The sequence below is a fragment of the Pristis pectinata genome, chromosome 19 (assembly GCF_009764475.1).
Source record: "Pristis pectinata isolate sPriPec2 chromosome 19, sPriPec2.1.pri, whole genome shotgun sequence".
Lineage (NCBI taxonomy): Eukaryota > Metazoa > Chordata > Chondrichthyes > Rhinopristiformes > Pristidae > Pristis > Pristis pectinata.
In genome coordinates this window covers 37,535,774-37,664,350 of record NC_067423.1, presented here as the reverse complement: position 1 = coordinate 37,664,350, position 128,577 = coordinate 37,535,774, and the positions used below count along the sequence as shown (strand labels likewise).

General features: G+C 41.4%; 3 protein-coding genes across 6 annotated transcripts; 1 reads left to right on the top strand and 2 right to left on the bottom strand.

Annotated features, from left to right (window-relative positions):
* Positions 1–21,910: 21,910 nt before the first annotated feature.
* golt1bb (golgi transport 1Bb) lies at positions 21,911–41,454 on the bottom strand. 2 transcript variants are annotated; one of them, XM_052033763.1, is made up of 5 exons: positions 41,323–41,454; positions 39,450–39,541; positions 37,941–38,119; positions 37,203–37,284; positions 21,911–23,573 (listed from the first exon to the last, which is right to left on the bottom strand). In XM_052033763.1, the coding sequence occupies exons 1-5, from the start codon at positions 41,345–41,347 to the stop codon at positions 23,535–23,537; spliced, it is 417 nt and encodes a 138-aa protein (XP_051889723.1). In that variant the 5' UTR covers positions 41,348–41,454; the 3' UTR covers positions 21,911–23,534. The 2 variants fall into 2 exon arrangements, with proteins under 2 accessions (XP_051889723.1, XP_051889724.1); XM_052033764.1 differs by lacking the exon at positions 21,911–23,573 and adding an exon at positions 26,454–26,482.
* Positions 41,455–42,074: 620 nt separating this feature from the next.
* Positions 42,075–91,278, top strand: recql (RecQ helicase-like). 3 transcript variants are annotated; one of them, XM_052033655.1, is made up of 16 exons: positions 42,075–42,220; positions 46,625–46,692; positions 51,846–52,043; positions 53,197–53,376; positions 55,739–55,845; positions 63,466–63,664; positions 66,763–66,929; positions 68,857–68,938; positions 71,473–71,621; positions 73,036–73,153; positions 79,208–79,346; positions 80,016–80,107; positions 83,722–83,941; positions 84,906–85,026; positions 87,542–87,699; positions 88,921–91,278. In XM_052033655.1, the coding sequence occupies exons 2-15, from the start codon at positions 46,677–46,679 to the stop codon at positions 87,680–87,682; spliced, it is 1,929 nt and encodes a 642-aa protein (XP_051889615.1). In that variant the 5' UTR covers positions 42,075–42,220; positions 46,625–46,676; the 3' UTR covers positions 87,683–87,699; positions 88,921–91,278. The 3 variants fall into 3 exon arrangements, with proteins under 3 accessions (XP_051889615.1, XP_051889616.1, XP_051889617.1); XM_052033656.1 differs by having other exon boundaries at positions 42,134–42,282; positions 88,921–91,277; XM_052033657.1 differs by having other exon boundaries at positions 42,143–42,209; positions 88,921–91,277.
* Positions 91,279–96,029: 4,751 nt separating this feature from the next.
* Positions 96,030–117,247, bottom strand: pyroxd1 (pyridine nucleotide-disulphide oxidoreductase domain 1). Its single transcript, XM_052033885.1, has 12 exons — positions 117,113–117,247; positions 114,267–114,347; positions 113,206–113,325; positions 109,991–110,119; positions 105,254–105,327; positions 103,686–103,846; positions 103,072–103,172; positions 102,397–102,535; positions 101,247–101,359; positions 97,162–97,284; positions 96,923–97,060; positions 96,030–96,662 (listed from the first exon to the last, which is right to left on the bottom strand). Exons 1-12 carry the CDS (start codon positions 117,191–117,193, stop codon positions 96,414–96,416), a joined length of 1,509 nt encoding a protein of 502 aa, XP_051889845.1. The 5' UTR covers positions 117,194–117,247; the 3' UTR covers positions 96,030–96,413.
* Positions 117,248–128,577: the final 11,330 nt, after the last annotated feature.

The window sequence follows — 128,577 nt, the reverse complement described above, 5'->3', positions numbered from 1 at the left end:
TCTGTTCCACCACTCTCTCAGGCAGTGTATTCCAGGTACTCAGCACTTTCTGGGTAACAAAGGTTCCTCTCAGATCCTCCCTAAATCTATTACCTCTTACCCTAAATCTATGTCCTCTAGTTTTACCTACCTCTGATATGGGGAGAAGTTTCCTGCAGTCTACTCTATCTATACCTCTCATAAGTTTATACACCTCAATAATGAGCCCTCTTAACCTCCTCTGTTGCAGGGAAAACAGATTTCAGGGAAGTTCTTTAGTAAATTTCCAACTAAAAAAAAGTGGAAGCAAATTTCAAGCAAGTTAAACTGCAACTACTTGTATATAACTCACAAGACATTTAGTTCTCACCAAGACTTGTCTTTCGTGAGTCACACTTCAACTGACCATGTCAGGGAAAGATTGAAATGTAGTTCTACTGAGTACCGTTGAAGACTAGAGTTAGCACTGGTCAGGATACTTGCAGATAAATGTGATCAGTAATAAACTGAACAGACAGACTGAGGCAAGCAGAGATAATTAGTTAATCTGAGTCTGGTATTGATTTTGATTTTTGGGTCTTCTTGTCACCTCAGTGTAATGAGCTGTATGGATAATGCTTTGACATTTCTCAAAACATTTTCAAGTGTTGTTTTATATGAATTACTGGACACTCAAATCAATAGGGGTGTCAGGCAGCTGGGCTGAAATTCTCCCAACGGGAGGGCAGACAGCAGTCAGTGTTGGTACCTCTTGGGTAAAGTCACGTCATTTCAGATATTGATTAAGGGTGCAATGCAGGCTGAATGTGCTGCACTTGAAAGTTTTGGTTTACTTGTGTTTTCTATTAAAATATACAAAGTATATTCTGTTTCAGAGAATTCCTCAAGTTGGCCACCAGCTAGGAGAAGAATTTTTCCTCATCTTGAAGCAATGATCTCTGCACCCTACTCCTCTCACTAATCACTGACTGCCACCCCAAAGACACCAGTTTATTCCTCTTTCTACTTTCTGTCTGTCAACCAATCCTCAATCCATCCAAATGTATTATCCCGAATCCCATTTTGCACACTAACCTCTTATGTGGGACCTTATCAAAAACCTTCCAAATACATCACATTCACTGGTTCTCCCTTATCTATTCAACTTATTACATCCTCAAAAAACTCCAGTAAATTGGCTAAGTATTTTTTCCCTTTCAGAAACCCATACAAACTTTGTTCGATCCTGCTGATGCTTACCAAGTGTTCTGATATTACATATTTTATAATAGGTTCCAGCATTTATCCCACCACTGACATTAGGTTTACTGGTCTGTGATCTCATTTTTTTCTCTCCCTCCTATTTTAAATAGAGGGGTTACATTGGCCATCTGTTGGAACTTCTCCAGGGTCCAGAGAATTTTGGAAGGTGACCACTAATGTTTGGATTCGAGTTGGTGCAGTGAAGATTTAAGCTGCTTAAGAAGGCAGTTCACTGCCATCTTCTCAAGGGCAGATAGGGATGGGTGAAAAATCCTTGTCTTGTCATTCATTCTTATTAAAAACAAAGTTAATAAAACTATAAATGCCTGTAACCTGCTCAACCCAAATATATTTGCTCCAAGGCAAACAAGCATCTAATAAAAGTGGCAGCCAAGAATTTCTGACCAGAATGTTTGAGAACAGACAGGGGAATAAGTCAATTCATCTAATCTCTATTGTTCTGGCTAAGGATATGCATTGGATCACATTACAGCAAGAAATAATTCCAAGCTATGATGGGAAAAATCTGGTTGGCTCATAGAACGTAGAACATAGAAAATTACAGCACAATACAGGCCCTTCGGCCCATGATGTTGTGTTGACATTTTATCCTGCTCTAATATCTATCTAACCCTTCCCTCCCACATAGCCTTCCATTTTTGCAATGTGTGTGGGAGTTAGTGCAGCTCTCTTACAGCTCCAGTGATCCATGGTTCAATCCTGACTTCGGGTGCTGCCTGTGTGGAGTCTGCACTTTTTCCCTGCCACCACGTGGGTTTCCCTGGGTGCTCTGGTTCCCTCCCACATCCCAAAGACAAGCTGGTTGGAAGATTAATTCATTACTATAAATTACCACTGGTTTAAGTGGGTGGAAGGAAATCGGGGACAAGTTAATGGGCATGTATGAGAAAATTGTTGACAGGGAAGTAAGTGGGGGAATGGTATTGATGAGATTGTTCTAACAGCTGGCATAGAGTCAATGGGTCAAATGGCCTCCCTCTGTGTGGTTTGAAAATGTGAGAAATAAGTTCTCAATTCACTCAATAGAGACCTTCAGCACTTCTATGAGTTAATTACTTAATGTGACCTCTTGTCCTCAACCTCTTCACCAACAGGAACAGATTCCCACTAATGTTCTTGGAGAAAGGAACTCTGCCTTTCTTACCAATTCTGCAGTATATATGATTCCAGACCCCTAGTCTTGTTGATTCTTAACCGACCTTCTGAAATGGCCCAACAAGTAACTTGGCTCAAGGGCAATCAACAATAGACAATAAATGGTGGCACTCCCAGTGCTGCCTACACACCATGAATGAGTAATGCAAAACAAAAATGAGATTGTCCTATTAAGAATGCATAAAAGATTTCATGAGAAAAAAGATAAGGGAGTTGTCTCAGTTTACTGCTCAACAATTATACATCAACCAAATGAAACAAATTATTAGATCATAGAACATAGAACACAGAACAGAACAGCACAGGAACATGCCCTTTGACACATGATGCCTGTGCCAAACATGATGCTAAACTAAACTAATCCCTCCTGCCTGTACATGGTCTATATCCCACCATTCCCTACATATTCATTTATCTCATTGCAGATAACGGGATCTTACTGCACAACACAACTGCCCCTCTATAACAGTAATTTGCTCTCAGATTTCTCCAATGCCTTGCCCTTCCCATCTCCGTAACCACCCCCAGCCATGCAATGCTACAAGATCTCTGAACTCTTCAGATTTCAACATTCCACCAATGGTGGCTGGGCCTTCAATTGCCTCTGCACCAAGCTCAAGTTTAAATTCAAGTTCAAGTTTATTGTCATAGGCATACATACATAAGGTATAAATGCCATGAAAATTAGCTTTATGCAGCAGCAGCACAGTACATCATGAACATGACAAACACAAGTTAACATAAATTATACATAATTTACACAACAAAATAAACATAACAAGATTAGTGCAAGTTGAGAGAGAGTAAAAAGAGAGAGAGAGAATAGTCTGAGGCAGTGTTAGTCTGGAGTTTCTTGCCTAAACCTTCCTCTCCTCTATCCTTTAAGATGCTCTTTCAACCCTATTTCCCTAACCAAGGTTTTGGTCACATCCTAATTTCTCTTTATGTAGTCTGATGTTAATTTTATGGATTAGACTCTTGTTCAGGTTATTGTGACTAAACTTCAAAGTTATGACCTAGGCTTTGATATGTTTCGGAACATCTCATTCTCTTTCATTCTTGAATGGCAAGGAAGACATTGGGAAAATAAAAACCGAGAAAAAGTGTTAAGCCACCTTATTATGATTCAATACTCACTTCATTATTTCTGCCTCCATGAGGAAGAAATGTCATGGTAAAGTTGAATAAAATGCACATTTAATAATTTAACTTTTTAAAATCGGTGTTCTCTTGAAAAGAAATGATGCAAGTATTAGATATTGTTTAACCTTTTGATTCTACAAGTGAGGAAATATTTCTATTAGTTTGACATTTTGATCCCTGTAAATGAGCCTAAAGCTTTAATAAGCTCATACTGATGCCAGTATAACCTTACATCTCAGACGTAGAGCTACTCCCTACTTGCATAACTTGGCATGGCAGTCAGCAGTACTTTATGAAAACTGTAGTATCAACTCATGCTTTGACTGAAATGTACCTCTGTAAGGCTAATGCAATTAGGGCTGACCTTTAAGATCTCTAACAGATATTAGTAGTGACGCACCGAGCATCTGACAGTGTATGTTTGTGGCTTATTTTCACTGACAAGTATAATCAATCACATCTTTTGCACTTTCTGTCATCAAATAGTAACTCCTTGGATATAAGTGCACAGTATATAGAATGTTGGTAAATACAGTTTTCCAGTAGGAATACAAAAATTAATTTATAAATAACACTCATAATGAATGGAAAAGGAAAGGCATGAATTGACTCCTTGAAGATTAAAGAGAAGGTATGTGGCACAGGAAAATAAAGGTAAATGATAGTGTACCTTTCTTCCTTAAGTTCAAACCATCTTGTTTGTCATACAAAAAAAGCATTAAGTTAATATGTGCTTGTATGTTTTTTAACAATATAAGCCTTTCTTCTGTTAACACAAGTTATGGTTATGTGAATTGGTATTCACCTGTATATTTTTGTTAAAAATAGTGTACTTAATATATGAAAATCTCTTTTTTATCCATTTTATCTCTTCTATCCTTATTTTTAAGTGTTCTATCTAACTTTAATCCTTGAAGGTCCCTATGTACTTTTCATCAATCTCACACTGTTTCAAGCCTTTATTTATCTGTGGCATTCTGACTTAAAATAGGCCCCTTTCTTTAAAATAATATTCATGTACCTTGCAAGTTGATTTCTAAAAAATTCCATTGTTATACATATCCCAGTTGTGAACGTCACTTTCCACTTTACGTTGGCCAACTCCTTCATGTTTCTATATTCTACCCTACTGCAGTCTAATTCACTTGTTTTCGTATTTAACTGTTCCACTTTTTATTTGGATCTTAAATTGCATCGTGTTGTGGCCACCAAACCCCAAGATGCCAATCCAGATTTAATTCATTTACCTGATCTGTTTCATTGCTTGTAACCAGTTTGACGGATTCTCTGGCCTGCTAGGTGTATGAACAGTTTGAGGAAGGAATGTTTTAGGGAATGGGTTCTCTTCTTCATTCCTTCCCTCCCTGCCCCGATTCCTGAATTGGTGATTAAAATCTCTGCAAATGATAAACATTTTCAGAAATCAGTTTACTTTCCTTTTCTTTTAGCTGTCAGTGATAAGAGGTCTGTATTATTATCCTGATGCAGGGTCGAGACCTGACGTGTCGACTATCTCTGAGTCCACAGACGCTGCCTGACTTATTGAGTTCCCCCAGCAGTTTCTTCTTTGCTCCAGATTCCAACATCAGCAGCCTCTTGCATCTCTGTAATATTAATATAACAGTTAATGGAACCCCATTACTTTCTTGGCCATCAAAACATATAACTCTGTTTCCTTCCTCACAGAGACTGCTTGACCTGCTGAGTATTCCCAGCATTTTCAGTTTATATTCCAGTAACTCCACAGATTGTTTTATCTTCAGTCTGTGATCACGTTAACTTTACTTGCACCTATTTTGTGTTCTCCTTGCATCATGCACTCTCTCCTTCACCAAATTTGCCCCTTTCTTTCTTAACTGTCCCTGGGAGAAATAACAACATCAAAAGTCCAGGTTATCCACTTTTCAGTTAAGCTTCTGCTAATGTTACTTAATCTGTATTTTTGGTGGCAAATAACTTCTATTATGTGAGTTAATTTTCCAAAATCCAAAAAAGCACTTCTTCTTTAAGTTTATTGTCTATAAGGAGTTTGTACGTTCTCCCCGTGCCTGCGCGGGTTTCCTCCGGGTGCTCCGGTTTCCTCCCACATTCCAAAGACGTTTGGGTTAGGAAGTTGTGGGCGTGCTACGCCAGCACTGGAAGCTTGGCAACACTTGCGGGCTGCCCCCAGAACACTCTATGCAAAGATGCATTTCACTGTGTGTTTTGATGTACATGTGACTAATAAAGATATCTTATTTAAAGCTTCTTTTATTTTTTGATTTCCTTTTGACTGAGATGACATCTCATTTACTTATCTATTATTTTTCTCTCCGATGGTAACTGATCAATTTGATTTCACTCCTTAATTTCCTTTCTGTTGGCTTTGCATTTCTGCTAAATTTATTGTGATGTACTGACCTCATTTATTTGCACCTTCGCTCTAAGAAAAGCCTGGAGGGTAAAATGGAACTCTAGTAAAATATTGGTTCAGCCATAACGAGAGCATTGGATCCAGCTCTAATCAGCCTGTTATAGACAGGATGGGAAGGCATGCAGGGAAGATTTATTAGAATGATCCTGGGGATGAGGAGCTAGTTACAAGGATAGGCTAGAGAATCAGAGATTGTCCTTCTTAAAGCAGAGGAGGTTGGGAGACGAAACATGAACAGGAAACGCTGAAAACAATGAACAGGTTATGCGGCAACAACAGCGAGTGAAACAGAGTCAACATTTCAGGTCAAGAACTGGAAATGTGAAGAGCAAAGTGGTTACCTGAACTTGTTAAATCCTGAGGGCTTCAAAGTAGATAGACGGAAGATGAGATGCTGTTCCTTACACTTACACTGGGCATTGTTGGAGCAATGTAGGAGTCCAAAGACAGAGAGATCAGAGAGGGAATGGGATGGAGAATTAAGACAACAGGCAAATGGAAGCCTTGCAAACTGAATGGAGGTGTTCTGCAAAGTTGTCATGTTATCTGTCTTTGGTTCATAAGAGGTTGAGAGGTGTTTAAAATCGTGAAGGCTCTGGGCAGTGAAAAAAGAGAAACAGTTGTCATTGGTGGAAATGTTGTTAAGTAGAAGGTGGACACTATCAAAAGCACCGAGGGTGAAATGAGGAAGAAGTTTTCCACACAGTCTGGGATTCATTACCTGAAAAGGTGCAGGAAGCAAACTTAATCATTGCCCTCAAAAAGAAAAAGAAGGGGTGGCACGGTAGCGTAGCGGTTAGCGCAACGCTATTACAGTGCCAGCGATCGGGGTTCGATTCCCGTCGCTGTCTGTAAGGAGTTTGTACATTCTCCTGTGTCTGCGTGGGTTTCCTCCGGGTGCTCCGGTTTCCTCCCACATTCTAAAAGACGCACGGGTAGGTCAATTTGGGTTTAAAATGGGCAGCGCGGACTCGTTGGGCTGGAAGGGCCTGTTACCACGCTGTAAATAAAATTTAAAAAAAAAATTAGGTTGTTACTTGAAGCACATATATCATAGGGCTATGTGGTAAGAGTTGGAAAGTAGAACTATCTGGATTAGTCTTGTAGACAGACAACATGGGCTTGGTGAGTCGAATTGTCTCCTGCTGTAATGATTCTTAAAGCACCTGGGAGACGATCCAGCAGTTTTTGCGTCCTCATTAGTATGGTTAGTTGTTGTTATTTTTACAAATTTTAGATTATTAACTGAATTAAAGCCCCACAGCTGCCGTGGTGCGATTTGAACTTAAACTTTTGGGTGGTTAGTCCAGACCTCTGGATTCCTAGTCCAATAGTTTAACCACTGTAACACCAATGCACCATCTGTTGATAACATTGCAGCAAGGTATCTGGGACTAAAGTAAAAAGGAAAGCAATTACATACCTTGTTAACCAATCAGATTTAATGACAGAAATATTAACGGCCTGAGGACCAGGGAGGAAAAGTAGAGTGGGTAAGTTTACTGTCCATTTAGTAAGAGAAAAAGAGGGAGAGTGAAATATTAGATTAGGGGAGAGAACAATATGAGAAAAGGAAAACAAAATCATTATTTTTTACATTTAAAAAAATCTCCAAAACCTTAGGGAATACCACACCATCAATGAGAAAGGTTGTTTTGCAGTAATTAACACCTACAATGTTGTTAAAAGGGTATTTGAGGGAAATGGGTTAAATTTAACTATGTGCAGAAATTAGTCTGTCTGCAATGCAAATATAGCAACTACACTGCTCAATGTGTTTCAAAATGGTCAGGAGGCAGTGAAATTACTATTTTGCAAAGCTAACTGTGAGGAGAATCATCTCAGGCTGAAATTCATTATTTCTTCATTTAGTTTCTTAGGCACTCTTGCTTGAAGTTGCTGCAGCATTTGTAGATAACAGTGGCCAATGAGCATGTCAATATTACATCAGCAAATTATGTCTTAATGTGTGATTTCATAACTTGTATCCCATGACCGAATCATTCTAATACTCAAACTACGTTAAAAAAATGTCTTTACATATTCACTTATCAAGTAATTACATCAAAAGAAACTTTCTCTTATTAAATGCTGGAAACTTCTGGTCCACAAAGTCAACCAGTAAACAATAGATCATATACACATCAAGGATTACACTTCTGATGAGAACCCCCTTGTAATATGCATTTGGTATTGTAACTATAGTCTTGCATCCTGTGGGCGAAGAGATTAATGTAATGTACAAACATCAAAATGCCAACTTCCATAAAGGTAAACAATGATATCTCCCTGCAGCAGGGCATCATTTGACCTTTATTTATATATATGTATATATGTGTAGGGAAACTGTCAGTGGCAGTTACTCAATACACCAGAAGAACGCAAAAGGTTTTAAAGCAACCTAAACATAAGATTATGTTGCAAATGAATGAGTTTATTCATTGCTTTGTTGAATGTGGTAGCATTAATGCTTTATTCCCAGGGAAATTCTGCTTTCATGGGTTAAGTTTGCAGTGGCCACATTGTGATTGTTAGAACTATAAAATTAATAAAAGTGAAGTGAATGAAAATTACGACAATACTTATCTGTACTTTCTCCCTTGATTCATCACTTCTCCCACAGATTACTCGTTTATATTGATTCCGTTCTGTTCAGTCTGTAAGTCTCACCATCAAATATTTCTATGGATTGTCATGACTGCCATATGAAATATACAGATGTAGAAATATATAGTAAAACTCCAATAATCCGACATACTCAAGACTTTGGTGGTAGTAGACAAGCACGTTTTCTGGATTATTGGATTTTTTTTATTATTATATACACTAACACATTTTCAATTCACTTTTTTAGATGCTACATTGTATTATAATAAATTTCCCAATGAACCTGGCAAGATTAAAGCAAGCACGGGAAACAGGACCCTGGTCAATTTGAAGAGACCGTGGGAAACCAGGGCCCCCTGGCTTGAATGGTAGCGTGGGAAGAGGGGCCCCCGTGAGTGAAAGGGAGCGCAGGAACCAGAGCTGCTGCATGATGGAGGGAGACAGGACAAACATCACCTGGTGAGTCAGATGCCAAACCGTCGGGATTTCCAAACAGTTTTATCCCAAATTATCGGAGTTTGACTGTAATGAGTGCTGTTCTGTGTGCGGCGGACATACTAATCATAGAATCCAAGATTCATGGCTATTTCTCAACTTAATCCATAGCAACTTCAGTATGATTCACTGTTCATTTGTTGCTCATTTTTCCTCCCAATATTCCAAAATTATATTTAACTGCAATAAATTCCATTGTTTTGCCCAATTTGATACTTCTCCAGTGATTTCTATGCTGACTCCACTGTCACTTTCGGTTTAGTCTCTGCCTAAATTTGAACCATTGGCTTTGGACTTCTGAGTCCAAGTCACAACGTGAATTAGTAGCAGCAGCAGTAGTGCCAATACCAACCATGGGTGAACTTGACCTCTTGCTGACACAACTCTAATTAAATACATTTTTCCATTACCATTTTCCTATATTCTTATCCATATCCAAGAGTTATCTCAATTGCCCACAGATTTTGTGTTTTATGTGGAATTTTATCAAATATGTTTTGATACCCTAAGTAAAGCAGGTCTTAATGCATTTCACAATCCACTTGAAGTGTCAGTTCCTGCAATGACACAAGGAGTCTGGTTGACACAATTTTCCACCATCTATATGTCTCCACTATTATTTATGAAGCCGTTATCAGACAGAAAAGATTTACATCCGATACTTAATACAAAGACTTCACAGTGGATTGAAATAAGAAAATTAATATTCTATATCTTTAAAGTGAAATATGATTAAGCGCTATTCTCCATTATGCTATTATGGTAATTCTACTCCATACCATTGGAGGCTCATTCAACGACTGTAGTCAATGCATGCTTTTCATCATTGTCAAGCCCCTTCTGTGTTTTAGCAGGCATAACTAGTAGTTTAGAAGGAATATCTTTTTTTCATCTTTTTGAAGAATTATGGTCATACTTTAAAACAGCATTTTTGTCAGTATGGTCTCAAGGATCCCCAATAAAATTGAAGTCAATGGGAACAAGTGGCCCTGTAAAGGCCTATAAGAAACTTGTACATTTCAATTAGATCCCCTCTCATTCATCTAAATTCAAGATACAGGCACAACCTGCTTAATCTCTCCTCATAAAGCAAACACACCTTCCCAGGAATCAAACTTTACTCTTTTATCCTTCATTAATCGGGACACCAGACCCTTACAGAACATTATAAATGTAACCTCACCAGGGCTGTATGTAATTGCAGCAGGCCAACTCTATGCTTATTTTCAAACCCTTCAGTAAAGGCCAACATACCAATTACCTGTTCAACTCCCTGTCAATAACTCTCAATCCATACCCAGAATTTGCCCTCAATATTGTGCACTTTAATTTTATCTAATAATCTCTTGCCTGGCACCTTATTAAAGGCTTTCTCAGATATACCACTTCAACAGGTCTGCCCTTATCTCTTTTGCTGGATACACCCTTCAGTCCTATTCATTTCTCCAGTGCTAGATTTTCACTAATGTCTGAATACTTCCACTGTTTCTGAGAGGTTTTCTTTGTCCTCTTCCATGAAAACAGGCACAAAATATTCGCTCATTTTCCTTTATTACACAAAATAATTTCTTCTGTCCCAGTCTGTAAGGAAACCATTTTAAATTATGCTAATCTTTTCCCTTATCCACAGAAGTTCTCACAATCTACTCTCATTTTCTACCTTCCCTTTCCTTATCAAATGCCTTGCTCCTCTTTTGCTGAATTCTGAAATTTTTTTGCAGTTGTAAGCCTTTTCCTTTGATCTAATGTTATTTTTAACTTCTCTTGATAGCCGCAGTTGGACAACTTCTCCTGTGTTAATTTCTTTAAAGTTAGCTAGTATGATGTTTCATATCATACATCTTAATTTAGTGCCCTAATCCACACACCTCATACTTTTGTTAGTTTTCTATTCAGACATAAGACCCTGGTATCAAGTTGGACTGAATCTCTTTCAATCTTCCTATAAAACTCTATCATATTATGATCACTATTCTGTAAAAACACTTAGCCACCAGAACATCAATTAACTCTTTCTCAATACACAATACTACAGCAAAAATTCTTTACTCCAGTACACTTGGGACTTTGGTGGTGCTTTTCCAGCAGATTTTCCAAACTATTGGATATTATTCCATAGAAACCATATAGAAACCATAGAAAAATACAGCACAATACAGGGCCTTCAGCCCACCATGTTGTGCCGACCTTTAAACCATGCCTAAGTCTATCTAACACCTTCCTCCCACATATCCCCCTACTTTAAATTCCTCCATATGCTTATCTAACAACCTCTTGAACTTGACCAACGTATCTGCCTCCACCACCACCCCAGGAAGTGCATTCCATGCACCAACCACTCTCTGGGTGAAAAACCTTCCTCTAATATCTCCCTTGAACTTCCCACCCATTACTTTAAAGCCATGCCCTCTTGTATTGAGCATTGGTGCCCTGGGAAAGAGGTGCTGGCTGTCTACTCTATCTATTCCTCTTAATATTTTGTATACCTCTATCAAGTCTCCTCTCATCCTCCTTCTCTCCAAAGAGTAAAGCCCTAGCTCCCGTAGTCTCTCCTCATAATCCATACTCTTCAATCCAGGCAGCATCCTGGTAAATCTCCTCTGTACCCTTTCCAACGCTTCCACATCCTTCCTATAATGAGGCAACCAGAACTGGACACAGTACTCCAAGTGTGGTATAACCAGAATTTTGTAAAGCTGCATCATTACCTCACGGCTCTTAAACTCGATCCCATGACTTATGAAAGCTAACATCCCATAAGCTTTCTTAACTACCCCATCCACTTGTGAGGCAACTTTCAGTGATCTGTGGATATGAACCCCCAGATCCCTCTACTCCTCCACACTACCCAGTATGCTGCCATTAACCTTGTATTCCGCCTTGGAGTTTGTCCTTCCAAAGTGTACCACCTTGCACTTCTCCAGATTGAACTCCATCTGCCACTTCTCAGCCCAGCTCTGCATCCTATCAATATCCCTCTGCAAGCTCCGACAGCCCTCCACACTGTTCACAACACCACCGACCTTTGTGTCATCTGCAAACTTGCTAACCCACCCTTCCACCCCCTCATCCAAGTCATTAATAAATATCATGAAAAGTAGATGTCCCAGAACTTATTCTTGTGGGACACCACTAGTCACAGCCCTCCAATCTGAATGCACTCCCTCCACCACAACCCTCTGCTTTCTACAGGCAAGCCAATTCTGAATCCACACAGCTAAGCTCCCCTGGATCCCATGCCCTCTGACCTTCTGAAGAAGCCTACCATCAGGCTTGTGAGACATGATCTTCCCTTCATAAAGCCATGCTGGCTGTCCTTAATCAGTCCATGGTTCTCTAAATGCTCATAGATCCTATCTCTTAGAAACCTTTCCAACAGCTTGCCCACCACAGACGTAAGGCTCACTGGTCTGTAACACCCTGGACTATCCCTACTACCTTTTTTGAATAAGGGGACAACATTTGCCACCCTCCAGTCCTCTGGTACCATTCCTGTGGTCAACGAGGACTCAAAGATCCTAGCCAATGGCTCAGCAATCTCCTCCCTCACCTCGCGGAGCAGTCTGGGGAATATTCCGTCAGGCCCCGGGGACTTATTGGTCCTAATATTTTCTAACAGTTTCAACACATCCCCTCTCTTGATATCTACATGCTCCAGAACTTTAACCTTACCAACATTGTCCTCGGTGTCATCAAGGCCCCGCTCTTCGGTGAATACTGAAGAGAAATATTCAGTGAGAACCTCACCCACTTCCACAGCTTCCAGGCACATCCTCCCACCTTTGTCTCTAATCGGACCTACCTTTACTCTAGCCATCCTTCTGCTCTTCACGTACATGAAAAAAGCCTTGGGATTCTCCTTAACCCTACTCACCAAAGCCTTTTCGTGTCCCCTTCTTGCTCTCCTCAGCCCCTTCTTAAGTTCCCTCCTTGCTACCCTATGTTCCTCATGAGCCCTATCTGATCCTTGCTGCTTACACCTTATGTATGTTGCCTTCTTCGTCCTAACTAGTTGTTCCGCCTCTCTTGTCACCCATGGTTCCTTCAGCCTGCCATTCTTTCTCTGCCTCACCGGGACAAATTTATCCCTAACATCCTGCAAGAGATCCCTGAACAACGACAACATCTGCATAGTACATTTCCCTTCAAAAATGTCATCCCAATTTACACTCTCAAGTTCTAGCCTTACAGCCTCATAATTTGCCCTTCCCCAATTAAATATCTTCCCGTCCTCTCTGCTCCTATCCTTGTCCATGACAATGCTAAAGGTTAGGGAGCGGTGGTCACTGTCCCCCAAATGCTCACCCACTGAGAGATCTGTCACTTGACCTGGTTCATTACCTAATACTAGATCTAATATGGCATTCCCTCTAGTCAGCCTGTCAACATACTGTGACAGGAATCCGTCCTGGACACACTTAACAAATTCTGCCCCATCTAAACCTTTGGCACTAAGCAGGTGCCAATCAATATTTGGAAAGTTGAAGTCTCCCATGATAACCACCCTGTTATTCTTGCACCTTTCCAAAATCTGCCTCCCAATCTGCTCCTCAGTATCCTTGCTGCTACCGGGGGGCCTATAGAATACTCCCAGTAGAGTAACTGCTCCTTTCTTGTTCCTAACTTCCACCCATACTGACCCTGGAAAGGATCCTTCTACATTATCCACCCTTTCTACAGCTGTAATAGTATCCCTGACCAGTAACGCCACCCCTCCCCCTCTTCTCCCCTCCTCCCTATCCCTTTTAAAACACAAGACCAGGAATATTCAATACCCATTCCTGCCCTGGTGACATTTCTGCTCCAGCACACGTTTAATTCACTTTTTATTTTATATGTTACACTGTAGTCTAATAAATATTACAGTTAACACAGTCAATTGGAAATGGGGCCCTGATGAGTTTGAAGGAAGTATGCAAACCAGGGCCCTGGCATATTTAAAGTGAAGGAAGGAAATAGGACTCTACTAAACTGAAGTGGAGTGCAGGAAATGGGATAACAGTGAGTTCAAAGGCAGTGCGGGAAACAGCACCCCAGTGAGAGAAAGGGAATGCGAGAAACATCACCCAGTGAGCCATTTTAATGTCTCAATTATTTATCAGTGTTAATGTTTTCAATGTTGTGAAAAAAAATAATACTTTAAAAATTATCAGGGACATTTAAAAGTGTTACAATGCTTGAGAGATTTTGACTGAAGTTAGGTGCTCCCCCACAACATCCTCCCCAGGGCTTGCCTTCTGTCAAAGACTGTAAGGATGTTCAAGTTCAAGTTTACTGTCATGGGCATACAAATTAGCTTTTTGCAGCAACAACACAGTACGCTATGAACATGGGCTGGCATGGTAGTGTAGCGGTTAGCGTAACACTATTAATGCGCCAGCGACCCGGGTTCAATTCCCGCTGCTGTCTGTAAGGAGTTTGTACATTCTCCCCGTCTCTGCATGGGTTTCCTCTGGGTGATCCAGTTTCCTCCCACATCCCAAAGACGTACGGGTGAGGAAGTTGTGGCCATGCTATGTTGGCGCCGGAAGTGTGGCAACACTTGTGGGCTGCCCCCAGAACACTCCACGCAAAAGATGCACTTCACTGTGTGCTTCGATGTACATGTGACTAATAAAGATATCTGATCTAATCTAATGACAGACGTAAATTACATAAATGTAAATTAACATAAGTTATGCATAACTTACACAACACAATAAACAAAAACTGGCTTGGGGTGGGGCTTCAGCATTACACCAGCTGAGCCTAATCTCCCCGAGACCTCCCTGCGGTTTGCTACGGATTGGAGGCTCAGCATAAGCAGGTGATCCTGGGTGTGTGGAGAGCGAGGAGGGGTGGGTCTGGACAGTGGTTGGCCCAACACTATCCCTTCGGTGTGAACAGATCAAAATCATGGAATTCCCACCTAAAAAGATTCTGGGAGTCCAATCCCCACATGTCTCACCCTCACCTTCTCAAGGGCAATTATGGATGTATGTACAAACAAATGCTGGTCTTGCCAAGGATGCTGAACATACCCCGTGAATTAAAAAAAGTATTTGATTGGTTGGATGATGGACTGAAGGTTATCAGAAATAATTCAATCTTGTTTTATCAGCTAGTTTCACACATACTTGAACAGAAATGATTCCAAATCAAATGATTTTTTTTTGTGAAATGCAATTAACAAATTTATTTATCATTCTTCCTTTATATATAATAGAAAGAGAGAAAAGTTGAGAGGAATATTTTTATAGGCAGTTGCTGAAGCCTGCCCAAACAGTGTTTAATATGCCTACTTATTTACTTCCTGATACTTTATTGCCAATAAAAAGCCCTTCATGTTGTGAATTGACTAATCATTATAGTGGAAATGTTATAGCAGAAATAATGTAGGGAACCATATAACAGAGTCCAATTTTAAAAGACACTCATACTTATGATTTTTACCACGTTGTATTATGCTTGAGGTCGATGGTTGATATGCTTGTGAGAAACCTGTTGAGTTAAGTAACTTCCACAGTCGATGACAGTTTTATGGTCTCTTTGCTACAGCGAAGGCAGGAGACTACAATGTCTCTATTATAACAGTTAATGATTGTGAGGAAAGCAGAGCAGTGATATTTATTGTAAACATTTATTTACCGGCTTTGTGCTTATCCTTAGTTGCCTTGAGAATTTGGTACAAGAGTTATTTGCTTTTTCAATTCAGACAGCGGGGAAGAAACAACCATGTTGATTTGGGACAGGAGTCACATAGAGGTTACACATTTTTTTTACTGAAGCATATTAGTGAATGAGTTGAGTTTTTGATGACCACCCAACAGTTTCAACTTTTACTAAAAGAAGATAGATCTTATTTCCAGATGTTTTAACTGGTATTCTGTAAGTCATGCTCCCTTGATCACTTATATAACATTATTCATGTACCACAGTGCTAATAAGAGCAACATTTATTTGCTATATACAATCCATCCAAAAGCACAACATGCAGCCCCATACAATTTCTATTGGCAGTATAAGATGAGACTTTCACAGTCACAAAAGAAGAACAAAATTTACTAAAGTTTACTACATACCTGTGACTGCTATTTTTATGTAATTCTTCATCAATTTGTTTCCAATGTGTTAACCCCTCTGAAATAAAATGGTTAAACTATGGACCAGGGAATGTCAAAGGAGTGTTTTAAGTACTGCTCTGGTATTATCAGCAAAAATTATTCCTAGACTTGTGGGTGAAAATACATACCATTTGATTAGCATTTTAAAAGGCAGACTTGCCAATATCTGCATGGGAGCAGTCATGGGCCTTGTATTGATTTTGTTTCAATGACATTGACTTAATGTAAAAGTGTTTTTAAAAATCTGTATAACTTCAGGGCAGATCCACTCTAGGCAGCCACTGAGTCAAGACAGAAAATCCTGCAAAAGTGAGCTAGTTTTGTTTGGTGTACACATACATACCAACTGCAATTATTGAAGACTCTAAAGATTCTGAATCACAAATCAGTAATGTAGTTGAGCTCATTTTAACCAGAATTCAAATTTAAAATGCAATTGTTACTACCCAACCAACTTATAAATTCGTATGTACAGTATTAATAATTCTTACAAGAAAATTATTTTAGGCCTTATGCTATCAGCTTGCAGCAATCAGACTAACCAGTTTTTTTATGGACTGTCACAGATCCCATGAGAACATAAAACATAGAACAACACAGGACGGGAACAGGCCCTTTAGCTCACAATGTTGTGCCGAACTAAATAAACTAATGCTGCCTAATTAAACTAATCCTTTCTGCCTGCACGTGGTCCATATCCCTCCATTCCCTGCACATTCATGTGCCTATCTAAGAGCCTCTTAAACACCTCTATCGTAGCTGCCTCCACCACCACCACTGGCAATGCATTCCAGGCACCCGCCACTCTCTGTGTCAAAAATTTGCCCAACACATCTCCTTTTGAACCTTCCCCCTCTCATTTTAATGCATGGCCTCTAGAATTAGACTTAGCTACCCAGGGAAAAGTATTCTTTCCGTCTGTCCTATCTATGCCTCTCATAATTTTATAAACTTAATTTTATAAATAGGTCAGTGAAAATATTCCTTCCATTCCATCAGCATGTATATCCACCTTCACTTTATTCTGAATCCACTGCTGCTGTAAACTGTTCTAGATAATGTTCCCACTACTTCACCTTAAGGAATAGGATGTTGGAATGATTGAAAGGTAAATTATGACCAACCCATGAGCGTCCGTACTTTCAGTCCAACAGAACAAATTGGCAGGTAAGCCGTCACTTCCGGAAGTTTTATTTGTCTCAGTGGAATGGATGGAACTGGTCAACTTCTCCAGTGTCAGTGGCAGGTCTGGACTCTCCCGCTTGCTGTTGTCTAAAAACCTCTGAAATATAGGACATGAACTTCCGGCCAATTCAAGTTGAGGGAGTGAAAGGTCTGAAGTAGTGATGGGGACCAGTTTGATTGGTGAAGTTGATTATTTAACACTAATTGTTAGGATCTGAGCATTCCCGGCAAGGCCAGCATTTATTGCCCATCCTTACTTGTCCTTGAGAAGGTGGGGGTGGCTGAGCTGCCATGTGAACTGCTATAATCCTTTTGGTGGAGGTACCTCCAAAATGTAGGAAAGGGAACTCCAGTGATGAATGGCTGCTGATATACTTCCAAGTCGGCATGGTGTGCAGCTTGGAGAGGAACCTGCAAGTGATGGTGTCCCATACATCTGCTGCCCCTGTCTGTCTCAGTGGGAGAGGTAGAGTGGTTGGGGTGCTACAGGGATTAGTGCAATCTATTCCACTAATTTGGCTGAGGATACCAAGTGTAAAATATCCAAGTTTGCAAATGATACAAAACTGGATGGTAAACTGGATTGTGTGTGTGTGTGTGTGGAAGGGGGGGTACAGAGGGGCTTCAATGTAATCTCAATAGATTGGATGAATGGGCAAGGTTATGGCAGATGGAACACAATATGTGAAAAGTGTGATGTGAAAAATCCACATGGACAGAGAAAAATAGAAAAGAGGAATATTTTTTAAATGTTGAAAGAAATTGGATGGCTTTAGTGTTCAGAGGGAGGTGGGTGTCCTTGTACACGAATCACTGAAATTAAACACACAAGTAAAGCACTCAATTCAGAAGGCAAACAACACGTTGGCCTTTATTGCAAGAGGATTTGAGTACAAGAGTAAAGATGATTTACTGCACATGGAAATATTGTGCACATGTTTAGTCTCCTTACCCAAGGAAGGATATGCTTGTGTTAGAGGGAGTGTAATGTAAATGCATCAGACTGGCTCCTGGGATGTTGGATCATCCTATGAAGTGAGATTAAGCAGACTGGTTTTAGATTTTCTTGAGTTTATAACAATGAGAGGTGTCTCATTGAAACACATAAAATTCCTTACAAAGTGGATGCAAGGATGATTGGGAATGTCTGGAATCAGGAGTCACATTCTCAAATAGAGTCCATCATTCAGGACTGAGATGGGAACTTTCTACACCCAAACTGTAGAGTACAGGGGCTCCCCTGGTTACAGAAGATTTATGAAAATCCAACTTTATGCAAGTTCTCAGACTCTGCTCTCAGGTACAGGACCCGAATCTCTTCATCAGGAAATAATGCAGAGATCACCCACAGAAAAAGCCAATGCTTTCTCCAAACTCTCCTTCAGGTGAGACTAAACATTACGAACTCCGAGCCACCTCTCATTAGCGGACACTTTCTTTCATTGAACCGCCAACAGTTTACTCACTGATTAGCAGGTCAGCTCCCCGTCACTCCACTCGAGCTGCATTCAAACACTTATCACAGTTCACTTGCTGGGAAGAACTCCTAGTCTACTCTTTGCAAATGAGGGCTGTCGAAGCTAAAGATTTCACATTGCAATTTTGGGGGAAATTGTTTCTAACTTATGGAAACTTCAGTTTCTCAGGATGGAACCCTTAACATAACCCAGGGACCCTCTGTAATTGGAGCCACTGGTTTATTCAAGACAGAGATTGATGATGTTAGATATTAATGGAATTGAGGTTAGTGCAGGAATGTAGCACTGGGGCAAAAGATCAGTCACGATCTTATTGAATGGCAGAGCAGGCAAGAGGGGCCGAACGGCCTACTGCTGCTTCCACTTCTTATGTACCTCATCTTCTTTATTGACCTTCACCTTTATTGGCCCGTCAGTTTTTGCCCGTTTTTCTAAGTTGGTGGTGCGGTGGAATGCATGTTTGTGAGGAGAGATGGGGGTGGGGGATAAAGTGGTGACAGTGGTAAGTGAGGGGTGAAACCCCACCTTTAGGTTGTAATACGTCAAATGTGTTAGTGAAATTTTCCTTCATATTTCCATTAATCAACAGGTCACAGTTGAGTACTTTTTAAACTATGCTATTGCATTGCTCTTATTTTCCCCAACTTTGGTTTTTTGATTTGTATCCAATTTTTTGAAAGGCTGGAAGCAATCTTTGAAGTTTTAACTTGACTAGATGTGCATTACAAGTTTGTGAGAGAAGACATGCACGGAGTTTTGACAGGTTGTTGGTTTGCATAGTACTCTGTTGTTTCAGCTTCAGTGTGCAATTGGATAATTTCAGAAGTAATGCAGGAAACAACACATTATAAGGTGACCATCAGTAAGTTAATACGTAACCACTTTTTTTTCAGAAATTTGCATGTTTTTTATTATCCATTGACTTATTTTTCTCCTCTACACATGTAAGTTGCCATAAATATTTTTTTAAAAAATTGAACAAGTATATAGTATATACTTTTATGTTTCTTTTGTGGCTAACATAGTTTAAATGGGGCAAGGGGTAATGCTAAAATCATCAGTAAACATGTTTGGTCAAAAGATGCATACATTAATCTATCACCCTCCAATTTTCAATCTAACCTGCCTCAACACTCCCCACCCAGAAGTGGCTGACACTACCTCTTAAAGTAGATCCCAAGAAGTCAGGGATGGGTTTTGTATTAAATGTACTTAGGTTGTTCTTAAAAACCACATGACAAAAGGTTTCCACAGAATTTCATTACACTTCAAATGCAGAAATATACAGCTGACTTGTTGGTTAATTATGGGCAGTTTTCTATAAAGATCACAATAGTTACTCAGCTAATAGAATCTCAAACAGCAAGAGAAAGTTGGCAGAGGAGAGGCTAGGGAACAAACTGGACCTTGAAATAGAGTAATGTCTTGTATAAGTGTTTTGTTTTCTCCTGTTTCACTAGAGAAGTTGCAGCAGATGTGCAACATAACCTTTGGATACCAATCCCAAGCTAGCAGCACATCAAAATTTGAGCTGCTGTAACAGCTGAATGGGATAAAAACATTCTCAGAAAATTCCCCAATCAAGTACTTCAACCAAGCCCATCACTATTATCCAAAGACATTAGCAGATGCATGTTAGAATTCTTACTGGTCTATTTCATTACCAGCATTTCTGGAAATTAGGTACCCATCAAAATACCTCATGTAACATAGATTAAGTACAGGTTAATGGCAGAATTTACAGATGCACCTTCCTGCTTCGAGAAATGGTGAAGTCTACAATGATAGACGAGGAAATAAAATACTCTTAAGTCTGTCTTCTTGATAATATAATTTGGGAGGCAAACTGGACTTGAGAAGACATCAGCAAATTTAGGGACACTTGATCAATATATAAACTTACTGCAGTGCATAGGTTATATTTTCTGAAATGGTATTTCTTCAAATAATATTGATCTTAGAAAAATGGTTAACATAGCACAAAAATCCCACACATTGAGTAATTTTAAAAAATTGATGATAAATTACATAAAGGAAAATCAAAGAATGCCCTAAGAGGTAGGTGTCATCAAAGATCCCCTCTCACAGGTGCCATCTTCTCACAGCAACATCAGGCAGGAGGTACAGAAGCCTGAAGTCCCACACCGCCAGATTCAAGAACAGCTACTTTCCTTCAACCATTCGGCTCTTGAACCAACCTGCACAACTCTAATCACTACCTCAGTATAGCAACATTTGCACTACAATGGACTTTTTTTTTGTTCTAATTGTGTTCTTTCTTGTAAACATTGTGCATAATTTATGTTTTTCTTGCAAATATTGTGTATATGATGCTATGTGCCTGTGATGCTGCTGCATGTAAGCTTTTTATTGCACCTGTGCATTCATGCACAGGTGCAATGAAAAGCTTACTTGCAGCAGCATCACAGGCACATATACTTGTGCATATGACAATAAACTTGACTTTGACTTTAGGGAGTATCTTAAGACTGGTAGGGAGTATCTTAAGACTGGTAGGGAGATTGAGGGAGGGTTAAAACAAATGGGACAGATAGATCACTGTTATTGCATAGTATGTCATTCATAACTTTGATCAGTACAGCAGTAGGAATGGAGAACCAATTGGAGGGATTCAAAACAGTTGTGTAGGAAGGACAAATTTGTAAGGCTACCATCTGCTATAAACAGTTAATTTGTTAAATTGCTTTTCTTTAGTCAAGAAAAGCAGCAGTCCAGACTGCTTTAGAAAGCAACGTATTTAGCATTTTAAGCACGTCTACAGCTCGCTCAAGAACTTGACTGTAAAGATGGGTTGCAGAGGGGACAGTAATTTGTTGGGATGGCGAAATGAAGGCTCCCTCCCTCCCACCACAAGGGGTAAAGACAATAGTTTTGGAGGAAAGATGAAGCTACAAAAAGACGAGTGACCTCAGAGTAAAATTAGATCTTTCCATGCAGCAAAAATGATTTTCTTCCCACAATCCATGGAGAATCAAGATAAATGCACAAACTGTTCAAATGATTTGGTCAATCTGGAGATAATTACATGCAAGTTTTTCTGCTCATTAAAACAGAAAACCACTGTTGGCCATAATTAATATTTATTTCCTTTCTGCAACCTAGAAACTTGACAGAATCCCAAATTCTGGACATGTTCACAAAAGATACACAATGCGTTGACTTCTGCTCAAGGTCGGCAGCAGCATGAAAGGAATTGCAATTCTGACATGTTTAGTGGTTTCCATATACATTACAAAAAAAAATCTACCTACAATGTACTCAAACAAATACTAGAATTTTCAGTAATGTTTTGGTGTGATATACAGAATTATGCAATTATATTCCTATAGAATTAAAAACTTTTGTACCTTCACCCATGACTACATTCATGGTTGACTTGTCCCCAGTGGCTAATGCACCCAGCTGAGCCGTTACGATGAACAGTTGTTAATGAAAGATCCCAATATGGTACTTCATGTCATGGAAATTACACCAGCAGTGATGTTTTCACAGGTGGTTTCCAAAGTTACAAAGTCAACATGCGTCCTTTCTGACAATGAACCAATATAGTTTGCTCTCTTGTTGTACTTTTAAATTAAATATAATTTCTGATATATTAAGTCAGTTGCTACTTCTAATAGAGCAGTAATATTGGTTTCTGTCATAAATTCTCTTCTGGTCAACTACAGCACCAATGCCATTGGAAGTCGTAATATTTATTATTTTGCATTTAAAAAAAATCGAAACATTTTCTTGCATTGGCAGATAAACACAGGGCTTTCCAAACTTCACTCACAAGTGACACACTGGACCAGGAATCCACATATTAAGGGAACATATCATTAAAAATTCTGTGATAATTCGATTCAAAGATTTATTTACAACATTTTAACATCAAACAATGTATATTTGAAAAGTTAACTTTTATAAAACTTAAATACCTATAAGCACCGTCTGCTGTTACATAATAAGCCAGAGGTGTTCACTTGTATGAAAATCCTGCCAAATGAGATAGTCACAAAAGAGAAAAGCTCACCATTAACCTAGCTTTTTACATTGGGAATCGCAAGTGTAACACAAGACAATGATGTGAACAAAAATAACCGGAGGAGCAGCATGGATAAGAGGGGCAAGACGATCGTGGATGTATGCTAGTTATTTTTACGCAAAAGGAAAGGTCAGCCAATATAAATGTTCGTGTTTAATGGGTCAAGGCCTGTCCTTCAAGTATTTCATTACTTGATTTTCAAATCAAGAGTGTATCAGTCCTTCTAGCTTTTCAGATTTTCTTGTTGTCTTGGTTCAAATGGAACAGAGCAAGATGCTCCTTCTTGGTTGATCTTGCTTGGTTCAATTCTCCCAGTTTAAGATTTACTTCCTTCCTGCTGATCATTGAGCATTACTGATAGTAGTGGTGGTGCCCAAACCCATCCTGCCCTTCCTGCTGGAGGAAGTGTGGTGCTAAGCACCCTCCACAAAGAGACATATATAAAATTTTGGGTGGGGAGGGAAAGTCAAAATAAGTGGAATTAATTACAATGGCTCCCCTTTTCTGCTCTAAACAAAATATTTTAATACAAAGAATGTTATCAAGTTTTATTTATTCCTAGACAGATAACAATTAAAATAGAAATTTAGAAATGTTCGTCTTAGGTGAACCTTATAAATATATTATACAGTATACTTCTGCAGCAGTTGTTCATCCAGTTTCTGTTATACCATGCTGTTGCTTTCTCCAACTTTATCTACAAACTGCAAAAATAATGGAAATATTAATTAACCAAAACTGTCACTTTATTATTTTTCATGTTCAAAGAAATTGATAGTTTTTTATTTTATAATGGACAACAATTAAATACAAACCTAAGAATTACTAATACACCAATGATTAAAGTACCAATTCAATTAACTTGCTTGAGATCTCTGATCAGAGGCAATACCAAAACAATACTATAGCCTTATTGCCAAATTATAATTTGAGTGATTTTATTTTGATGTATTTAACATAATCTGCATTATACCAGAGCTGAAATTGCAAAACCTGTTCATGATAATCACTTTGCAGACATTCACAATTGTGATACGAGCCATTAACACAGGTACCTTTCTTCGTACAGTAAAAGTGATTTAAAAATCAGAAAGTTTCTGATAAGAGTTTTCTTTTTAAAATGTTTTCTTCTGCATCTCAGTTACAATTGTATGCACATCCCACACGACCTGCCCTCAGCTCCAATATGAGCTCCCAGTGTGGCTGAGAGGAAATTATGATGCTTCAAGAATATCTGCCCATCAGCTCAGCAGCAATGGAGCCAAATAAATTCCACAGTATTACTGGTTCTAATCCAGTTTAGCTCTTTCATCCACCTGTATCTGAAAACAGGATTGAAAAGGGCAGAGATGTATCAATTACATAGGGAGGGAAAGGGTGGGAAAAAATAGCACTAAGTTCTGAAATTGTTGAACTCAAATGCTGAAGCGAGAAGGTTGAAAAATGCTGCCTCTCCATTCCTTCCCAGTTCTGAAAGTTATTGACCTGAAATTTTAACCACTGAACTCTCCATGGATGCTGGCTCACACAAGTATTTCTGTATTCTGTTTGTACATTGATGTTACGTTATTCTGGTCACCTTCAGCATTCTTCTCAATTAACTCATACCTGATACAGGTATTCTTTTACTTCCTCAACATCTTTCACTTTTACTCAAATAATCTTCCAAAATATCTTCCAGAAAATAGTTCCATTCTTCCATTGTTGACTCTCAATTAATTTTGTGATTTCCAAGTAGTTGGTCCCCACATTTTAAACAAATATAAAAGCATAATGGGAATTCAGTACAGCACTGTGAAGACAAAGCATGCATGACTGTACAAAATGGAGATGTAATGAGTTACATTAGATTTTAAGATTGAGACCTAGATCTGCTCTGCACAATGTCTTCTAACCTAACCTGTTGTGGAGAAAAGGAGTACTTTGAATTTCCCAAGAGCTGTAATATAATAGCACTAATAGGGTTGTTAGGAGGCATATGGTGTGCTGGCCTTCATTAGCCGGGGTACTGAGTTCAAGAGCTGCCAGGTAATGTTGCAGCTCTATAAAACTCTGGTTAGATCTCACTTGGAGTATTGTGTTCAGTTCTGGTATTGTATTCATTATAGGAAGGAAGTGGAAGCTTTAGAGAGGGTACAGAGATTTACCAGGATGCTGCCTGGATTGGAGAGCATGTCTTATGAGGACAGGCTGAGCAGGCTAGGGCTTTTCTCTTTGGAACGAAGGAGGATGAGAGGGGACTTGACAGAGGTGTACAAGATGATGAGAGGCATAGATCGAGTGGACAGAGACTCTCCCAGGGCGAAAATGGCTCACACGAGGGGGCATAATTTTAAGGTGATTAGAGGAAGGTATGGTGGGTGTTGGGGGGGGGGGGGAAATGTCAGAGGCAAGTTGTTGTTTTTTTTAAAAACAGAGAGTGGTGGGTGCGTGGAACGCACTGCCGACAAAGGTGCTGGAGGCAGATACATTAGGGACATTTAAAAGACTCTTAAATAGCCACATGAATGATAGAAAAATGGAGGGCTATGTGGGAGGGAAGGATTAGATAGATCTCAGAGCAGGATACAATGTTGGCACAACATCATGGGCCGAAGGGCCTGTACTGTGCTGTAATGTTCCATGTTCTAAGCAAATTATAACACTACCTTCTTGATTAAGAAATGTTAATACCACTTCAACAAATGTGAATAGAGAGCAAAAAAGTTAAAACATTGTTGTAATACTCGCAATAAATATTCTTCAAATACAGAAGAGCTGCGCTAATTATGCCTGATTATCCATTGGCCAACTACTGTATGGCATTTAATGTTCAGTTGGCATCTCTTCTGTACTTTCAGCATAGAGATCTCAAAAGTAGCAAAGTCCCGTGCTGGAAATGTACCAGGGATGAGCTATATCAGTGTAGTGTACTGTTTGAGGAAAGCAAATTCACATCATGAGGAAAGTAAAAAAAAACAAGCTGCCAGAGGAACTCAGCGAGTGAGACAGCCTGTGGAGGCAAAGGGATAGTTGATGCTTTGAGTCGAGACCCTATGTCAGGACCAATGCAGGGTCTTGACCTGAAATGTCGACTATTCCTTTGCCTCCTCAGCTGCTGCCTGACCCACTGAGTTCTTCCAGCAGCTTATTTTGCTCCAGAGCCCAATATCTACAGTCTCTTGCATCTTGAGAAAGATTGCCTGGTTTACTTTTGTTACAATATTAAAAATTTTTAAAAAATTCCAAAATCTACAAGAAAAGTGAAAGGTCAATGAAGCGTGTAATCCTTACTGCATTGTTTAAGCGGTTAGTTAGAGAAACATGCACCACCAGTAACTTGTCACCTATTGATTAATGGCAGATTATGGTGAACACAACAATGATTTTCTGTGATAATCTCCTTCTTCAATGCAAGTTCCAATTTCTGACAAACTCAGGATCATTGCACCATGCATCTCTTATTTGCTTGGAATGAAGTTTTAAGTTAGGGTTGCAACATACTGTCATTAAAAAAAAAGTACCAAGCTAGACTGCTTTAAGCAGGTCTTCCCTCCAGATTAAGTAAAAAAAAGCCCATTATGAAAATGTAACAAGGTACGTACTTCATGCTCAGCCTCCTTTACATCGCCAGCTTTAAAGATATTTAACGGAATAATCATTAAAAAGCAGCATAATACCAGCAAATTCATTGTTCAAAGTGCTAGATGGCTTGATTATGTGATTTTTTTTTTGCAGGTTCATTCAAACAAATACACACCAACTGATGATCTAATTATACAGGAGATGCCACATGGGTGTTAAATGTGGAGTCCCAGAACCTTAGGAGGATTTCCTGCCACGAGGTATAGTTTGTAAGTTTACCGAGGGTTAATCCCAAATGATAGAATATAACAATTTTACATTGAGTTTAACTAGAGTCAGATATCTGACTGCATAGATACCAGAGAACAGATTCAACGTGTTGGAGATCAGCTCTCAGCCATATTTGAGATTATGTCAATTCAAAAGGCCAAGTTAAAAGGTGACTTTGAGGTACCATTTCCTGTACTTGTATCATCAACATTTCAAACCTACTTAATTACATGACCAACATAATACAGTGTTGTTTACTGAATTTCCACTTGGAGATTTGTAAAAACATTTTTGGCCCTTAATTTAGAAACATTTTGGTGTCATTCCTAAGGTTTGCTGAATCTTGATGGCCAGAATGGTGACCATCATAAAGGGAAATGAGAACATTACAGTACAAGAAAGTTATTACAACTATACACTGTATATGCATTTAGCACGTTATAAACTAATTTCCAACCAATGGATTATGTTTGAATTGCAGCTTTTTTGCAGAAACAAAATGTAGCAGTCAATTGCTCACACTGGATTACAGAAACAGCCAAGTAAACAAATCACCAATCTTTTTATGGCATTTGTTGATGCAGGATACTGGTCAAATAGCAGCAAAATTCAGCTTACTTTCAAACAGTGCCATGGACCCTTTATGTCTCACAACCAACAAATGTGACCTTGACTCAACTATCCTCTGATGGGCAGTAGTTCCAAATTTACTACTACACCGGACTGCCCTTGATGCTTTTTTAAACTGCTGATTTCATATTCAAAGGCAGATATGTTATCATCTGCAAAAACAAATTGCTGGAAGCACTCAGTGGGTGAAGCAGCATGGGGAGAGAGAGTCGATATTTTGGGTCTAGAACCCAACCTCAGAACTGCAAAAGTAGGAAAGCAAATGAATTTTAAGTTGCAGAGAAGGGGAGGTGGAGAAACAGTGGGACTGTCTGTGATAGGATGCAGACCAAAGCTGTCAAGATGACAATTTAAAATGAGCTGCTAGAAACAGAAGATAAATAGAGAGACAAATTAGAACAGAGATATAACCACATTTGTGGAGAGGGGTAGAATAGTTACCTTTAATAAATTCAATATTAAGTCCTGAGGGTTGCAATGTACCCAGGTAGAAGACAAAGTGCTGCTCCCCATGCTTACTTTGGGCATTGATGAAGCAAAGTAGGTCAAAAGAGAGACTTCAGAAAGGGAGTGGAATGGAGGTTTAATGCAACAGGCAACTGGAATCTCAGGGCTGGCCTTGCAGACGGAACAGAAGTGTTCCACAATCTAACCTAACTGCATGAGTGACCTCAAGCTTTCAATGGTCTGTCACTTTAAACCTCTGCCATATTCCCATCTGACTTTTCTGTCGCCTGCCTCCCATATGGCTCCAACAATGCCCAATGTATGCTCAAGGAACAGGATGTCTTCTCCAATGGGTACACTGCTGCCCGCAGGACCTCAATATTGAATTTAACCATTTCAAATTACCGCCATTTTTCTTTCCCTCTCTCCAGATGCGGCTTTTCCTGCTTCAATTTGTTTGTCTTTCTGTCTCTAAAGTGCTCATTCTTCAAGTATTATTTTCTTCACCATATTGTAGTCATGTCCTCTATTCTCACCATTCTACTCTCTTTGCAACTTAAAACATGCCTATTTTCTCACTTTTCTAGTTCTCTGAAGGTCCCTCAACCTGAAATCTTGCCTATTTGTCTTTACTGATGCTGCTTGATCTGATAGGTGCTTCTGGCATTTTACTTTTCCCCTAAGGATTTTCAGCATCCATTGGGTTATCAGCCAAACTCATGCAAGGAAAACTCCTATTGCATTCTAAAGTGGTCAATGTAAAAGCTTTCAACAGGTTTGCCTTTCAATGCCTGTTCTTCCGAAGCAAGTCCCCTATAGTCAGCAGAAACTTCAGAGAAAACCTCTAATGATAAAAAGACAAGTTTGAATAGTTTGGGCAGGCATTCTTCAGAAGTGATGAATAATGCACTCCAAACACTGACCTACACTTCCTTAGCATTGAAACTGATCTATATAGGCCATTTCTAGAATGCTGTTTCAGTTCCAAACTTCCAGATTCTGTAGTTCTTATCCCCAAAAACTATAACTGAATCTTAGATGACAACATCTAGAGTACCGTTTCAGTTACATGTCTGAAATTGAGATAGGAAATTGAAGGGAAAGTTCTACCTTTGGCAAGAATTGCAACAATTGTTTCACAAAGGACTACCTATGCTGGGTTAAGGATAAATGTGCTTGAAGAAGTTAACTCGTTGAATTGTATTTCTTCAATTAGGAAAGATTACCTTTCTAATGTTTTAACCATTGGCAACAAGATGACGCAGACCAGAACCAACCTCCTGATAAATATACATCATCAATCACATCAATGTTTTAGTTCCATTTTCTCCTCTATCTAGCCTTTTATATATTGAAACTTCTGATAAGCAATGGAAACTGGATTTGGGGTGGAGTGGTGGGGGTTGGGGCAGCCAATGAGACCAAGATATTATGCTAACCTGATCAGGTGTTGCACAGTAAAAATAGGTTTTGAAAGTGGTGCCTACAAGACCAGACTTCTGCTTGCTGATTAGATTGCGACTTTTACTGCTGTATATGATGTACAAAAGAAATAAATGAGAGTTAGGCATCTTTGGCAAGTCTTCCTCATTCTTTAACCAAAGTTCATCTGCAGTTCTCATTGAAACTCCTTCCCCTGCCCTATCCCTATTGGCGATTTGGAGCTTTTTATTTAAATTTGCTATTTTCAATTCCTCATTCTGCAGGCATTATCTAGATTGTGTCTATATTCTTTTAGTGAATCTGCCAACTTCTCTGCTTTTACATGTCAGATATGTTCAATAAAGTTGTAGAAGCAAACAAGACCTATGTTTGAAATAGGGTCTATGAATACTCCTCTTGGTCAGGGACACTATACTTTAAAAGAGAATAAAATGAAGCTGCATTTCAGTTAAAAGTGTATTATTAAACAAGCCTGAAAAGATGACCATTATCTGAGCCACAATTACTCACATCTGTGCACATGAGGACGAATGACTTAAATTTAATAATCAGAATGAATTAAAACCAAACACATAACTGGGCATTATTAATGCACTAGAAAAGTTCCAGACATTTTGGTAACTGTACACTTCATTCCTGATCCACTCAATTGTTCCCTTGATATTAACTATTCATCAGTCAAAAAGACAAGACGGACATTTTTGCTCCTAAATCTTTGCTGATACGATTCTAAAAGGCTAAAATGTAGAAAAGAAAGATTCTTTAAGATTCACCCATCTGATATCTCCCATTAAATACATGACGAATTCCTCATGTATTTGTGGCCATAAACCTTCTACCTGACTCCAAGATAATAAACTGGAACATCAGTATCCAGCATCTAGAGTATCAGTGCTTTAAATGCTACATTTCCTCATTTCCTTTATTGATCAATTGTAAATTAAAATAAAGCTGACCTGATGCATTACATGTAACTGATATCCAAGGTTATTCAAATACTTTGCAATTTTTCAAAACTACAGCATATGGCAGCAAAATACTTCGGTATTTAAACCAAAACTGCTCTAAGCTCCCACTGCAGAAATATCAAATCCACCTGTCACCAACAAAATACCAAAGATTCAAATGGCTTTGCCAACAACTCTAGTAACAGAGATGTTCTCCCTGATAAGTATGTGACAGCTGGGACATTTCCATTAGCAGCACAACTGTGGTTTTGTGCAAAGAACCAAGTATTTTTTAAACAATACATGAATTCAATGCCTTCAAAAGATTGTATAACCAATAAATCACATCAAATGTTTAGCTATTCCAGATTCAATTACGAATGAAATGGACAACTAATCAGATAAAGGCAGGAAAAAGGCTCTATGAATATCACTACCTTCAACAATGAGAGTTTCCCCACACCAAACTTCAAAAGAAAAAGAGTGTGGGAAAAATTCAGGTCAGGTGACATCTGTGCAGAGAGAAACAGAGTTAACAATTCAGGTCAATGACCTTTCATCATAACTTGAAAAATTTAGAAATCAAACAGATTCTAAATTGCAAGGGAAAAGGTTGAGAGAATGAGGGGGGCGTCTCCGATGAGATGGAGACCCAGACAGACTGAATGACACAAAGGGTGGTGGTGGTGCCAGTTGAGAGAGGCTGGTGAAGGTCTGTAAATGCAGCTTTATCAGTCTGGAGGAGCTGTATATAGGAGATGAATAAGAACAGAGAGAAGAGCAAACAAAAAGTGCTGGAGCAACGAGTACAAACACTATAAATGCTGGAAATATTCATCAGGTTCAGCAGCATCCGTGGAGAAAGAAAAATGGATGCAACGTGACAGGTTGATGACTTTCATCAGAACTGGCATTTCGGATACTAACTGGAGATGATGAATTCAATAACAAGTCCTCAGGACTATAACATCCCCAACTGGAGAATGAGATGCTGTGCCTGGAGCTTAATTTGGGCTTTGATATAACAGTTCAAGAGGCCAAAGACAGATGTCAGAATGGGAGTGGGACGGAGAATTAGAGTGACAGGCAACTGGAAAGCTCAGAATCACTTACGAGGACTGAACAGTCTTCTGCAAAGGAGTCACCTAATCTGGGTTTCATTTCTCCAACGTAGAGGAGACCATATTCCAGGCACCAAATGCAGTACTCTAACTTAGAAGTGCAAGTGAGCTGCAAGGAGTGTTTGGGTCACTGGATGATAAGGAATAGAAGAGGTAAAAGGGCAGTCTTGCTTCTGATTTGCATGGAAAAGTGGACATGACAGCAGCAGTGCGGCTGAGAAAAGTGAACCAGGGAACTGCGAAGAGACTGGCCAAAGGGGAGGGGGAAGATGTTTCTGCTGGTGGGTGGCTGAATATGGAGGAAGATTTATTGAAAGTGGAGCCAGGTGGATTGCCAGACGACGACAAGGGAAGCTAATCCTTGCTCTGGAACGGAGAAGAGTGGATGAAATCATTATACGGCAAATGGAACAAAAGTGGTTGAGAGCCCCATCAACTACGATGGACGGGTTGTCAAGAACACCACCTCGGAAGCACTGTTGTTATCAGAGCACGTGTTAGAATGGGAGAAAATGGAAGAATAGAATGAAGTCCTTATAGGAACAGGATGGAAGGAGATGTAGTCAAGGACACTGTAAGAGTCTGTGTATCATGGACGGTGAAGCATATTTCTTCCTAACTTGACTATATTCTTTCCCTCACTGTCTAGTCTCTTTCCACTTACATCCACGACACCTGATAGCCTTAACCATATCTATGCCATTTCCCTTATTTCTGCTCTTACCCCTTTCCGCCCTCCACTCACTTCCCACCCCAGTAGCCTCCACATTCAATGGAAGTATCTCCATAATTTCCACCACCTTCCAGGGGATTCCACCATTGGAAACACCTTCCCCTTTCAGCATTACAAAGGGACCATCCCTTCAGCACCTCCATGGTTCACCCATCCATTCGCACCAATGCCCACCCAATTCTCACAGCACTTTCTCATGCAACTACAGGAGATGTCATACCTGACCTTTTCTCTCTTTCCTGGCAACAATCCAGGGACCCAAAAATCCCTTCCAGGTGAGTAATCAAATGTACTTGTACTTCTTCCAATTTGATATACTACATCTGGTGCTCTCCGTTACATTGGAGAAAACAGACAGATTGAGTCACCGCTTTCCAGAAAAAAAAGCCATCTGGTCCACAAGGGTGACCGTGAGCTTCTAACTGCTTGTCACTTTGATACTCTATCCCATTCCCTTCTGATCTCTGTCACTGGCATCCTACACTTTTCAAACACAGGCCAAAGCAAGAAGGAACACCATCCTACTTTTTGACTAGGCACAATACAGCCTTCAAGACTCAATACGGAACTCAATAATTTCAGATACTCCACTTTTCTGGTTTGTATCAGGAATGGACAGTTCTTAAAGGTTATCAACCTTGTCACATTAACTTTTTTCTCCTCCAAAGATGCTGCCTAGCCTTTTGAACATTTCCAGTGATTTGTAATATATCACATTTCCAGCATGCTTTATTCACCCCCTCTCCATATCTTCCGTTCACATTCATCTTCTAGTTACATCTTCTCCAGACAGATCAGCTACATTAACATGCCTTCATCAACCTCTCTCAACCAGCACCACCACTGCTTTTGTCATTCAGATTCGCTTGGTCTTCATCCTATCACAGACATTCCCTTCGTTCTCTGCAGCTTGAAACATGTTTGGTTTCTAATCTTTCCTAGCTCTAATGAAACGTCATTAATTTGAAATTATAGCTTTGTTTCTTTGTCCACAAATGCTGCCTTGCTTGTTGAATATCCCTAGCATTCTGTTTTTACACAATTGTAATAATAGCACCTATGAGCAATTCTCCATGATAGCACAATTACATTGTGTCTCCAGGACTCAGCACAATCCAATCTGATTAATTACACCCCATTAGTATACTCTCAAATATCACCAAAAATGCTGGTTGGGGTCACTAATAGTACTAGCTGGTGGCATTTATCTACAATTTTTCTCTTTGATACTTAGTTTGGGTTCTGCTGGGGCCCTTCAGCTCCAGACTTCACTGCACTGGGTGGTGAAGGGAGAGAGGAAACAATGGAGGTCACAACTAATTAGAAACTTAACTGGACCAGCCACTTAAAAAGATTAAATCCAAATGCAGGCTCAAGCCTGGATATTTTGTGCTGGATGACTCACCTGACTTTCCAAAGCCTTTCCTTCATCTACAAGGAACAAATCTGAAGTGTGACGGATTATTATCTACTTATCTGGAGGAGTTTAGTCCCAACAATTCTTAGGAAATTGCCACCATGCAGCACCCTATCCACCACCCTGAACATTTACTCTTTCCAACACCAACAGATGTCAGCTGCAGTTTCTACCATCTTAAATTTACTGCAGCAACTTGACAAGGTTTCTTTGACTGCACCTCCCAAATCTACCAGCCCAGCCATGTGTGGAAGCAACAGGTGCATTGAAATGCCATGACCTACAATATATCTGCTATTTATACAACATCCTGATGTGGATATGTCATTATTCTTTCACTAGGCCAAATACTAATAAATTCATATATAATAGTACAAGTGTGTACCTTGAACATAGACCAGTCATTTAAGACTAGCACCATCTTCAAGGGCTATAAAGCCAGGAACACCTACATACCATGAATGAATTAAAATAACTCAACCTCTCAGAAGTTCAGATTATTACTACCTTTGGAAAAACATTGCTTCTATGGTTCTTCAATGACATACTTATCTCCTACCAACATAACTTGAGGGCCACATAAAACTGGAAATAATAGCCAAGTACCTGGTTAAGTTATCTTTCTAAAGAGCTCAAAAGATAGAATTCATTAAATAATTTACTGAATTCTTGTCAGCTGCCTTTTCACTTCCCAATAAGATATCAGGAACACATTCATCATTATATTATTCACCCACCAATTCTTTTACTTCAACCATCATGACCTAATTGTACTGCAAATCATCAATGCCTCCTGAAGCCACCTTTAAAATTAACAACGTTTTTGGAACTGATTTGACAAGATACTCACAGGGTTTTAAAAAGACACATCTCAGACATGATTACATATTTAATGCAGTTTTATGGGTGTGCCAGTTCCCAGTAATTGTGCTCTCTGTCTGATGTGGACAGCTCATTGCATGATCACAGGGAGCATGTCAGAGTCAATGCTCATCAGATACTTTAAATGTGCACTGTTCACTAGAGGACATTCTAAAGCAACATTCCCCTGGCACTGGCAGAGCCAACAAGTGCCCCTACACCTGTTTCAGCTAATTTGAACCTACAACCGCTTTTTTTGTCTGCCGCATAGTAGCAAGGATCCATTCACTCATAAACATCTTGGAGCCTAGACATTTTAAAAAAAATCAGATAAATCACAAATAAACCCAGAGCATTAAACAGGTTGTAAACAGTGGAAAGGTGAGTTATCAATATAATCAATTAATTTTGTCCTTATGGATTAAAACAGGAGTATTCCATTTGCCTTTTCACCCTATTTAAAATAAACTTTCACTGTTGGGGAAAGATCTTTCATTCATTGGATACTTAGATTCTGTGTTTTAGATCACAGGTACACACCTATTGCAACTAAATGTGCAGAAGAATAGTTGATGCATGCATAAAAATCTCCTACTAGTTTTTGAACTGGTCTAGCAGTGACCAGGTAGTGGGCTCATCATTGCCAAAGCCCATAAATGACACCCACTGACTAGTCCAATATTCCAGAAGTATAGCAACAGCATGCAGACATAGATTGCTCAACTGAGCATCACGTAAACTTATCATCCAATTCTATTTGTTTCTATTGCGCCACTTAGATAATATTTCTTACATTCTGCTGGTTTCTAAACTATCAGGTTCACACACAAACCAAGCCATGGGTGACTGATCTGTGCCTTGAACTGATCTGTGCCTTGAACATGATTTTCTTGTAAAGTTTACTGAAAATGTTCACATTGCATTTACAGGAAGGTGAAAAAACCTCTCTATTAATAGAGTCGTACAGCATGGAAACAGGCCTTTCAATCCACCACATCCACGCCGACCAACAGGCACTCATCAGTATTAATCTCATCTTCCAGCACTTGGTCCATTCCCTTTTACGTCTTGGCAATTTAAATGCTCATATAGACACTTACTAAATGTTGCCAGCGAGTCTACTTCCACCAGGCAGTGTATTCCAGGTACTCACCACTCTCTGGATGAGAAAGGTCCCCCTCAGATCCACTCTAAATCTCTTACCCTTTACTCTAAACCTATACCTTCGTATCTACCTCCGATGTGGGAAAAAGCTTCCTGCAGTCTTCTCTATCTATACCTTCCATAATTTTATTTTACTTCAATCATGTCCCCTCCTGACCTCCTCTGTTCCACGGAAAACAGACCCAGCCTCTCCTTATAACAGAAGCGCTCCATCCAGGCAACATCCTGGTGAACCTCCCTGCACCCTCTCCAGTGCTATCACATCCTTGCTATAGTGTGGTGACCAGAACTGCATGTAGTACTCCAGCTGAAGTCTGACCAATGTTTTATGAAGTTGGAGCATAACCTCCCTATTCTTGTGTTCAATGACCCAACTAACGAAGACCAGTATCCCACTGGCCTTATTAGCCACGTTATCCTACCTGCACTCCCACCTGCAAGAATCTGGATTTGTAAATGAAGGTCCCTCTATTCCTCAACACTCCCTAGGACTCTACTATTCATTGCGTACATCCTAGTCTCATAAGTGCTCCCAAAATGTATCACCTCATATTCATCTGGATTAAACTCCATCTGCCATTTCTCAGCCCATTTCACCAACACATCAATACCACCCTGTACCCTCTACACCATCAACAACGCCAATCTTTGTGTCATCTGTAAACCGTGTTTGATGGAGAAAATGATTCAGCATTTCACCACTGCATATTCCTCCATGATTGGAAACAAATGCAGGAGTTCTTAACCTTTTTATGGAATAAAGAGTAGGATTGAGGCAGTGCCATTCCACAAAACTAACAGCAAAGCTCTTACTAAGTCCTAGAAATAGTGCAAAATGTGTGACTTACTACACTTTTCCTTATAAATATTAGGTTCATGGGTCAAAAAAAAATACACAAAGATTTACCTGGCTAATTGGACTATGATCAACATATGGGAATAAACTGCAAGTACAAGATGCTTCCAAATGAACTAGTAACATTCTATGGGCTAACTGAGGCCTAGAATCTGACAAAGAATCTTGATCAGAAACATCCTAACATCCCCCCACTTCAAGCAAAGATAGTCTCAATTGATGAAAAAAATTGTTTCTTAAATAACCGCAAGAGTTCATGCATCAGCACTCTGTTTTGAGTATATTTCACACACTGATCACTTTGTGTTACAAATGACATAATTTTGTGCCAAAATGTACTAGTTTGAATGTTCTCTTGATCTTCACCCACAGTCCAACTTCAATAGCAGTTTGGGTTATTTTTTTTCTAAAATCCTTAATATTGAATATGTGCCTTGAATACAAATTCAGCTCACGCTGGCCTTTTTCTAAGCTTTTGGTAGGAGTCAGTGGTTAAGGATCATAATGCTCAATTCCACCACACACACATGGAATGAGCTCAAAAGACCAGCTGAAATTCTCCTGCCTGCCACTTTCATGTGAATGTGTGAAATTTGAAGTTCAAAAATCCTTTGTTAACTCCACCACATATAAATTATAATATGCAATGCATAGCTAAAAGCAAGTTTATTACTGCACTTCATTCAAACCTCTCGATGATGTGCATGAGTTCTTTGTTCTTCAGCCAGTTTCACCTAATTCATCGCCAGATACTAATTATAGTTTAAGGAACTACATCTATTAAAAGCACATAAATGATTCAGAGTTTATTCAACCTTCTTTGAATGGTAGAAAATGGCATGATGTTTATACTCTAACACGTAATAGATAATATACTTACTGAGCTTATTCCGGGTAAGTTCAGAATGGAGCCTAATATAGGCACTCGCCTAATAAAGCCGACCACCACCGGGAAGAACCCCCTAGCAAAAAAAAATTATGACGTGAGGAAAAAAAACCGAAACGGGCTTTTAAGAAATGAAACAGCGTAAAAACCTTACAAAATGAACTAGAACTGCAGCCAATCTTTCATGATCGTCTTTTCGTTCCATAGGGGAATGAACAATAGAAAACTATTCACTTGGCAGTCATTAGCATTTCCTGGACCATTTTTAAACTTTTCTGGCTTTGCATTAAAGCCTCTAGATGTTCTCTCATGAAGGCCACTTTAATTTTGAGTGTGGGATAAACAAGACCCAGGGATAAACAAAAGCAAGCCTCACTGTATGACATTAAGAGTTTAAACAAATGAGACCCAATAATAACTTTAGTTAAATAAACAAAAAGCAAAACAACATGATTCAGTTAAAATTGGCATCTTGGCTTATGAATTTAAAGATTTTTGGTTAAATTGTCACCAAGCCAAGATGCCAATTTAACCAAAAATCTTTAAATTCATAACCCTTTAAAATCATAATTGTTTCTTCTTAATTGTTTATCACCAGAATTAGTGGTACTATTGCTTTTTGCACCTCAGAAACTATAATGTTCAAAATATTAAGAAAAGTCAGTGATCCATAACATGAGAACATTTTGTTTTCTGGGGAGCCAGGTGAATAATGAGTTCTAATTAACTTACCTGAATAAAAGAAAAAATCCATAAATTTCAAGTACCATGCCTATTACAGGCCAGCCGAGGAGTACTACAAAAATTCCACCCAGAAAGAAGCCGGTGGCTTTCATTTTGTGTTTCTGGAAGAAGAACCTGAAAGTCCTTTCTAAACCGATTACAAAGGACAAACCTGCCACAAATAAAATCTGTAAAAGGGAGGAAAAAAAGCATATTAGAAGGACCAATCTAAGGAAGGTAAACAGGCCTAAGGTCTAGCACTCAGTTTAGAACCCAAGGGCAAAGCATTCCTCTAGTTCTTACAAACAGTAAGTCTTATCATTTCCAAGTACTTGCTTTTTCCCCTCAACAGCACCAGTCAAGCATTATAGAACATAAAACAGTACATCATAGGAACAGGCCCTTCGTCAAATAGCGACCATGATGCCAATTTAACTAATCCCATCTGTCTGCACATGATTGGTATCCCTCTATTCCCTGCCTGTTCATGTATAAATGCCTCTTAAATGTTGCTGTCATATCTGCTTCTACCACCTCCCTGCCAGCTCATTCCGGACTCCTGCCATTGTGTAAAAAAAACTTGCCTCACAAATCTCCTTTAAACTCCCCCCTCTCACCTGAAACTTATGCCTCCTAGTATTTGACAATTCCACCATGGGAAAAGACAGACTATCCACCCTATTTACAAGGTTCATAAGGATGTTGCCTGGATTGGAGTTTATTAGCCATAACGAAAGGTTGAACAAACTTGTATTGTTTTCTCTGGAACATCAGAGGCTGAGGGAAGGCCTGATAGAAATATATAAAATTATGAGAGCTTTTCTTATAGCTAATAAACTCCAATCCAGGCAACATCCTCATGAACCTCTTCTGCACCCTCTCCAAAGCCTCCACTTCCTTCCTAACGAAAGAAATTTAATAATGTGGGAAACCCATGGCATGTCAGATTATTTTGTGATTAAAGGCAAACAATTTGTAGGGATAATGTTTTTTGTTTTATGGATGTTACGTATCTAATGAATTCTGAGTTGGTAATACCAAGAGTAAAGTTTGCAAAACAGCCATAACAGTTTAGTGGTTACTTAAAATTTCAATTTCACAATCTGTGGAAAAATCTTCAAGCACATTTTTTCTTTCAAATTCAGTTGTGCTTGCAGAGATGATTTTTAAAAGAAATTATCCCAAAAGAACAAGAAACAGGAGTTGAAGTCTCTGAGTCACTGATGGTTACATGTTATTAGTGATGTTGGTGACAATGGGCAGAACTGGAGGTGACGTTTTAAGAGCTTTACATATGAACCACATCAAGTGTCTTGGCTTATTCTAAACAAGGAGAATAACAATGCTCAAGCGATGCAGAAAAGCTTTTCAATTGTATTTGTTTCCTCTGTCAGCTCTATAGATCCTCCCTGAAGTCTTAAAACTGGAAATGAAAACTTTTTTGAAAATGATAATTTTTTTTTGAAAAAAGGGACAAATTTAGCCTTTGTAGAAATACGTTTCATAAGCAAAACTTACATTTCCTATCGCAAGGAGTGCCTTATCAAAGAACAGAATCATGCCAAAGAACAGGAAAAACACACCAAAGCCTGTCAATCCCATTCCAATTTCTGCAAAGGAAGCACATGGCAATTAGACTCAATATTCTATCTCAATTCCAGATGTTCCTTGAACTATGGCAACTTTAAAAATGATGCATATTAGAATTTTAATAACTCACGTGTACTATCATCAAATTAGTCTGATTTAAGTTGTATTTGCAGCAGTGCAGTACCAACTTTTAAATGAACATAAAGAAACCAACATGAAGACACAACCTCATGATATCCTAAAGCACTTTATAACCAATGAGGTTTGAAGTGTCACTATTGCAATGCAGGAAACATAACTACCTATTTACACAGAGCAAGGTCCCACAAAAAACACTTGGATAGATTCCAAAGAATCTGCTTCAGTATTGTTGGCTGAGGGAAAAACAATTGTCAAAATACCAAGAAAAAACCCGCAATTTAAAACAATACTGTGGCATGTAAGAGAGCAGACAGTGCTTCAGTTTAAATTTCCATCTGAGAGATAGCACTTCCAATAATGAGTCATTCTGATACCTTGGATCTTGCACTCATGTCTCTAGTGGGATATTAATGCAGGACCTTCCACCTCAGAAATGAAAATGCATCACTTAAGTGTTTCATATGGCATGGTAAGCTGTTTTTTTTCAAGTCAGATACTGTCCATTTTAAGCAAAGTGCTTTCAGATTGTCTGAATCATTGAACACGTTTGGTCCACAGTTACAATAAACGTGCACACTGTAATTGATAAGCTGCAATCTCTCTTTTTGGCAACTCGACTTGGAGAATGACACAGAGCTGCCTAGGGATCAGAGCACAAAATCTATGGTTGGCACTACTGAGCAGTACTGAATGTGTGCTGTATTGTTGAGTACACCCACTTTTAGCTGTAGCTTATAAACTGAAATCTCAGCTAATGTCCCAGGGATAGGGCACTTCCATTTTTTTTTGCCTCTCCTCAGTGTCACGCTTGTGGTATTATTTCTGAACATCCGCAAATGAGACGTTTATCATCATATGGCTGTTTGCGGGAGCTTATTAATATTTTGGTGTCAGTCTCAGGATTGCTGTATCTTGGTAGCCAATGGTGATAGTCACTTCTTGTTTAATTGTTTACTGGCAGCCTTGGTGGCTTTGCCAGAAGGTTCTTTCTTAACAACTGACTTGATCACACCAACAGCCACCGTCTGTCTAAACTTCAGGAAGTGCCGCCAGTAGAAATCCTGAGATCAGCACAAAGAAAAAGCTTCAAGCTCATCCCCGCAGCCTAGAGTGGGAGCTACTTAAAGCGGGCGAGTGAAATCACTTCTCTTAACAAAGGAGGAGCCGCTGGAGGAACTCACCCAGCCCTGGTGCAGGGTCTCGACTGTCCCCCTACCCCCCCCACACCCAACATCTAATCCCACCCCACCCCCCCCACACCCCATCCCACCCCACCCCCCCCCACACCCCATCCCACCCCACCCCCCCCCACACCCCCCACACCCACACCCCATCCCACAGGAGGTGCCCGACCGGCTGAGCTCCCCAGACCGTCCGTTGCTCCGGATTCCAGCATCTGCAGCCCATCGTGTCGACAGACCACTTATTTCAGCTGCTTTAGGTTCCGCGGTGCTCGGTACAGCCGCAGCGCCGAGACGGGGTGGACGGCCCCCGGCCCCCACCCCCCGGGCCGACAGCGCCAGGCAAGGCCGGGGCTCCGGGGAGGCCTGCGCCCGGATCCGCCACCGGGCCCCCTCACACACGGCGGCAGCGCCGAGGACCCTCTCCCCTCTCTGTGTGTCTGTCTGTCCCGGCCCACCGAGGCCCCGGCCTCACTCACTCTGCGAGTCCGTCAGCGAGATCATGTTGGCGGCCGCTGATTCTCATCGGCTTCGGCAGATCCACATCAGCCGCCACGTCTTCCGGAAACACGCGGCTGCCCGCCACATCCGGCCGGGGGCGGGGCCCTGCGATGGACGCCCCGCCCACTCCGGGGGGGGAGGGAGGGGGGAAAAGAGGCTACCCACGTGATCGGCAGGGACGGCTTTTGGTTGGAGAGGCAGGCGGCGCTGTGATTGACGGGGGGAAGCTCCGCCCCGAGCTGCGAGGTCGGCGTGTGATTGACAGAGCAGAAGGCCCCGCCCCTCTCCGGTGATAGTTGCCTGACGCCGTGTGATTGACAGTGCAGAAGGCACCGCCCCTTTCCGGTGATAGTTGCCTGGTGCCGTGTGATTGACAGTGCAGCAGGCCCCGCCCCTCTCCGGTGATAGTTGCCTGGTGCCGTGTGATTGACAGCGCAGCAGGCCCCGCCCCTCTCCGGTGATTGTTGCCAGGCGCCGTGTGATTGACAGTGCAGCAGGCCCCGCCCCTCTCCGGTGATTGTTGCCAGGCGCCGAGTGATTGACAGTACATAAGGCCCCGCCCCTCCCCAGAGGGAGTCGCCTGGCGCCGTTTGATTGACGGCGGAAGGCCCCGCCCCTTCTCCCGAGAGAGTTGCCTGCCCGTCGTTTGACTGACAGTAGGAGGCCCCGCCCCACCGGTTGATTGACGCTCCGCCCCAAGTGGGTGTCGAGAGGGACGAGAGTTTGACTGACAGGAGGAAGCCCCGCCCCCGCCTGCCCGGGTCGGCGGGCCAATGACGAAGGAGGCCCCGCCCCCTCCGGACGCTGCCGCCTGCACGCCGGGCGTCTTCTCTTCTCGTCTCCGCGCCGCCGGCTCCAGCCTCGGGTCAGAACCAGGTATCCTACGCTTGCGATATCCCGGCCGGGGGCGGTGGACCTGCAGGGAAGGTCCCGCTTTGGTGGGTCATTTGTTTTCCCTGGTCCTTTGGGTTTCATAAACAAAGCGGGGAGCTTGCAACCGGACCTGTGACATCATGGAAAGGAAGACGAATGGGCCCCGGGATTGCTGTGATTGGTTCCCTCTTGACTAATGGGGCGAGGCCGCAATGCTGATTGGTCGTCCTCTTGGACCTGGGCAAAGCAAGCTCCCAAGCCCTTGCAGTAGCTAATGTTGAGGGGGTGCATGGGGATTTATGGAGTCTTACTGTGCACCTGCTTCCCCCCCTCCCCCCCTCCCCCCATTCTGGGAGGGTTGATAGGATGTTAACACATTAGCATTGCAGACTGGGTGGGCTGAAGAGCCTGTCCCTACCCTGCACTGTGTCTAAGATAAGGTCTTTATTAGTCATATGTACGTCGAAACACAGCGAAATACTGTAAATCTTTTGCATAGAGTGTTCTGGGGGCAGCCCACAAGTGTCGCCATTCTTCCGGTGCCAACATAGCACGCTCACAACTTGCTAACCCGTATGTCTTTGGAAGGTGGGAGGAAACCGGAGCACCCGGAGGAAACCCACACAGACACAGGGAGAAGGTACAAACTCCTTACAGACAGCGGCCGGAATCGAATCCGGGTCGCTGGCGCTGTAATAGTGTTATGCTAACTGGTACACTACACGACAGTCATCTCCTAGATGCATCCCCTTGCAGACGTCTCAGTGTTACCACACATGTCCCCTTGGTCTCCAACCCATCACAAACCTTACTTCCAACTTTCCCCAGTTCTGATGAAATGTTAACAGATGTTTTCTGTCCTGTGGAGTATTTCCAGTATTTTGCTCATTTATTTCAGATTTTCAACATCTGCTATATTTTGCTTTTGCACCAATCTAGAGAGGTGGCTGATTAGGGCAATGTCGAACCTACAGACACCAGTGAGCCAGGAGGTGCTTGTTGCAGTGAGCATGTGGTAATTTAGGAGGTATTTGTGTTGGGCTTTTGTGTGCTTCTGATAAATGGGTGAGGTTTTCAATACCATCCTGAATGCTCCTACATTTTGAAAAGTTTGTGGATCAGGGAGTCCTGCGTCAGTGGAGAGTTACACTTTTTCAAGGAGCAGGCGCGGTCGTGTAGTGGTTAGTGTAACGCTTTACAGTGCCAGCGACCCGGGTTCAATTCTGGCTACTCCCTGTGTCTGCGTGGGTTTCCACCAGGTGCTCCGGTTTCCTCCCACATTCCAAAGACGTACAGGTTAGGAAGTTGTGGGCATGCTATGTTGGTGCTGGAACCGTGGTGACACTAGCGGGCTGCCCCAGAACACTCTACACGAAAGGTGCATTTCACTGTGTGTTTGGATGTACATGTGACTAATAAAGATATCTTATCTTCTCCTCTGCCCACTATTGCCATGATGGAGCTTTTCTGGGACATGATGCCGAATATATGAACAGGATGGCCTGCCCTTTAGAGCTGTTTGAGTATAATTAGGGCCTTGATACTGGGGACATTTGACTGGGAGAGAATGCTGCAGTTAGTTTGCCAATACTTTGAAGGATATTTGCAGAGGTGGCAATGGTGGTATTTCTTCTGTGCGTTGAGATGTTTTACTCTGCACCTATCCCTGGTTCCTGTGAGTGTTTGATGGTATATATATATAAAGTGTACTTAATCCGATGCCTTTATCTCCTTCCTGGAGTGTTTGATGGGGCAGTGGAGAGGGAGCTTTACATTGCATCTGTACTCTTTCCTGGCAGTATTTTATGGGATGGTGTAAAAGGAACTTTATTCTGTATCTAGTCCCCAGTCCACAATGTATGTATCCTGGTTATAATATCTTTTTGGGGGCCTTATGAGAGCAGATTGGATGATAGTTTAAATCAGATCTGCAATATAGGCCCTCTGTTATGGTAACACTGAAGAGAACAGCTTTGTAGTAGATTGCATTGTCTTACACTTGATTGGGTGAAGATGATACACTGAAACCATGTGAAGGAGAAGGTGGAGAGTCCTTACATGGCCACGTCAACCCTGCTAGCAATGTGCATTGGGAATAGAATTGCAGGAGCTTGTTATAATTTGCTGCTGGTAATTTATTTTTTCTTGAATGTGCAAGGTTTTCTGATTATTTTGTTATATTCACTTTTATTTATTTCTAGCTGATTTTATCTACTTTTCAATTTACCTGAAATCAGAAATAAAATAACACCTCCATTTTGTTACCGCTCTGTCATCCAAAATATTACACTTCTGAATCTTAATGGAACTCTTCCTAATTGAGCTAAATCACAATGGAGGAAACAGATGGCTTTGAGTATCACATAGGGACTTACTTGACGTTATGACTGTGTCTGGTGTAGATAAAGTGATTTCTATTATTATTTCATCCAATGACTAGGATGTTGGAAATGGAAAAAAAAAACAGATCACAGTCTAGTTTCATTTTGACTAGCATTTTCTATGACTCATGTGGTAGCTTTCACTGTGAATGTAGGCCTGCCAAATTTGGCTTTAGAACTGGGATAGATGTAAACAATTCCAAACGGAAAAATCCGAAGTGTTTTCATTTTAGCTTTGTTCCTTTATTAACTCAGCTGCAGAACAGCTCTCGTATGTTATAAAACATAGGCCTTTGTGACCGAATATTAGTCTAAATTCGGATGTAGGCCACAATATTGAGACAGTAGCACGAAACAAGTCAACAACACTTGTAACTAGATGCATGCAGAATGTTATATGTTAAGTAGATGAATATTAAAGATTGCTACTATGCATTAATGTGACCAATTCCATGCCCCTACTTGGATGTACAGTGTTGGTTTGGAGACACAATAGACTGTGGATGCTGGAATCTGGTGCAAAAAGCAAACTGCTGGAGGAACTTGGCAGGTCTGCTCAACCTGCTGAGTTCCTCCAACAGTTTGTAGTATGTTGGCTCAGCTGTTCTATCTTTCAATTCCCTTCCCTGCTTTTGCCGTCTGCCTTCCCCATATTCCTACCCTTGCACCATCTATGTTATAAACCAGGACTATTCAAGAGTGTCATCATAGTGAGCAGGTTAATCGTGTTCCTCCGATTTTTACAAGTCATATATAAAATGTTGCTATTAATTTGTCCCAATCTCGGCCTGTATGAAAAGCCGTCCTGGAATTCATAGAAAATAAGATCAGGAGTCGTTTGGTCCTTCGGGCCTGCTCCGCCATTCAATGTAATTGCAGCTGATCATCCATTTCAGTACCTATTCCTGCCTTCTCTCCACACCCCTTGATCCTTCTGGCATTAAAAAATGTATCTTCGTCCTTGAGTATATTTAATGACTTGACCGCCACTTCATTCTGTAGTAGAGCATTCCATTCTTAAATTTTTCCTAATATCTGCTCTTTATGACATGCCCTTTATCCTAAGGCTGCAAATACAGGTTCTGGACTTCCCTGCCATACTTCCTGAATCTAGTCTGTCAAGTCCTATTAGAATTTTATGGGTTTCCAAAAGATACCCTCTCATTCTTCTCAACTCCAGTGAATTATAGGCACCACTGCCCCATTCTCTCATCATATGTCCATCCTGCCATCCCAGCCTGCAAATGTTTGTTGCACTCCTCTGTGACAAGAATATCTGTCTTCGGATAAAAGACAGTGTGCTCTTCGGATGGGCAGTGTGCTCCAGATGAGGACATCTTTGCTGCTCTCCTCAATCCTCTTGCAGTGAAGGCCAACATACCATTTGCCTTGCTGGCTTGCTGCACCTGACCACTTGCTTTCAGCAACTGGTGCACCAGAACACCCAGGTCTCATTGCACTGTCTCCCACTCTATCATCATTTGGATAGTCTGTCCTGTTTAAAACCAGAATGGATAACCTAACACTTATCCATGTTGTACTGAATCTGCCATTGAATTGCCCACTCACCCCTCTTATCTGCATCATATCGGAGCTGCTTTGCATCCTTGCAACTCTAATTCCCCCCACAAATCATTGATGAGTACCTTTAATGGGCAGGGCCCAATCACTGATCCCCATGGCACTCTTGTGGACCACTTGAAAAAATAATATTTATTCCGAGGGTAAGGTGGCAAGCATGGAATAGAAACACAAGTAGAATTGAGGTGCATGGTCTGAAGTGCCAGAGCCTGTCAGCTACGCCATCCATGGGCTTTAGTTTGGGCATCTATGATGCAATGTGTACAGCAACATTGTCATCTGCACCTAGTGGTTTGGAAACCATATTGCAGACATTGGCCTTGGTGAGGGCATTGTGGAGACTTTAAGGGAGACTTTTTAAAATGGACTTGTAGTCACCCAGTGATTCTTAAAAATGGCATTTATATGCGTTCAGCAATTCACGTGGTGAAATATTGCTTTGCAGGTTTTGAAGGCATACCAATACTCTGAGTGGTGGTTGTTACTCTGTTTCAAGAATGGCTGATGTTACGGGTGAGTCAAGCATGCTGCAGCGTGACGTGGTTAGCGAGAGCTCTATTTTGATGTACACTTGCAAGCTCTGTGGTCTTTGAGGTTTTGGTGCAGGAGTTGGCTCTCACCATTAGCTCCTGGGGCAGAGTTCAACTGTCTCAGCTTTCAGGTTTGATCTTAATTTTGGAAGCACATTTCCTGCACAGGTCTAATGATTCTGTATTAGGTTGTAGATGCCTCCCCATTTTTATTTAGATTTTAAGGGGAGTTATGGCGTTCACTAAGATCCGAGTTGGGAATGACCAAATAAGAGCATAAGAAGTGGGAGGAGAAGTAGGCCTTGTGGTCCCAGACGTCTGTTTCTCGTTCAGTGGGATCATGCTGATCTGAACTTTGCTCCCCACAGCATTCTCCCACCAGATCCCTGTGACCTTGATTCTCCTCTCAGCCAAAAGGCCACCTATTGCAGCCTTGAATAAATTACTCTGAGGTCGAGAATTCCTATCCTTTGAGAGTTGAAATCCTACAGTGTGGAAAGAGGCCATTTTTGTTCATTGAGTCCATGCTGATGATCAAGCACCCATTTACACTAATCCTATTTTATTCTCCCCCATTCCTGTCAACCCTCCCCAGATTCTACCAACTTCTTACACACCAGGGGCAATTTACATGGCCAATTAACCTAGTAATCCGCATGACTTTGGGATGTGAAAGCACCCGGAGGAAACCCACACGGTCACAGGGGGAACATGCGGACTCCACACAGAACAGCACCGGAGGTCAGGACTGGGCTGGGAACATCCTTTTCAGCCATGAAGCCAACCAGGGACTCTGTGAAGTCCACTTCAAGCAAATTCTTGTATTCGTACTCTGTTTCATCGCCAATGATGGAGTAACACTAGCATGCTGTGCTGCCCCTCCTTATCATAGTCATCAGTGGCTGATCTCCCTGGTTATCAGGAAAGGGTTTATGACAAACCCCATGCTCCCGTGACTGTCCAGCAAGATGGAGTTGCATGTTGGTGATTGGCTGGAGCACTCTTGTTCCAGCTGCACAATCCCAGTCTCATCTCTTGAGGGTCAGATCTTGGACCACAGGGCTGATTAATTTTCCATTTGGAGCCAATGCAGAGAGACGCTAGTCTGATTAGTATGAGGTGATTTGAGACCTACATTTCAGAGGTTTAAAAAGAAGAACCCTCATCCTTCGTGCCCAGCTCCGCCTGGGGCTCTGTTAAATTCCAGCAATGTCATTCGAGTACCACAAACCAGTGCTTTTATGGAGTAGCAATGTGCAGCCTTGTGTTTTTAATGTGTCTTTGATGTTATTGGAGAGAAGAGACACTTTTGTTTCCTTTTTGATCCTAATTAAAGCAGAGGAGAAGACATTCTATTCTGCTTAGAATTTGTAAAACTCAAGTTGTGATTATCTCACCTGGAGTCAGTAAACTAAAAAGATGGGTACAAGGTGAGTCACTCTAGGTATCCAATAACTTTTTGACTTAAGTGCAGAGAAATAATGGAAAGGCTGCAAGAGTACAGGCAGGTATGCAAGTGAATTGGAGATGTATTGTGGATCATAAACATGGGAATAATTACCTGCGTCCATACCATTGTTTCTTTAATTGCTTTGCTCTTGGATTGAAATCTGACACTATGAAGCATAGTTATAGCCTGTCAGCTTGATTAAAGGAAAAGGGAAGAACATAGAACATTACAGCACAGTACAGGCCCTTCGGCCCATGATGTTGTGCCAACATTTTATCCTGCTCTATCTAACCCTTCCCTCCCACATCGCCCTCCATTTTTCTATCATTCATGTCGCTATCTAAGAGATACATTAGGGACATTTAAGAGACTGCCTCCACCACCTCTGCCAGCAGTGCGTTCCATGCACCCAGCACTCTCTGTGGAAAAAAAACTTGCCTCTTACATTCCCCCTATACCTTCCTCCAATCACCTTAAAATTATGCCCCCTTGTGTGAGCCATTTTCACCCTGGGAAAAGTTCTCTGACTGTCCACTCGATCTATGCCTCTCACCATCAGTGATGACAATATGATTGAGTTCAGTTTCATGTTTGAGAAGGAGAAGCTGATAACTGGTGTATCCATATTTCAGTGGAACAAAGGAAATTACAATGGTATGAGAGAGGAGTTGGCCCAAATTGTTTGGAAGAGTAAGCTAGCTGGAGGGACGGCAGAGGAGAAATGGAAGGAATTTCTACAGGAAATAAGGAAAATGCAGGATAGATATATTCCAAGAAAAGAGAAGGTTTTGAATGGAAAAAAGGCACAAATGTGGATAACGAGAGAGGTGAAGGCTAAAATAAAAGCAAAAGGGGCGGCATACAAAGAAGCAAAAATTAGTGGGAAAACAGAAGACTGGGAAGCTTTTAAAAACCTGCAGAGAGAAACTAAGAAGGTCATTAGGAAAGAAAAGATGAATTATGAAAGGAAGTTGGCGGATAACATTCGAAAGGATACTAAGAGTTTTTTTAAATACGTAAGGAGTAAAAGAGAGACACGGGTTGATATAGGACCAATTGATAATGGTGCAGGAGCTATTATAATGGACGATAGAGAGATGGCAGAGGAATTGAATGAATATTTTGCATCGGTCTTCACCGTGGAGGACATCAGCAATGTGTTGGTTAGTCAGGAGTCTCACGAAATGGAACTGAGTTCAGTTAAGATTACTAGGGAGAAGGTGCTAGGAAAACTAAATGGGCTAAAGACTGATAAGTCTCCCGGACCGGATGAGGTGCATCCCCGGGTTCTGAAGGAGGTGGCTTTAGAGATAGCGGAGGCATTGGCGATAATTTTCCAGAAATCGATAGATTCTGACATGGTTCCGGAGGACTGGAGGGTCGCAAATGTAGTTCTGTTGTATAAGAAAGGTGGGAGGCAGCATGAAGGAAATTACAGACCTATTAGTCTGACGTCAGTGGTGGGAAAATTATTGGAATCTATCCTCAAGGATGGGGTTACGGAATACCTAGAGGCGCAAGGCAAGATAGGTCCTAGCCAACATGGTTTTGGTTCCTGCCTGACTAACCTATTGGAGTTTTTTGAAGAAATCACAGGTAGGGTGGATAAGGGAGAGGCGGTAGATGTTGTGTATTTAGACTTTCAAAAGGCCTTTGATAAGGTGCCTCACAAGAGACTGATTAATAAGATGAGAGGTCATGGAATTACGGGTAGGATAACAGAATGGATGGAGCATTGGCTGGTTGACAGGAAGCAAAGAGTGGAAATAAAAGGATCTCGTTCTGGTTGGTTACGGGTTACTAGTGGTGTGCCACAGGGGTCGGTGTTGGGACCGCTCCTTTTTACCTTGTACATTAACGATTTGGATAATGGAATAAATGGTTTCGTGGCTAAGTTTGCGGATGACACCAAGATAGGTGGAGGAGTAGGGAGTATTGAAGAGATAGGAAGGTTGCAGAGGGACCTAGACGGTTTAGGAGAATGGGCAAGGAAATGGCAGATGAGATTCAATGTTGAGAAATGTGCAGTTGTACACTTTGGAAGCAGAAATAAGCGGGCAGATTATTATCTAGGAGGAGAGAAAATCCAAAGCATGGAAGTACAAAGGGACTTGGGGGTACTCGTGCAGGATACCTTAAAGGTTAACCACCAGGTCGGATCGGTGGTAAAGAAAGCGAATGCTATGTTGGCATTCATTTCGAGAGGTATAGTGTATAAAAGTAAGGAAGTGTTGATGAGGCTCTACGGGGCACTAGTGAGGCCTCATTTGGAATACTGTGTGCAGTTTTGGGCCCCACATCTTAGGAAGGATGTGCTGACGTTGGAGAGGGTTCAGAGGAGATTTACGAGGATGATTCCAGGAATGAGAGGGCTTACGTATGATGAGCGTTTGTCGGCTCTTGGACTGTACTCACTGGAGTACAGAAGAATGAGAGGGGACCTCATAGCGACATTTAAAATATTGATAGGAAAGGACAGAGTAGATGTTGCTAGGCTGTTTCCCTTGGTGGGTGAGTCCAGGACCAGAGGGCACAATCTTAGAATTAGAGGGTACAGTTTCAAAACAGAGATGAGGAAAAATTTCTTTAGCCAGAGGGTGGTGAATTTGTGGAACTCCTTGCCGCGTACAGCAGTGGAGGCCAGATCAGTGTGGGCGTTCAAGAAGGAGATAGATAGATATCTAAATAGTCAGGATATCAAGGGATATGGGGATAAGGCCGGTAATTGGGATTAGAATAGGTTTTTTTTCTTTCCCCCATTCCCCATTTCTCATTTCTTTTTTCCCCTTCCTTGGAGCAGACTCGATGGGCCGAATGGCCTGCTTCTGCTCCCTTGTCTTGTGATCTTGTGATCATCTTGTACACCTCTGTCAAGTCACCACTCATCCTCCTTCAGTCCGAAGAGAAAAGCCCTAGCTCGCTGAACCTATTGTCATAAGACATGCTCTCCAATCCAGGCAGCATCCTGGTAAATCTCCTGTGCACCCTCTCTAAAGCTTCCACATCCTTTCTATAATGAGGCAACCAGAACTGAACACAATACTCCAAGTGAACAAGACCACACTTGGACGTCTGCAATGTCATCTTGCGGCTCTTGAACTCAATACCCCAACTAATGAAGGCCAACACACCATATGCCTTCTTAACAACCCTATCAACCTGTGCGGCAACCTTGAGGGATCTATGGAGTGCACTTAACTTGTGAGTCGATCTTCCCATCCTACCATCGTCCCAGGGTACTCCAGCAAACTTTTGTTTCTGCCTGAGATAAGATTTGGTGCACTGCGCACACTCCCCTCGTCTGCTTGTTCCCTGAGCCAAGGTATCCCTGTCAGGATCATTGACCAACAAAACGGGATAGTAATGTGAGGGCATTTGCGGACTTGACTGTCTGCCTCAGAATTCCCTGTTTTTTTTTTCACAAAAAGGGGGCCATTTCTAATGGCTAATTCTCCTCAAACCCCACAAATCTGAGCAAATTAGCGAAGACTTCACTCACCACCACCACAATCCTCCCTGGCTGCCCGCTCAGTCTAGGCATCCAGAAGGGATGGGAGCATCTGTTTCAGTTGTAGGCCCAACTGGGACCCTCCAAAGTCTACTTCAAGCAAAGTCTTCATACTCTGTTTCATTGCAAATGATGGAATAACACAAGCGTGTTGGTTTGAAAATTGCGTCATGTATAGATATGGAGGAGGAATTGGTATTGATTGACAGCGAGATGAAGGCTTTGGAGATCCAGATACAAGAACTGGTGGAAAAGCAGCAGGCTCTGCAGGAGAGGAAGCAGCGACTGAACAAAAAGATAAAGAAACTGACTGGGGATTATGAGGCTGGATCCAGCACAGCACCAGGGGCATCTGCCGAGGACTGGGACAAGAAAGGTATGGTGAACTCAGATCCCAACCCACTTTCTTCTGAATTAAGTAAGGAAACAGTCTTGTACTAATATGGTGGTTTTCTCAACCTTGCATTGGCCCAAGGGATATTCCTCCTTCAATTAATTGTGATTTTAATGAGGGCAGTTGAAGTTGTACATCTGGATTTTCAAATGGCATCTTAGAAGTTAGCAATAATGCAATAATATGATGTGGATACTTAGCAGATCAGGCAGCATCTGCAGAGAAGAAAACAGAGTTAATATTGCAGGTCAATGACCCTTCTGACGAAGGGCCAATTTCTTACAACCTATTTCTGACCTATCACCAGCATTTTCTGCTTTTATTTCAGGTTTCCAGCATCATCAGTTTTTTGCTTCTTTGTTAGACATTTGCAACGTTGGATAAAAGGAGCAGTGGTAGTATAGCACAAAATTGACTAAACAAGTACTTGAAGAATACTGTGAGAAATACCTGTTTCTCAGCTGGAGGGAGGTGAACAGTGGAGTTTCTCTTGGCTCGGTCGTAGAGCCAGTGCAGTTTTTGACGTATATTAATGACATTGAGTTGGGCATACAAAGCACGACATAAAGTCTCAGATAACACGAAGTTCAGAAGCATGGAGAACAATGAGAATCCAGAGGGCTATTGCAAAGCTAGTTGAATGGGGACGTGGCAAAGGACTGAGGTGATCCATTTCAGTAGGAAGAATAAGGTGAGACAGTGCATGTTAAATGGTACAAATTTGAAGGGGCCTGTAAGGTTTTTAAAGGGAGTGTGGGAATAGAAAGCACAGAATAAGGGTCCCCTGTGTGTTTAAAGGAAGGGCAGGAAATAGGGCCCTGGTGTGTTTGAAGCACAATAAAGCAGGCCCCAGTGTGTTTAAAGGGAGTGCGGGAAACTAGGCACCGGTATGTTTAAGGGGAGCACAGAAGAGGTGGCCCCAGTGTGTTTAAAGGGAGGATGGCAAACATCACCTGGTGATCCAGATCCTGAACCATCAGGGTTTCCAAACAACTGGAATGCGGATTATCAGAGTTTTACCATGCTCGGGTTGGTCTCACCAAAGCCTTCACAATTTTAGCACTGATATACTGAGTGGTCATTTGGAAAATGTACCCAACCATTACTGTATCCCTTTTATTGTATCCCTGACTAGATTTTCCATGGTCGCAGAAAGTTGGCAAGACGTTGAAGGATGTGTTTAAACTGCAGTCCTTCCGACCACTGCAGCTTCAGGCCATCAATGTCACCATGGCAGGGAAGGATCTGTTCCTGATCATGCCTACGGGTGGTGGGAAAAGCCTGTGCTATGAGCTGCCAGCTGTCTGCTCCACTGGTATGTACCGTACTTTACTGCCTTTGCCTAGAGGTTGGATTTCTCTTTTTTTTGGGTGCAGTGGCAGTGCCAAGTCAGGTTCTCTCAACAGAATCACAAAATTGGCTGAATACAAATGTGTAACAGAATCAGTGTGGTTCCCGCCCCATAAAGAGGGGTTAAGTCATGACTTGAGTGGGTCCTGACCAAAGTGCTCCCAGTTTATCGCTGCTGCAACCACATCAACATGCATCCGGCAATCCTTAAAGCCGCAGTCCCTGTGCCACCAGACAACAGCAGCGCACGCACCATGTTGCCATGAGGAGAGGGAGACTAAAAATGGGGTGGCAAGTGCACAAATGATCTCTGAGGCGCCGCTGAAGTGCTGGTGGGCCCCAGAACAAAGGACCCTGTACAGTGGAGCAATATTAGATCATTACATCGCTAGGTATGTCAAGGTGATAATTATAGAGCTGTAAATACTTTGTCTCGTTCCCCCGACCCCCTGCCAAACTCTCAGCCTGTCTCTGCCTCACACACAGAACTACCTGGACTCTGCACAGTGCAATAATGGGCTGAAAGGGAGGGTATTCCTCCTTGTGGGCAGAGGGGCCACTGAGGTATCCATTCAATTAATTGCTCAGCGGTTTTCTCTGCTGCTTTGAGCAGAGTCTTGATACTTTGGAAGATATATGAGCAGTCTTCATTGCGTCTCAGAGCTGCCTTGGGAAGTGTCCTGTTTTGAGCCAAGTGGAAGTATAAGTGGTGCCCGAAATGTAGAACTCAGTGGGTTGTGTATTTTTTTTGAGAGGCTCAAGAACAACGGTTGTTTTCTGGACCTGGGAGCTCCAGTTTATTGTTGGGAAGGCTTCAAGTGTTTGTTGCACAATGAGAATGTCATTAAATGTGCGCTTGATGGTGGGAGTGTAATGTTCGGCACGGTGTCGTGGATCCCGAGTAGAAATGCCGAGTCCAATTTCATGATTAGCGAGATTTCTCTTGGAGATAATCGTTCATGCGCTTTACTCTCGTTTGCATCAATGTTGGATCATACGGCCATGAGGCAATGTAATTCATAAGCATTGGTTCTTTCCATGATGTTGTATCTTGTGTCACAAACCAAAATGGAAAGGGGATATGTTGTCATTACTTTGAGTTTTGACGAAGCAGTTGTGATTCTTGCCATATGATTTCTTTTTTTATCTTCTTTTACCATTCTTGAATATATTCATTTCAATATAGTAGTTGCTGCACACTTTAGGGGAACTGAATCAAAAATGTGACAGACCTTCTATTGCACTTTACAAATCCTACTTCTAAACTCTTCACATTCAATGCATTATTTGTGAGGTTCAGTCACAGTTATGCAGTCAAAATCAGCAGCCAACCTGCTTACAGCTGGAGTAAAACCCCAGATAATCCATTTCTGAAGCTTTTTGAGGGATGCATGGCAGAATGCTCCTACACTTCCTTGGATAGTGGTATGGTCACACAGGAAGGGCCTCTGTTTAATGTCCCATCCTACAACAGGGACCTCTGCCAGTGCAGCACTCTGAGTGTGAAGCGAAAAATGTCAGCCAAGTCCCTGAAGTGAAGTTTGACATGTGATCCTCAAATTCAATGGCAGAAGTAATTCCACTGAGCAAAGTTGACTGCACAACCAGCAAAGTTAAATTCAATAGGTTTAACTGTTAAAATGATCATTAGAGAAATTTTAATCTTTTCAGTAATGAGATTTCCAGCACTTACTCTGAATAACACTTTGTTTATAACTAAATTCGTTGTTGTAGTGGCACTTCATTCACTTCTTTTCATTGACACACAGTTCAAAAGAATTGAGGTGTGTGTTTCACGATAAATAAACAGTCCGAGTAAATTCCAAAGTTAGGCAAATTAATTGAACAAACCTTGATAAGCTGAATTTGGTGGAACTGCTGGCCTTTAGTCTAATTTTTGAACGTTTTAGAGTTGTTTGTTAATTATTTTATTTATTTTAATGTCTTCAATTATTTCTAATTTTTTAATATAATTACAAAAAACTTTCAAATGTTATTCTTTACTTCAGTAGTAATACTTTTGAATATTCCTGAATTCAGGGACTGAAGTTCTACTCCCAGGTTTTGACTTCTGTCAGAACCTTTAAGGCAAGGCCTCAGCACTGTGCTCTTTGAGGCCTAGTTGCCACTGGGACCTTGCTGCCTGACTTGAGAGTTCAGAGGGTTAGTGAGATTAGTCTTCAGCATCCCAACCAGGTGAGCTCAGGCTGGCAGGGAGACCAGATTCAGCACCATCTGGCCCATTATAATGTTGATAAGGAAATGTTAAGGATAAATATATATTAGAAGTTGGCTGGAGGGAAATAATGGCTTATTTGTTTGATTAGGATTCACTTTGGTAATCTGTCCATTGATCTCACTGATGGAAGATCAACTCATGATTCTTGAACAATTGAACATCCCGTCCACCATGGTGAATTCCAACAGCACAAAGGTAAGAAAAGTTTTCATTTATGTAGCATCTTCAGATATTCAGCTGAAGGATCTGAAGATGCATCACAGCCCAGGAAGAAGTCTTTTTTAAGAAAGGTGGTCACAGTTCCAATGCAGAAAAACGTAGCAGTCGAACTAACACACAAGGTCCTACGTACACCAGAAGAATTGGAATGAAAATAACAATGATGTCAGCAACTTCCTGTGATCCTACATGTGCACTTAAATATGTAGATCCGGAGTTTGCTGTCCGAGGCTCCCTATTCATCAGTCATTGCAATCTCCTGGCTCCCTTCCAAGATGCACTGTATTGAAGTACACAGAACAGTGAGAAGTTCCTGGATCAGGGTGATTAATGTATTCTAAACTCCACTGCAAACGTTAGGATGTGTCCATTCCAGCACAAGTCTGAATTATTGCTAAACAACAGTTCTGGTACTGGAAATTAATTTTTACGGGTATATTGTCTTATTCTTGCAGAATTCAATTATTGATGGAGATTCTAAATAAACCAAATTTAAACAACCCTTTTTACTTCATTTATCCATCAATATACAGTATATTTTTTCTTTTTTCATTTCTATATTTGATTTGAGGTTGCATTAATATCCTGACTTTCTTATTTGGACTTTGCACTATGCTTTTACAGATCTTCAGTCTGATTGATTTGGGAGAGAGATGGCTCCTTGCCCTGTTCACAAAGTCCCCAGATACCCCTTTGAGAGTGAAGATTAAACAAAAAACTGCAGATTACCACACCTCTGAAACAAAAACAGAAAATGCTGGAAACACTCAGCAGATCAGGCAGCATCTCTGGAGAGAGAAACGGAGTTAATATTTCAGGTTAAAGACCTTTCATCAAACCTGACTTCTGATGCCAGTTCTGCTGAAGGGTTTTCTACATGAAGTATTTTCTGTTTGTGTTTTGGGCATTTGAGAGCACTGCACAATATTGATAGCTGGATGGCAGTAATCATAGCCCCTGGGAAAATGTGAGTGCAACAAATGCCCAGCACATTGGTTCATACTGACGGAAGAACCCGTTATGGTTGATCAACGTTGCTCAGGACATAAGGCAATCCACTGCTCTTCTTCAAATTACGCAATTGGATCTTTTACAGCTAATAAAAATCAAGGGTATTTTGGACAAATAATCTTGTAACATCTGGCCTTAGTATTGTTTTGTTTGACATGGTTAATATTGTTGCGTCCATTCAGAGTGGCTCTTCCATTTGTGGATGATAGTTCCAGTGTCATTAACTGTGGCCTTAAACTGTTTTCTTTGCAGCGACCAGAGAGCGGAGAGTGCCGGAAATTAACGAGGAGCGATTTTTTTTTCTTTCTAGCGTTCGGGATAGCGGCGAGTGACTGCGCAGGCGTGTGACGTCACTCAGCAGCGCGCGGGCGATTTAAAAGTCGAAGGGTTACCTTCAGTTTTTCTTTCCAGTGACCAGAGAGCGGAGAGTGCCGGAAATTAATGAGGAGCGATTTTTTTTTCTTTCTAACGTTCGGGATAGCGGCGAGTGACTGTCACTCGGCAGCGCACGGGTGATTTAAATAGCAGACCAACATATCTAGCGGGCAGCGGCGAGTGACTGTCACTCGGCAGCGCGCAGGCGATTTAAATAGCAGACCAACATATCTAGCGGGCAGTGTCGGAGCGGGCAGCGGAGTGAGAGGGAGCAGAGTGGGTTAGGCTTTGGCTCAACGGGGTTCGGTGAGAGCGGGAAAGAGGCGAGACTCATAGAGAGTGGGTAAGTTATTAGTTTATTTGTTGAACTCAGTGGTATTCAGCAAGATGCATCTGGGGTTGGTCTTATGTTTGGAGTGTCAGATGTGGGGACCCTGGGAGACTACCAAACTCCCCGATAACTACATCTGCGCAAAGTGCACCGAGATGCGGCTCCTCAAGGAAAGGATTGAGAGTCTGGAGCTGCAGCTCGATGACCTTCGGTTGGTTAGGGAGAGCGAGCAGGAAATAGATAGGAGTTATAAAGAGTTTGTAGACAGCACCTCTGTGGCGGTCCCCCTCAAAAACCGATATCTCATTTTAGATTCGGTTGGAGAGGATGACCTGATAGAGGAAGACCTCAGCAACCGGGACCTTGGCACTGTGCCTGGTACTGAGGTCCAGCGGAGGAAGCGAAATGCAGTGGTTATTGGGGATTCTATAGTAAGGGGTACGGATAGCAGATTCCGCGATAGCGACAATGAGTCTCGGATGGTGTGTTGCCTCCCTGGTGCCAGGGTACGGGATATCACAGACCGGGTCCAGAATATTCTGAGGGGAGAGGGTGAGCAGCCAGAAGTCTTGGTACATGTAGGTACCAATGACATAGGTAGAAAAAGAGAAGAGGTCCTGAAGGAGGAATACAAGGCATTGGGGAGAAGGTTGAGAAGTAGGACCTCAAGGGTAGTAATCTCAGGATTACTACCTGTGCCACGTGTCAATGATAGGAAGAATAGAAAGCTCTGGCAGATGAATGTGTGGCTGAGTGACTGGTGCAGGGGACAGGGCTTCAGATTTTTGGATAATTGGGACCTTTTTTGGGGGAGGCATGACCTATTCGCTAAGGATGGGTTGCACCTAAACTCCAGAGGTTCCAATATCTTGGCGGGAATGTTTGATTTAGGTGTAGGGGAGGGTTTAAACTGATTTGGCAGGGGGATGGAAACCAGGATGTTAGGTTACAAGATGCTAAGGTAAAGGAGGGAGTTTATAGAAACAAGTCCAATGAGGATGGCAAGAAGGACAGGCAAGTGAGAAGTCAGGATAATTTGCTGAATAATAGAAGTACAACAAGTCAGGGTGTTAGGATACAGAATGTTAGGATAGGGGATGAGATATATAGGAACATGTCTAAGGTAGTATGTAGTGAAGATGGTAAGAAGGATAGACAGGTGAAAAGCCAGGATAATCTGCTGAACAATAGAAGTACAACAAAATTAATAGCAGATACCGGACTAAATGTACTGTATTTAAATGCACGTAGCATTAGGAATAAGATAGATGACCTAGTGGCACAACTACAGATTAATAAATACGACATTGTGGCAATCACCGAGTCATGGCTTTATGACGGATGTGATTGGGAACTGAATGTCCAGGGGTACGCAGTGTATAGGAAGGATAGGCGGGTAGGCAGAGGGGGAGGTGTGGCCATGATGGTTAGTAGTGATATAAAATCGATAGAAAGGAAGGATATTGGGTCAGAGGAGGTGGAATCCTTGTGGGTGGAGCTAAGGAATAGCAAGGGTAAAAGGACAATGGTAGCAGTCATATATAGGCCCCCTAATAGCAGTCAGCAAGTGGACGATAAGTTGCAGTTTGAGATAGAAAAAGCATGCCAGAGTGACAATGTGAAGATAATTATGGGGGATTTTAACATGAAGGTGGACTGGGAAATCCAGAATGGCGGTAGTACTCAGGAGAGGGAGTTTGTGGAATGTCTAAGGGACGTTTTTCTAGAGCAACTTGTTGAAGAGCCCACCAGGGGATCGGCTGTTTTGAATTGGGTGCTGTGTAATGAACCGGAGGTGATTAGGGAACTAAAGGTAAAGGAACCACTGGGAACCAGTGATCACAATATGATTGAGTTCAGTTTCAAGTTTGAGAAGGAGAAACTGGTAACTGGTGTATCGATATTTCAGTGGAACAAAGGAAATTACAATGGTATGAGAGAGGAGTTGGCCCTAATTGATTGGAAGAGTAAGCTGGCTGGAGGGACGGCAGAGGAGAAATGGAAGGAATTTCTACAGGAAGTAAGGAAATTGCAGGATAGATATATTCCAAGAAAAAAGAAGGTTTTTAATGGAAAAAAGGCACAAATGTGGATAACAAGAGAGGTGAAGGCTAAAATAAAAGCAAAAGGGGCGGCGTACAAAGAAGCAAAAATTAGTGGCAAAACAGAAGACTGGGAAGCTTTTAAAAACCTGCAGAGAGAAACTAAGAAGGTCATTAGGAAAGAAAAGAGGAATTATGAAAGGAAGTTGGCGGATAACATTCGAAAGGATACTAAGAGTTTTTTTAAATACATAAGGTGTAAAAGAGAGACACGGGTTGATATAGGACCAATTGATAATGGTGCAGGAGCTATTATAATGGACGATAGAGAGATGGCAGAGGAATTGAATGAATATTTTGCATCAGTCTTCACCGTGGGAGACATCAGCAATGTGCCGGTTAGTCAGGAGTCTCACGAAATGGAATTGAGTTCAGTTAAGATTACTAGGGAGAAGGTGCTAGGAAAACTAAATGGACTAAAGACTGATAAGTCTCCCGGACCGGATGAGGTGCATCCCCGGGTTCTGAAGGAGGTGGCTTTAGAGATAGCGGAGGCATTGGCGATTATTTTCCAGAAATCGATAGATCCAGGCGTGGTTCCGGAGGACTGGAGGGTCGCAAATGTAGTTCCGTTGTATAAGAAAGGAGGGAGGCAGCATAAAGGTAATTACAGACCTATTAGTCTGACGTCAGTGGTGGGAAAGTTATTGGAATCTATCCTCAAAGACGGGGTTACGGAATACCTAGAGGTGCAGGGCAGGATAGGTCTTAGCCAACATGGTTTTGTGAAGGGAAGATCCTGCCTGACCAACCTTTTGGAGTTTTTTGAAGAAATCACAGGCAAGGTGGATAAGGGAGAGGCGGTAGATGTTGTGTATTTAGACTTTCAAAAGGCCTTTGATAAGGTGCCTCACAAGAGACTGATTAATAAGATGAGAGGTCATGGAATTACAGGTAGGATAACAGAATGGGTGGAGCATTGGCTGGTTGGCAGGAAGCAAAGAGTGGAAATAAAAGGATCTCGTTCTGGCTGGTTACCGGTTACTAGTGGTGTACCGCAGGGGTCGGTGTTGGGACCGCTTCTTTTTACCTTGTACATTAACGATTTGGATGATGGAATAAATGGTTTCGTGGCTAAGTTTGCGGATGACACCAAGATAGGTGGAGGAGTAGGGAGTATTGAAGAGATAGGAAGGTTGCGGAGGGACCTAGACGGTTTAGGAGAATGGGCAAGGAAATGGCAGATGAGATTCAATGTTGAGAAATGTGCAGTTGTACACTTTGGAAGCAGAAATAAGCGGGCAGATTATTATCTAGGAGGAGAGAAAATCCAAAGCATGGAAGTACAAAGGGACTTGGGGGTACTCGTGCAGGATACCTTAAAGGTTAACCACCAGGTCGGATCGGTGGTAAAGAAAGCGAATGCTATGTTGGCATTCATTTCGAGAGGTATAGTGTATAAAAGTAAGGAAGTGTTAATGAGGCTCTACGGGGCACTAGTGAGGCCTCATTTGGAATATTGTGTGCCGTTTTGGGCCCCACATCTTAGGAAGGATGTGTTGACGTTGGAGAGGGTTCAGGGGAGATTTACGAGGATGATTCCAGGAATGAAAGGGCTTAAGGATGAGGAGCGTTTGTCGGCTCTTGGACTGTACTCGCTGGAGTACAGAAGAATGAGAGGGGACCTCATAGCGACATTTAAAATATTGATAGGAAAGGACAGAGTAAATGTGGCTAGGCTGTTTCCCTTGGTGGGTGAGTCCAGGACCAGAGGGCACAATCTTAGAATTAGAGGGTATAGTTTCAAAACAGAGATGAGGAGAAATTTCTTTAGCCAGAGGGTGGTGAATTTGTGGAACTCCTTGCCACGTACAGCAGTGGAAGCCAGATCAGTGTGGGCGTTCAAGGAGGAGATAGATAGATATCTAAATAGACAGGATATCAAGGGATATGGGGATAAGGCCGGTAATTGGGATTAGAATAGTTTTTTTTTATTTTTATATTTTTTTTCTTCTTCTTCCCCCATTCCCCATTTCTCATTTCTATTTCCCTTTCCTTGGAGCAGACTCGATGGGCCGAATGGCCTGCTTCTGCTCCCTTGTCTTGTGATCTTGTAAAGCTGGTACATAACCATTTAAGTATGCAGCCAATCACGATACACAGGCTGCACAGTGCAAATCCTAGCACTTCAAAGCCATGTCATAGAGTTATACAGCACGGAAACAGTCCCTTTGGCCCAATTGGGTGGCGCGGACTCGTTGGGCCAAAAGGGCCTGTTACCACGCTGTAAGTAAAATTTAACTTAAAAATTTAATTAAAAAGAAAATTCCTCCATGCTGACCAAGATGTCCATCTGACCCAACCCCATTTTCCTGTGTTTGGCCCATATCCCTCTAAACCTTTTCTATCCATGTGTCGTCCCAAAATTAATTTTCCCCTTCTGTCCGCTGTAACACAGTGCCACGAGGTTGATTCGAACAAATACCTTTATTAGCAGTGCACCGCTAGGAGAATTCTCTTCAGCACTCACTAAGAGTCGCTTCCCGAGTTCTCCCCACACAAAGTGCAGACAGACATTTATACAGGAATTGTCACGCACATCCCATGCAAACGGCGCCGCGAGTTTCGGTCAAGCTATAGAGATCCAGAGACAGCTATCACACTTCTTGTCTTAGTATAATTGAGTTATAATCAAGGCATTCAAAGGCAGGTATCATCCTTCATTGTTCAGACCAAGCCTTCACCTCGATGTTAATTACACCCAGTATCACCACCGTCTGACATAACGGAATGGTCCGTTACCCGAAACAAAGGCAGTTAACATACTTAACATTCCAACCTAACTAGTGGGTCAGCAGCTTGCTAGTCCTTGCTAGAGAAATATAAATGCATATATATATATTTTGTTTACCAGTTATGGGTATGGTTGCAATTCTTAACCCTTCACTTCCTCACATATACCAACCAGTATTTGTATTGATTTGCCAATATTTCAGGGTACTTCATATAAAGGGCATTAATGATTTGATTCTGGGCATATTAATAAGGCAAACTCACTTAAAGAGGCCTTTCCAAACCATCAGCTTGGGGCAAACAATAGTGAATAAGAATGAGTTATAACAGAGACATCCCTGGCAGACTTCTGCCAGGCATGCATAGCTGTAGCCCTGGAGGATTGTTGTCCTGGGTACTGTTCTAAACCAGCTTGTCCAGATCCCTCTGACTTGCTGGGAGCTCTCTCCCATCCCAACTCTTCCCATTAATGCAGCATCTATTCTTTTAGCAGAAGCACTCTGTGCTGCTGGTATTGCATTTAAGAGCTGGATGCCGAGATCACAGCTGCCAGGCTTAATGCTGGCAGTTGGAAGAACTGGCAATAGGTCAGTCACACGACAATGGAACTGATACAGTGCAGGCCAGAGTGCTGTTCTGTGAACCTCACAGCTGAAGATTGCAACCTTTATGGGACAGTGTTAGGGTGACCCAGAACATTGCTTTAATGTTATTAAAATATACATAAGCCATTTCAAGGCTGTGATCTGCAGAGAAAGAACGTAGAACAGGCCCTTCAGCCCACGATGCTGTGCCGAACTAATTAAACCAATGATTCCTAATTAATCTCTCTTCCCCAGACATTAACCATGTCCCTTCCTTCTCTGCATATTCATGTGCCTATGATGTTTGACCATCATGCGCAAAGTTGAGTTTCTAACTGCTGCTGAGGATCTATTTGTCTTGCTTGACTTCTATATTTTGAAAGTAAGATTTGGTAACTACCCTACCCAATGCTGGTGACGTTTGCCTCTATAGTATTCTTTTCAATGCTGTCTTTGACAGGAACATGTAAAGTGGGTCCATGATGAAATGCTCAACAAGTCCTCCAAGCTGAAGCTCCTGTATGTGACCCCAGAGAAGATTGCTAAAAGTAAAGTCTTCATGTCCAAGCTGGAAAAAGCTTACCAAGCAGGTTGCCTGACCCGTATTGCTGTGGATGAAGTTCATTGCTGCAGTCAATGGGGTCATGATTTCAGGCCTGGTGAGTAAAACATTGATCTGATAGAGCAATGTAAAATAGTTAAAGTCCTGGATTGTGCACCCATTGATGGATTATTTCAGTTTAACTGACTGGGGACGACCAGGAAGACGAATTTAAACTACACAAAGGGATGTTAACTACAGTTGTTCTTGTCTCAGAAGGCATGTCTTAGTGATGCATCTCTACATTTGGGCAGCATACTGCAGAACTAGTAGAGCTGCTGGCTCACAGCTCCAGTGACCGTGGTTCAACCTTGACCTCTGGTGCTGTCTGTGTGGAGTTTGCATGTGTTGCCTGTGACTGCTCCAGTTTCCTCCCACATCCCAAAGACGTGTACGTCAGTAGGTTAATTGGCCACTGTATATTGCCCCTGCCGTGAAGGTGACTGGTAGATTGATGGGAATATGGGGAGAATGAAATGGGATCAGTGTGATTGGGTACTCGATGGTCAGTGTGGACTCAGTGTGCCAAAGGATCTGTTTCTATGCTATGTGGCTCTCTAACTATACTCCCTGTCAGTTTTGCATATTTGTATCTCTTTGGAAGAGTTGCTACAGTTTTTGATGCATTTTGATAGGAGAATTTTAATATATAATACAGTACTCATTTAATTTAGTTGGCAGGCTCTTACCACATTAAGGAAGAACCTGTGTTATATCATGACCTTGAACATTTCAAAGCTTTGCCACTTTTGACATGCAATCATGGTTGCATCTAGACATATGTAACAGCCATTTTGCACAGCAAGGTCCCACAAATAGTAAGCAAGAAGGAATAGCAGGTAATCTTTATTCTTTTGCTGGTGTGGCTGGGGTTTGGTGGTGTTATCTGAAAAAAATAACAGATTTGTTTTCTGCAAATGTTTACGATTATACAAAATAATTTTCATATTATCTTGATGGAAGTGTCCGATATTGCATTGTATGTAACATTTGTCAACATCGGTTCCCAACTTTCCTTTCTTAATTGTTGGGAATTGCAAATATTTGGAAATTCTTAATTGTTGGAAATTGAGAATACTTACACAAGAATTGTCAAGCAGTTATTATTCCTAACAAATTATTAACTGACATCATGGGTACCTGGTAGATTGTTAATCTTAATGATTTTTGCCAAAACTGTTGACAAAGTCTCACAAGGCAACCTGGTTAGTGGGTTAGAAGCTCTTGGAATCTAGGGGAAAGGAACAAACTGTTTCCAAAGCTGGCTCTGTGACAGGGAGCAATGGGTAATGATGGACTGGTGTTAACAAAGATATTTCCTGTGAAATGGTGTAAAATGCAGTACTTTCGTCCTTTGTGTTTTGCAATTGCATATTTCAATAATAGTGATTATGGTGTTAGCAGAGTGGTGAAGTTACCAGGCACACACAGGCTTTGACTAACAATTCAGAGACCCAAGTTCATCATGACAGCTGTGAAACTTAAATTCCAGATTATTCATTGAATTTAGAAAGAACCCATGGTCATAGTGATGATGACCGTAAAACCCCTGGATTGTCCTAATAATCCATCCAGTTCACTAATCTGCTTCACTAATTACCCACAGCAATGCAGTTGACTCATAAATACCCTCTGAAATGTTAAGGGGCATTTGGGGATGGGCAGTAAATGCTGGGGCCTTGCCAATGGTGCACACGTTCCAAAGAGTAAATAAACAAAGTAGATTACATATAAAGGTAGAGATCATGTAAGTGACACCAAAAATTGTCCTTGTGATTGATAGTTGGGTGGAAAGGTGAGGGACCTAGTTCCCTCATCAAGGTCAAAGTCAAGTTTATTATCATCTACACAAGTACATGTATGCAGAGGTGCAATGAGAAAATTGCTTGCAGCAGCGTCACAGGCACATAGCATCAGATAAGCAGCATTCACAAGAAAAACATAAATTAAACAGAATTTTTGCAAGAAAGGACACAATTACAAGAAAACAATTGGAACGAAGAAAAGTCCATCGTAGTGCAAAGTGGTCAAAGTGTTGCTGTACTGAGGTAGTGATTAGGGTTGTGCAGGTTGGTTCAAGAACCAAATGGTTGAAGGGAAGTAGCTGTTCTTGAACCTGGTGGTGTGGGACTTCAGGCTTCTGTACCTCCTGCCTGATGGTAGCTGCGAGAAGCTCTCATCAGTCTGAACCTTCTGACACTTTTTCCTTGTGGTTAATAATGAATGTTAATTGTGTAATTGAGAGAAAGATTTAAACATTAAGATTTTCTTCACTTGTGTAGGGTTGGGGGCTGGAACTTACCACTTGAAAGAGTGGCAGAGGCAGAAGCTCTCATTACATTCAAAGTACTAAGAAGAGCACATGATATGCCATAGGCTGCAGACCAATAGCTGGAAAGAGGCCAGAAATCTCCCTTCTTCCAAGCATCATATTCAGGATGGGCTGAAAGGCCTTCTGAGCTGTACAGTTTTATGGTTCTTTGAGTCTACAAGGGTTTCCTGTGGTCACCAAATGGGAATTGGAACACGAGCTCATTTTAGGATGGTCCAAGCTAACTAAGAGGCTCAATGTGAAATGGCACCAATAAAACTTAATTAATAGAAACGTTATCAAGGTTCCTTCAGTGTCTTGAATACCAGTGGACAGGTGTGAAGAAAACCTCAGAGGAGGAGGGGCCAACCAGAGAGATTACCCTCCTTGGCCCATAGCAATCCAGGTTCTGTAAATTAACATCCTTTCCAGATGCAGAAACAGACACTAAACAGGATTATTGGCAAGAAGGCAGAAGTCTGATATTTTACAGGGACATTTATGGTGATTAAATCCTCGGGGATTAGATTTTAATAAGGCACCAACTAGTTGTCAGTGCTTCACTTTGATGAACTGGAGGTATCTACGTGCATCATCATGTCCCGTACTGACATGCTTTAAAAGGTATAAGAAATGCTGCAGTGAATTATTGTGCTGCTGTTTTTCAACTGAGCTTCCACGTGGGTTTAAAATGATTCATTTTGAATCCTGTTATCTGAAAAGGTTTATTATGAAGGCAAGTACTTGAAACAAATGGCTAAATCCTGTGTTGCTGTGATAAGTTTTCATATGTACCTAAAGATGAGGAGACGTGGTTCCGTAAACTCTCTTTCACTTTTCTCCAGACTACAAAAGCCTTGGTATCCTAAAACGCCAATTCCCAAATGTACCATTGATGGGACTGACAGCAACTGCAACAAGTGACATCCTGGAGGATGTGAAGAAAATCCTGTGTGTTCCCAAGGGCCTCACGTTTACAGCTTCCTTCAACAGACCCAATCTGTTCTACGAGGTATCTGAAATGCACCAAAATATTGAACCCCCTGCAGGTTGTCTCTAATACTTGCTGCTTTCACTTGACCTTCCACAGTACATCAAATCTACACACGTTTGACATGGCAACATTCTTCATTCCTTAGGATTGGAGAATTGAGTTTTCTTCTTCTTAGACAGTCCCTTGGGATTGAGGATGACTTACTTCTGCTCTGGTTCTGTGGGTTCCAAGGCCAATGTGGGACACACAGACTTTGCCAGGGCTGGGGTGGGTGGTGCCTGACGGAATAGACAGGTACTCAGTTGTGAGATGCTGCACTGTTTCTTAAGTTTAAGCGAACAGCTGTTCTGTGATCTGCACATCACTTTAATATGGTTAAAGGTGAGGGGAGCTATGTTTTCCTCAGGGGTTCTTGAACATATTTTCCAAACACACAAGACATGACCAATAATTCTTTTATATGAGAAAGGATATTACCATAATAACTTGCATAATCAAGGTGCAATTAGACCCCTACTAATTGTTCTTTGAGGCATTGTATATACCTCTCCGTGACTCTATGCAAACGGAGTGTTAGCTAGCAATCTTGTGCATTTTCTCTCTCTTACCATCACATATATACAGCACATTCACAGTCATGTATGAGAACTGAAAGGTCATCCTGTCCTCTGGAGGGTGCAGCCCTTGATTATTCTTGCTGCCTAAAATTTCTCAGCAGATTCTTATACCAATCGAAATTTGTCCTTGATGCATATCATCCTTAACCTTTCCCTTCATGCTAATTTTCTTGGGAGCATAAGAAAACATGCTCAGTATTTAATTTCTGCTTACCCAGTATTGGAGCAGGCAGTCTATTTGGAGGGATCAGGAGAGCTACAGGTATAAAATGCCTCAAGGAGATAATGATGGATGAACATAACAGGCTACCATGGATGGAGGTGGGACAAAACCTGTTTTTTTCCCCTTCAGGTAGCCGATATAAGGTTTTCTTTCAATAAGTTTCTTACCAGTATAGTTCTGGCTTTAACATTGCAGATTTAACCCATTTTTACTGACTGCATTGGACATTTTCCTACAGGGGCTCTGTACCAGACCACTTTCAGATCTGCTTTCCCAGTTCGAGTCAAATAAGGAAGGAATGAGAGTTATCATCTTTCTACATAACTTGTTCATAATAAATTAGTGAAAGATAATCCAATAAGTAGGAAATGGGATTGCTCTGAGAGCCAGCATAGTCCAGATGAGTTGAAGGCCTCCTGCATCAGGAGACAATGAGAATAGCACCTGTTATATACTCTATGTCAAAATGCTTCACAGATGTTATTGGGCAAAATGTAGTAGTGAGCCTATCAGACATGTTGGAACAGGTGATTGAAAGATTAAGGAGATGGATTTTAAGAAATGAATGAGTAAAGTGAGGTTTGGGATCAAAATACTCCTTGGGTCTAAGCAGCTGAAAACCTGGTAATTCATGGCTAATTGAAAATAATGTGGATGCCAGGACTGGTGGAACTGAGTGTTTCAGGAGGATTCAGGGAGAAGTGCAGGATTTTGGAGGTAGGGAGGGCTGAGGCCATTGAAGAATTTGAAAAAAAAATAGATGGGTATTTAATAATCAAACTTTTTGATTGGGACTCAGTGTGGGTCAGTAAGTTTGAAGTTGCAGGGACAAGAGACGATGCAGATTGGGATATAGACAGTAGCGTATTTTCCTCTGTTTAGGTTTACAGAATGGAAGAAGGTTGTCCAGAGGGAATCATGCACACTGGACAGGAAGAATCTTGTCACGCAACAATAAATCACTGAGTCATTGAAAGTGTGAACTATCCTAGGCTGGTTTGTCAGATAAAGAAATTCAGCTCATTTTCTCCATAGCATTTAATTCAGATTGAGTGGACCTGTAGCTCATTTTCTCCACAATTTTTAATTTCGTTACATTTCACAGATCCGACAGAAACCATCAAGTTTTGAAGCCTGCATTGAAGATATGGTCAGAATCATCAATAGCCGCTACAAAGGAGAATCAGGTATTTGTTTTAACACTGGATTTAAACCATCAAAGCAGAATAGATTTGTGTACTCACTGGGTACCCATGGATGGAAGTGGATCACAAGTGCTCCCAATACATCGGGCAATCCAATCTGTTTCCATGAATTCCTCTCCCATAAATCTGCCTGCTGATTTGTACACTTGAAGACCCCTGCCCCTCATTTCCCATTCCCACCCTTTCATGCTTGACTTTTTTTTCCCCCACTGTCAATTCAGACCCAAGGAATCTGCTGGGACAAGGTTATCTATTAGTTTACCAACTTTTTGAAGTAGCAGATCCAACCTGCTGCTAAATATATTTTTCCTTGAGGTGTGAATCTTTATTAACAGTGTAAATGTCATTTGTACCTAGGGAGTCCCAGCTATATCACCCCCCCTGAAAAGCTCTTTTTAATTTAGTGTATATCAAAGACAAGAAACTGGGCTCTTTGTTTTCTGCCATTGTGCAGGACTTAGAGCTCCATGTAACTTCCTGAGGCACCAGGATAAATAACAAAATCCAGAGGTGGGATGCTAAGAATTCTGAACAATTGTAACAAATGGGAGAGTTTAAAATCCTGAAATTGACTCCATTCACTCCAGGGTGGATTCTTTAGTGAAAAACCATGGGACCTGGGCTGTACAACTGTGGGATAGCCAATGAGACCTTCTACATGTACTGTCAGTCTTTCTGCGGGCTTATTTATTTTCAGATGGGGTTTAAACCTATTGTGTGTATAATTATGAATGCCAAACTCTGCATTGTCTTCAAGGTTCTGCCGAAGATTTTGACTTGTCCTATTGGATGGTGTAAGAGTGGTAGGGTATCTGATCAGTTTTAACAAAGGGATGAAAATAGAGAAACTAAAGGGAAAAATTATTAAAGATGTTCAAAATTTGGAGGAGTTTAACAGAGTAGAAAATTAGAAACTGTTTCCACTGGTAGGAGGCTACAAAAGAGATAGACTTAAGATGGTTGGCAAAAGAACCAGAGAGATGAGAAGGTTTTTTATTAAAGCTGTATGCTTTCATCATAATCTAAAAGGCTGGTGGGAACAGATTTACAGTAACTTTCAAATGTAATATGAGAAGAAAAGTCCAATAGTTAATGAGGTAAGAGCAGGGGTATGGGGCTGAATCAAACCAAAAAATGCTGGAAATACTCAGCAGGCCAGGCTGCATCTGTGGGGAGAGAGAGAGAGAGAGTTAATGTTTCAAGTCAAGAGACAAGAGTCAAGATCAATTCATTACACAGTGCATTGAAGTAGTACAGGGTAAAAACAATAACAGAATACAGAGTAAAGTGTCACAGCTACAGGTAAGTGCATTGCAGGTAGACAGTAAGGTGCAAGGTCATAACAAGTTGGATTGTGAGGTCAAGAGTCCATCTCATCATATAAGGGAACCGTTCAATAGTCTTATAACAGTGGGATAGAAGCTGTCCTTGAGCCTGGTGGTGTGTGCCCTCAGGCTCCTGTATCTTTTGCCTGATGGGAGAGGGAAGAAGAGAGAATGACCCGGGTGGGTGGGGTCTTTGATTATGCTGGCTGCTTCACCAAGGCAGCAAGAGGTATAGGCAGAGTCCATATAGGGGAGGCTGGTTTCCGTGACGTGCTGGGCTGTGTCCACAACTCTCTGCAGTTTCTTGTGGTCCCGGGCAGAGCAATTGCCATACCGAGCCGTGATACATCCAGATAGGATGCTTTGTGTGGTGCATCGATAGAAGTTGGTGAGTGTCGAAGGGGATGTGCCAAATTTCTTTGGCATCCTGAGGAAGTAGAGGCACTGGTGAGCCCAGTTAAATAATGATTAGCTTCTTCTGGTATCATTGGTTGGAAGTGTATTGTAACTGTTTTGTTGATGCCAGCATGGGCGAGTCTAGAGTAGCTGTGATAGGAGGTTGGGGAAGCTTAATGGTTCCAAATATCTTTCTCCTCTCCTCAACACTCCCATTTCTCCTACGCTTACTAACCAGGATGATTAGATGCTCTTCATAGCTGTTAAGTCGCAATTTTCAGTATACAGTTAAACTGCAATAATCTGCTATTCCATTGTTTGGAAATCCCAGAGGTTCGAAATCCCAATGGTTCAGCATCTGCCTCAATTGGTTCTGATTCCCAGGCTCCCTTTGAACCCACCGGGACCTCAGATCCCATACTCCCACTTAACCCACCAGGATCCTGGTTCTTGCCCTCCCCTTGAACTTGCCTCATTCACTAAAAAAAATTATTACGCGACTGTATACCGTTTTTCTAAAAAAAAAGTGTGAATTAAAAATGTGTTAGTTTTTTTAATAGGAGTAACATCCAATAGTCTGGAAAACCTACCAATCCGACACCACCAAACTCCCGAGGGTGCCATTATGGGAGTTGTACTGTAATTGCCTTTGGATCAGTTGTCCAGATTATGATATTCTCTTCTCTTCTGTGGCTCCTTGTGCTACTGCATTGAATGTTGTGTTCCAAGCTGTATTTCCACTGGTATGATCTGCAGTTTGAATTGTCATTTTAATTCTGATAATTTTGCCTCTAGGAATCATCTATTGCTTTTCCCAGAAAGACACCGAGCAGGTTACAATGAGCCTGCAAAAACTTGGCATTGCAGCTGGGTGTTACCATGCCAATATGGAGGCCACTGCAAAGAGTAAAGTTCATAAGGACTGGAGTCTGAACATAATAAAGGTCTGGCAAAATGAGGAATATTGCTAAAAGTTTTTCCTGTTCCTTGGGAGTACCCTTTTAACTAACAAAAACTTGCATGAATACATTGTGTTTCATGAACTTTCAATGTACCAATGTGCTTTATGGTCTTTAGAGTACTTTGGAAGTATAGTCATTAATATGGTTGGACTCATGACACATATCATTTCTCTTTGTGAGACATTACTGATGAACAGATCTTTTTTGATTGATAATATTAGTTTTTATACTAGTTTATGGTATTATTAGATACTACTAGCCTGGGCCTCTCATTCACATACATTTGAATGATGATACCTTCAGTAGTGCGGCAGACTCTTAGTAAGGCATTCACATGTCAGTCCCTGGGCTAGAGAGGGACTTAAACCTCCAGCCTCAGATGCTTCTTGCATCTCTTGCTGCATGCCCTTCACGAGTCTCTGCCAGTTCTGTTATAAATCACCTGAGCTGGTGGCTTATATGTCATAGCCCCTGCTTCGTTCCTGGGACACTACACCCACTCACCATCAGTTGAGGTAGGATGGTCCTTACTGAAGGTTAACCTGGGGAGCTGCTCTGTACAGAAGGCTGATGTGCTCACACCCACACAGGATGGTCCCTGCAAGTTCCCATAGTAAAAATTAAATTGTTGCAGTGAGGTGTGTCGGTGGAGAGAGATGTTTCTATGTGTTTTCCTTTGAAGAAAGAAGGAGTAACTGATGTATTGGTTAATATCATGGGACTGATTCCTGTCTCCATGCGTTGACTGCCCAGTTTTCATTTCGGTGTGGAGCAAAGAGTTCAGGGTCAACAACTGGCAGGAAGGATGTTCCATTTGAATATTATGCAGGCAGTGAGGGTTAAAACCGCCTCATACATCCACACATTTCAAGATGTTGATCTGCTTACAACAACGAAGTGAAGCAAATACTGTCATGGAGGCACACAGCACAGAAACAGGCCTGTCTGCCCATAGAGTCTATGTTGACCATCAAACACCCATTTGCACTAATACTGCACTAATCCCATTTTATGCTTGCCACATTCCACTCCACTTTCCCCCCACCCCACCCCAAGATTCTACCACTCATCTACACATGAGGAGCAATTTACAGTACCCAATTAACCTGCCAACCCTCATGTCTTTGGGATGTGGGAGGAAACTGGAGGACCCGGAAGAAACCCAAGCAGAGAGGAAGAACATACAAACTCCACACTGTATTTCATTCCCTTGTTATCCATTTAGTACCTTAATTAAATAAAAAAAAGATGAGAGAAGACATCTAAACTGCCCCATTTAATTGTGACACTATGTACGTCATGATTTTGTTGTCTCAGAGCCTTCCTAGTTTTTAAAAAGTTGGACGATGCACTTTTTAATAGTCTTTTTTTGATTTTCAAATATTTGCTTCCTTAGGTTGTTGTGGCAACAGTGGCATTTGGCATGGGCATCGACAAAGCTGATGTCCGATTTGTGTTTCATCAGTCTCTCAGCAAATCCATGGAGAATTACTACCAAGAGAGTGGACGGGCAGGTGCAGTATCAGAAAGGAACTGATTCCAGAATGTGGGAATATGACAGACGAAATGGTCATGAAAATGATTGTCTGGCATTAACATTTATCATTTTATTAAAATTCGGGTATCTTGAGTGGAATCAAAAAATACCTGTCACTTCTTTCTCTGTTTTTCAGTCCTTGCATGAGAACCTTTTGCTTCAAATATCTGTCCAGCTCCTCTTTGAATGATGTATACTTTTTCCTTCAGTAGCCCCTTATGGCAAATCATTTCATCTTCCAATAATCCTTTTTTTTTTCCTCTGGTGATTTTCCTAAATCTTTACTCTTCTTGCAGTATTTATGTTTCAATGAATTTGATAAATTCTTAGGAAGGGCAGTAATATGTAAACACAGACTGTACACTATAAAAGCACTTATTTACCCTTTTGGGATCTGGGTGTCACTGGTGAGGCCACATTAATTGCCCATCCCTAACTGCCTTTGAGATGGTGGTGGTGAGCCACCTTATTGAACCGCTTCAGTCCTCCCACTGAAGGTGGTCCCACAGTGCTGTTAGGGAGGGAGTTCCGAGATTTAGACCCAGTGATATTGAAGGAATGAGGAGTTATACAGCAAGGAAGCAGGCCCTTCGGCCCACCTCATCCAGGCCGACCAAGTTGCCTACTTGAGCTAGTCCCATTTGCCTGTGTTTTGTCCATTTCTTTCTAAACCTTTTCTATCCACGTACCCACACAGATGTCTTTTAAATATTGTAATTGCACCTGCCTCTACCAGTTTCTCTGGCAGCTTGTTCCATATACCCTCTGTGTGAAAAAGTTGCTCCTCAACTTTTTGGAAAGGATAGGTGGGTAGGCAGAGGGGGTGGTGTGGCCCTGATGGTTAGTAATGATATAAAATCAACAGAAAGGAAGGACATTGGGTCAGAAGAGGTGGAATCCTTATGGGTGGATCTAAGAAATAGCAAGGGTAAAAGGACAATAATAGCAGTTATATATAGGCCCCCTAACAGCAGTCAGGATGTGGACTATAAGTTGCACTTAGAAATAGAAAAAGCGTGTCAGAGTGTTAAGATAATTATGGGGGATTTTAACATGAAGGTGGATTGGGAAATCCAGCAAGGCAGTAGATCTCAGGAGAGTGAGTTTGTGGAACGTCTATGGGACGGCTTTTTGGAGCAACTTGTTGATGAGCCCACCAGGGGATCAGCTGTTTTGAGTTGGGTGCTGTGTAACGATCCGGAGGTGATTAGGGAACTAAAGGTAAAGGAACCATTAGGAACTAGTGATCACAATATGATTGAGTTCAGTTTCAAATTTGAGAAGGAGAAGCTGATAACTGGTGTATTGATATTTCAGTGGAACAAAGGAAATTACAGTGGCATGAGAGAGGAGCTGGCCCAAATTGATTGGAAGAGTAAGCTAGTTGGAGGGACGGCAGAGCAGAAATGGATAAAATTTCTACAAGAAATAAGGAAAATGCAGGATAGATATATTCCAAGAAAAAAGGTTTTAAATGGAAAAAAGGCACAAATGTGGATAACGAGAGAGGTTAAGGCTAAAATAAGAGCAAAAGGGAGGGCATTCAAGGAAGCAAGAATTAGTGGGAAAACAGAAGACTGGGAAACTTAAAAACCTGCAGAAAGAAACTAAGGGTCATTAGGAAAGAAAAGATGAATTATGAAAGGAAGTTGGCAGATAACATTCCAAAGGATACTAAGAGTTTTTTTAAATATATGAAGAGTAAAAGAGAGACACGGGTAGATATAGGACCAATCAATAACGGTGCAAGAGAGATTATAATGGATGATAAAGAGATGGCAGAGGAACTGAATGAGTATTTTGCATCCGTCTTCACTGTGGAGGACATCAGCAATATACCAGATAGTCAGGGGTCTCAAGGAATGGAACTGAGTTCAGTTAAGATTACTAGAGAGAAGGTGCTAGGAAAGCTAAATGGGCTAAAGACAGATAAGTCTCCCGGACCAGATGAGGTGCATCCCCGGGTTCTGAAGGAGGTGTCTTTAGAGATTGTGGAAGCACTAGTGATAATTTTCCAGGAATCGATAGACTCCGGCATGGTTCCGAAGGACTGGAGGGTCGCAAATGTAGTTCCACTGTATAAGAAAGGTAGGAGGCAGCATAAAGGAAATTACAGACCTATTAGTCTGACATCGGTGGTGGGAAAGTTATTGGAATTGATCCTCAAGGATGAGGTTATGGAATACCTAGAGGTGCAAGGCAAGATAGGTCCAAGCCAGCATGGTTTCGAGAAGGGAAGATCCTGCCTGACCAACCTATTGGAGTCTTTTGAGGAAATCTCAGGTAGGGTGGGTAAGGGAGAAGCTGTAGATGTTGTGTCTTTAGACTTTCAAAAGGCCTTCGACAAGGTGCCGCACAAGAGGCCGATTAATAAGATGAGAGGTCATGGAATTACAGGTAGGATAATAAAATGGGTGGAGCATTGGCTGGTTGGCAGAAAGCAAAGGGTGGGAATAAAAGGATCCTGTTCTGGTTGGCTACCGGTTACTAGTGGTGTTCCGCAAGGGTTGGTGTTGGGGCCGCTTCCTTTTACTTTGTACATTAACGATTTGGATGATGGAGTAAATGGTTTTGTGGCTAAGTTTGCAAACGACACCAAGATAGGTGGAGGAGTAGGGAGTATTGAGGAGACAGGAAGGTTGCAGAGAGACCTAGATAGTTTAGGAGAATGGGCAAGGAAATGGCAGATGAGATTCAATGTTGAGAAATGTGCTGTTGTACGCTTTGGAAACTGAAATAAGCGGGCAGATTATTCTCTAGAAGGGGAGAAAATTCAAAGTACAGAAGTACAAAGGGACTTGGGGGTATTCGTGCAGGATACCTTAAAGGTTAACCACCAGGTCGGATTGACAGTAAGGAAAGCGAATGCTATGTTGGCATTCATTTCGAGAGGTATAGGGTATAAAAGTAAGGAAGTGTTGATGAGGCTCTACGGGGCACTAGTGAGGCCTCATTTGGAATACTGTGTGCAGTTTTGGGCCCCAAATCTTAGGAAGGATGTGCTGATGTTGGAGAGGGTTCAGAGGAGACTTATGAGGATGATTCCCGAAATGAAAGGGCTTACGTATGATGAGCGTTTGTCGGCTCTTGGACTGTACTCACTGGAGTACAGAAGAATGAGAGGGGACCTCATAGAAACATTTCGAATGTTGAAGGGACTGGACAGAGTAGATGTGGTCAAGCTGTTTCCCTTGGTGGGTGAGTCCAGGACCAGAGGGCACAGTCTTAGAATTAGAGGGTACAGGTTTAAAACAGAGATGAGGAGAAATTTCTTTAGCCAGAGGGTAGTGAATTTATGGAATTCTTTGCCATGTACAACAGTGGAGGCCCGATCATTGGAGGCATTTAAGGAGGAGATAGATAGTTATCTAATTAGTCAAGGTATCAGGGGATATGGGGATAAGGCCAGAAATTGGGGCTAGAAAGGAATAGTGTTTTGTTTTCTTTTTTTTTCTATTTTTTTCCTTTAACTCATGGAGCAGACTTTTTCCCCCCATTTCTCATTTCTTTTTTCTTTTTCCCTTTCTTTTCCTTGGAACAGACTCAATGGGCCGAATGGCCTACTGCTCCCTTGTCTTGTGATCTCAGATCCCCTTCAAAATTTTGCCCTCTCACCTTAAACCTATGTCCTCTACTTTTAGACTCCCCTACCCTGGTGAGAAGATGGTGGCTATTCACCTTATCTATGCTCCTCATGATTTTACAAACCTCTATAAGGTCACCCCTCTGCCTCCTCTGTTGCAGGGAAAAGCCCCAGCCTATCCAAGCCTCTCCTTGTAACTCAAGCCCTTAAGTCCTGGTAACATCTTCGTCAATCTTTTCCACACACTTTCAGCTTAATGACACCTTTCCCGTGGCTGGGTCACCAGAACTGCATGCAGTATAACTTGGAGAGAAACCTGCCGGTGATGGTGGGTTCCTGTGCACCCAAAGCCTTTATTTGTCTTTCTTGGTTGTCGGTGTGAGAGATGCTGTCAGAGTAGATGGGTGAGTGCTTTTTCTAGACAGTACACACCACAGCATCTGTGAAATGGTAGTGGGGGGAATGAATGTTTAGGCTGATGAAGGGGGTAGCTGTCACTTGGGCTGCTTTGTCTCCGATGGTATCAAGCGTCTTGAGAGCCGTTGGAGCTGCACTCATGTATTCCATTAAGTTCCAGATGGTGGAAAGGTTTCGCGGTGCCAGAGGGTGAGTTACTTGCCTTGTTGTCATTGCCAAGGTATTTGTAGGGCTCCTCCAGATGAATTTCTGGCCACAGGTGACACCCGCAATGTTGGTAGTGGGGGACTCATTGATGGTAATACCATTGAATGTCAAGGGTAGGTGGTTGAGCTCTGATACTGGTGATGGACATTGCCTGACACTTTTTTGTGGCGTGAATATTACTTGCCACTTATCAGCTCTTGCCCAAACATCGTCTAGTTCTTGCTGCGTGCAGTGGGGACTGCTTCCTTTGCTAAGGAGCTGTGAATGGGGAAGGGGACATTGTGCAATCATCAGCAAACACGCACATTTCTAGTCTAATGATGGAGGGAAGGTCATTGATGAAGCAGCTGAAGATGGCAAGCTTCAAGTTTTTGTCATAGGTATTTATATACTGGGTATAAATGCCGTGAAAATGAGCTTTTTGCAGCAGCAGTGCAGTGCAGTACATTACATACATGACAAACATAACTTGTATAAACTTAAATTAACATAAATTATACATAATTTACACAACAAAATAAACAAAAATAACATAACGACATTATTGGAAGTTGAAAAAGGGGTTTTTCAGGTCGGTTCAAGCAACTGATGGCAGTGGGGAAGAAGCTGTTGTTGAACCTTGAGGTGTGGGTCTTCAGGCTCCTGTACCTCCTGCCTGATGGCAGTAATGAGAAGAGGGCATGGCCTGAATGGTGAGGGTCCTTAGTGATGGATGTTGCCTTCCTGAGACATCGCCTCTTGTAGATGTCCTCGATGGCGGGGAGAGCTGTACCTGTGATGGAACTGGCTGTGTCCACTACTCTCTGTAGTCTTTTGCATTCCTGTGCATTGGAGTTTCCATACCAGGCTGTGATGCAACCGGTCAGAATGCTCTCCACTGTACAACTGTAGAAGTCTTGTCAGAGTTCGATGACATGCTGAATCTTCTTCTAAGAAAGTAGAGATGCTGGTGCACCTTCTTCATAGTTGCATCAATATGTTGGGCCCAGGATAGATATTCCGAGATGCTGACACCCAGGAACTTGAAGCTGCTCACCCTTTCCACCCCAGACCCTTCAATGAGGACTGGTGTGTGTTTGCCTGACTTCCCCTTCCCAAAGTCCACAATCAGTTCCTTGGTCCTGCTGACATTGAGTGCAAGGTTGTTGTTACAATACCACTCAACTACCTGACCTACCTCACTCCTGTATGTCTCCTCGTCACCATCCGTGATTCTGCCAGCAACAGTGGTGTCATCGGCGAATTTCTCGATTGCTTTGGAGCTATGCTTAGCCACACAGTCGTAGGTATAGAGAGAATAGAGCAGAGGACACTGCCCTGAGGAACTCCTGCAGTGATGTTGTGGAGCTGGGATAAATGACTTCCAATAGCCATACCATCTTCCTTTATGTTGGATATGTTTCCACCCATTGTAGAGTCATTCCCTGATGTCTAATAACTTCAGTTTTACCTTCCCGTGCAATTGGAGTCTCCAGCTGAAAGCACTTTGTTGGGATTCATGGTATCACAACAATTAAATGAGAACAATTTGGTTTGGATACTTGAAGCAGTTAGATAATGAATGTTGATATCAATGTCGAATGTCCGAATGTCAGCCACATGGGCAATAAGTGAACAAACGTGCAAGCTATTCTGTCAAGATTTCTTTGGCCATTGTCACAGACATAGATCATGATGTTCACTCTCTGGTATTTACTAGTTTATGATAGATTAAAAATTAAAACAGGCACCATCTCATACACTGTATCATAGTAATAAGATGGTGACACCTTTCATTCAAAAGTAACTATTGTAAATTAACCTCTTTTGTATTATGTTTTGCAGGTCGAGATGACCTTAAAGCTGATTGCATTCTATACTATGGATTTATGGACATCTTCAGGCAAAGCACAATGGTAGTTATGGAGAATGTAGGACAACAAAAGCTTTATGAGATGGTGGCATACTGTCAGGATTCAAGAAGGTACAGTAGATTGATCCATTCCTCCCAGTAAAGTCCTCTTAGGATGACTCATGACTCATTTTTGGGACATTGACCTTCAGCTGGGATGATGTAATTGGAACCCAATCCCCAATGACTTTTGAAACAAGGGCTCAGATGGAGAAACATTGTTCTACTCTCACCGAGTTGATCTGGGAAAAGGAAAGCATATCAATTAGAGCGACTTCCTCATAAAGATGTTTCATTGTGTATACCTTCACACTATGATATAACGTTAACCCAATCTATAGAATAAGATAGTCACACTGAAGTGGACTTCATGCAGTCTATATTTACACTGTGATATACCCCTAACTCAATCAATGTGATAGCACAGTACATTTGCACTGTGACACAGCATTAACCCAATCTATGTAACACGTACTTACCAAAAGTGCCCAGTTGATTTTTTCAAGTGACTCAAAACAACTTGGAAATTGTCATTATCATGTTCCACTCATGGAACAAAGTATTGTCAACTGCATAACACTGAAAATAGCAGTGATAGACAATTACATTTCTAGATAATAGTAATGTACTACATTTGCATTGTGACACAGCCATAACCCGGTGTATATAATAACACTGTACAATTAAGTGAATGGAGGTGAAGCCATCGGTTTATTGTGCATCAACCTACTATGTTTCCAGATGTAGACGTGTGCAGATAGCACAACATTTTGATGAAGTCTGGGAATCAACAAAGTGCAACAAGATGTGTGACAACTGCAACTGTGAGGCATGTAAGTCCTTTCCTGAGCCAAAAAACAAGCGTTAAGCTGAAGGATTGTGAACATTTCAAAATTCAGTAAAAGGAGGACAAAGGCATTGATGAGGAAGAGAACACGAGAATTAGTCCAGCAAGAAATGTAAAAGCTTCTATAGAGATGTAAAAAGAGAAAAAGTAGTTGAAGTTAATGCGGGTCCCTTAGAGACCGAGACAGGAGAAAATTGATTGGGAAATAAGGAAATGACAGACATTAAATATTTTGTGTCTGGAAGAAAATACAGAAAACCTGTAAACAGAGGAGGACTTCATGTCGAGAGGGAATGAGGAGCTTTAAGAAATTAGCATCAGTGAAGTATTATTGGAGAACTTAATGGACTGAAAAGCCATAAATCCCCTGGACCTGCTGATCTGCTTCTTAGGGTATTGGAGATAATGGATACGCCATCCTCCAAAATTCTATTGAGTCTAGCAATCTAGCTTCCACAAACTGGAAGGGAGCAGGAAGGAGATGGAGAGAAAATAGGGAACTATAGACCAGTTACCTGACATCAATTATCAGGAAAATGCTGGGTTCTGTTGTTCAGGAAGTGGTACCAGGGTGCTTATAAAATAATCATGGGATTGGGCAGAGTCAACATGAACTTATGAAAGGAATGTCACATTTCACAAATATTTTTAGGTTATACTTAGCAGAATAGATAACAACGTATCTGTTGATTTGGACTGTTTGAACACCTCTGATAACATGTGACAGACTATGAAACAAAAGTAAAAGTTCAGGATGGGAGTAATATTCTGGTGTGAGCTGAACATTGGTTAATGGGCAGAACACAGAATAGGAGTAAACAAGTCATTTTGAGGTTGGGGGGCAGTGATACGACAGGTGAAGCAGAGATCAGTGTTAGGACCCCAGCTGTTCACAATCTATATCAATGACTTGGATGAAGAGATCAAATGGAATATATCCAAGTTTACTAGTGATTCAAAGCTGGATGGTAGTGTGGGCTGTGGAGTGCTTGCAGAGAGGCTTGTTGTGTACATGGACAGATTAAGTGAATGGACCAGGACATGACCGAAGGATCATGATATGTAAAATATGAGGTTATCCACTTCTATAGAAAAACAGAAGTGTGGAATACTTTTTAAATGGTAAGTGATTATAAAGTGTGGTAGTTCAGAGGGACCTGAGGGTCCTTGTACACATGAGAGTTTATATGCAGGTACAGCAAGCTATTACAAAGCCAAACAGTATTTATTGCAACAGGATTTGAGTACAAGAGCAGAGGTGTCTTGCTCCCATTAAATCAGGTCCTGACGAGACTGCATCTGGAATATTACATGCAGGTCTCTCTCCCTACCTAAGGAAGGACCTACTTGTATTAGAGGGTGTGCAGAGAAGGTTCAGCAGATTAACTCCTGGGATGGTAGGTTTTTCAAGTGAGCAGACACTAAACAGACTCTCTTCGGGTGATCTCATCGAAACACACAGAATTCTTTCGGGGCTTGATAGGGAGTTGGTATTCCCCAGGCTGAGAGTGATTCGGACCAGGGGTCACAGTCTCAACGTGAGGGGGTGGCTAATCAGGAGAAGAAATTTCTTCAACCAAGTGGTAGTGAATGTTTGGAATTCAGAAATCCTGGGGGTTGTGGAGGCTCTGTTGCTGAGTGTATTGAAGAGGAAGATCAATTCAAGTGGAAGATCAATAGGTTTTCAGATATTAAGGGATAAGGGCTCAGTGTAGAAAAGTGTCACTGAAGCATAAGGTTAGCCATGACCTTATTTAATGGTGGCGCTGTCACATGGGGATGGTCCTGTTTCTACTTCTTAAACTCTGCATTAATTTTCTACATAAAGGTATCATTACTATTGTAAAGTTCACGTGTTTCTTAATGTGCGATCTGTATGTGATTGTAGCGATGCAACAGAGTCCATACATCTTGAGTAAGAGGAGGCTTAAGCTTCTGTGATTTCCTAAACCTACAAAAGAAAAACTTTCTCATTTATGCCATTTATTTTCCTGAAACAGTATGTAGAGATAGTTGTATGTGACTCCAAAGTACTACTGGAGCAATACTTGGCTAGTAAAAGAAAATGAAGGCATAAACAGACCGATCAGAAAATAACTTGGAAACCTTCCACTGACACAAGTAACATAAATTGGGTAAACCTTAGTTCTAGCTCACTTTGGTTAAAGTAAAACTGAAAAGTAAATGGTTCAGGAGTTTCTAGCGCCCAAAATTTATGTTCATTACACTGACTTAACTTTTCTGAATTACTGTATTTTTTCTGGGGGGGGAGGGGGGGTTTGGCAATTGGGTTTGTATACTTTTGTTCAGTTTTTCTTTACTTTGCCTGATGTGTCACACTGAAATGATAGCAAAATAACACAGAGATCTAATAACAAAAAGTACCACTTGAAAACCACCTTACAATCGGTTTTGTCTGCTGCTTGTGGGGGAATCAGCTTTGCAAATGTTTCATTGAAAATAGAGCAGCTCCACGTAAGCACTTAAGAAATAGGAGCAGGAGTAGATCATCTGGCCCTTGAGATCTGCTCTGCCTTTCATTAAAATCATGGCTGATAATCTCCCTCAGCACCAGTTTCCAGGATGTTCCCTCAATGTCCAGAAGTCAATCAGTCTCTGTTGTGAATGAACTTAATGACTGAACTTCCGTGGCCCTCTGGAAAAGAAAATTCCACAGGCTCCCCGGCCTCTTGGTGAGGGAATGTCTGTTCAGCTCAGTCCTAATTGGCTTAACCCTTACTGTGTATCTGTTTCATAGACTTATCTGCCAGGGGAAACGTCTTTCCCACATCTAGCATGCGAAACACTAAAATTTTGCATGTTTCCATGAGTTCTCTTATTCTTCTAAACTCAAGCGAATACAATGCTGGTCTACGCAATCTCTCCTTATGATGCAAGCCCACCATCCCTGGAACTAGTCTAGTGAATCTTCACTGCACTTCCTGTATGGCAAGTACATCCTTGGGTACGGAGACTAAAACTGAACATGGTACTCCAGGTGCAGCCTCACCATTGCCTTGTAGGAGTAATAATAATTCTGTATTCAAATCCTATTGGAATAAAGACTAACATACCATGTGGTCTCCAATTACCTGTTGCACCTGCATGCTGGCCTTCAGTGATGTGTACAAGCACACCTTGCACCCTTTGAACATCAACCCTACCCAATCTCTCACCACATAACAAATACTTGCTCAAGGTGGTATCACCCAAATGAGTCAAATTTGTAAAATTGTTGTAAGTTTAATTCCTGCCACTCAACCCACCACCATCCGACTGGGGTAGACCTGTTGAAATGAAGTTTGGAAGTTGGTTGACAATAAGGATGCAAATTCCCATTTGGAGATCTGTGGAATAATGGCAGTGATGAGAAGGATGTTTTTATACAGAAGCTGCTTGTATATGGAAGAGGAGGGAGGGAACTTTTTCTAGAAAGGAGCAGCTATTGAATGAAAAGTATTGTTTCCATTTGGATTCCAGTTATGTTCAGGAAACCTAGTAGATCTTCAAATAAATAACCAATGGTGAAACCATTGACTAATTTAGAATGAAGAACAATCATTTCTGCAGCTGACATCTGTATTTTCTTTTGGCTTGTAGCTTTGGAGAAGATTGATATAACTGGTTACAGTTCTGATTTGATCAAAATACTCAAACATGCTGAACAACTCGAAGAAAAACTCACCCCATTAAAACTAATTGAAGCCTGGAACGGGAAGGGTCCCTCCAAACTGAGGTTGTCTTCTGTAAGCCCTCCAAATCTGTCCAGACATGAAATGGAGGATGTGATTGTCCATCTTCTTCTACAAGAATACTTGAAGTAAGTACAATGGTCCATCACCAAATTCACACAAAAGATAATAAAACCATGGAAGACACCAGAATTATGGCAAGAATAAGAAAGGGAAAGCTTGGAAATAAGGGCTTCATCACTGGCATTGGCTTCAACTTCTGAGTTCATATTTATTGTTGTCATAGACTTACATACACAGAGTATAAATGCCATGAAAACTAGCTTTTTGCAGTAGCACAGTACATTACAAACGTAAGTTAACGTGAACTTAACATAAGTTATACATTACTTACAAGTGTGCAAAATATAAAACAAAATAAATGGAACGACACTGGTACAAGATTGAGAGAAAAGAAATATAGTCTGTGGTAGTGTTAAGTTTTTTCAGGTCAGTTCAAGAATCTGATGGCAGTGGGGAAGAAGCTGTTGTTGAACCTTGAGGTGTGGGTCTTCAGGCTCCTGTAACTCCTGCCTGATTGGCAGCATCGAGGAGAGGGCATCCTGGATGGTGGGGGTCCCTGATGGTGAGAGGATTTAGGGAGGATCTTGAAAGGTACAGTTTTGCAAAAGTTAATGTTAAAACCTTCCTTCCACAATATAGCAATAGGTTACAAAATGTCTGAGATTATTGGTAGAAAAGCAAGGGGGAGCAGATAGAGCTCTGAATTCCCATCCCCAAACCTTGTTGGTAAGTAGATTGATTTATCAAAAATGTCTGTGGAGGCAAAGGATATTAAATTTAAAGGGAAATTGGACAGATGTTTTGAAAATGGTAGGAAAGCAGGATACAAAATATAGGTGTAGAATTGGGTTTGGGGTAAAGCCCTCAATTGAAGATCTAGCACCAACAGGCAATGGGCCAGGCAGCTTTTTCTGCTGTGCTTTCTGCTATCTCTTGTAATGTTTTTCGATATGTCCACTAAAAATAAATAAAAGTAATTTGCATTTGAGTCATTTGCACATTATATTTGTGCCACTTTTTGGTTTCCAGAGAAGAGTTCAGCTTTACTGCATTTGCAACAATTTCATACCTGAAGGTGGCACCCAAGGCTAATCTGCTGAGTGGCGATAAGCATGTTGTTTCCATGCACATGCGGATGAGAACTAACAAGGTATTTATGGAAGAATTGCTTTCAAACTAATTAGGCCATCCCAGGAGTCAAAGAAAATAGATGAGAACATTACAGGAGTATCATCGGTAATCTTCCAAATTCCCTCACTTTAGGAAGCTTTTCTTTTGATTGAAAAATTGTGCATAAAATATTGTTTACAAATGTAAAAAGTCGAGAGAGAAAACCCCAAAGAATTATAGACCATTCTGTCCAGGGAAGTTCTGGAATCTGTAATTAAGGACAGAAATACTGAATATTGTGATTTTCTTTGACTAATGAGAGAGCCAGCATTGATTTATAAAAATAGAGGATAAGTCCTGATGAACATGATTGAATGTTTTGAATAAGTGACTTAAGTAGTGGACAGAGATGTGTTACTTACATGGACTTGAAAAGGGATTTGAATGAAGTTACTCTTAGCAAAGGTTGAAGCTCAGGGAATTGGATGCAACCTATTGATCTGGTCAGGATACTGGCTCTGGATGCAGAGAGTAGGGATAATGGAAAGACCATCCTTACTTAACAGATTCCAACACTGGTAGCCCTTTGTGTTCCTGCTTATCCCCCTCCAGCAGCTGTCTCCAACCATCACTCCCCTGCACCCCGCACCCCCACCTCCCTGGCCTTCAGGGCTCCATCTTCCTCTTTTTTGTTTTTGTCTGCTTGCATCTATCATCCATCTGTCTCTTGTCTCCCAACTTCCCCTCCCCTACCTGGCTTAATCTGCCCGTCATCCATCCAACCGCCTCCCCCCCCCCCCCCCCCCCCCCCCAATCAGTCCACCAATCACCTCTGGCCTCTGTCTCACCAATCCTCCTCCCACTATATACTGGCTATCTCCCCTTTCCACACTCAGTCCTGGTGCAGTCCTGATCGATAATTCCTTACCTCCCCCCCCCCCCCCCCCCCCCCCTCCCCGATGCTGTTCGATCTGCTGAGTTCCTCCAGCAGATTGTTTGTTGGTGAGTAGAGATAATGGACAGGGGATTCAACATGGTAGGATTGACTGGTGGTGACCAGCAAGGATCTGTGTTGAAGTCTCTACTTTTCATCATTTAACAGTTTAACTGAAGTGGTAGAAAAACACTACTGTTGCCACAATAATAATCAGCATCTTAGGCATTTACTAATACATTCAGTATATGGGCAAAACTGAGGCAAATGGGTTTTAGTGTGAGAAAACTGAGCCCATTTATTCCAGCCAATAAAAGAGAAAGAACCTGTGATGAAAAGCTAAATGGATTGGAGGCCCAATCCACTTTGGAAATAATCAGAAAGGCCAATGGATTACTGGTCTTTATGTCAGGAGGATGAGAGGACTACAGTTTTGCTGTAGTTATACAAAGCCCTGATTGGATTACAGCTGGAGTACTTGGCCACCACGCCTTCGGAAGTATATCTTAGCATTGGAGAGGATAATACCTGGTCTCTAAGCATTGAGGGATTGTATTCTCTGGGATTTAGAAGAATATGGAGTGTGTTTTCATGATATTGATGCAAACTGATGAGGGAGAAACTATTTCAATTGGTTGAGAATTCTAGAATTAAGAGGCACAGTCTAAGGATTAAAGTCAGATCATTCAGAGCTGAAGGTAGGAAACATGCTAAGGATGGTGGAAGTGTGGAACACCTCTCTGTAAATTGTAGTTCATGCAATTTAATTGATTTTTTTTAACCAAAGCAAACCAAGCATGATGGCTGACATGGAAATGAATGTTCTCAGTGTACTTTCTCCTCATGCCCTCCATGGGTGAATGAGGTAATCTGGAATTAAACTTGATGATTTGCTATAGTGCGCCCTGTAAATCTTACACACCACAGCAGCATGCTTCCAGGGGTGGAGGGGGAAGAGGGTTGGATGCTGAGTTCCATGGCATTGGAGTGACTACTTTGTCTGAGAGGTTGTTGGACTTCAGCTATCTAGTTGGGCTGCACCATCTCTTTCCTGATGCTCAAAATGCAAACATGGTGCATTTATAGCTGTGGTAAACGGGTGTAATACAAGGCCTAATAACCAGAATGTATTGAGAACCTTGGAGACTCCTTGTTGAATTAATTGTCCAAATATCAATTAGTGTTTGATTTAGCTGATGAGGCTTTACGTTTTTATACCTTATTTTAAGATAGGACCAGGAAAGAATTAAGTTTGTCGTTTAAATAATAAAAGGGTGCATGTAGTGACAACGCTCTGGCTGGGCAGAGGTGATGACCATATTGCTGTAAGTGACTGAGATTGATTCCACGCACAGAACTTTACATATTGCAATCCTCCACTTGCTGTACTTTTCTGGATAAATTATGCAGTCTTAATCGGAAGAAGTTTCTGAAGTTTCTGTTTCCTTCTCTCTTTAAGGACACTGGTGTCTGAATAAATTGACTCCTGTGCTCCGATCCACTACCAGTTCAAAGGCTGATAGTGTTATCCATAGATATTGTGCAATAACATGCATTAGTTTGCTTAATATCTGTTTCTAAGAGTAAGGCAGATTGCCCTAGATTTCCATTCTATCTCTAGATGAAATCTCCTGCTGAGGAAGTACCAGAAGTCAAAGGTGCTAAGCAGAAAGAGTGTGGGAACAAGCGTTCTGCTACGGAAACTGTAACTGGCAACAAGAAAAGTAGGCTGTCCAAGGCTCAGGGACTTATCCTGGATTGATCCACCCCTATTAGAAGGTAAGATTTACTCAGATGGATGACTTTCCAACACATCTTGTTCATCAGATGGTTAAAATGGCTTATGATGTAATAAACATTTTATAAGTTAACACTTTTAGTGCACAAGGAAACATTAGATTTAGTTTCAGTAATCAGTTTATTTCTTTCAATAACACTGAAATATCTTTCTTACAAGTGAACTGACTGGTGTTGTACTCTTCCTTATATAATCTGATAGTTAATCTGATAGGGCAGGCACGGTAGTGTAGCGGTTAGCGCAATGCTATTACAACGTTAGTGACCTGGGTTCAATTCTGGCCGCTGTCTGTAAGGAGTTTGTACGTTCTCCCCGTGTCTGTGTGGGTTTGCTCTGGGTGCTCCGGTTTCCTCCCACATTCCAAAGGCGTACAGGTTAGGAAGTTATGGGCGTGCTATGTTGGTGCCGGAAGCGTGGCGACACTTGCGGGCTGCCCCCAGAACACTCTACCCATAAAAAGATGTATTTCACTGTGTGTTTCTATGTACATGTGACGAATTAAGATATCTTAAAAATATTTTGTCAAAGTTTCATTAAGGATTTAAAAGAACACTCAAATACGCACACTCCTGCTTTGCAGTTTACCTCCTAATGTATTTCTAAAAAGACTTAGCTGGGAAATGTCATCGAATGGCAGCACTGTGGTAGTGTTGCTGCCTCAGAGCTTCAGCAACCCAGGTTTGATCCTGACCTCCAGTGTGGAGTTTGCACATTCTCCCTGTGATCACATGGGTTTCCTCCCACAACACAAACACGTGCTGGTAGATAAGTTAATTGGCTGCTGTAAGTTTTCCCTAGCGTAGGTGGGTGGTAGGAGAGTTGGGTGGCAGTTGTCAAGATGCAAGAGAGAATAGGTTACAGGGATATAAGTGGGGGAATGGGGCTGATTGCCCTGAGACCTGGCATGGATTTGATGGGATGAATGGCCTCCTGCATCATAAGGAAATGTGACCATGTTAAGGGTGATTCCTTAGTCCGAGATGGGAACAGCAGTAAGGAAATCAGGACTATGGTGTAGCACCTGGTCTCTCATTGAGTCCATCTCGTTGCTGATTGGGGTTATCCCATCTCTTTCTTGTCAGTTCCCCACTCAGAACACAGCATCGATAATTCAATCTTTTCGTTTTAAACTCATGAAGATAACAGGCAGGATTTGTAAGAGTTGCTTGCTAACACACAAATTATTTTGACTTTGTCCTCAGGAAGAAACTATACCGTAAATGAAGAGGATCAGGAGTGGGAGAAAGGAGGTATTGAAGAAGGCTAGAAAGCTTTCAGCAAAAGCACGCTTTCCAAGACCTCAACTGCAAAAAAAAATTTTTCAAGAGTCTAAAATGCTGCATAAGTAGTCATCTCAAGTGTAATGAGAATGCACTAGCTGAGAAAAAGTTTCAGAATTTTGTATTTAAAAAAAACAAAGAACTGTATAAAACCATCAAGGAAAGGAAACATCACTAACCTCCTGTGAAATTTTAGGTGTGTTTAGCTTGAAGGAAGCCACCAAATGAGAGTTTTTATAAGCCATGCATTTTTTTTGTAATAAATGAGTCCACAGCTGGGATGATGAAGGCTGGTTGGACAGCTTTTATAGTAAACCTATACCCAAGGACTTGTAATCAAACAAGTACAGTAGGGGACCAACTCAAAAGATTACTTTTTATATAAAGGTCATTATGAGGAGACATGAATAAAATTTCAAACAAGATAAAAGTTAACTGATAACCAAAATAAAAGATTCCTTACCAATAAAAAGTTTGCTAAGTGGACATGTGTATTTACACTGTTCACTGCCCTGTTTTATCTCCTCTCCAAAAATAAAATTTCACCTGAATGATGATTCTGCTTTCAACACATGTGAATGCAGCTGGAATTGCTGAAATTACAAAAATTCAAGTGCCATCTTTTTGTACTGTATCTTGAAAAGTGGAAACAACAAAATACTGGATCACTAATCTAATCTTGCAAAGACAAATATGTGTAAGTTTTTTGTACACTATGCTTGTTAAGTGTGGGTATTTTGTATTCTTAAGCTGTGTGCCTGGATTGCGGTATGCTCCCACCGAGCACCATAAAAGAATGGCTGGTATTTAAAAAAGAAAATGTTTGATGACATTTCTCAGCTGCTGAAATTCTTTTCAAGAGTAGTTACTCGTACAGTGTCAGAAATGCAGCATTTCAGTTTATGCATAGCAAGGTCCCATGGTGATGTTAGAGTGACCAGATAATGTGTTTTAGGGATGTTGATTAGTGGGTAAATATTGGTCAAGATAAAGGAGAGAACTCCCCACCTTCTCTTCCAATTAGTCCAGGATCTTTGGAGGTTTAGTGCCTTATGGCGCCTCAAAACAGCCCAGATCTTCCTTGGCACTGCGCTGAAGTATCAGCCTTCGTTACACATTCTCATCTTTGCATTAAATCATGACCATCTGTCTCTAGAAGAAGAGTGCTAACACTGACATAATGCAAGTGCATAAGCTTCCAAATTATGATATGGGTGAGTGCTGGATGCTGCTGCTCTAAAATAACAGCAATGTAGGTTTGCCCCACCTATCTGGTTGCCACCTTACTGAGCTGCCAAGCAGAAGTGCCATGCTGATTGGTTGGAGCAAATGAAAAACAAAATAAAACACTCAATTTGGCTTATGTACATGCACCAGCTTTAGTGTCACATTGGCCTGTAGCTGGGACTACATTGGTACCAGGAAACAATTCAACCTCTCTCCCACACTATGAAGCTGTAGACTGTGTCACATGTGGTCAGACCCAAGGAGGAGAACTTAACTTCAAATATCTGGCTGAATCATAGATCAGACTGCTTGAATGGATTGTGCATTCCACTAATAGCAAATCTATTGCCGTGCATAGTTGCCATGTTACAACGCTTGTGTAACTGGTTTGATGAAAGAACAATATTTTTTTTACAGTTTTAACTTATTATCTTAATCGATTCTGAATTTCTTATCTCCTGGGCCAATTATAATGCAACGATGATTTAATTAAATAGGGAAAAATGGGGAACTGTGAATTAGAGTTGATAATACTGGGATTACACAGTACATTGATCAGCATCTATGCCAAGGATAAGCCATGGTATATTCCTCATTAAAACTGATCTCTTGAAGTGCACACCCAAAAAGAAAGGATCTATTCATCTGATTTACTCTGCCATCATTTTATTTTTTATTTCAGTCGTGCCCAGCCTCGTTTACAGAAGTGATTGGTCATGAGTAAATGTAGGTTTAAGAAGAATGCTGAACTCGGGCTCCTGTACTTTAATGTATTGCAGCAGTGAAAGCAAAGCCCACTTTCTTGCTAGAAGTAATGGAATCTATGACATAGCTGGTATTTGGCATATGTAATACACCGTGATATTTGGTTTTCCACAACGGACAAAATTAGAGAGTCATTCTGTTAACACTTACTCAGTTGCACTAAGACTCATTTTATGTTGCACTGTTTTTCGCGCGCTTTTAGTTATAGGAAAAGTTTTCCATGTGTTTGTTTCTGTTTCTGAACTGTGCCTTGATTTATTGCAATAAAATCTGAGGTTCTGTACCATACTATGCAGTTTTCAGTTAGGCTGAAATTTAAATATCGGTGTAAGAATAGTGCAAAAAAATGACAGAATTTCAACCCAATGGCATTTGCTGTTGTGCATTTAAAATACCAGGACGAAATGGTGTCCTTCTGTGATATGGAACAAACTGCATCAATCCTTCCTGTGGTGTGAGATCCATAACATTGAACAGATCTAAGAAAAAGCCTGAATTTATTTGGGGGGGGGGGCGGTGGGGGGGGGGGGGGGAGGCAGTTATGAATCCCCATATACCCTCTCTTTCTGCTCTGTGACACCCTCGGCCAGTTACCGTGTTTTCACAGTGGCCCTGGCGAGAGGGATTCTGGGCTCCACTTGTTAGCAAAGTTTGGGCTAACGATTGAGAGAACAGAAATGAACATTTTCAATTAACCACTGACCCATGGTGTACAATAATTACACGATTTAGACACAAGAGACTGCAGATGCTGGAATCTGGAGCAACAAATAATCTGCCCCAGCAGATTGCTAACTGCAGCCATTGAATCGGTCGGCAAATAAAGTCGCAGCAATCTGAATTTACACCAGAGGGCGGCAGTCCAGCAGTGTCGCGATTTCAAATTCCCCGACTGTGCTTAAAATCACTCAGGGTCACCGCGGTTGCAGGACGTTAGGTCTCGCCCATCTCCAACTGCACCTCCCCCGTGTCAGCGCCCCAGGAAACACCGACAGCTTAGCCGGCGTGCACGCAGCTAAAATAACAATTTATTTTGCAGTCCAACAGTTTGAATTTAATAACGTTCACAATGAAACAAAAACTGCAGATCTGAAAATAAAATCAGAAAACGCTGGAAACACTCAGCAGGTCAGACAGCGGCTGTGGAAAGAGAAATTGAGAATGTTTCAGGTCCGATACCCTTCGCCAGAACTTAAAATGCAATTGGATAGAAATTTAAAAAAAAACTCCGTGGTTAAAGAGTAAGTGGATAGCTACTTTAAAGCCACAGGCACCGCGGTGGTTTCCTCCCGTGCTAGATGTATGACAAGTGTGCATCAGACTTGTATCCAGTGACAGCTGATGCTGCGTTCACTGCTGCCATCTATTGCTAGCTTGTGGATAAACACCTGAAATGCCATTAATTAGATATTTTATTCTAAATTTTCAGAATATCTGAATTAACCTGCAACACTGTAGCAAATTGGCATCTTACATGAATGATTTAAGTAACATCCTGAATTTCTCCTTCGACTCCTCTCACTTCCTCAAAATTAAAAGTGTCAGTCTGTGACCCTCGTGATGCCTGGCTTCTGGTGGAATATGTACAGCGTTTTGTTCCAGTCCCATTCACGCCCTCTCTCCAGTACACGATGGCAGTATTATCACATTTCCTGCCTCACTCTAAACTAGAAAATGTCATCAACCTTGCTTGAGATTTCCATCCCTCCATTAACTCCAGGCCTAAATGTTCCCTTCCTTGATTTGTCTCCAATTTTGGAGATAAGACCATCAATCAATATCCATGATAAACCCACAGACAGCTTGATTACACCCTACTTCCCTTAAGGATGTCCTTCCATTCTCCTAGCCTCACAGCCTCCGTCACAACAATGGCACCGCCCGCATCAACATTCCCCCTCCACCCTGGCTGACAGAATCATATATGTTAATGTATATATGGCAGAGGAGCTGAGGAAAACTGATACACTCACAGTAAGATAGCTATTGCTGAAACATGATTCAATGGGATTAACATTCCTTTGTCAATTTAGAAAAAAAATTCTTTTGGATGGAGTTGGCATAATTTTGGTTAAAGAAACAATTACACTAGTGATTGAAAGGTTTAAAAAGGAAGAAATGGGTTGAGGAGTGGAATAAAACTCCAGATTTGCACTACAGGCATTTGCTGTAAATCAAGAAAACATAAAAGCAAGTCTGTAGGTTAATTACTGAGGTGCAAAAGTAATACAATCATAATATTAGGTTTCAATTTTGAGTCACAGTCATAGAATCATACAGTCCCTTCAGTCCACTGGGATAGTCTGCTTACTATCAAACACCCACTTACACTAATCCTACTTTATTTTCAATACAGTTCCATCAACTACCCCCAGATTCTACCACTCACCCACACACCAGGGGCAATACACTGTGGCTATTATACATATAATTATACATATATTATACATACCTCCTATATGCCTAACAACCCACACATCTCGGGATATGGGAGGAAACCAGAGCACCTGGAGGAAACCCAGTCACAGAGAAAGTGCAAATTCCACACAGACACCATCAGGACAGACTAATTGCTGGCTAGGCAGTCTAAACTGATGGGAGATTTATTGGAAAAATTCTGAGGGACTATATTAATAAGCATTTAGCTAGGCACAGATTAATCAGGAATATTAAAGACTTAAAGGTAGATCATGTCCAACTAACTTGACTGAATTTTGGGAAGCTAACAATGAGGGTCGATGAGGGCAACATGTTTGATGTGCTCCACATGGATGATAAGCAAGGCTTTTGACATGATCCCTATGCAGACCAATCAAAAAAGTAAAAACAAATAGGACTTGAGGGCAAGTGGCAAGTTGGATCCAAAAGTAGATCAGTGGCAGGAAACACTGGGTAATAGGGTGTTTTGTTGGCTGGAAGCTATTTTCAGTGGGGTTCCACAGGGCCTAATGCCAGATCACTTATGTTTCATAACATGTCACCAAAACTTAAATGTAACAGCCAACATTAAAAAGTTCATAGATCATCATATCCATGAACAATTTTGGGTTAGTGAGGGAGAAAACTGTAGACAGCAGATGATGTCGAGTGGGGGAAAAGTTGAAAACAGAATAAATTTGGAAGAAATGTGAGGTATTTGGGAAGGGGAAACAAAGCAAGGATAGGATATTGTAAGGCATCGAGGAATGGGGACCCCGGAATGCAGTGCGTATCTATACCTGCCCAAAAGTAGCAGGACAGGTAGCTAAGGTTTTAATGGAGGACAACAGGATTTTTTCCTATATTATCCAAGATAAAGAAAGAAGGAGGTTGTGTTAAAACTGTATAGAGTATTAGTGAATGCATAGCTACTCACAGTTCTGGTTGCCACATCACAGGATGAATCCTATGGCACTCGAGAGGGTACAAAGCAGATTTAGGAGGAAGTTAGAGAATTTTAGTTATGAGGAAAAACTGGCCGGGCTGGAGATGTTTTCTTTGGAGCAGAAGAGATTAAGGAGAGATTAACCAATGGTGTAACTGAGAGCCCTCCTACCTATGGATAGGAAAGATTCTTTTTCCTTAGCAGTTCATTAACCCAGGAACATGGATTTAAGATACTGGTATCAGTGTGTTGAATGATGGTAGAGACAAAAAGTCTCAGTGCATTTAAAACATAATGTGCTGTAATTTACAAGGCTGCAGGCTAAGTGATGGGAAGGGGGATTAGACTGAATGGTTCCACCTTGGCCAACATGACCATTGTACGGCTTCCTTCTGTGCAAAAAAAACCCCATCAAATTCAGAAAAAGACAATAAAAAAGATAATTCCTGGTCAGTAATCCTCGTGGTTCACTCACTTCCAGAATTCAAATCGCCTCCTATCTTAAGGTCACATTGCTAAAAATAGACAAGATCCTCTGACATGGGATACTAGGGTTGCAGGCTTTAGCTGACGAGGGAAAGTTCTTACATTGATGATGAGCAACTGTACGTGACTGGGATGCAGTAATGACAGAGTTTTAGTCTGAACTCTGCTAGTTTGTTGAGAGGGAGCTTGGGATGTGCCTTATGCTCACACTGTTTCCCAGTTCAGCAGGCAAATGGCTACAGTGACCAACACATTGTTTTTCATATGGATTCCTTCGATATACATACTAAAAATCACAGCATACTCAGTGGCTGTGATTTATAAAAATGATAACATGATGGGTTTAAACTCTCCTTAATTATATTAAAATGGCAGAACAGATATAAGGCAGAGAGCCAGACAGTAGATGGTGGAATCTGGAACAACACACAAAGCACTGTAGGAACTTAGCAGGTCAGCCAGCATCTATTGAGGGAAACGGACAGTCAATGTTTCAGGACAGCTATCTCCCCTCTTTCTTTCTGGTTTAGATGAAGGGGTCTCGACCTGAAACATCGACTGTTCATTTCCCTCCATAGATGCTGCCTGAGTCACTGAGTTCCTCCAGCGCTGTGTGGTGCTTTAGAACAGATTTAAGTGTAGATTTATAGAATTGTCATGGCACAGGACATTGAAATCTGCTGGTGCAACTGATCAATCCCATTTCTCACGGCCTGGCAAATTATTTTCCCTCAAGCGCCATCCAATTCCCTCACTGAGTTTCTACTATCCTTACAGGCAGAGTACCAGATCATTTACCTACTGCATAAAAACTTTTCATTCTCATCTGCTTCATAGCTTGTATTCGAAATTTTAAGTCTGTTCCCTATAAAGAATGCTTCTAAGAGAAGCATATATAAAGAATGCTATATAAAGAATGCTTCTAAAAGTTGGTGGAAAGTTTCCTTTCATTGAATCTCATGGTCACGAGATAAATGCCAGGTTAGAAAAATTAACTCCATAGATCTGCAGGAAGAACAGAATAAACTTTGGTTATACTCTGTTATGTCTAGATATCACTAGATTTTGATAATCCCCCTCTGAAGCTGGTGTGATGTTGTTCCAAACAAAAGGCTATAAGTCCAGCAAAATGTTATCTCACTGAAAGAACAGCTCTCAGGATGAGTTAATACTAATAAAGCACCAAACATAATTCCCAACATTTACTTCTAGAAAACATGATTTATTTGAAAAGGCAAGGGAGAGGAAAAAGTCATTAATTTGTTGAATGTTAGAAAATGCAACATAATGTACTGATTACCATTCAAAAATACCCTGCACATTCCACATGCCCAGAGATGTCCCTGAGTGCCTCAGAGTAAACTAAATTCTTTTTTGTTGCAGTCAGTTTGTGATATAAACTAATAGAAGCCAATTTGCACACAACAAAATAATTGCAGCAGTATCAGTCGAGGGATCAGGACATGACCTTGAATATCTTCATGCTACCTGAGAAGGCAGGTACAATGTCACCAAAGTCCGTTGGGCCAAATTCCAGGGCCTGCCTAATAAAAGACAAATTATCCGACACATCTTAGTCAAAATAATCCTCAATGTCAATGTGTGGGTCGAGTAAGTCCTCTCCATATGCAGAAAGATCCATTTGATTTAAAATGAGGTTTTCAAAGGTCTCTTCCAGGTCAGTTTCGCCGATGAGTACAGCTCCCTTCATCCTTCCATTCTGCATCACAACCTTGACATATTCCTGGCCTCTGGTACATCGCAGTAGCAGCTCATGATTTGTCCCCAGACCCTGGGCATTGTACTTTCCTAGCAACACCACCTGCAAGGTAAGTAAAGGATTCATGCAAAGTCAGTTGAGCGGAGTTATTACAGCATGGTGAGTCATTTAATTTCAAACGCCAGCAGGCCATTTCATGCTTACATTACATGCTGCATAAGCAGCAGTAACTTTGGAAGTAGCACCTGGGGAATTTTCTACCATAGTTTGTACAGCAGCTCAGAGTTTGGGTAACAAAAAAACACTGGGTTCAAATTGCTTTGAAATTCTATCCATTTTGTAATAACTCCTTGCAAACTTACCTTATAATTGAAGAATTTGGTGACGTGAGCAAATGATTCAAAGCAGAAGTCCAATTCAATTGATTCCCCTAATACTTCTGCTGCTATACACTTTGCTGCATAATATCCCATCTGTCTAGCTTGGGTCCACAGTCGCATCTGTTAGGTTGTGCAAATGAAAAGCAAGATGCAATCACTGGACAAATTGCATTTTCTAAAGTTAATGGAAAACACATTGTGACAGATGGCACCCCCAGTACCTGATGCCAAAGAGCTCGAGGCTCCCAAGATACAGTGCAGACGTCACCAGCAGCAAAAACATCCGGGACTGAGGTATGCATCTGCTCATCCACTTTAAGGCCTCCATCTTCTGCCACATCAAACTATATATATATAAAAAAGATAAATGTTATATCAATTAAAATAGCACTGCAATGTAAAAATGCTTCCATCTGAATAGTTCAATCTTGCCTTTTTCCTTCATTTCGAATTTGTTATTTCTTTAGAACCATAGATGTTTATGGACCAGAAGAAGAACATTTGTTGGCTCCTCACTTATTCCACATCCCTGTTCCTATGTTGTAGTCTACAAGGATCTAATATTTATCACTTTTCCCTCGTAAGATCTGTACCTTCTCTGCAGCCTGAAAGAAGTGGATATAATTGATCCAGATTTTTAAAACACCTTCAATAGAGTATCTCATAAAAGAATAATCCAGGGAATGAGCATTCAGACGACAAGGAGCAGGATGGATGGCTGACTGGCTTCAGGAAGCATCGAGTGGGAGTAAAGGGTACCCATTCACAGTGGATGGAAGTGGACAATGGTACTTCACAAGGATCAGAGCTGGAACTACTGCTGTTCACAATTTATATTCATGATTTAGATTCTGGAATCAAAAACACAATTTCTAACTTTGATGATCCACTCCAATTTGGATTCATCTACAATACCAAGATACACAATAAATTACTGGACAGCACTGATAAACTTGTAGAATGGTAAAATAAATTGTGTCACAGATAATGTGATGTAAAATATTTTGATTGAAAGAAGAGGATCACAGTACTTGGAGGGGGCAGAGCAACAAATGGCTCCTGCAGGACTAATAAAGTAGTGAGAAGTACCAATCACTAAAAAGGCTGTGCCAAAGGCTAGAAAAACTATAAAACTTAAGCACTAGGATTTATTTCTAGATAGACAGAATTGAAATGGAGGAATGCCGTGGTGAATGTGTGTCGAATCTTGGTTAGACCACACTTAGGGGACGGCACAGTTCCATATTATTAAAAAGATGAAGGCTATGGAGAGGGTGAAGAGAAAATTTACAAGAATGATATGAGGGCATGCACATCAGAAAAGGATGGATAGACTGGATCTCTTTCCTCATCAGAAAAGCCCATGGAGTGACCAAAATCTTTAAAATTATGAAGTGTTTCGGTAGCATGGATGCAGAGAAAATGTTTCCAATGTAGCGATGAGGAAAGCTGGAGGCCATTACTATAAAACAGTTACCAAGAAATCCAAAAAGGAATTCAGAAAAAAAAAACTTTTATCCTGTGATGCTGCTGCAAGTAAGTTTTTCATTGCACCCGTGCATACATGTACTTGTGCATAAAACAATAAACTCGACTATGAGAATAGTGATTATGTGGAACTTGCGACAACAGGGAAGCAATTGAACAAAACAGACAAGTGGAATTTTGACAAGCACATGAAGGGATAGACGGGTACATTGCTAGAAATAGATAAAAGACAGAAGAAGCCTTGAGTTGAGCATAAAGCATGAACAGGTTGGGCTGAATGGCTCATTTTTCTTCAAACTTTTGTGGTCTTGTCATTTTTCCCAGGTAAACCTACGTAAAGAACTGCATATATATAGCACCATTCAAAAGCTCATGCTATTACAAAGTATTCTAAAGCCAATAAACCAGCATTATAATGGAGGTAAATATTACTGCCAATTTATCAAGCATTACAGTTTCAGGTTTTTGATCTTTTTACTGAACTAGAAAACAGGTGTGTTTTATGTTGCAGAGGAGGAGGAAGGGTAGGGAGAAGGAATCTCCGTGATGGGGTGGAGACCAAAGGAAAATGGATCAGACAGATCAGTCTAACACTGGGTGGTGAAGTTTTGATAATGGGAGGTAATCTGGAGGAGGTGTACACAGAGAATAAAAGGAGAGTGAAGCAAAAAAAAAGTTGAATGTATGAGATACAAAATGCAGCAGTTGCTGAAAGACTTAAATCAAGGAAAACACTAGGAAAGTCAAGAGAACCAGGCAGCATCTGTGCAGTAAGAGAAACAGTGTTATATCTCTAAAGCTGAAACTAAAACAGAGGGTAGTGGGAACTGTATTTTGCCTCTTACACTGTTCCAAGGAAGCTCAAGGAACAACCTTTCACATAGACACGCTGCAATCTTTGGGGCTCAACAGTGAATTCAACATCTTCAGATAACTAGCCTTTCCTGTCTGTGTCAGAACTGGCCAGGTTTGGTGAAAGAGCAAGGAATACTGCAGACGCGTGGCGATTTAGGTGACGTCCATGGCGAGCATGGTTGGTGTTTCGGATCGCTAACTTTTCAAGGCAGGGAGTTGTCGACCTGGGGCATTGGTCCTACAGATGCTGCCTCTGTAGAATCAATACCCCAGGTGTCTAACACCTGCTGAGTGTATCTAACATTTTCAGTTTTGGTTTCAGATTTCCAGCATATCGACTCCCCCCCACACCCCTCCCCCCCATCTCCAGATAATTCTGACATAAATGAGTTTTCCTCTCAGCACAGATAATGCCCGATCTACTGGTCCTTTCCACCATTCTCCTCCACTCCATATTTCCAATGACTGCTGTGTTCTGTATTTCACAGTTCCAGTATTAGCTTCTGTTTCTCTTTCCTCTGTTCATACTTGCTCCAGACAGATTAGCGTCAGTTAACAAGCCCTCACAATCCATCATTAATCTCTGCCACCCATTCTTTCTTTGTCTCCACCCCGAAAATAGCCACTGCCTTTGTTCTCCCCTTGCTCCCATCGCCTTCCCTGCAATTTACAAAAGATGCCCGTATTCTAAATTCTTCTCCTTTTATTGAAAGGTCAACAACCCAAATTCATTAAGTCTGTTTCTCTTTCCAGAGATGCTGCCTGACCCACTGAGTATTTCCAACATTTTGTGTTTAGATGCAATTATGAATGCTGTGTTTTAATGATGTTGATTGAAAAGTAAATATTAGCAAATACTTATTAAGTAATTCACAACTGTGAATTATCAAATAGTTTAATTTAGAATAACAATTTAATAACTCAAAAAATAATTTTCAAATAATCAGAAACAGACCATGCTTCAATACAAAAGAAATTTCTTCTAACATCTCTCTTTATTCAGTGATCATTTTAAACTGATGATTCTTGGCCATTGAGTATTCAATTAGAAGAGACAGTCTTTTCTTATAAGAACCATTCATAATTTTGGAAATGTACAGGGTTTGGCTGTTCTGCTCCAAATAGCCACGAGGTGGTGTGTGCTGTCATTTTCTCCTCTTCTGCAGTTGCCTGAATGGCAAAACTGTTGCCACAAACCACTGAATTTCTACACACAGCTCTAGTAAATTAATGTACTGCATGGATCATTTTGCCTGGAAATTCTATTTTGATTCAGTGTTTTATTGTACATTTTTTCCCTGGCACAATTCTTTCAACAAACTACGAATATTACAAGACACTAATTGTCTTACTTATATTATTTACAATAACGTTGTAATTTAGTTAGTAGTATTTTAAAGAAGCCTGTGGAAATCCAAGCAGAACTGAATTCTCTTTCTCGACTAAAAAGTACTCCACCTGATTCTGTGCAAGAGTACACACAACAAATTTACAAGCACATCCATTTAGCCAAATTCTGTAATTTTCCCTCAGTAATTTCAGATGATGATTCTGTTTCTCCCATTCATGCTTCCTCCAAACTGACCTGTTGCTTTTCTAACTTGCCCTCTACCACTCTTTCACCTTGCATCACTTTTAGTCATCTTATTGCCTCGGCCCTTCACCTTATCACAGTCCTTCCCTATTGTACTAATCACCCTCTCCTTCCTTTTCGCAGATCTAAAAATCTGCATCTCCAGCTTTTCGCAGCTCTCATGAAAGGTCTTTGATCTGAAACATTAATGATTTCTCTCTCCACAGAAGTTGCCTGACCTGTTGAGTATTCCCCCACTTTCTCTTATTCCTCATTTATACAGCAAGATTCTGACTCACTTCTTTTGAAATGAATCTTCAAAACTGAGCCTAGGTGTGTTTCTGGGTTATAGTTCTCAAGGGCATGCATGAACTTCTGTACAGTACTTACAGGATTATCTGTGACAAATGGTTCAATGTTTGGTATTACTCCAGTTGCACTCACTATAAAATCAGAGCCATAGATTTTCCCATTTGTCAGTTGTACATACACAGGCCAAGATTCTAAAAGGAATGGAAAAGTAAAATCAACTCTTATTGTTTACACACTTAGACATATTGTGAAACCTTCTGCACACAGTTTTACACAAGATCATAGATACATCTACTGTTCCTATACAAAGAACAAACGTTGTTTGCAACTAAGCAACATTTTTGGAGTGTTTTCTCCTATTGTCCTATTCATGGTATACGTTGGATTGATTATATTTAGTACCATGCTCTTATAGTTGGCAAAGGGAATTAACTCTGATAACTCTGTCCTGAACTTGAATGCAAGTTCCACCAGGGAAAGCATAATGTTTTACTACATCCACCTATATTATCCATAAACAAAATACTTCAAACTTCCAGTATCTATTGCTATATTACATTCATTTTGTGCCATTGCTTTGCAGGTCAGTAAAAAGTGAATCTACTTACATCCAGTTAAAAGTGTTTCATATACTTTGAATAGTATAGGATGACCTTCAGGCAGAAGGTTCAACTAAGACTTAGTTACAGATGGGTTTTCTATCTTTACCCTCTTCAATTACTATATTTTTAAAAATTAGCTGGATTTTAAGCATGGTTAAGTGGATAAACCAGCTTGACAAAATACTATATCCACAACCCTGCCTGTACCACCATCCAATCAGCTGGGGATGCATTAGCATTTGTGTCTGAGATTATGAATTGGAAGATCATCAGCATTTTAAACAGTGGTGCCATCTACAAGACAGTATCATTAACAATCCAAACGACAGTCAGAAGTGAAGTATTTCTATAAATTATAGCTGCTGTCTAACACAAGGATATCAGTATTACTGTTATGATGGGAAACAATGACAGCTACAAAATAGTTATATGTACCAGAAACCTATTATAGTTTCGTCTTTTTATTTTCTGAAAAATTAGAACATTAATTTCTGTATAGTATCTACTAGACAATGGTCTTTATAATTGGGTAGTTTTCTAATTCCTAACTATATTGCTTCAAGGATAGATGTTTTCAGAAAACTCGTACAAGGTCAAAAATCACTAAGAGCCACTTCACTACATACCTTCATCTTTTTGAGCTTTTCTTTCTACTGATACATTTTCAGGGAATGCCAATGCTGTTTCCTGCAATGACCCAAACTCTTCCAGTAGGAAAATATTATCAATCTCACACTCATATTCAACGTGAACTCTGTGGGAAATCTAAAAGAAAGGACTTGCATTTATATGATGCCTTTCACCTTTTGTACTATCTCAATGTACTTATGTATGGAATCATCCATCTGGTGGGATGCACACAAAAACTTTTCACTGTATCTCAGAACATGTGACAATAATAAACATATTTTATTACCAATTACTAATTTAGTAGATTTCAAAGTGTTTTGCAGACAAGTAAGTACTTTTTCTTTCAAGTGCAGTCACTACTATAATGAATTTGCACACAGCAAAAGCTTCACAAACTGCAATGTCGTAACAGTTGAATAATCTAATTCTGTGTTGCCTGTTGAGAGATAAATATTGGCCCGGATAATGAGAAAAATAATCCATCGTTGTTCTTCACAGTAACAGCATGGGATCTTTTACATCCACTCAGTGGTAGACAGGGTCTTGATTTATCATCTAAAGGATGTTTTGTCTGCTCAGATATTGCTGTCTGAGTACAGTAGAGTAGATAGTGCATAGTTTTGGGGAAAAAAAAGTAAAACGCACTAGAATTAGCACTGAAGCAACTTTACTTGTTTTGCCCCTTTCAGCTTCATGCCCTCATGCCAGTCTGGTCCCAATGCACTACCATGTGCTTCACTTTCAGCGACATTTTCCTTTTCCCGTTCAAAACCTGCATTTGAGACAATGAACAGCTAAGCACTTGTCACATAAGCAACAGATCTCATTTTGATTCAAAACCTATCCTTTTGATATTCTGAGTTTTATGCAGCTTGTCAATCGGTGTTTAATTGAGTTTATACAGTTGCCACAGATCTTTTTTTATTTTTAAAATCTGTACTTTTAAAATTATTTCTAAAGTGATGTAAAGAAATAAAGCAAGGAGGAGGAATGAAACACTTTAACTTGACATTTTGCTTATTCCCCAATGCAAAGAAGTGCTGGAATTAATTAAAAAGCACTAATCTTTGAAAGCAATCCTTGTAAGATGAAAGGTGACTGCAAGTATGAAAGGGATTTACGTCTAGTTCAGGTCAACTTTATTCCATTTGGAGTTGGAAGCAAATATTCTAAAATTAGAAATAAAATATGAGATAATGCAGCTTTAACAATGGCTTATTTGCTCACGTTATCGACACATCATTCACTTTAAAGTGGATCATAAAAGCTGCATCGTTGCAATTACCTTCCGTTGTGTACTTCGTCCTTTTACAAGGGAGAGTAGCCTCAGGCTTATCAGCTTGGAGTTGAGGAATCAAAAACTCAGATGCTCCAGCATCAAAGAAAGTATTTCCAATTGCTTTATCTTTTATTGCCCAGATGACTTCACATCCTTCAATTTCATAGCTACAAATATAAATGAATAACAATTTTAGAACATGGGATAGTCATTAGGCACTCAGAATAAAAATCTCTCTTTGGGGAATGAGTGATATCATAAGCCTCGCCTGTACCAGGGCTGGCACAAAGCACAATAGACCTTTCAATACACTGCAAAGGATATTTAAGTTCTTCCTTCACTGGTCTCTCAACTAAGTATGGCCATAAGACAAGTGATTTGCAGTGTGTTCATCTACTAATTTAGATCCCTTCCCATAAATAATTTTGTCAGTAATTTTAGGGCCTTGACTTCAACTGTCTTCCCCCCTGCACTGACCACATATGCCTGTGTAAGAATGCCTTTGAGATCAACCTGTCCTTTTAATGAATCCAATGCAATTTCTGGACTCTTGAAGGCCTCTCCAGATCCCACATCCCCTGGACCACTTCCGAAAAAGTGGGGAATCCTGTGAATTTGACCAGCTGGCAATGAACTTCTTATTCTACAATATAACTTGCAAATTAGAAACAGAAACTTGTTATAGTCCTGTGGAACATCACAGAGCACTTTCTTCCCCCTGCTTCAATAGCACTGTCCAATATCTGCTGCTTCCTACCTAGAGCCTAATTTTAAAATAAAACGAGCAACAATGCACAGCTAGCTTCTTGAAGACAGACTCAGATGGCCTTGGGATGATGTCCTTTGCTGACAGCTTAAAGGGGATACTGCATGCTGATTGATCAAAGAGTCAGTACTTCTGCTGGATTCCATTCTTCAGTCAGGTTTAAAAATAAAGCCCAAATATATCCATTGGGACAATTTTGGCTACTGATAATTTTAAAAATAGTTATTAAATGAGGTTCACTCTCCATTAGCAATGCCGTCACTGATGCCACTGGAAGCTTATCCACTTTCTTATATTGTAATTCCAATGAAAGCTGATCAGAAAAGATACACAGAAATACATCAATACTGTATGCGGCATGGGAAACAAGAATATCAAAAGAATTAGTGAATTCTGGCAATAGATGCCAATGCAGAGAAATGCAAGTCTTTCTAGTCAGGCTCCTTAAGTTCAACATCAAAGACTCCCTGATCAGATGCAACATGGATCCCCACAATCTATTCCAACAATGAGCCTCAAACTGAGCCTCACAAACGTATCCCTACTTAATGTGATGTATCTCCATTTCCTAAACCACAAATCCAACCTAAATGAGATTGATAATTATGGTAGTGTGACCCGAAACCCACTCAAAACTGCCCGCATTATTTCCCTGTTTACAGTGAGACCCAGGAATGAAAGTGACTTGTGTCAAACCACTCTGAACTTAAGTTCCCATCTCCCAAAAGCTCAATTATATAAAATTGACAAATAAAATTGGAGTATCTTTGTTCACCACTTAGACTTTAAAGTAATAAAATATACTTACACTAGTTCCAGTGCTATACCTCCATTCCCTACAATGATGACCCTTTTGGCTCTAGCTAAACGACCTTGAAATTTCTGCAAAGAAAAAGGGAATTCAGTATGTATAATCAAATTTCAGCAGGTCTTCTCTTTGTCATCTTCTGCAACATTGTTCAAGCAAATATTTTAGGTTTTCTAGACTACAGCACTTCATTATTTGACAAGGTAGTAGTAGTTTTCAGGCATTGGAACCATTCACTCTTGCACCATGCGCAGACTTTGCATCGTTGCCTCAGTTAGGTGTTGTCATCTACCCTTTAAAAATCAAAGCCACTTCAAAATCTACAACTTCACTCTTGTATGCTATTGCCTTATTTTTAAAGTTCTTAGATTTACTGTAATTTCCCAAATCAGAGCCCATCCTTCCCATGTTTGAATCTCTCCAATTAGATTCCAATTCTTGCCATGCTAGTGAAAGAGCTCTTATCCAAATCACTAATGACATTCCTGAGTGATGACAGCTGTCCAATCTTTCTCCTCAACCTCTCTTTGGTTAGCCAGAGAGAACACTTTAAATGCCTCCTTCTCTCCCTCATCCTCAGAGATTGTCCTCATTGGCTTCAATTGTATAGTTTAGAGTGAAGCACAGTGAATATCCAGTAATAATAAGCTCTTTGCCCACTATCTACAAGGATCCTAATGTTCCACTTTCTGGAATTCCACTGCAACATAAAAACTGCAACATACTTCTATGGTTAACATCTTGGTTATCCCTCCCAATACCTCCTCCTCAGGCTCAGCAATAAATTAAACCTAACTCCACCAATGAAATACTTTGGAATGCTTTCCTATAAGTTATGATACAAAGCAAGATCCTGCTGCAACATTAAAATTCATCAAGACAGTGTGGTGGTTGGAGAGTGGTGTAAAAGGAACTGTTTATAACAAGAGCTGAACAAGTATGATTTTGTTCTGACAAGATTAAGCTGCCTTGAAAGTAGACATAGACTAATTATACCGGTATTGGCATAAAGGGCAAGTTGCTCTCTTTGCATGCCAGGTCTTCCGATTCTTAATTCCTTTTAATGAAATAGTACAAAAGCTTGGAAGTCAATCTCGAGGACCCATTATTGCTTAACATTTTTGCAGAGCAAAATGATTAAAAATTCTTAGAAAGAATTTACTCCACAGAAACAGGTCTTTCTGCCTCTCTGGTTTATGCTGCATTTGTTCCCCCACATCTCCTTTTCCACTCTTAAATAATATCTATATAATTTTTCACCGTGCTATATTTATCTAGCTTCTTAAAGGCAGCTATTAGCTTAAACTACCCCAAGCGATTTTTTGCATTTTATCCACTAATGTTTCGACTAAGTTTACTGAATTTATTAGTAATTAGATATATATTTTTGGCCCTTGCTTCAGATTCCTTCACAAATCTATCCCATCAAGCTCTCTCATAATTTTAAACATCTCTATTAAATCCTTAGATTTATTTTTAAATAATGGGAAAACTAACAGCCTGTTCAATGTTTCCCAGTTATAACCTTCCAATTCTATTAAGTTCATTTTGCAACGTTCTCCAACACTTCTGCGTCATCTTTTAGGTTACCCAAATTAAATGTATTTTTTACTAAAATGATTTAGAAAAAAATTGATCTTAACTTTTACACAAAGATTACACGTTGCTCCCTTATGTATAACAGTTTCCAAATGCCCAATCGCACAAGCACATCGCATTTATGCTCAATGACCATTGCTGTGCTGCCTCTATCCTCTGAAATCTAATGGGTACATTATCTAAAGGTCTGCCAGCTTTCAGGCTTTTCTTAGTGGGAGATGTGCAAAGTCCTTTGCCGATCTCATCAGTTTCCCTTTGATCCAGCAGAGGGCACTGCCATGCTGCCATGTAATTGAGAGCTCGGCAGCACCAAATTGAGTTGGAGTACCTTAATCTGGAAGGGTGGAAGGCCACCGCCTTGGGGAGATGGAGGGATGGAGTTGGGGGTGGAACAGGTGCAGAAAGGGATGGTCTGGCTCAACAAGATCAAGGCAACAGAGGGCTGAGAAGGGGTTTGGCTCAATTTGACCTGAGGAACCGAGTGGGTCTGTCCCAGTGAGATTCTGAGAACAGCAAGGGTTAAGGGTCCATACAAGTAAAATGCCAGGAACAGTGTGGGACCCCTACTTGAATCATCATCAGATCAATAAAAAAATAATATGGAGTCTGCGTGCTATGTCATACATTTCATTGCAAATAAATGGAACATTTTCATGATTAAACTGCATGAAAATTAATGTTGCTGATATCGTTGCATAATCGTGGTGCAATTATTCATTCTCTGGGTGACTATGAAACTGCTTCTGGTACTGGTGGTTGAAAGATAATTGCAGCTGGGAGGAGTTGTTTTCTTTCTGATGTAGTTTTGAAGATGCCAATTCAAATTATTTAAGAAACAGCTAAGTGCTTTAATGGAGTGGAGGGGAAGATGAGTGTACGAATTAACACGTTATGAACAAGTTGGCATTAAACCTTGGTGACCCAGATAGAACAACAATTTTAGATTCTCCAAGAACTCACTGCATTTGTCCCCTTCTATCATATAAGATGGAGATAATAAAAATAGACTTTCAGACTGTCTAGACTGGTACTTTTCAAACCAGCCCTCCAACCCAATCCTCTGTCCCATAGGTCCCTTTTGTGTTAAAATAATTGAAGCAACAATGACTTCCAATCTGACTAATAGAGGGTTTTATTCCTGTTATTTATTGGAAAAGTTTTACTTAAAATTATATTTATTTACACTCAAACAGTCAAAATGTATTTTAATTTACAGGGCTTTTCTAACAAACTCAGTTAGATCTTTTGGAAATCCCTCAGATTGTCAAACGGTTCCGTTGACACCATTGTGTAGAAATTAGCCAAGGGATCAGATGGAAGTTGGATTGTGATAGCTGCAGCCCTTTCGTAAGGCATTTTGTTAAATTTATAAATGCATGCAATTTGAAATCATTATTAAATCAAATTAGGAACTTCCTCATTATTACAATTTTAAAGAATGTGCCTGCTCCAAGTTCTCCCTGAAATCACTGTATTACAAAGCAATTGCATGTATTTCTTTGCCAATTTTCCTCTGGTATCTCATTGTTTATAGGGGTCAATCTCAGACTGCTGGCAGTAGTTTGAAGAAAATCTATATTTTGGGCGATAGGTACACACGACTTTGACACTCAGCAAGCCTGGGGCTGGGGCCTTGCTGGCTATCAAAAGCAGAATTGAGAAGTTCCTGTGGTGCACAGAATATCAACTGCTCACCCTTTCCCTTTCCCTTGCCCACAACCCCCACCCCAGCATCCCGCCCCCCACCCACCACTACCTTGGAATACCAGGCCTAGGGCACATAGGATATAACAGCAATGGGATGCACTTGGCAAGCTTGGGCTGCTCAGTGGTCTTCAGACATCCTTCAATACCCTTTTGAGTCCCTAATGATATCTTTCCTCATTCAATTCCTCATATTTTCTACAGATGACCCTCTCACCAGAATGAGATAGCTGACATTTTCCAAATGCAATGGCTTATTTTTAGCACCAAATATATCGATGGATTTTCCTCAAATACTTCCATGAATGACAGCTTGGTTCCCTCTTTTTAATTTTGGGAATCTTAAAATTAGCATGACATTAGCACTGACAGCTGTTTAATTTTGAAGGTAATATTGACTAATTACGACAAGTAAAATTATCACAGGACATCTTCTCCAAGTTTGGTTTTTGTGTTATTTATCAGTAATAAAAAAAATATTTGAAAAGACCTCTTAAAAATCAAAGCCTTGAAATTAAGCAACAGCGTTACACAAGTAATAAAAAACTTTCTTCAGAGTGAAATGCAATAATGATTGTTTCCAAGTCATTTCACATGACTCCAGAAATTTAACCAGGCATTTTTTGGAGTGAGTCACACTTTGATTTCAGCTTAAGACACACATCAAACCACATGCAATATTCCTTTTGGAGTCTTGCTGGGGAAATTAGTCCAGGTTGTTTGAGGACTGACTCTTTGATCACTTGCAGGACAACCATTTTTAAAGGCACAGTGCTTGACTAAAACCCTCCTGAAGCAAGTGTCTTCTATCTTGCCGACCTTGCACCATTCCCTCAGTCCCACCTCTGATCTCATTTGCTTCAACGGATTCCACCTCCAACCCATCCAATAGGCTCCCACACTCCAACCAAGATGTCTATCCAAGTTCATCCCAATTGCCTGTGTTTGGCCCATATCCCTCTAAACCTTAGAGTCACACAGTCATAGACAGATACAGCAGAGAACAGACCCCAAGGCCCACTGAGTCTGCACAGACCACCAAGCACCCATTTACACAAATCCTACTCTAACCCATTTTATTCTCCACAAATTTCCATCAATTCTTTCCAGATTCTACCACTCACCTACGAACTGGGGGCAACTTACGGGGGCCAATTAACCTATCAACCCATACATTTTTGGGATGTGGGAGAAAACAGGAGTACCTAGTCACAGGGAGAACATGCAAACTCCACACAGACAGCACGGGAGGTCAGGATTGAACCCAGGTCACTTGAGCTGAGGCAGTCGCTCTACTAACTGTACCGCAGTACCACCCAATATTATGTAGTTGGACTATTCAGATCCAGAATATTTTTCCCTCCGAACAGAACGGTTTCTTGCTATATACAGGAGAGTATGAAAACTATGGTTTTGTTAGAAGTTTTCTATTACCTTTGCACTGTCGGTATCCCGAATTCCTAAGACATATGGGTTATCTTTGACTATCAATTTTGGCCTCCCTCCAGTGCATATGCACAGCTTCTCGTATATATACTCTTTCCCGTCTTCTGTGCGAATTTTCTGGAAGAACATGAACAAAATTGTTACATAAATGGTAAAATGAAAAAAAATGTGAATCCTATACATTGAGGCCATTGGCTTACTGTACTCTTATTTGTGCGATGTGGACTCGTGTACAATGTTTTACCCATAGCATTGTGAATTAATCTTGTTCAAATACAGTTAAACATGCTGCAAATAGTGAAATGAATGAGGTCAGGAACAAAAGTACAGCCAGTCCCTGGATTACACAAGGATTCCGTTCTGGAGAACTGTCTGTAAACTGATTTTTCCATAACTCAGAAATGAACAATTTCCCCCAAAATGAAGATAAAAACCCATTGGCTAAAATAGATGAGCCTCCCTTCCTGATGTACTACTTTGTTTTCTCCCAGTATTGCATCGAAATGTAGTCTATTTTCTATAGTTACCTCTATTGTTTTGCTCTGCAAAAACTTCCTATAATTCTTTCATTTCAAATACCTTCTATGTTCACCTGAACACTACTCATAATTAACATAATTTGGCATACACTGTATCCAATTATTAATGAATACCATAAAACATTTTAATATTAATTGATAGGCTAACAAAGCAATCACTTCCAAATATTGGCTGAGATTGTAAGTAATCAAATTGTAACTGATAAAGGGGGTATAGTAGATAACTCATGAAATAAAGAGGGAGTTGAGGAGATGGAAGGTTGTGGAGATGTGGAAGGTGCAGGCTGTCAATCTTCTCATGATGTACTTGTTTGCATTTCCGTAATTAACTTTCTTTCTTAGAAGCTGTTCAAAAATTTACAGGAGAATGTGTGTAAAGTCCGATTTCCATACGTCAGGTCTTCTGTAGTGGGGAGAGCCTGTACATGGCATAATAATATTTCAATATAGAAGTCAAATGATAAGATGACTAAAAATGACAAAGAAACATTCAATCAGTATACTATATTGTGCAATTTATCATTAACAAAGAGATATTTTTGTTATACAAATAATTGCACTTGGTTTTGATGAGAAAATTAATTTTTCAACTGCAAAATGAATTCTGAGAATCCTTGCATCTCTCTCCTTTTAGAGACCATGACTGATCACGTTTGCAAGTCGCACTAAATGCATTATAAATTTAAATGTTAACACGGTTTGCTTCACTAAATGACATTCAGTCAATAAACTTCCTTATAAATAGTTTAGCCATAAAGCTGAAAGAGATCCAATAAATTATAATTAAGCATGATGAGGCCGTTTATCCAATGGATGCTACTATCTGAACTCACCAGATTTGTGCTCGAAATTGTGCCGACATTAGTTTTAAATGCTCACTAAAATTACTCTGCATATTCACAAATGCAAAATCTTTCATAGACACAGGACAAACAGAAAACAAAGCAGAATGTAACTTTTTTTTAAAATAACTTTTATAGATCCAATCACCAAGAATCCATACAGTGGCATGCAAATGTTTGGGCACCCCTGGTCAAAATTTCTGTTACTGTGAATAGCTAAGCAAGTAAAAGATGACCTGATTTCCAAAAGGCATAAAGTTAAAGAAAACACATTTCATTAATATTTTAAGCAAGATTACTTTTTTACTTCCATCTTTTACAGTTTCAAAATAACAAAAAAGGAAAAGGGCCCGAAGCTAAAGTTTGGGCACCCTGCATGGTCAGTACTTAGTAACACCCCCTTTGGCAAGTTTCACAGCCTGTAAACACTTTCTGTAGCCAGCTAAGAGTCTTTCAATTCTTGTTTTGGGGATTCTTGTCCATTCTTTCTTGCAAAAAGGCTTCTAGTTCTGTGAGATTCTTGGGCCGTCTTGTATGCACTCCTGTTTTGAGGTCTATCCACAGATTTTCGATGATGTTTAGGTCGGGGGACTGTGAGGGCCATGGCAAGACCTTCAGCTTGTGCCTCTTGAGGTAGTCCATTGTGAATTTTGAGGTGTGTTTAGGATCGTTATCCTGTTTTCATCTTCAGCTTTTTTATAGACGGTGTGATGTTTGCTTCCAGAATTTGCTGGTATTTAATTGAATTCATTCTTCCCTCTACCAGTGAAATGTTCCCTGTGCCACTGGCTGCAACACAAGCCCAAAGCATGATCGATCCACCCCCATGCTTAACAGTTGGAGAGGTGTTCTTTTCATGAAATTCTGCACGCTTTTTTCTCCAAACATACTTTTGCTCATTGCGGCCAAAAACCTCTATTTTAACTTCATCAGTCCACAGGACTTGCTTCCAAAATGCATCAGGCTTGTTTAGATGTTCCTTTGCAAATTTCTGACGCTGAGTTTTGTGGTGAGGATGCAGGAAAGTCTGGAGAAAAAAGGGTGCAGAATTTCATGAAAAGAACACCTCTCCAACTGTTAAGCACGGGGGTGGATCGATCATGCTTTGGGCTTGTGTTGCAGCCAGTGGCATGGGGAACATTTCCCTGGTAGAGGGAAGAATGAATTCAATTAAATACCAGCAAATTCTGGAAGCAAACACCATACCGTCTGTGAAAAAAAAAGCTGAAGATGAAAAAAGAATGGCTTCTACAACAGGATAACAATCCTAAACACACCTCAAAATCCACAATGGACTACCTCACGAAGCACAAGCTGAAGGTTTTGCCATAGCCCTCACAGTCTCCTGACCTAAACATCATCGAAAATCCGTGGATAGACCTCAAAAGAGCAGTGCATGCAAGACGACCCAAGAATCTCACAGAACTAGAGGCCTTTTGCAAGAAAGAACTGGTGAAAATCCCCTAAACAAGAATTGAAAGACTCTTAGCTGGCTACAGAAAGTGTTTACAAGCTGTGATACTTGCCAAAGGGGGTGTTACTAAGTACTGACCATGCAGGGTGCCCAAACTTTTGCTTTGGGCCCTTTTCCTTTTTTTGTTATTTTGAAACTGTAAAAGATGGAAATAAAAAAGTAATCTTGCTTAAAATATTAAAGAAATGTGTCATCTTTAACTTTATGCCTTTTGGAAATCAGGTCATCTTGTACTCGCTTAGCTATTCACAGTAACAGAAATTTTGACCAGGGGTGCCCAAACTTTTGCATGCCACTGTACGTGGTAACTGATATGCCTGAAATATTTGCAAAATAATTTTTTTTTACATGTAGTTCTGCATCCAGTCCTTGAACAGCAGAATGGATCACATCAATGTTGGGATAGTGTTCTTTCAGCATGTGAGTTGGTCTTTCTTCAATCTCAAACTCTTCCAAGGTCTTAGAAACCTTTAAAACAGAGAAAATAGAGAAAGGACAAACTTTCAATCTGCACTGATAATAAATTCAAGTAAAAAATAAAGCAAAAATGTTTCACTTAAGCCAGTAACAAAAACAGAAAATGCTGGAAACGCTCAAGAGGTCAGGCAGCATCTACAGAGAGAAACAGAATCAATGTTTCATGTTAATTGTCTTTTATCAGAACTAGCAAAATGAGTAAACAAATTGTTTCAATTTGCAGAGCCGGAGGGGTGGAGAGGATGTCTGTAACTGGGTGAAGACCAAGGTTGTTCAGGTAATATAATCGTTTTCAGTGCCCAAAAACAAGAGGTCAGAATGGGAGTGGACTGGAGAATTAACACGACAGGTGACCACAAGCTCAGAATCAACCTTGCAGATTGAAGAGTAATATTCTGCAAAAACACTCACCCAATCTGTGTGTTTTCTCCAGTCTAGAGGAGACCACATTGTGAACACTGAATGCAATATGCTAATTTGGAAAAAGTACAAGTGAATTACTGCTTCACTTGGCAGCTGTGTTTGAGTCTCTAGATAGCGAGAAAGGAAGATGTTATACAAGAAAAAGACACAAGAAAGACTGCAGATGCTGAAAATCTGGAGCAACACACACACAATGCTGGAGGAACTCAGCACGTCAGGCATATCCATGGAGGGAAATGAACAGTTGACATTTTGGGCCGAGACCCTTCATCAGCACTAGAAGGAAAGAGTGCAGAAGCCAGAATAAAAGGGGGGGGGGGGGGGGGGGGGGGGGGGGGAGGTGAGGAGGAGGAGCACAAGCTGGTGGGTGATAGGTGAATCAAGGTGAGGGGGGAAGGTAGGTAAGTGGGGGGCAGGAGAGATACAAAAAAGGCAAGTGTTGCATCTCCAGTGATTGCATGGGAAAGCATAATGAAAAACATGTTTTCCAGAACTGAAATTATACTCACCTGTTTGAAGTTCATCACTGCTTTAATAAGTGGAGATGCTGTAATTAGAAGGATCTCATCTTCTGGGAACTGTCCAGCAAGCTACCAAAACAAAAAAAAGTTCCACCATTTCAGAACAGGTCAGAGAAATGCAGGTTAAGTGAATTACAAAACCATAATTAATAAATGCCAACAACATACCCTAACAATATACGTCAACAAGGCTTCATTTCATTTCACATAGCTTAATAAAATCATGAATGTGGTCCCAACAATGCATTTTCATACTGACAGGAGGCCTGAGAGAATGTTCTTACATTGACTTGGGACACCGGGAATATACCAAGTGCCAACCGGAGGCGTAGGACACCTACTTCACACTGACAGTGCATGCATGTGGAAGAGGATATGGGAATGTGGGCTCCAGGGTGGTCTCTCCAAGGTTCTATATAATTGTACTGAAATCTTCTTCTCAAATCCTCTTGCGATAACGGCATTTGTCTTTCTACTGCACCAGCATGGTAGCTTCCAGCGACTTATGTATAAAGACACTCAGGTCCCTTTGAACAGCAACATTTCCCAATTTCTCATCATTTAATAAAAATACATATCATTTGCTTTTCTACTGGAAGACAACCTCACATTCTAACCACACTGTACTCCATCGTCCATCCTGCTGCCTACTCTATCAGCTTGTCAATATCCTCTCAAAGCTTCTTTGTGCTGTCATTTGCAAACTTAAAACTGTTACGTGTGGTCCTTTCAGCCAAATAATCGATTTGTATTGTGAAATATATAGTTACGGACCAAGCACTATGGTTGCCACTGATCACCTGAGAAGGACTGTTAATCTAGATTGATCCTTATGTATGACTTGCATGAAGGACCAAGTGTACTGTAGGCACATTTTCTGAGGATACAGAATAGGTTAGCACGTTGAGACGAGAACACAAAGCCTGCAAATGGATATTGATAGTGAGTAGGCAATATAGTGGCAGAAGGAGCATAATGTGGGAAAATCTGACATGATCCACTTTGAAAGGAAGAATGAAGGAAAAAAAGAAATATTATTTAAATAGAGCAAGACTACAAAATGTTGCAGTACAAACAAGGGGTCTGAGTTCATAAGACATAAAAAGTTACCATTCAGTTGGAGATAGTAACCAGGAAGGTTACTGGAATTCTGGCCTTTTTTTTGCAAAAGGAATGGAGTATAAAAGTGGAAAAGTTTTGATGCATTTTTGCAAGGTGCTGGTGATACTACACCTAGGATACTGTGTACAGTTTTGGTGTCCATATGTAATGATAGACTTGGGTTGGAGGCAGTGCAGAGATGGTTTACTAGGTTGATTTCTAGGCTAAAGGGGTTGAGTAATTCAAGGCAGAGATTGACAGATACTAAAACCACAAGGGAGTTAAGGGTTATGAGGAAAGAGCAAGAAAGCGATGGATACGAAGGCTGGACCAGCCATGAACTAACTGAATGGCAAAGCAGGTTCCAGGGCTGACTGGCTTATCCCAGCTCCCTTTTACGTTAACCAATTCTCAATCCACTTGAGAGTACTACCCTTCACACAAATCCAAGTCCACTCTGCCTATATTAATATGTTGACACCTCTCCCCTCTTCTCCATCCCCTTCCCCATCCTTCAGCCTCGAATTATCCCTTATCCCCCACTCATCACACCCCAAGCATCTCTACCACCCCTTCACCTCCCAAATCCATCCCCACCACCTCCCACATCATCTTGAATGTCCTCCAAACACCTCCACTTCCCCAACTCCACACCCCCAGCAACACTACCCCCCATTTTCCTACCCCTTCCCATGCCCCACAAACCCCCTTCCCTCAACCCCCCAGCCCCACTCTCCCACCTACTTCCCCCAACCCCCCACTCCCCCACCTACTCCCCCCAGCCCCCACTCCCCCTTCCCCACCTACTTCCCCCAACCCCCCACTTCCCCACCTCCTTCCCCCAACCCCCCACTTCCCCACCTCCTTCCCCCAACCTCCTTCTCCCACTTCCCCACCTACTTCCCCCAGCCCCCCACTTCCCCACCTACTTCCCCCAGCCCCCCACTTCCCCACCTACTTCCCCCAGCCCCCCACTCCCCCACCTACTTCCCCACTCCACCTACTTCCCCCAACCCCCACCTACTCCCCCCAGCCCCCCACTCCCCCTTCCCCACCTACTTCCCCCAGCCCCCCACTCCCCCTTCCCCACCTACTTCCCCCAACCCCCCACTTCCCCACCTCCTTCCCCCAACCTCCTTCCCCCACTTCCCCACCTCCTTCCCCCAACCCCCCACTTCCCCACCTACTTCCCCCAACCCCCCACTCCCCCACCTACTTCCCCCAACCCCCCACTCCCCCACCTACTTCCCCCAGCCCCCCACTTCCCCACCTACTTCCCCACTCCCCCACCTACTTCCCCCAATCCCCACCTACTCCCCCCAGCCCCCCACTCCCCCTTCCCCACCTACTTCCCCCAACCCCCCACTTCCCCACCTCCTTCCCCCAACCTTCCCCCACTTCCCCACCTACTTCCCCCAACCCCCCACTCCCCCACCTACTTCCCCCAGCCCCCCACTCCCCCACCTACTCCCCCCAGCCCCCCACTCCCCCTTCCCCACCTACTTCCCCCAACCCCCCACTCCCCCACCTACTCCCCCCAGCCCCCCACTCCCCCTTCCCCACCTACTTCCCCCAATCCCCCACCTACTCCCCCCAGCCCCCACTCCCGCTTCCCCACCTACTTCCCCCAACCCCCCACTCCCACTCCCCCACCTACTCCCCCCAATCCCCCACCTACTCCCACCCATCCACCCCCCATTGCCCCACCCCCACCACTTTCCCCTCCCACCTACCTGCTCGGCACACGTGACACCCGCCACCCCGCCCCCCACCACCACGAAGCGGGCTCGCGCCGGGTCCCGCGCCGTCGCCATGGCAGCGGCGGCCCCCACTCGCCGGCGGCTCCCCTCACCAACGCCGGGGCCAGCTGCCCGGAAGTTACGTCAGGACTCGCGTAAGCCGCCGCCGCTGTCGGCGGCTGGGACGGGCGCGCATGCGCCACCTCCTCCCGCAGTGGGGGAGCGGGCGGGGCCGGTGCGTCAGGTTGCCCTGGGGACGTCCTGGGGTGTGAGGAGGGCATCTGGACCCTGGGTTGGGTGTGGGGTTGGGGGGGGGGGTGGAACACGCTTGGGTTCCCTTCCCCACGTCCCAAAGACGTGCTGGCAGTTTGATTGGCTCCTGTGCATTGGGTGGTCCAGCTGGTGGGAATGTGGCGGGAAGGTGGGTGGGATGAGCCAGCATAGACTCGATGGGTGAATGGCCGCCTTATACGTTGTGTGGAAATAATCAGAATCAGGTTTATTATCACTGACTTGTACGCCGTGAAATGTGTTGTTTTGCGGCGGCAGTACGGTGCAAAGGCATGAAGTTGCTATAAATTACAAAATAAATAGTGCAAAAAGAATAATGAAGTCGGGTTCATCGTTCAGAAATCTGATGGCGGAGGGGGAGAAGCTGTTCCTAAATCGTTGCAAAGGCTGAGAGCAGCACACAAAACACTGGAGGGACTCAGCGGGTCGGGCAGCATCTATGGAGGGAAATGGACAGTTGACGTTTTGGGTTGAGACCCTTCATCTGGACCCAGTGCCTCCAGCACTTTATGTGTTGTTCCAGATTCCAGCAAATGCAGTCTGTTGTGTCTGCAAAGGTGTTGGGTGGTTTTCTTGACAGTTTTTGGGTTATGTCAAGGGATATGGAATTCCAGGCAGTCCTCGGCTTACAACAGGGTTCTGTTGACCCCTCCCACCCCTGTCAGTCTCTCTTTTCCTCTTTCCCATCAGGCAAAAGATAGAAAAGTTTGAGAGTGTGTAGCTCCAGTCTCAAGGACAGCTTTTTTCCTACTGTTATGAGACTCTTGAATGGACCTCTCACAGGCTAAAAATAAACTCTTGATCTCCCAATCTACCTAGTCGGGGCCCTTGCACTTTTAATTGTTTACCTGCACTGTAGCTTCCTCTGTAGCTGCCACAGTATTCTGCATTCTGTTTTTCTTTTTACTTCCTCAATGTACTTATGTAAGGCATGATCTGCTCAGATGGCATGCAAACAAAAGCTTTTCACTGTATCTCAGTACACGTGGCAATTATAATAAATCAATACAAACCGTTCCTGAGAACTGTTCATAACCTGAGCTGTTTGTATGTCAGGAGTGAACAAAAACCGTGTGGAAAGATCACGGAAACAGCTGTGACGGGAGATCGAACAGGTGCGGGAAGAGCAGCCGCCAGCATTCTCACTGACTTAGTGAGTGCTCAGCGGTCCCAGCTCTGCTCGGCTCCACACCGACCGATTGTTGCGGCTCGGGGGTGCAGGGGCAGGTGGGGAGAGAAGGCACATGCAAGTGCCCCGTTCCCACCTGGCAGAAGATGCCTGCGGCCGCGCAGCAGCCAACAAATCCATCCCCATCCATCCAGCTGGTCTTCCAAACGCTCGTTTGTACGTATGGGGTGTCCATAATCTGGGGGATTTGTGTTGATTTAACGGCACTAAAAAGGAAAGCTTTCATTTATGCAATGCTTGTTGCTTTCTGGATGACCACAAGTGTCAATAAAGTCAGAGAGGTACAGGACAAAAACAGACCCTTTGGCCTTTCATTTTCTATTCTCCCTTCTGCCGTCCTCCTCCCCTTTCTTCTACCTTTTAAGACCCATTCTCTCTTTTTCCAGTTTTAATGGAAGAACATCGACAATAAATTAATTGTTCCTTCATTCTCAGATGCCACCAGACTTGCAGACTATTTCCAGCATTTTCTGTTTTCATTCCTCTTGCCTTTTCACTCAAGGACAGCTTCCATCCCGCTGTTATAAGACTATTGAACGGTTCCCTAGCACGATAAAATGGACTCTTGACCTCATAATCTACCTCGTTATGACCTTGCACCTTATTGCCTAGCTGCACTGCACTTTCTCTGTAGCTGTGACACTTTACTCTGCATTCTGCATTGTTTTACCCTGTACTACCTCAATGCACTGTGTAATGAACTGATCTGTATGAATGGTATGCAAGACAAGTTTTTCACTGTACCTCGGTACAAGTGACAATAATAAACCAATTCCAATTGAGTCTGTACCGACTATCAACCACGCATTTACACTAATCCTATATTAATCCCATTTTATATTCTCCCACATTCTTTTCAACTCCCCCCAGATTCCACCACTCACCTACATACTGGGGGCAATTTACAGTGGCCAATTAACCCACTAGGGATGTGGGAGGAAACCTGAGTAACCAGATGAAGCCCACACGGCCACAGGGGGGAATGTACAAACTCCACATAGAGTGTGCTAATATAGAAGATACAACAGCCAACCTACTCACAGCAAGACCCACGGATAATAATATTTGTGCTCCCATTACTTTGACTCCCAGGTCAGTATCTCTCTCAGCCAGCCAACCCAAATAGATGCAGTGTCTTAGCTTCTAGAACCAGATTTGTTCACAGTTCTAATTCATGGCCATCTTCACCTACCATAACTTCAACTGAGTGACCAGCGCACCAGTTTGGCTGCAACCATTGGGACACTGTGCACAGGGTAGCAAAAGGCTGTGATAGATAGTTATCAGTTGCATGGCTTGAGCAGTATTACAGCCACAGCCACATTATGAATATTTTCTTATCATCAGCAGACTGACAAGAAGCCTGTTAAATGGAAGTTTAAATATTCTAGGTTACTGTCCATTAAGCTGCTTGCTGATGCCCGGTTTGGGTTTTGCTGTGACCACTCAGCTCCGGACTTCATTTCAGCCTTGGCCCAAATATAGTCCAAAGAGCTGAATTCCAGGAGGGAGGTGAGAGTTGCTGCCCTTGACATTGAGGCAATATTTTATTAAGTACCTGGCATGAAGGGGGTGCTAATAAAACCAAAGTCAGTGGGCATCAAGGGGAAAACACACCAAAGGTTGGAGTCATATCATCCACAAGGAAAGGCAGTTGTGCTTGTTAACCAACCATCCCAGCCCTAGGTCATTATTACATGAGTTCCTCAAGGCTGTGTTGTAGACTTCAGCTGCTTCATCGATCGCCTTCCTTCCATCATAAGGTTAAGTAGGGAACGTTCACTGATGATTCCACAATGTTCCGTTTCATTTGCAACTGCTCAGCAAATGCAGCAGTTCTTGGTTGTATGCTGCATGACCAAGTGAACATTTAGGTGTGGTTTAGTAAGTAGCAATTAATATTTGGGCCACAAAAGTGCCGAGCATTGTCCATCAGAGTCTAGCTACCTACCCCGATGCTCAATGGCAGTAGTATTGCCGAGTCCCCAGCATCAATATATCAGGGTTCACCACTGAACAGAAACTCAACTCACATACTATAGTTACAAAAGCGGGTAGAGGCTGGGTGCCCTTTAAGTAATGCTTTTCCTGACAGGCTAGAACCTTTCCACCATCAACAAGGTACAAGTAAGGAACGGGACAGGGTACTCTCCACTTGCTGGATGGCTGCAGCTCCAAGGAATATCATGTAGTTCGACATAATCCAGGACAAAGTAGCCTGCTTGATTGGCACCAAATCCACCACACTCAACACTCTCCACCATTGGTACCTAGTGGCTGCAGTATATACCACTTGCTCTAGGGCATTTAGGGAATGGCAATAAATGCTGGTGCTAACAGCAATGGCCTCATCCCAATAAATGAATAAGTAAAAACATCACATGTTTATATAGATCATGAACAAAAGATGTTCCTAATGAGAATGGATGATTTTTATCAGAGCACAAAATAATAAGTGAACTGAGAAATTGACAGCATCTTCAAAAGTGACTCAGAATAGTTTGAAATAGGTGCATCCACAATATTGGTATGAAAAATCTTAATTCAGCTAGTGATCCATTAGTATGCTCATTAAGCAGCACAGATGGAGAAGGAATATCAGTTTTAATCTTCTTCACTTAGCCATGCACCATAGCACCTTTTAAAGTTATAAGCAACTCCTGATTATACCATATAAATCATATCAACCACAGCTTTGCATAATAAGTTTCCAAATTTAAAATCTAGAATATGACTTAAGCCCAGTGCAATACAATATTAGTTCAGTCATATGGCAGTTTAACTTTTTACACTATTCAATTTACAACTGCAGCATCAACACAAAGATAGTTTCCCCTCAACACTGCATCTGCAAATATAGGAGGATATAAAAGATCACCAGATATTATTTTGCAGGGATTTCTTGCGAGTACACTATCCAATATTCATCCCTCAACCAACATCATGTAAACATACAGTTGGTCATCATTGCATTGCTGTTTTTTTGAACCTACTGTTCAAAACTACTTAATTTGCTGTGAAGTGCTGTGGAGTGTCCTGAGATGGTGATAGGTGGTACAAGAACACAAGTTACTTCTTTTTGACTCTAGTGTAAATTTTGTGCAATTCTGGAACTGGACCCTAAACCAATTACATGGCAAAACAGATTCAACCTGACAGAAGGAATCCCAACATCCTTGTTTTTGTTGAATGGTAATTTATATGACACAATATTAGCATTGGTTTGAATATTTAGGTGCAGATTTTAACTAGGGTTAACTGACCAATAAAGCTCATCACTAGGCAGCTGGATGATTGTGCCTTTGGGTTCATTATTGTGTAATTGATGGAAATTAACTTGATTTCTGGTGGGTGGCATGAAACTAGATTCAGGTTAAGGGCAGAGTGTGATTGTGGTGGGGGCCAGTGTAGCAAAAACTTATTATTCCTGTTCCTCCTGGTTCCAAAAAAGTAATCTTAGTGCACACTCTGCCCAGGTTGCTCCCCAAAATGACCTTAAGGACCTCTGTATATTCTAGGACCCTGATTTGGTTATTAGAGGGACCTACCCTGTCAATTAGTAGCCATCACAGTGACCCATTGGTAAACCCTAATCTTTATTGCATATGCCAGATGGGAAAATAAACCCATAATTTTTGAGATGGACAGACAAATTGCATTTTGGAGAGTAAATGGAGACCTCCAAATCATGTATTCCATCTTTTGCCAATTCTACAGCCAAAGTTTACTCTATATACAGTTGGTTTCATTGATAGAAAAAAGCAAAATGGGGTTACAATATAATCACTCAAGTATTTTTTTTGCTTCTATCTGTTCCACAAACGTTAAGTAGAAATATTATAGCAGAGACACTGGAGGCTGCAGATGCTTGAATCTGGAGCAAAAAACAAAATAATGGAGACACTCAGCAGGTCAAGCAGTATCTGTGGAGGCAAAGGGATGGTCGACATTTCAGGTCAAGACCCTGCATCAAGACTGATAAATATATATTATTGTTTTCAAAATAAATTAAAACAAATACTGCTCAAGTATAGAACCGATATAAAGATTCCACAACATCATCAACATCATTTCAGAGAGCAGTGGTTTATCCTTCTATTTCTTTCTCTCTTATGCACTCATCCAGCTTTTTGTTACTTACATCTATGGTATTCACCTTATTTGTGCATAACAGTGAGTTCTACACGTTGACCATTCCAGCAGAAATAAAACTGAATCATTGTTGCAGTTTTTGCAACATATTAGAAAGTTTAATAAAGCAGTGTTTATTATAGAATTAATATGCACCTTTTAAAATGATCAAACCTATGCTATCTCTACAATGTACACATTTTGTTTAAGATTATCAGAAAAACTGTAAGATTGTGCAGTCATAGGTTTGCACTATCTCCATGCTCTTCTCCACAGAATCTTAAATTATCTTCAGCTGCTATTGGTAAGGAAACATCATGACATTACTTGCATTCAGAGGTGCAACTGATAATGTAACCAAGGCTGAATAATCTCATGTCATGTTCAACATTTTTGTTTGGAACACAGAAGCACGCCACTGATTTGTTGAATACAGAATGCAGTAAACTCACAACATAATTCCAAAACTTCATTTATAATTCTGATTTTCAGTATTTATCTTCCTTCATTAAACGATGTTGCATTTGGCCTCTCGTTGGAAGCTCTTGGATATCACAAACAGAGGAAAAAACTTGAGAAGAAAGTCATTTGCTGAATTGACCACTTTGCCTGCCATCTCCTCCGTATCTATATTCCGCTTTTCCAATAACTACAGTGGATAATTAATCTTTATAAAAGAACTGAGAAAAAGCTTGCTGTATATATTACAGAGGATCAGAAGTGGAATAGGGTTAAATTTTTTAAATGAACCACAGCAACAGCACATAACCATTCTTTCCCAAATGAATTAACTTGTCTCTAAATTCCAGTCTAAAGCCCGATTTGTGTATACAGTAATTGTTTTACTGCATTTAAAATTCTAATTAGTAACATGATAAGCCTCAACAGTACTTCCCACACATCTGGTCATCCATGAGTTTAAATGTCATGAAGAATATTTTGATTGAGAATTTTCAGATGGGTTTCTTTCCTGGCAAAATTAACTGACATTTACCTAGTTCTGTGATGAATCAGCTGTTTTATTGAGCTACAAATAAATAAATATTTAAGTTGCAAAAGGTCATGAAGCCATCGCAACAAGGAAAAGATCTTACCTTCTATAATTCGCCAAAGTGCAATATGGCAACCAAACTCTCCAATTCTTTTTTTCTGCTGTTTGCCCTCATTCAATGAGCCTGTTTGACTGATTGAAGTGCAATTTTTGATATTTCTTTTGCTCAGTACAAGTAGTTTTGTGCATTATTGTTTGAATTTTTCTAAGTGAGCATGTGTCATTGAAGATGATTGTACTACTTTACAATTCACTAGATGCTTTATTGGAAGAGCAATTTAGGCTTCATGGGTACATGCTATGGCTATAAAGGTTATGGCATTATAACCATTAATTTGCTGTTTACAGCAGGAACTGCTAGTAGCTTTGTCAAAATTTTGGGCAAATGTGTCAGCCATAGCTAATTGGTAGTGTTCTTGCTTTGGAATCAGTGGTTTGACCCATTTTAGAGACTTGAGCAGAGAAATCTAGACTGACGCAAGGTTGACTTAATGAATTAGTCAATTGACATCTCAAGGAAATGTCATTCTGTTTGTAGTTTAACCATTATCTTACCAGGATGTTTTCATGGGGAGTAGTTTACTGGTATTATGAAATGACCCTCAGTGGGTTTTATACCAAGAAAGAAACCGACAGAGTCACAGAGTAATACAGCATGGAAACAGGCCCTTCAGCCCAACTCATTCATGCTGACTATGGTGCCGACCAAGCTAGTCCCATTTGCCTGCTGTTGGCCCATATCCCTCTAAGTGCCTCCCATCCATGTTCTTATCCTAGTGTCTTTTAAATGTTGTTACTGTACCTGCTTCAACCACTTGCACTGGCAAATCATTCCATGTACGCACCACCCTCTGTGTGAACATAGAACATTACAGCACAGTACAGGCCCTTTGGCCCACAATGTTGTGCCCACATTTTATCCTGCTCTAAGATTTAACTAGTCCTTCCCTCCTGCATTGCCCTCCATTTTTCTATCATTCATGTGGCTATCTAAGAATCTCTTAAACGTCCCTAATGTATCTGCCTCCACCACCTCTACCGCCAGCGCATTCCATGCACCCACCACTCTCTGTGTAAAAAACTTACCCCTGACATCCCACCCTATACCTTCCTCCAGTCACCTTAAAATTACGCCCCCTCGTGTGAGCCATTTTCGTCCTGGGAAAAAGTCTCTGACTGTCCAGATGTTGCTCCCCCAGGTCCCTCTTATATCTTTCCCTCTCACCATACCTAAGCCCTCTAGTTTTTAGTTCCTCTTCCATGGGAAAAGGGCTATGTTCATTCACCCTATCTGTACCCCTCATGATATTATACAACTCTATAAGGTCACCCCTCAATCTCCTATGTTGCAAGGAATAAAGTCCTAGCCTGCCCAATCTCTCCCTATGACTCATGCCCTCGAGTCCTGGCAGCATCCTTGTAAATCTTCTCTGGACTATTTCCAGTTTAATGATGTCTTTCTTATAACAGGGAATCTAAAACTGTACACAATACTCCCAAGTTCGGTCTCACCAACGTCTTGCACAACTGCAACGTAACGTCCCAACTCAGTGCCCTGACTGATGAAGGCCAGCGTGCCAAACGCCTTCTTTACCAGCCTGTCTACGTCCGATGCTGCTTTCAGCGAACAATGTACCTGTACTCCTAGGTCCCTCTGTTCCACAATACTCCCCAGGGTCCGACCATTCACTGTATCAGTCCTACTCTGCTTTGACTTCCCAAAATGCAACACTTCACACTTATCGGAATTGAAAACCATTTGCCAATCCTTGGCCCACTTACCTAGCTGATCAAGATCCCCCCTGTAGTTTTTGATTACCTCCTTCTAGTGATGTTGTCATTACCTATCCTGACACCCCTGGCAGTACTAAGGAACATTGCATTTTCAGAGCTGCATTCTTTCAGATAAGCCTTTAATCGTAACTCTATCTGATATCTCAGGTGGATTGATTAAAAAAATCCTATGGCACTCTTTCAAAGAGAGGAAATGAATTCTCCCTCATGTTCTGGTCAATATTTAAACCTCAACATCATTAAAATGATGGCACAGGCTGACACAGTGGCGCAGCAGTTAGTACTGCTATCTCAGAGCTTCAGGGGCCCAGGTTCAGTCCTGGTTTGTGTGGAGTTTGCACGTTCTCCATGTGACTTCTTGTGTGACCACCTGGTTCTTGGGTTTCTTCCCACACTCCAACAATTTATTAGTAATTGAATTGTCTTCTGTAATTACCTCTTAGTGCAGCTAAGTGGCAATCCCCTTTTACACATTTTTCTTTAACTTTAAACACTACTTACATTCACAGTTCCTGAACTGTGTTAGCGTTCAAACACCACTCATCTGGTAGTCACTCAGATGAGTCTGTTTCCACGTGGGCAGATGATCAAATATTTCCCTAGTTCCCTTCCAAGTTGCAAAGCTTTGCCCTTACAAACACTCGTTTTTCAAATGCAAATAAAAATTATGCTGGTGACAATTGATACAATTCCTCTTGGTTGTACCACCTTAATCCTGCCTGTTTGTTGTCAGTCCATAAAATGGTTGATTTAGTGAATTAGTCAATCGTCATCTCAAAGAAATGTAATATTGTTTGAGGTTCGACCATTATCATACACCACTGTTTTCATGGGGAAAAGATTACCAGCATTATGAAATATTCCTCTGGGGTTTTTTTTTACTAAGAAATACACTGATGTTATCTTTTTCAAAGGCTGTGGAGACCAATCCAGACCCAGTGGACCATGGTTGTTACTGCTCACATTGATTTGCAAATCTTGTTAACAGCTTGCCCACAGTTCAACAGAAAAGACAGATGGTTAGATTTTTTTAAATATTTTTTTGTTGGATGTTCAGCTATTTGTTTGGTTAATATATCCACCAGATTAGCCAGTTGCACATGTGTTTCTGAATGAATGGCTGATGTTTTTCTTTCACCCAGCAGCTTGTTTTTAAAAGTTATTTTAAAAGTTTTGTTGATTTCTTATGCAATGCTGGGACATGAAGTTTGATCAGTTATTGCAGGCGAAGGTTAAACTTTACAGCATCGCTTGCTGACTCCTTTACTTGTGTTCTTCTGGCAGGTGTGATTACAGGTGTAAAGTGCTTTGGGATTCATGAAGTTATGAAATGTGATTCATAAATGCAAGTTTTTTTTTACTTCCTTATTGAGACAGCCAGACTGTCAGTTTTAAAAGATTTGGTGGGGTGTTCCAAGATAAGTGATGGGAGGTGAGTACAGATTCAGGGAGAAAGATTGAGCCTTTAGAGCATTGATTGTGGGCCAACGGGAACCATTGCTACAGCTCCATCCCTTAAACATCATTGAATCATCCTCCCATTCCAGCACACATTTTCCTTAATAAAAATATCATCAGTATTTGACCCTCGACTTAGAGTCCTCCCTGCTGGATTGGAAGCCAAGACTGTCAATCAGACAAAAGAGACTGCAGATGCTGGAAACTGGAGCAAAAAACTAACTACTGGAGGAACTCAGCAGGTCAGGCAGCATCTGTGGAGGGAGATGGATAGTCAACGTTTTGGGTCAACGCCCTTCATCTGGACTGCAATCAATCAGCTTGTTTCCTAGGCAAGAAACTATTCAGTAGAAAGAATGCACATTGTAGAGTTAAAAACCCACAGTATGGGGGAAAATTCAGACTTCTGGGTAGATTATCCAAAACTGCTTCCCAGCCTACCTGCATTACTTTTCCCTGCTAATTTCCAGTCTGTAGCTGTCTGAGGGAATGCATGTTTGAAGATCAAGATCTCAAACTCGACATGAAGCCCAGTGGATGTATCACAGCTTGGTATGGCAACTGCTCTGCCCAAGACCACAAGAAATTGCAGGGAGCTGTGGACACAGCTCAGTCCATCACAAGAAACAGCCTCCCCTCCACGGATTCTGTCAACACTTCTCGCTGCCTCGGAAAAGCAGCCAACATAATCAAAGAATCCTCCCACTCCAGGCATCTTCTCTTCTCTCCCCTTCCACCGGGCAGAAGATACAAAAGCTTGAAAACATGCACCACTAGGCTCAAGGACAGCTTCTAACCTGCTGTTATAAGGCTCTTGAATGAACCTCTTGTACGTTAAGGTGTACTCTTGCCCTCACAATCTACCTCAACATGGCCCGTGCACCTTATTGTCTACCTGCACTGCACTTTCTCTGTAACTACCTGTACCACGATATTCTGCATTCTGGTACTGCTTTTCCCTTGTACTACCTTGACGTACTTATGTTTTGAAATGATCTGTATGGATGACATGCAAAACTAAGTTTTACACTGTATCTTAGTACACGTGACAATAATAAGCCAATTCCAATTCCAATTTTTGCAGCAGACACCTCAAAGTACTGGAGAGATACTGGCAATGTTGTCTCTGCAAAGTCCTTTGAGAAGGTAAGCAAATGAATATCAGCCTCCTTTTGAATCCAACATCCCTAGCATTGAGGCTCTAATTATGGTCAGTTCTGACAGTACCCAACACCAGACTCTCACAATGGACACTTTACTCCAAACTCCATCACAGCAAGAGACTACCAAATAGACAGACAAAAAGATTTAATGATTCATTGGAAAAAGTGTAACATTACCAATGACTTATGGGAATTCCTGACCCATTGAAATGGGGAGGGAATAATCAGGAAGACATTGAGGTCCATTGTTTGGGAGCATCAAGAAGCCCTGCACAAAAAGTGGAAGGATCTCTAAAACTAATTACTCACCTTGTCCTGTCAAGTACCTCTCGCCCTACTAATGGCAGCGTCTGTGGGTCCGACATTCCTCTCTTCAGCCACC

Coding starts and splice junctions, on each gene's coding strand:
- recql (XM_052033655.1), top strand. Junction 71,622..73,035: donor GGAGTCTGAACATAATAAAG/GTCTGGCAAAAT, acceptor TTGCTTCCTTAG/GTTGTTGTGGCAACAGTGGC. Junction 80,108..83,721: donor CAACTGCAACTGTGAGGCAT/GTAAGTCCTTTC, acceptor TTTGGCTTGTAG/CTTTGGAGAAGATTGATATA.
- pyroxd1 (XM_052033885.1), bottom strand. CDS start 117,193: ATGGCGACGGCGCGGGACCCGGCGCGAGCCCGCTTCGTGGTGGTGGGG. Junction 113,326..114,266: donor CAGTGATGAACTTCAAACAG/GTGAGTATAATT, acceptor TCTGTTTTAAAG/GTTTCTAAGACCTTGGAAGA. Junction 101,360..102,396: donor AAAAGCTCAAAAAGATGAAG/GTATGTAGTGAA, acceptor CATTCCTTTTAG/AATCTTGGCCTGTGTATGTA.
- golt1bb (XM_052033763.1), bottom strand. CDS start 41,347: ATGATCTCGCTGACGGACTCGCAGA. Junction 39,542..41,322: donor CTCGCTGACGGACTCGCAGA/GTGAGTGAGGCC, acceptor CTTCCTTTGCAG/AAATTGGAATGGGATTGACA. Junction 23,574..37,202: donor ACTTACCCGGAATAAGCTCA/GTAAGTATATTA, acceptor TTATTTTTGCAG/TTTGTAGATAAAGTTGGAGA.